General features: G+C 34.7%; 15 protein-coding genes, 2 long non-coding RNA genes and 2 pseudogenes across 24 annotated transcripts in view; 10 read left to right on the top strand and 9 right to left on the bottom strand.

The window, feature by feature from the left end:
• Positions 1 to 1641: 1641 nt before the first annotated feature.
• Positions 1642 to 7957, top strand: LOC145639430 (phragmoplastin DRP1E-like; annotated as a pseudogene). The gene is made up of 15 exons (XR_014114884.1): positions 1642 to 1956; positions 2055 to 2118; positions 2231 to 2338; positions 2786 to 2887; positions 3002 to 3052; positions 3159 to 3220; positions 3805 to 3895; positions 3992 to 4056; positions 5313 to 5507; positions 5609 to 5728; positions 5815 to 5885; positions 6268 to 6492; positions 6648 to 6698; positions 6790 to 7164; positions 7560 to 7957. The product of XR_014114884.1 is annotated as a phragmoplastin DRP1E-like (transcript).
• Positions 7958 to 9133: 1176 nt separating this feature from the next.
• On the top strand, positions 9134 to 16599 carry LOC145639431 (uncharacterized). Its single transcript, XM_081690670.1, has 14 exons — positions 9134 to 9350; positions 9521 to 9657; positions 9745 to 9865; positions 9959 to 10023; positions 10121 to 10234; positions 11273 to 11347; positions 11474 to 11512; positions 12048 to 12119; positions 12906 to 13019; positions 13844 to 13915; positions 14004 to 14040; positions 15024 to 15136; positions 15632 to 15838; positions 16052 to 16599. The coding sequence occupies exons 1-14, from the start codon at positions 9269 to 9271 to the stop codon at positions 16142 to 16144; spliced, it is 1341 nt and encodes a 446-aa protein (XP_081546796.1). The 5' UTR covers positions 9134 to 9268; the 3' UTR covers positions 16145 to 16599.
• A 496-nt stretch (positions 16600 to 17095) lies between these two features.
• Positions 17096 to 19804, top strand: LOC145638381 (signal recognition particle 9 kDa protein-like). The gene is made up of 4 exons (XM_081689348.1): positions 17096 to 17312; positions 17426 to 17494; positions 18914 to 19007; positions 19392 to 19804. The coding sequence occupies exons 1-4, from the start codon at positions 17241 to 17243 to the stop codon at positions 19466 to 19468; spliced, it is 312 nt and encodes a 103-aa protein (XP_081545474.1). The 5' UTR covers positions 17096 to 17240; the 3' UTR covers positions 19469 to 19804.
• Positions 19805 to 20292: 488 nt separating this feature from the next.
• Positions 20293 to 22906, bottom strand: LOC145638382 (uncharacterized). Of its 2 annotated transcripts, none has more exons than XM_081689349.1 (3): positions 22747 to 22906; positions 22072 to 22258; positions 20293 to 20778 (listed from the first exon to the last, which is right to left on the bottom strand). In XM_081689349.1, exons 2-3 carry the CDS (start codon positions 22228 to 22230, stop codon positions 20383 to 20385), a joined length of 555 nt encoding a protein of 184 aa, XP_081545475.1. In that variant the 5' UTR covers positions 22231 to 22258; positions 22747 to 22906; the 3' UTR covers positions 20293 to 20382. The 2 variants fall into 2 exon arrangements, with proteins under 2 accessions (XP_081545475.1, XP_081545476.1); XM_081689350.1 differs by having other exon boundaries at positions 22072 to 22252; positions 22747 to 22889.
• Positions 22907 to 28376: 5470 nt separating this feature from the next.
• LOC145638383 (aspartic proteinase 36-like) lies at positions 28377 to 33720 on the top strand. The gene is made up of 12 exons (XM_081689351.1): positions 28377 to 28753; positions 28855 to 28975; positions 29804 to 30231; positions 30322 to 30478; positions 30909 to 30991; positions 31075 to 31171; positions 31338 to 31410; positions 31496 to 31705; positions 32017 to 32141; positions 32456 to 32557; positions 32642 to 32739; positions 33307 to 33720. Exons 1-12 carry the CDS (start codon positions 28518 to 28520, stop codon positions 33488 to 33490), a joined length of 1914 nt encoding a protein of 637 aa, XP_081545477.1. The 5' UTR covers positions 28377 to 28517; the 3' UTR covers positions 33491 to 33720.
• A 998-nt stretch (positions 33721 to 34718) lies between these two features.
• LOC145639432 (acyl carrier protein 1, mitochondrial-like) lies at positions 34719 to 39119 on the top strand. Its single transcript, XM_081690672.1, has 2 exons — positions 34719 to 35042; positions 38659 to 39119. The coding sequence occupies exons 1-2, from the start codon at positions 34824 to 34826 to the stop codon at positions 38833 to 38835; spliced, it is 396 nt and encodes a 131-aa protein (XP_081546798.1). The 5' UTR covers positions 34719 to 34823; the 3' UTR covers positions 38836 to 39119.
• A 236-nt stretch (positions 39120 to 39355) lies between these two features.
• Positions 39356 to 46372, bottom strand: LOC145640631 (uncharacterized; annotated as a pseudogene).
• Positions 46373 to 47212: 840 nt separating this feature from the next.
• LOC145639433 (DIS3-like exonuclease 2) lies at positions 47213 to 53448 on the bottom strand. Its single transcript, XM_081690673.1, has 7 exons — positions 52994 to 53448; positions 51762 to 52102; positions 51584 to 51637; positions 51428 to 51496; positions 48085 to 50265; positions 47800 to 47871; positions 47213 to 47715 (listed from the first exon to the last, which is right to left on the bottom strand). Exons 1-7 carry the CDS (start codon positions 53109 to 53111, stop codon positions 47317 to 47319), a joined length of 3234 nt encoding a protein of 1077 aa, XP_081546799.1. The 5' UTR covers positions 53112 to 53448; the 3' UTR covers positions 47213 to 47316.
• Positions 53449 to 56358: 2910 nt separating this feature from the next.
• LOC145639434 (protein TRIGALACTOSYLDIACYLGLYCEROL 4, chloroplastic-like) lies at positions 56359 to 61814 on the top strand. The gene is made up of 5 exons (XM_081690674.1): positions 56359 to 56743; positions 58205 to 58463; positions 59976 to 60360; positions 60588 to 60904; positions 61414 to 61814. Exons 1-5 carry the CDS (start codon positions 56469 to 56471, stop codon positions 61606 to 61608), a joined length of 1431 nt encoding a protein of 476 aa, XP_081546800.1. The 5' UTR covers positions 56359 to 56468; the 3' UTR covers positions 61609 to 61814.
• A 681-nt stretch (positions 61815 to 62495) lies between these two features.
• Positions 62496 to 65159, bottom strand: LOC145639435 (10 kDa chaperonin 1, chloroplastic-like). Its single transcript, XM_081690675.1, has 6 exons — positions 64982 to 65159; positions 64806 to 64864; positions 64637 to 64687; positions 63201 to 63266; positions 63060 to 63107; positions 62496 to 62796 (listed from the first exon to the last, which is right to left on the bottom strand). Exons 1-6 carry the CDS (start codon positions 65070 to 65072, stop codon positions 62698 to 62700), a joined length of 414 nt encoding a protein of 137 aa, XP_081546801.1. The 5' UTR covers positions 65073 to 65159; the 3' UTR covers positions 62496 to 62697.
• Positions 65160 to 72631: 7472 nt separating this feature from the next.
• Positions 72632 to 75013, top strand: LOC145638384 (uncharacterized). Of its 2 annotated transcripts, XM_081689353.1 has the most exons (3): positions 72632 to 72888; positions 72979 to 73105; positions 74335 to 75013. In XM_081689353.1, exons 2-3 carry the CDS (start codon positions 73021 to 73023, stop codon positions 74946 to 74948), a joined length of 699 nt encoding a protein of 232 aa, XP_081545479.1. In that variant the 5' UTR covers positions 72632 to 72888; positions 72979 to 73020; the 3' UTR covers positions 74949 to 75013. The 2 variants fall into 2 exon arrangements, with proteins under 2 accessions (XP_081545479.1, XP_081545478.1); XM_081689352.1 differs by having other exon boundaries at positions 72633 to 73105.
• A 3291-nt stretch (positions 75014 to 78304) lies between these two features.
• On the bottom strand, positions 78305 to 79890 carry LOC145638385 (E3 ubiquitin-protein ligase ATL4-like). Its single transcript, XM_081689354.1, has one exon. The coding sequence runs from the start codon at positions 79721 to 79723 to the stop codon at positions 78761 to 78763; it is 963 nt and encodes a 320-aa protein (XP_081545480.1). The 5' UTR covers positions 79724 to 79890; the 3' UTR covers positions 78305 to 78760.
• Positions 79891 to 88245: 8355 nt separating this feature from the next.
• LOC145638386 (dolichyl pyrophosphate Glc1Man9GlcNAc2 alpha-1,3-glucosyltransferase-like) lies at positions 88246 to 94851 on the bottom strand. Its single transcript, XM_081689355.1, has 4 exons — positions 93985 to 94851; positions 91222 to 91428; positions 90387 to 90624; positions 88246 to 88948 (listed from the first exon to the last, which is right to left on the bottom strand). The coding sequence occupies exons 1-4, from the start codon at positions 94708 to 94710 to the stop codon at positions 88548 to 88550; spliced, it is 1572 nt and encodes a 523-aa protein (XP_081545481.1). The 5' UTR covers positions 94711 to 94851; the 3' UTR covers positions 88246 to 88547.
• Positions 94852 to 96837: 1986 nt separating this feature from the next.
• Positions 96838 to 99573, top strand: LOC145638387 (ATP synthase subunit delta', mitochondrial-like). The gene is made up of 2 exons (XM_081689356.1): positions 96838 to 97219; positions 99026 to 99573. Exons 1-2 carry the CDS (start codon positions 96971 to 96973, stop codon positions 99368 to 99370), a joined length of 594 nt encoding a protein of 197 aa, XP_081545482.1. The 5' UTR covers positions 96838 to 96970; the 3' UTR covers positions 99371 to 99573.
• Positions 99574 to 99877: 304 nt separating this feature from the next.
• LOC145638389 (sterol 14-demethylase-like) lies at positions 99878 to 103577 on the bottom strand. Of its 2 annotated transcripts, none has more exons than XM_081689358.1 (3): positions 103204 to 103577; positions 101806 to 102302; positions 99878 to 101283 (listed from the first exon to the last, which is right to left on the bottom strand). In XM_081689358.1, the coding sequence occupies exons 2-3, from the start codon at positions 102277 to 102279 to the stop codon at positions 100285 to 100287; spliced, it is 1473 nt and encodes a 490-aa protein (XP_081545484.1). In that variant the 5' UTR covers positions 102280 to 102302; positions 103204 to 103577; the 3' UTR covers positions 99878 to 100284. The 2 variants fall into 2 exon arrangements, with proteins under 2 accessions (XP_081545484.1, XP_081545483.1); XM_081689357.1 differs by having other exon boundaries at positions 101806 to 102306; positions 103204 to 103576.
• Positions 103578 to 104129: 552 nt separating this feature from the next.
• Positions 104130 to 110712, bottom strand: LOC145638390 (uncharacterized). The gene is made up of 2 exons (XR_014114650.1): positions 110564 to 110712; positions 104130 to 104902 (listed from the first exon to the last, which is right to left on the bottom strand). It is a non-coding gene; the product is annotated as an uncharacterized LOC145638390 (long non-coding RNA).
• A 7877-nt stretch (positions 110713 to 118589) lies between these two features.
• Positions 118590 to 119523, top strand: LOC145638391 (FCS-Like Zinc finger 3-like). The gene is made up of 2 exons (XM_081689359.1): positions 118590 to 118820; positions 118939 to 119523. Exons 1-2 carry the CDS (start codon positions 118666 to 118668, stop codon positions 119096 to 119098), a joined length of 315 nt encoding a protein of 104 aa, XP_081545485.1. The 5' UTR covers positions 118590 to 118665; the 3' UTR covers positions 119099 to 119523.
• Positions 119524 to 126635: 7112 nt separating this feature from the next.
• LOC145638392 (putative serine/threonine-protein kinase PBL19) lies at positions 126636 to 130679 on the bottom strand. Its single transcript, XM_081689361.1, has 4 exons — positions 129751 to 130679; positions 128765 to 129025; positions 127840 to 127962; positions 126636 to 127358 (listed from the first exon to the last, which is right to left on the bottom strand). The coding sequence occupies exons 1-4, from the start codon at positions 130111 to 130113 to the stop codon at positions 126810 to 126812; spliced, it is 1296 nt and encodes a 431-aa protein (XP_081545487.1). The 5' UTR covers positions 130114 to 130679; the 3' UTR covers positions 126636 to 126809.
• Positions 130680 to 133881: 3202 nt separating this feature from the next.
• LOC145638393 (uncharacterized) overlaps positions 133882 to 140379 on the top strand; it is an 8200-nt gene continuing 1702 nt past the window's right edge. Inside the window, exons 1-9 of one of the 4 annotated variants that reach the window (XR_014114654.1) lie at positions 133882 to 134126; positions 134854 to 134986; positions 135909 to 136157; positions 136486 to 136596; positions 137478 to 137542; positions 138202 to 138320; positions 138421 to 138498; positions 138750 to 139014; positions 139308 to 139761. This is a non-coding gene — a long non-coding RNA (uncharacterized LOC145638393). Of the gene's footprint in view, positions 134127 to 134853; positions 134987 to 135908; positions 136158 to 136485; positions 136597 to 137477; positions 137543 to 138201; positions 138321 to 138420; positions 138499 to 138749; positions 139015 to 139307; positions 139762 to 140379 lie in introns of those variants that run through there. The other 3 variants (XR_014114652.1, XR_014114651.1, XR_014114653.1) reach the window with 3 other exon arrangements.

Consider the following 140379-nt stretch of genomic DNA (forward strand, 5'->3'; position numbering starts at 1 on the left):
TGAGCTTAAAGCTCGTCAAATTTGGAAAAACTGAACTCAGCTCGAGCCTCGACGCTTGATCAAGGCTTATCAAGCACAAAGTAATGTAGGCCTATATGGTACCCACATTCATTGTTTCAAAGACAATCAAATATTGGTTTTATAACTTAGGTTAAGTCTTGGCGCATAATTGATTTCAGCGCATATAGGATGTCAATCTTGCAATAAAAAAGTACTATTCAGATAACTTATACTTTAGTGGTACATTATACATGCATAAGCGGAAATTACTTCCTAACCCTCCTATTTACATAACTCGCCCAGAGGTGCTATGCGCCCAGATTCACTCTATAAGTTGCTCGTATCTTTCGATAAGGGACTACTTCCTTCCTCTTTCTTTCGTTGGTTTTCTTCTACATAAATAACAACAAAAACTATGAAGGGAAAATCTAACACTAAGTAAGAAGGCACACTTATGTTGTGAATAATACTTGTACGAAACAAAGTTTATATTTTCAGAAAAAAATTAAACGAAGTTTATTATGATATTAGTAAATTTATTAAATTTTTTTTAATAATTTTTTTTTTAAAAAAACGAGCTTATTCATAACCTTCTGACTCGAGACAAGGATAGCAGAGACTAAGCTCATTATGATCTCGAGCCAAATCTAAACCCGGGCTCTGATTAAGCTGAGCTTGTTACTGGCTCGACTTGTTAACACTTTAGTAATGATGATAAAAACATCTTGTACTTTATTTTTTTATTTGTCTGTCAAGTTTGACACAAAAATGTCCAAAACCAAAATGCAATTTTTTTTTTTTTTTTTTTTAAAAAAGGGTTTTTCTAAACTATGCGGTTGTTGAGTTTCTAAGGTGTGCCCATGCTTTTTCAAAATTACAAGTTGTGCCCTCCAACTTAAGTTGTTTAATCAACCGTACCCTATGACGTAAACTCGACGTTAGAATTGTAAATAAATAGGAAGTAATAAGAAGCGGATGAGAAAAAAGAATAAGAAATACACCGAGAGCTTGACATATCAATGGTTGCTTTTAGAAGAAAGAAGGAAAAGCAAATGAGAAAATTTGGAAAAAAATGTTAATTGTTAACCAACTTATATAATTCTAACCCAATCTGGGCGTGAAATTTCTCTCCAAAATGTGGTAATGAACAATTAACACAACTACTAACATTGGATTAGCGTTATAGGGTACGGTTGAATAAACACCTTAAGTTGGAGGGTATATCTTGTAATTTTAAAAAAATATGGGCACACCTTAGAAACTCAATAACCCTGGGCATAGCTTAGAAAAAACAAAAAAAAAAAAAAACCTCCAGGGAGAACATCAGCTTAGCTACTACTCACCGCGCTCTCTCCAACGGCACCGAAGGCAATAGACCAATAATAGTAGTGGGGACTGGGGACCGGACCTTTCCTCTTTCAAATTTTGAAACTTCAAACTTTAAAGACTTTTTTTTTTCCTTGAAACCAAATTCAAAGACTAGAAACTGAGTACCATTATTACGAATTTTATGTTTTTATTTTATTTTATTTAAATTTAAATTGAAAAAAAAAAAAAACATAGACTGACCAAAAGACTCTTCTCATAACTTTCATTCCTTATCCCCTATTTTCTCTCCATTTTAACATTAAATTAATATTTTTATTACAATACATTTCCAAACTCCCTCTTTTCTTCAGCGTGTCAAAAACCCCCCAACTTTCTCTCTCCTCCATTTCTACTCCCCTGCTTCTCCACCACCACCATAACCAGAACCTTCTTCTAATCTTCTTCAACACTCAAACTTCGAATTTCTAGGGTTTCAATTTTCCAAATATGTCAACTATGGAGAGTTTGATTGGACTCGTCAACCGAATTCAACGAGCTTGTACTGTTCTCGGCGACCATGGCGGTGGTGACACCTCTTTCTCTTCTCTCTGGGAAGCTCTTCCTTCTGTCGCCGTCGTCGGTGGTCAGGTACTTCTGGTTTTTTCTCTCTCCTCTTCATACTTCAATTTCATCAGTTTTTTCAGTTGAATTTCAACTTTTATTGTTCAATTTTGTAATTTTTGTAGAGTTCTGGAAAATCTTCTGTTCTTGAGAGTATTGTTGGCCGTGATTTTCTTCCTAGAGGATCAGGTTGGTTTTTCTAATTCATCAATTGAGATTTTTTTTTTTTTTTTTTTTTTTTTTTTTTTTTTTTTTTTTTTTTTTTAAGTTTGAAGGTTGTAAAATTGAAATATTATGGTAGGAATTGTGACGAGACGGCCATTGGTGTTGCAATTGCATAAGACAGAGGATGGATCGAAAGAATATGCTGAGTTTTTGCACTTGCCGAAGCGTCAGTTCAGTGATTTTGGTATATAATTCTTATCCATTAAGCTAATTTTTACTTCTGTTGTTTGTTTGAAGGTTTGTAAGTTTATAACTAAAGCATGATTTAATTAGTGTAATAACATTTTGATTTGATTAGTAAATGATGGAAGGTTTGTTCTTGTTGAGTTTCTGCACTTGCCTAAGTGTTGGTTGGTTTAAGTTTTTTGACTGTTTTGGTTTGTAATTCTCATCCTTTAGCTTGTAATTTTGATTTGTTTATAATTTACGAGTAACATTTAGAGACGGAGGGAGTAGAATTGAAGCGTTATTCGTTTCATGTATCTTTGTCATTCCTTTTGTTTTTGCTAAATGTGCTTTGCACTTTTTAATTAGTTACGTAGTATTACTGTTTTGCCATCTCTGACACTGGTTTGTGCAAAGGTTATTTTTTTTTGAATGATATTAATTTTTAATGTGTGTTCGTTTTTAGCCCTTGTTCGTAAGGAGATTCAAGATGAAACTGATCGAGTAACAGGAAAGTCGAAAATGATATCACCCGTTCCCATTCACCTCAGCATTTATTCACCTAATGGTAAAAAAATTAATTTACATCATTTTTGTCCATTATGCAGGGCTTGCCTTATATTTGTGCTGTGCTTTGCTAGTGTTATTGAACATTTTCTCACTGTTTTTACTGCTTTTTTAGTTGTCAACTTGACCCTCATTGATTTACCTGGTTTGACAAAGGTTGCTGTAGGTGAGCTTCCCAGCTTTTTTTTGGAATATATATGAATATCTAAGTATATCTTTATTAGCTTGTTGTTGAGTTGGGTTATTTATTTTTTAATGGTTTTTAATCCCAGAGGGTCAGCCTGAGAGTATCGTCCAAGACATTGAAGACATGGTTCGAACATATGTTGAGAAGGTAATTACCAACATCATCATCGTGTCTCTATTTTTGGTCATGTCTGTACTCTTATCATAATATACTGATTACTCATCATCCAGACCCTGTAATTACAACCTTTCTGTCCACCTCCATGGTTACCATGCAAGTTATATTTTTATAATTTTATGGATTGCTTTGTAATCATAAAGCATCTATGCGTATGCAATATTTGAATCTTACATTCCTGTACGCTTTGATTTCTTTTACAAGCTTAGAGGAGGGGGCTATTACATATTGAATTACTCAGTGGGTTTTTGGTTAACACATTTTGGGAACTAAAAGTGGATTTGAAATAGAGCATATCCATACTTGTATTTTAGTTTAGAAAAAATGCCTAAGTTGAAACAAGGACCCACTCTCCAAATCTCTTAGTTATGAAGTTCCTCCGACAAGCCCCACCCAAGTTTTTTTTCTTTTCATACTGAGGATTCTAGTTTGAGTCTACGTGTTTGGATGACAGAGTGATATATCTGCTCTCAAAGTGGTAAGTGTATTTGGTTTGGAGTTATTGAATGAAGTAGTATACTGTCATTCTAATGTTATAACATTTTCTTTTATAGCCCAATTGTATTATTCTGGCAATATCACCAGCAAATCAAGATATAGCAACATCAGATGCCATGAAGCTTGCTAAAGAAGTGGATCCCAATGGTACTTTGATTTTTCTTTACATGTGCTTATATTTTACCAATTGTTTTCTCATCTTAATATCTTTGTCCTGATGAGTTTTTAACATAAATGTTCTAGGTGATCGAACCTTCGGTGTTCTAACAAAGTTGGATCTGATGGATAAAGGGACGAATGCCTTGGAAGTATGTTACCTTTAGCTCAAATTCTTTTTCTTGTTCATTATATAGTTCATGGTTAAACCAAAAACCAAGTTAATGGGTTAGATCTACTTAATTTTTTGTTTTTTTTAGTGTAATATATATTTAGTTCTTGATACTATACTTTTACATAGGCCTGGTTGGTTCTGTGTGGAATTATCCCAATAAAATCATATTTTTGCTATTTTGTATGGATTACACATTACCATGTGTGATTCTCTTTGTTACTTTGGTTATCCAAGTTATCTTATCATTTGAACACCTTGAGTAGATATGGCTGGCTCAACTATGTTACTTGGACTCGGGTACCCATGTCCAACATGGGTACGTGTCCAAGCGTCCAACTCGGCTATTTTGTGAAAAAATTCCATGATTTTGAACTAAAAGTGAAGTGTCCGGGTGTCATACCCATGTCCGAGTGTCGAGGGTCCGACACCGGTACGTGAGGTGAAATGAAGAGTCCGAGTAACATAGGGCTCAAGTAGTTACTGTAAACAAATTAAAAAAAAAAAAAAGGGAATTCTCACTTTCAAATAAATTCTATAAAATCTCGAAACATAAAGTTGTACTCCTTAAGTTTTATTGAAAACTAAAAATCATCCCCTTTATTCATTTTCTCCATTTTTTTTTTGGTTATTTTGTAACTTGCTTACTTTTATTCAGTTCAATTATAAATGAACTACAGAAGTCTCGAGTAGTCTACCTCCCTTCGAATAGGAATCCCCTCGAAAGAAAAAAGAAGTAACTTGAAATTTAGAAGGAATTTTCTGGTGTGTGTATTGCTGTATTGCCTATTTAGATCATGAATTTTCCTCAACGTCTCAACGGTTCTACTACTATGCCTTAAAGCCTATGTATCTAATCTTGCTATGTAATCCTTGGAAATTAATGTGAAAGTATAGAAAACCTCAATATAGTCTTGAATGGTTCAACAAGTCAATTTTATGTGGTGTCTTAAGTGACATACTATTTAGTATCAAAGACATGAATACTTTGACTGAGTTTTACAATGTTAGCTGATAGTGAAATGATTCCTCAATAGTGGAAAATTGCGTTTATAATTAGGGGTTAGGGACCAAAAAGAGTTTAAGCCACCAGTTTCTTAAATCATGCTTTATGTTGTAGTAACCCTTCCTCTTGCCTGTTTAAAACATCATGTAAAGGCTTAAATTAAATACTTGAATGTGTGATACTTGTATGATTGATACTCTGATTTTTTACCCTTTCCTTCATTGTACAAGGTTCTTGAAGGAAGATCTTATCGACTTCAACGCCCCTGGGTGGGTGTAGTGAATCGTTCACAGGCAGATATCAATAGAAATGCTGATATGATGGCTGCAAGGCACAAGGAGCGTGAGTACTTTGCTACCAGCCCTGACTACTCACATTTAGTTAGTAGAATGGGGTCTGAGTATCTTGCAAAAATGCTTTCTCAGGTATAATTCTCTGGGCCACTCTATTCTTGATGAATTGATGGCAGTTATGTGTTGGTTTGATTTTGTATTTGCTGACAAATGATTTCTCTGTCTTATCAAAGCATTTGGAGTCAGTAATTAGGGCTCGTATCCCGAGTATAATTTCATTGATAAACAAAAATATTGATGAATTAGAAGCAGAATTGGATCGTCTTGGTCGACCTGTGGGTGTTGATGCTGGGGTGAGTAACTTTTCCAAAATTAATTTTCCATGATAGTAAAACGTATCAAGACAAACTTCTTCAGTAACTCAGACGTTATATTTCAGGCCCAGTTATACACTATCTTGGAACTTTGCCGTGCATTTGATAAGATATTCAAGGAGCATCTAGATGGAGGGTAATTCCCCTGCCTTCATACAAGTTTTGAATTAGTGACAATGTTCCTTTCTTTACTCTCCAGAATTTATTATTCAACTTTGTTTCATGTGCATTTTTTGCTGATTTGAAGGAATTATAAGTTATTGTTTTCACTATTTTTCTATAACTTCACGCTTTAAAGCTCTTCTTAAGCTTTAATATTTACCATCTTTTTATGCATATATATGTGTGTTACCACTTGTTGTACTTGTTACTACACATTTTGCATGGATAATTATAATTCATCTCCCTGGAAATCTAGGTTCTGTGTTAATGGCTGATCCTTGATTTATCAAATTCTGTTTCAGATTTCAAATTTCTTTATACTCATAATTATTTTAAGGTGCCTACATTCTTTTTAGGCGTCCTGGCGGTGATCGAATATATGGTGTTTTGACCATCAGCTCCCTGCTGCTTTGAAAAAGCTGCCTTTTGATCGATATTTGTCTCTACCGAATGTTAAGAAGGTGGTCTCCGAGGCTGATGGTTACCAACCTCATCTCATAGCCCCTGAGCAAGGTTATCGGCGTTTGATTGATGGTGCTTTAAATTATTTCAGAGGCCCTGCTGAAGCTTCCGTTGATGCTGTAAGTGCTATCTGTTCTGCATTTCTATTTCATCAATTGTCTTTATCTATCTCCTGCTCATTGTCACAACTCTCAAACACAATTGGTTTGAGAAGCTGAGGAACATTAACTCAGATTTTTTTTGAAGTTATTTTCTAAATATTTCTTTTGTACAGGTTCACTTTGTATTAAAGGAACTTGTAAGGAAATCAATTTCAGAAACTCAGGTGAGATTTGAGTTTATAATGTTGTAGCTTTTAGATTTTACTGGTTCTTTTTTTTATGGGATTCTTGAACTTCTTTTCTTTCAATGTACAGGAACTTAAGCGCTTCCCTTCCTTGCAAGCTGAACTAGGTGCAGCTTGTTATGCGTCATTAGAGAGATTCCGTGATGAAAGTAAGAAGACAGTCATTAGGTTAGTGGACATGGAATCTGCATACTTGACTGTGGATTTCTTCCGCAAACTTCCTCAGGAAATGGAGGAGAAGAAAGGGGCAAATCCGGTAGCCCCAAATGTAGATCGATATAATGAGGGGCATTTTAGAAGAATAGCATCAAATGTTTCATCGTATATAAATATGATATCGGATACACTTAAAAACACCATCCCCAAGGCGGCTGTTCATTGTCAGGTCAGGGAAGCTAAACACTCATTGCTGAATCTCTTTTACACGCAAGTTGGCAAGAGAGAGGTAATCTTATGTTTTAAAAATTTTATGCATGCATTTCATGATTCTGTGCTGTAAGCTCCATTGTAGCTATGGATTGGATGAATTTTACACTCCTGCATGTGCACTTTTATCTATTTAAACAATTATTTACGTTTTAAATAGCATGGAGTACTTGTGCAGAAAAATCCAATAGGTAATGTTATTGGCCAAGTTAGCAGATAGCAATCTCCACTAAATTACTTATGAATTAAGTCCGAAATTCCCTGCAGTCGTAGCTCAGACCTGAGATAGACCTTATATACGAAGTATTAAAGTTTACCCGCCCAACATCTCATCTTATATTGGCTGAGTAGTACTTTCTGAGCTATCGGTTCAAGTTGGATGAATCTGAAATATTTGATTCCATTTGCTTTCAGGCTAAGCAGCTTGGACAGATGCTTGATGAAGATCCAACATTGATGGAGAGGAGACAAAAATGTGCCAAGAGGCTTGAATTATACAAGGCCGCAAGGGATGAGATTGAGTCCGTTTCATGGGCTCGATGATAGTGTTCGAGTTTGTTCCATTTAAAATATATATATAAGTTTTGTATCATAGCCCCTACTATTTTTAGTATATGTCTGACTTGAGGTTTAAGCTAATTATTGCCTTTTGGACTCTGGGAATTATTTTGCCTGCATCACTGGAGCAGGTTATTAGATCAATGTTCCAACGGCATGGCATAAACATGTTTGTCTTGTAAATGTCAGTCCAACAGAAGCATATGTGCAGTTGTTTTTTCTACTCGTAGTATTTTGTTGTGTTTTTTGTTTTTTTTTTTTTGTTTTTTTTTTTTTTTTTTTTTGACAATATTGCTCACTTTGCTCCTTTGTATGTTGGTTGTACTGAAGAATTATTGGTCCATAGGTAGGAGCATAAAGTGAAGCATTTTGGAGCTACAAAGATACTTGATTAATTGTGAGCACACCATCAAAGCATCCCTCCTAGAGTAGCTGTTAATACGAATAACATAAACTTTTTTGGCCATGCAATGTTGATGGTGAGCAAGACTGGAACCTGGAATCATCATAATCGGGTAATAGAAGAGTTTTGGTTGTACAATAAAAAATGTTAAAATTAAAAATTTTATACTAAAAAGTAAAAACCTTGATAAATCAATAGTGACAACTGACAAGCTATACAATGTCCTATAAAAAAAAAAGGAAAAAAAAAAGCTATACGATGTTCTTATTTTATCAGGTAATGCCCGTATTTAAATATAAATGGACAAATATACTCTTGCGTGTATTCCAAGTTTTTATTCTTTGGCCTCTAACTCAAACTTTCTCTCCTCCAACAAACCACCACCGACTGAGGGCAAGGTCATCGGACACATTAACAAAGTTAAAGTCGGTTTTGTTTTGGGTGGAGGCCAAACGTCTAGTTTTTTTTTTTCTAAACTTTAGGGGAGAAATGCCTAGAACTATCGAATATCAAGAATTCGATAGTTCTAGGCGTTTCTCCCCAAGAACTTCACTTTTTTTTTTTTTTTTTTTTTTTTTTTTTTTTGCGCCTTTTGTATATCATAACTTTTTATATTGAAATCGAATTAAGACAAATAAGATATCGTTAGAAAGCTTTGAAGGGAAATTTTTTTAGTAAGGACAAGAATGTGTCTTTGATTGAAATGATGGTGGTTTAATAATTTTTATGGTAGTATTTAGCATTTAACTAAAATTCTAAAAATGTAAAATTACTCTTAAAAGAAAAAAAAAAAAAAGAGTACTACTCTAACTCCGTTTCTTTTTAGTTGACACATTTCTATAGTCACGTTTGCCAATGCACAACTTCAACCATTTATTTCTTTAAACGTTGATATTTTGAAAATATAAGTCGTTACGAATCTAACAAGATTTCACGTGATTATATTATAATTGTTAAAATTATCCTTTAATTAACCGTCTTATAATAAAATTAACATAAGCCACGTCTTACTTTGCCTTATGCCTTATGTTTCACCTTAACTTGGAATTTCTTCCCCTTGACTCTCTTCCTCTGGGTATCAGTTGAAGGTCTGTAACTCTGTACTCGATAAGTAACTAAATATACCCAGCTCTCAACTTTTGGCTTCCCCAAATTTACAAAAATGATTGGAGCTTCCAATATGCTGGAGTTATGGCGGATTCCTTCTAACAAATTATTGTTCGGAACCTCCAAATTTATCAAAGGTACAGTCTTTTGTTTCCTTATTGTTCAATTGAAAATTTTATCAAGTAGATAACTTTATCTACTGTATTAGTTTGAATGATTAAGTTTTTTTTTTTTATTGGGTTTTCAATTTAATCAACCTACTTTGCTCGAATTTCTGAGAAATTGTCAAATGTTTATGATTAAGCAGGTTCTAGACAATTACCCCAAAGAGCATTTTATCCTATAATGTGTTTATGCAAAGAGATACAGACCACTACTGCTGAAAAATTAATGGGTGCAAGTTATATTCCTGAAACCAAATTCAAAAAAGAAATCAAAGTGAAGGTAATTTCTTTTTTTTTTTGGTTTAAATGTTTCCTTGTTTGTGTTCTAAATATTGCTATGTTTAATGTTCTATTGGAAAATTATTAGGTTAATGAAACCATGAAAATCGAAGGTATTGGTGCTTTTCAAAAGCTACCCATGGTAATGCCATCTATTGATATAATCCAATCTGCTATACGGAAATCTAAGAAGGTTTCAGCTACAAAGGGTAATTGGTTGTTTTTGTGATTATGTTGATTTGCTTGGATATTTGTGTTTTATGTGAGATTAATGGCTTTTAATCTGATTTTGGGATTGGCAGGCATTGCTAATATTGCTAAGCGAGAGAGGAACCGGGGTGCTAAGCAACTTGACGCGCTGATGAAGGTAAAATATTCGAGTGTTATATAGTTTGTGTGTTTTAGTTAGTCTTTTTATCAAGTGTAATTAACTAACAGTTTATCTTCTTTGTTTGTTTGGTTAGGAGTTGGCAGTTCCACTTAGAACTTATACAGAAAACTTCCCTAACAAAAACCATTTGCATCCTTATGAGCGTTCCCTTATTGAACTGACGCTTGGAGATGGGAATTATGAAGAGGTAACTACTACGTTCTGATATTTACTCTAATATTTTTGTCACTCAGGGTATTAGTATTACTTTTGTTGTTAGATGTGTCTATGAATCTTTAAAGTTGTTGAGAACGTGAATTCATTTGGGAGAATGCCTTGATTCTTGTACTATAATAATAATAATGCAGTAAAGAACTTATTGCAAGAGGAGTATTGGATGCAGTTAGCTCAATCTATATCCGTAATTAAGAATTTCTAGGACTAATTGGTATTGACTCTAATTGACGATGTTCAAATTAATGATTTTGAGGCCCCCCTTTATTGTATAACAAGTTATGTAAAATCAGAAGAATAGTTTAATTTATGAAGGAGAGAACTTGTTCCTGAAAATTACAGGGATTGGATTGATGTTTCTGCAGGAGGAAGGTTCTTCAGAATTTTGTTTCTGCAGGAGGAAGGTTCTTCAGAATTTTCTTCCCTATATCCGTTAGAGTAGAGTGTACCTGCCAAGTTCTTTTATGATGACTTTCCTCACATTTCTAAATTTCAGATGAACAGAGATTTGTAGGAGAATAGATAACATTTTCAATTGTGTAGGTTGCATAGGGGAATATAGATGTTTCACTGATACACTTGTGTCAGTATATCTATTATTGTTCATGAATTCAAGTCACTGAAATCTTCTATCAGGATAAACCATAAAAGAGTCAAGGATAAGTGGATGGCCTTTCAAGATATCAATGAGAGTCTAGGAACTATATTGAGGAGTTCTGGTGATGTGCTTTTATAGAGGATCGTTTTCTTTGAGAAAGTCTACTGTGTACATTGGACGGGTACTGATGGAACAACATTATTTGTAGTTTCTTAATTCTGACATCTTAGGCAGTTGTAAGTGCACATCATCAATCTTTTTGTCTGTTGGGTGGCCTTCTAGTTATTGTGTTTGATTCTAAAGTAATTTCCTTATATCAGTGTAGAACTCCGCTTGTAATAATTTGGACTCGATGTTTGTAGTTTATTCTATAGCAAGCATTTATATGGCTTGTGGGTCCTTGATGTTCTGCAGGTTTTGTTGAAGGTAAACAATCTGCGAAAGAAGGTTACATCTGTTGGAAAGGAACATGCTTCTCTTTGTGCCAAGGTTGATTATTTATTAATTAGATCTTTGTCTTATTCATCATTGCCTTTCCTTATATTTTATTTGTTTATTTATTTTCGTAAGAAATTATGAATAACTTTAAATGATACTGAAATTTGTGCATTGCAGTCGTTGACAAAGAAAGAGGCAGAGGAACGGTTGAACGAGGTAAATACTTGTGTTCCAAGTTTTAAACTACAGTATGTACTGTGTGCAACTGGTTGTGCTGTGAAAGGAATCACCTATTATGTTATGGCCATCGCTGAACTTTCTGTCACCTATTATACCTTTTAGAAAAAATCATATCAGTTATCAAACTAATTTTGCCATATTTATTTGTCACTTAATAATCCTTTACTATTGTTTATTTTTTAAAAAAATAAAAAATTATTGGTGTCACATATTCAAATCTAATATCAAAATATGTACTACGTAGTTTCTTTATGTCATTTATTAAAAATCAGTAAAAATTTCTATCACTTAGTATACGGAGAAATCCCCCCCCCCCCCAGGATACTGATGTTGTTGAATAGCAAATTCCTCTTTAGTAGTGATGTTTCTGAAGTCGTTGCTAGATTTCTCAGTACATGGTTACATGCAGCTGTAGCGCAGTGTAACGATGACACCCAGTACTTGAAAAAATAAATTGTCATGCAAGCAAGTTTGTAAGTTGCTGTTTGTTGATTAATTTTAAATTTTGTAGGGTATAAAAAGAGTGGAAGAAACTTATTACCGTGAAAGAAAGGCCGTTGATGATTTGCTGGATATTGCCAAGGTATGAAACTATGATCCCTTGGTGATGAGGTGAATCACTTTGAGATATTGCATTTTGTGGGGAATTGGCATTGATTTCCATTTTTTCCATTTGTGTATACATGTTCTGGTTATTCATCTTTGGATCTTCCTAAGTGTTTTCTGTTAACAACTTTTCTGCATGCAAATCTCTTGGCTTAAAAACGTAAATGTTGAGAAGACTATTTGACTATTGATCTGTCATTAGACTTGTGATGGACCAATGGAGTTTTAAAAACTCTTGGTTGACAATTCATGATTTGATTAGTATATGTACCCCCTCTGAACTGTGAGTCTGTGACAATCTCACCTTGGAATCAATGGTTGGCTGGCAGATCCATTGGGATGCAAATACACATCTAGTTGGGAAATTTCCTGTTGTTATATTTTACCTTCACATTTTGATATATATGTATGTTATTGGGTGTATTATGAGTTTTCTATTCATTTTCTTTCAAAAATTTGCCTTCAAAAACAGAAATATGACTGCTCACTATGAGAGCCATGCAGGTCTGTTCATGCATTGGATTTATAATTATTACCAACCAATTTTACCAAACTTTTCGGTGCTTATTGGGGCTTTTACATAACTTATTTAAGCAAGTGCTTCTTCTATTAAATGTTGGACAAAATCTTCTACATTTTTCTCACATCCTTGCAAATCTGATTTATGTGCTTCTACCTACCTTTAATGTATGTCTGGATCCATGTGCATTGATGCTACTAAATGGATGTTGGCATCTCCCCTATGATTCATGTTTCCTTGCAGACATTACGAGCTATGCCAGTGGTTGATCTGGAAACTCCAACACTGTCTCTTGTTGGAGCCCCTAATGTTGGAAAATCATCTTTAGTTCGTATTCTATCAACAGGAAAACCTGAGGTATTCAGAGTGCTTATATTGATCTTGATTAATGACTGCTCTTAGAATTACAATTTTTGTGCTCCATTTTCTTCTTGTCCTTTCTGTTGCAATTAGTACTTGTTCTAAATTTTAAATTTAAGCAGAAGACTAATTGACTATTCCACTGGTGTTCAAAATGACTTGGGGTGTGCTGAGGCAACATAGGTTCTACAGCCTTGGCACAAGAAATAAGGAGTGCACTTCTTCAAAATGAGGCACACTTCCTAATGCCAAAAATATTTTGCCCCCTGTACGTAAACAACCCACTGAAATAGACTATTAAACCACATTGTTTAACACCTTGGTGCACCCTTTCTAAACCCTGCTCTTGAGTCCTGGAGCTCTGTTCTGTGTGAAGGAAAGCACTGACATTAAGTTTAAGAGGAAAATATGATTTGTGTAACCTATAGTATAGACTAATGAGCTATCTGCATGTGCCAAATGTGTGGATAAGAGTGGCTAGTTACCTCGTGACTTGAACCAAAGATACAACTTACTTGTTTTGCTATTGTTTAGGTGTATTAGGAGCTGTTTGCTGTCTAACTCTACATTAGATGAAAGCTGGATGATCCAAGAAAACAGAAATTATCTTTTTAGTTATGGATATTTCCTCCTATTATTATAAAAAAAAATACGTACCCTAGCCCTGCTACTCATTTTCTGTGTCTGCTCTTCAAAGCTCTTTAGTATGTGTCTATGTGTAGATTGTGTGGTAGGTATTCTATTGCTGTTGAGTGAGACATGAAGATTTATGATTTTTAAGTTGTGTGGAAAATAACTATCCTTTCTCACTCTTTCTCCAGATTTGTAACTATCCATTCACAACCAGGGGAATTTTGATGGGTCATATTGTTGTGAACTATCAGCGTTTTCAGGTCTACACAAAAAAGAAATGTATTTGTTGCATGTTAAATTGTCATTGAAAATATTGTTTCTCAATTTTTTTTATTTTTTTTTTGACAGGTTACTGACACTCCGGGTGTACTCAAGAGATTAGATGGTAAGTGAAGTTATGTTCTGCGTTCTCCCTATATTATAATTTCTGCTGAACTTTACATTGGAGTTTGTGGATAAGAATTGACAGGATATTTATGGTCTGTTAATGGAAGCCATGTGGTTTATGAGATGTTTATTTTTGAAATTAAGAAGGGTCCAAAACCATGTGTATGAGGATAAGCAAGGGCCAAGAACTAGAGACTAGGATGGCTTTTAGCAACAAATATGATTAGTATTGGCCTATTGGGCCTATTTAATTTGTTAAAATAGGCTTGTCTGCCTATTTCTGATTGTTTATACTTTATTATTGTTTTGTCTTAGATGATCTTCTTCTTAATTTAAAATAGCTAAGTTTCTTCCGAAGATATTGTAGACAACCTGTATAGGCATAAAGACTGATTTTGGAAAGTACAAAAAGTAACCACCAGTATAAACATAGACTAGACCAATTTAGGTAAAAATATACCAGTATAGACTCAAACTTGATTGGGAACTGGGAAGGAATTAATCTAGAACAGTTATAGGTTCCTTGCCATGAAAATGAAATTTTAGGGCAATGTGGATACACTATGCGTTCAATCTTTTACGGAGTATTATTATTTTTATTTTATTTTACTAGCTAATTAACCAAGTGTTTTCCTGGAGCCTAAATTGTCTGTGGTAGAAGAATAATTGCCTGGATGAATGTAAGTCTACTTGTCAGGGACCATTAAAAACCTAATATTCAAAGTACACCATTTCGAGTGATTGTTTCAGAGCTTGCAAATATGTATCTTTACATTTCACACGGTGGACATCGGTACTTGGGGCCGTTGGGGGTGCTAAAATCATATGTTTTTTTTAAACTTCTGTTCAGTAATCTCATGATGTGCTATATTATTTGTTAGCTTTTGGCACTGCTCAAAATGATTGCCTTCCTTAAACAGCTCATAGTGTGTCTGAAGGAGTTTTTTTTTTTTCAATTGCTTCCATTTGCAAAATCTGAAGAGGAGAGGAACAATTTGGAGAAGCTGACTCTTGCAGTCCTCACACATTTGCCAACAGCAGTACTATATGTTCATGATTTAACAGGTGAATGTGGAACTTCAGCATCAGACCAGGTATATTATTTAACTTAAGAAGTGACTTGCATTTAGTCTGAAGACAAGCTTAGATGGAGAGCATACAATGGTTCATCTATTAATTTACTTTGGATGTCCTCTTCTTTTCCAATTTTCTTCGATTCAGAGTTCAATTATGCCTTGGTGTATGTAGTGACTTATAGTCAGTTTTTGAAAAAGCCGGTTGCATCATAGACAAGTATAGTTTTCATGCTAACAAAATAGTCATTTCCCTATTGTTGCTTTAACCTTTTTCCCCCCCAACTATCAGCTCCCTATTAATCTTCAATGACATCAAGCATATAGTGTATCAGTGTATGTCCTGGCATTCTACTGTAGGCTAGGCTCTATGCTCTAGGAAAGCCCGAGTATACGCGGCCACACTGCTATCCAGTCAACTAGAAGAGTGTAAAACATACATGATGATAGCAGTTAGTTAGTTCCTTTACCAATTAGTGATTGATAATTATTTACTTGATTTTGATGATTATGCAGTTCACAACGTACAAGGAAATCAGGGAGAGATTCAGCAATCATCTTTGGATTGATGTTGTTTCCAAATGTGATATTTTGCCTGAGTCCCCTTCCTCCTTCATAACTGAAGACTTGGCTGCTGATAATTTGGATCTGGCAAGATATAGGTTATTTGGGCCTGAAGGAGCCATTCGTGTATCTGTAAAGAGTGGACTTGGTCTCGATGAGGTATATACAACCTTGTCCATGCTTAGGCTCTATATACAGTCAGGATCGAATATCAAGTCTGGTGGAAAATATAGAGATAATATGTTTAACCTTGCTCATTCCAGCTTTATCATTCATTAGGCTCCTGTCATTTCCTATGCTACTTTTCTATAGTTCTTGTTGCAACTGATTGACAGATTCTTAGAGGCATCTCATTTACTTTTTTACTTGCAGCTGAAGCAGAAGGTTCACAATATGCTCATCTCCCAATCAGCTAGGATCAAAAGCGAGATAACAGACCCAGAACCTGCTGCAACTCCTAAATGAAAATTGTTCTATTTCATAGTGCCCTCTGCAGCATGTCTTAATATGATCCTGGTGTAGATTGAAGAAGCCAAGGTCACATAGTGCCCTCTGCAGAATTTTCTGCTCGGATCATCGTTTATAATCAAACTGTTATAATGGAAGAAAATCAGTTATTTCGCCTGTTTGGCACAAAAAGAAGCTCCTCTTTTTGGAATGTATCTTAAATGGAGGATGATCCATTGATCTTGATCCCCCAACACACACCCTCCCCGTAGTTTTTTCTTTGTTTTCTATCGGCCTTTGGAGGAAAGAAGGGGATTTTGCTTGCAATTGTTCTATAGTGATATATTGTCATATAAAGGGTTGGTGAAAAAGTTGCCATTACTTATATGCTGTAACATTGTACAGAATCATGAATGTAGTTCTATGAGTAATTGAATAATTTTTTTATAATAATATTGCATTTTTGTAGTGAATGATCCAGTTGTAAAAGCTAAACTAAGCTAACTTGTGTTGGGTAGCATAAGCAAAAAGGTAAGGGTGTGAAGACTAGTCCAAATCTCATGCTACGTGGAGCTAGTTGTGGGGAATGAGGATGTGGAACGCGCACAAATAGGGCTTGCTTAATCAATGATGGCTTGGGACTATTTCGGACAAGGGCAACCAATTAGTAGTGTTTATCTTAACAAAGTTAAGAAGCGATACATTTCTTTATCGGTATTAATTAAAAATCATATTTTGTCGGTACTCATTGACTTTTGTACGGATACTCGATGCTTAAATTGAATGCAAGCTATTATGGACATAGATTTTTCTCGTCTAGTTAAAATATGTAAATATAAATGTACGGAGTAATTTCGAAAGCTTTCAAATACTTCTTAATCTACTCCGTATTTTTATTTTTTTCACCTAAATTTCCAAAATACCCATTACTTTACCCAAATTTTACAAAAAGTACTCCCAAATAAATGAAGAACAAGCAAACCTCCATAAACCCAAAATCAAAAGCCTAAGACAAACGTTTATTGTCTTCTCTAGTTCTCAGCAAACAAGTTGCAGAAAACAAAATCAGAAAAACCCTTGAAAAAAATCCTGACTTTCTCTCTCCAACTTCATCATGGTCTACGTAACTTCGTGGGATGAATTCATCGAGCGATCCGTCCAATTATTTCGCGCCGATCCTGAATCTGTAAGTCTTAAACACCATCATTCAATCTTAATCTTTTTTAATTTGTTCTCAATTTTTGGTTGTTGGAATTTTGTAAGAAATTGGGTTTGATTATGTTTCTCGTTTCAATGCAGACTCGTTATTCGATGAAATATCGACATTGTGATGGAAAATTGGTTCTCAAAGTTACTGATAATAAGGAGGTATTGCTCGATTTCTTCATGCTTTTTTTTTTTTTTTTTTTTTTTTTGGGAATTTGATTTGTTTTTCTGTGTTAGATTTCGAATTACACCCTTTTACAATAATACTGAACTTGCTAGAATGGTAGTCTTCAGAATTTTCTGTGTTTTTTTTGTTATACTACAATGATCATGCTCAAATACCCATCTGGATTTGAAGCTTAGAATGTACCAATTGAGTGTAGATTAGGGCAAATGATGAAGCTTAGGGTTTATTGTTAACCTGGTTCCAATTTGGCTGTGTGAATGATAGAAGTGATGTCTTTGCTAAATGTTGTGGGTGGAAGAAATTTTCGATATGAAGCTTGTTTGAAAATTAGCAGATGATGGTTATATGTTAGTAGGATTGATCAGCAGATTGCATATGGTAGATTCTGTAAAAGTGTTTGGTGATTTAGGGATTTCTATAATGTAGTGGTGAGGTGTTTTACTCTTTTAACTTTAAGTGTATATTCTCTACTGCACTATGCTACGAAGTAATTTGTGTTAAATAGCACATTGAAGTAATGTACTCAATTCTGCCTAACAAGAACATCACCGTGAACTCGTGAAGGGATATAGTATTGAGATCAAGCTATTAGTAGGTTGAGGATGTCTTTTGGGGTTATGTTGTAGTACTTTGTTGGATTATATCAAGTCTTGTCAAGGCTAATTACTTAAGGTGTTTTTTGAAGGGTGAAATTATCAGATATGTTGAAGTGAGAGATTAATTGGAAATGTTAAATTTGTATTATTTATACTCTTTTGAAGTGAGTCTGACCTATTTAGCATAACTGCTTCTTTCTCTGCAATGCATGGCTTGAGTAATAAGGGGTTGTGAAAAATATATGCTCCAGAAGTTGACATATGTTGCTGAATTTGATTTTTAATTATGCTGATTTACTTTACATCTGAAATTTGAGAGAAAATGTGGTTGTCTGCTGTTAACCGCCTTTATTGATTACTATTGATTAAAATAAAAAAAAATAAAAAGGGCTGGTTTAGGCCATTATCAATATGTTGACTATGGTATTATTTGTCATTTCTTTCTACTGTAGCCCTTGAAGCTTAATTGCTGTTGTAATTGGCATGGTAGGGAAATGTTATTAGCTACTAGCTACACTTTTAGCATCGTATGTATGCATGCGTTTCACATGATCTCCTGGTAATTCAATTGGTTTTTTTTATGCATATGGTGAGACACTGAAACTTGTAGAGGTATTTTTGAAGTACACAGTGAAAGAAAGAGGGAGGGTATTTTCTGATTATTTTTAGTTTATGGATTCTTGTTATGAATCGTGAATGTAAACCTCATTTTCTAGTGTTTGTTCGTTTATCATGACTGTTTTAGTTTGTGGATCCTTGTTCTGAGCCTTGTCTTTGCTTTTGTGATCTCTTTACTAGTGCCTCAAGTTTAAGACTGACCAAGCACAGGATGCAAAGAAGATGGAGAAGCTTAACAATATATTTTTTGCTTTGATGGCTCGAGGTCCTGAAGGTACTAGTCATTTTCTGTTCTATTTCTAACTTCCGAGGGGCAGCAATCGCAGCATCCCCTGAAGATAACTGTGTATCTCTGATTCTTGAAATAATTGATAGAGGATGTATCTCTGATTATATTATTGATAGAGGATGTGCTTTGACTATACATGTAGTATTGACCTCCCCTCTCCCCAAACATGCGCGCACACACACACACTTTGCATGGATATTATATGTGTTGGATTGATAACTCAAGGGAGCAGTATTTAGAATACAGTAAAATGAAATCGTTGTAGACCAAAGATGTTGCTACTTGCTACGGTTAATGATTTTCTGATGATTTAGAATTGCTCTTTTTTTGTCTCATTTTGCTGATAAGTTCCACTTCTGTATTCTGCAGTGGATATAGCAGAAGTCACGGGGAAAGAACAGATGGAGGTTCAGCCATCAAAGAAAGGAAGGGGAAGAAAACAATGATGTGGAAGTTTTGATGTTTGGCTAGAAACTAGGAATTGTAGTTGATCACGGTACCTTACTCTTGCAGTACGAGAAATTTCCTGCAGATTTTTTTTTTTTTTTTTTTTTTTTTTCATTGCTTTACAGATTTTGTCATGATGTCAATATTATTTGAACCAAAGGCAATGGGTATTAGTAATTTTCACAAAGAATGACTCCTGGCAAGGTGACTTTTGCCTTGTAAGTTCATCTAAGATTGTTGTGTAAACCCCAGGCTAATATGGCTCGGAACAAGTCTATGACTTACAAGGAGCATTTACTCATTTTCTCAATATGAATATTTAGCCTATTTTTCCACTTGCCCTGCCGTAGATTTATGCATCAACTAGAATCATGTTACAGAAAAATGCGAAATCGTTCACTTAGAAGTTTGAGGATGATCTGTGATGCTGAGCAGCTAAGCGAAGTAACTATAACAGTCAAGATTACTCCTTTAAATGCTCAATTCCACTAAGTTCATTCCTAAGTATATTGCCACACTTCAATTGTACTGACTTGTTTAGAGAAGATTTTATTTTTTTACTTAAGGAAGATAGAATAAATTGAAGAATTTGTCGACTTGACTTTTGGAGTAATGAGCAGAGAATTAACTGGACTCTGTAAGTGAGGGTAGAACTTAGACACAACACTTCTAAGCTATGTTACTTAGACTCGGATACCCATGTCCTAGTGTCAAGGGTCCGACACGGGTACCTGAGGTGAGATAAAAAGTCCGAGTAACATAGCTTTTAAGTGTAGTAACGCATCTGTAGCCCTGAAGATTGCCTCTGATGGGTTGATCATAATTGAAAATTATAAAATGCCAATTAACTCAAGCAAGAAACCATCAAGCACATAATTTTGCACTACATCATAACTAAAAAATTGAAATTATTTTAGTCTACAAATATGATCCCGTTTTCTTTTATGGTGTCCAAGACAATACCAAGCTTGCCCTCAATACGCTCATCTTTCCTAGGCTCATAGGCCAAAGCATATACATCGGCATCTTTTGATCGCTCAGCAATGAGCTTACCCACCACTCTACAGGCATTATTATCAATTAGAGATGGCAAGGTAGTTCTTAGATCCTTGGCATTAGTGGTGGCAACAGAAATCACTTTGCTGGTTCCACGGTGCATCACTTTGGCATGAATGAACCGCTTAGAAAAGTAAACATTCAGCAGAAAAGGTCTTAAATACATATCAGTTCGTTGTTTCCATGATTTCCTCCCGGTTTTCTTTGGTTCTCCCCGAGATCTTCTTGTCCATGCGGCTTGAACGACAAAGTCCTACATAAATAACTGAAATTCAGGTGGGGAAATGAAAGAGCAAACTAAACCTATTTTATGAGAAAAGAGCAAATATTTTTTCAAACAAAAATCCAAGGTCAACTGGCTTCATATTTTAGAATGAAGGATTGAAAGGCCATAACAGATGCAAGAGACATGGATTTTGTTGAGAACATGCATAGATTAATTCAAAAGAATATATCAGTCCCAAAAAAACTGTTGGAACATGAAAGTATATCTCTCAGACAAAGTTGAGCTCGGTAACAATGATACACCTTGAGATTTGGCAGCAGAATCATATTTGAAAGATTAATGCAACCACAATAACACCATCTACTTCACGCATTAACTCTCATACATGATCCAGTTACTGCCTAACTATTAGTCAACTACATGGTACTCTCAAGGACATCAATAAAACCTTGACCAACTCCAACTACAGTTCACTCAATAAAAGTATGTACTCACTGTTGCCTTAATAGCTAGGTGAAAAGACTTTTTCTTTCACTAAGACAAGATTGTTTAAATTTCTGCTATCCCAGAATGCACACCAAATCGATCATTCTGATTGAATATCATACAAGGCTGTTATCAAAATAAGATACTACGTATTACACTCACTGTTTCTCAACCAGACAAGCACAGTCATCTGACTGACGACTAGCACGGAAAATCCAATCAAAGTTTCTTGTATAATGCACAGAAATCCAAACGACTAGCTTCCTCCTAAGAGAATCATATAGCATATGTATGGAAGGATGAAGCAATGTGATCTCATTTTGTATGTGTGACACGATGAATCCATTTAGACCAACAAGTACAGTTAAAATGTAAACAACATTCTCAAGCATACTCCTACTCCGATCATAATACGAAAAGCCACATTAGATATTGTTACTGTTAAAGATTATTCCCATATCAAAAGCCATAGATGATAATCTCAGCCATACTAACTAAACCCAAATCTCAAAAAAAAAATCCCACATCAAAGTTAACTTTTAATACCAAATGTTAATCGTTGCCAATTATTTTGAAACAAGAGGAAAGGAACTAGGAAGCACTACATTAAAACACTACCGCTACTCCACTAGAAAGTGAAGAGCACAACAAATGAATAAACCATATATATAATGGAACTCAAGAAAAGGCTAAACATACTACCTCCACCTGAAAATAGTTGACATTGTTCGTGTAAATTTAAACTAGCGATGTGGCAACTAAATCCAACTCGAGACTTCAACAGCACATACATACTAACATACTTAAAGTGGAATATTGAAGCAAGAATAGTACCTGTTTGGGAAGAGAACTTGACAAATTAGGCCTGGAATTGAGTGAGAGATTTAATTGGGGCATTGAAGAAGACCATGAAAGTGAAGTGGGTTTGTTCATTCGAGGTCGAAACAAGTCTGATGATACCAGAAATGCACAAGACGATATGCTACAAGCCATCTTCTTTCAGATTTATATATTTCTGTAACTTCAAAAACATAATTTGCTTCGATTATTTCTACAAATTAAAACCCAATTGCAAAAATATGAATCCCAAATGAGTATTATCCAACAATATAATAGCTTCAATTTCAAAGCAATAAAATACATTAATTCAATGCAAGAAAGCAGAATTGGGTATGAACTACAGTATTTGTTGAAAACAGAAACATTAATTCATAAAAACATTGATTTATTCCTGTAATTTCAGCGCCTAATTTGCTTGAATATATTCAAAACAAATGAAACAAAATTGCAAAAGTTAAAATTCCCAAATGGGCAGAAAATTACCCAACTTTATAACGAATTCAATTGCAGAGCAATAATATTAATTAATTCAAAGCAGGAAACTGCCACAAAATTCAATGAATAAAACGCAAAATTGGGAACAAATTGCAGTATTTGTTGATAACAGAAACATTATATCAATAAAAAAAAAATGCAAAGAAAGAAATAGGAGGCAGAAGAAGAACAAACCAGAGAATTGGTAAGAAATTGCAAAGATTACTCAAATGGAGAGAAATGCCATTGTTAATGCTTCACTTTGATATGTTGAGCTTCCCGTCTGAAGATAAAAATTTAAAAAAAAAATGTAAAACCATAAAGCTTGATAAATGGGTTGGACCCATATCATTATTCGATTTGGCCCAATTCCATACTCCAATTTTATACTCGTATTGTTTTTTAATGGTAAGAATAACTACTAAACAGTAAACACACTAGTAATAGAGAGAGTGAGGATATCGAGGGATAGCTCAAGTAGTTAGAGTTTCCTTCCCGATTTTAGGAGGTCCTAGGATCAATTTTCACCCCGTCCTTGTGGCTCTTTTTTTTTTTTTTTTTTTTTTTTTTTTTTAAGGGGAGATACATTTATGATCTGTCTTTGAAATTTTATAAGAATCATACAATCGAAACGTTATTCGTCCTTGCAATGATCTTATATTTAAGACTCTGACCCCAAAATATTTTAATATAACTTTTTTGTTGAAATTATTTTCAAAAAATAAATATTTTCATATCCTCCTCTCCTTGGAAAGGGATGGAATAGAGTACAATTTTTTTTTTCTTTAAAATTAGATTTATGTTCCTACATAATTTAACTTTATTTCCTAATTTAAAGTACAAAGTAATTTAATATAAGCATTAATAAGTACAAGTAGCTAGGAGTATTGAGTATATAGTGGTGGTTAATGGTTATGTGTTACTCTGTATGTCCTTTTTGGGTACTCCCATGAAACAAATAATTTGTTACTTGTATTGTAAGAATGTTTTTACTTTTTTAAAAACATATCATACCTTAACATTTTAAATATCTACTAATATACATAATTTAAACCAATTGAATGTTAGTGTAGTAGTGATTGGGACAGACAAGACTCGTGTTCAATCTCGCACAACAACAATCAGGGGGAGAGTGGAACCTAACCACCCAGAACTGATCCTCGAATCCGAATTAGTCACCTAAGAGTGAACCGGGTGGAACAAAAAAAAATACAAAATTTAAAATATCACATAGACAACGTTTCACTTTAACTATTTACTATTGGCTCTTCTTTTTTCAAAGATAACGACTACAAGATCAAATCTTCATGAGTCATTATATCTTTCTAGAAAAGAAAAAAATGGCCCTAAGAATTTTATTGTTAAACAAGTTAATACATCAACTTTATATTAGTGACACTACATACTCTATGTACTCATTACCTTTAATGAACCTTATCTATCTATCTATACTTAGTATTTAAAAACTATAACCAAGGAAACACGTGTCTCTATCCTATTGCACTTCAAAATCTTTTTCTCTAACCTAAATGTCACATGTCCTCTTACACTATTAATTAATTTTTTATTACACTATATTTCTTTAATTCTTTCATTAAAATTATATGCTTCATCTTCTATATACACTTCATCTTCATCTCCCCTCTTCAATTCAACCTTTTGCTTTTCTCTCCTTAATTTTAACCTTTCCACCTTTATTTAATCCCCATTTTCAATTACAATTCCAAAAATTAAATTTCTTAATTATATTTTTGATCACACATTATAACCATAATGGCTTATTGATATTTCCTAATTCATCTTTCAATGCAATTTTTTATGAATAATGCACGGGTCAGAAGACTAATTTTTAATGAAAAAGCAGTTATATAATTGTGTGACAAGCTGACTAGAAAGTCTCTAATAGAAGCCCCACATATGTCAAGAATAGCATTAGATTTTTTTTACAGTATTTTTTATTTATTTTTTTTTTTAAAAAAAAAGAGTAATATCGAAAAATTATAAACCAACATTTTATCTCTCCTATTATTTGTGTAAGTTTTGCTTTTGATGATTTATTTACCACCTCCGTTACATATTATTTACAACGATTTGAATAAAGTAGAGAGGAAAAATGTCTAATCATTGCAAATAATATGTAACGGAGGTAGTATTTGAAATTGTCCCATATCATAAATAATGATTGACTGACTGTGACCGTAAGTCCGTAAAGATTATTACTTTACTCTCACATCATTATATCAACTTTCGTCAATTATTCAATAATCCATCTATCAACTCCACTTAAATTATCCTGCCCAAAAAAAAAAAAAAAAAAAAACTCCATTTAATTAAAGTAATAAAAATTTATGAAGAGTGAATAAAACAAAACAGAGAAAGTATAAAGTTTAGAGACGTACACGCTCCATGTATTACATATTCTCTTTTCAAATTTGACTAAAGTAGTGTATTGCTGTCAATGTAAATCAAATCATAATGACTCTTAATGTTCTAGAACACTTTTATTACCAGCAAGTCCAATTTTAATGTCATATGTCAAGCAATGATAAGATTAAGTACCAACTACTGGTATCATGTACTTCCAGGTGGGCTATATAATATGGTCTGATTCATACTCCATAATAAGCACCTTTGTATACAAATTAAACATCAAATAATCCTTAATTAGCTTCTTCAGTCCAATCTACTACAAGTACGTACTTCTCCTAAACTATCCATCTATCATCAGATCAGTTCAAACTTTCAACTAAAATCTACGTGAAAACTTTCAATATTCATAAAATTGAACTAAACAATCAATTTTTTCCAATGATTATTCCAATGTCAAATATTTTTACTACGTACAAAGATATATTTTTCATTTATAAATACATCTTACCAAACAGCCACTTAAACAATACGGAGTAATACCGATGTTGTAAATACATTATTTAACAAGCAAAATGTGAGATATAAGAAAAAACCAATTAAATTAACAAAGGAATTGTCTTACATATATACATACATGTTGAATAATCAATTATAGCTGATTAAAAGGTCGTTGAAATTAAAAAAGATAAAATTATTCTTATCTTGATTCATTATTAATATAGCTACTTAGCTAGTAGAAAAGTCATACACACGAAACTAGTAAGCTGATCCCAAAATCAAGAGGATAACCCAATTTACTAGACAAATCTTCAACAAATAATAACATAGAAAAAACAATATTTCTCTTCTTTAATCTTTGTTCTTGATGAAGGTTAGGAATAACTTGATCCCTACAAACGGGGCACGTAGAATGAGACTTAAACCATGCATCTATACACTCAACATGGTAGCAATGCTTACATTTAGGCAGTACCCGTATTCGGTCGCCTCGAACCACCCCATCGAGGCACACCAAGCAAAATGGAGCATCCGTGCTTGGTTTGCCTCGATACGTGGTGGCCGGGAGGCGGCCCTCTTGCCAAAACAATCTCTTCAACAATGGAGAAATTACGACGATGGAGACGACGAAAATGACCGATTGAAAGATATCCATGGGGGATGCTTAGCCGCCTTCAAATCAAACTAAGCTTTGCTTTATTAGTACAATTATTTGATGGATGTGCGTAAACATATTTATATGGAGAAAGAGGGAGAAAAAAGATTGCGCATGTTTTGAAGGAAAGGTTATTGGTTATTTGATATGCCAAGTCAAAGATATAGGTAAACTGCTCCAATGTAAGACAGAAAATTAAAGTTTTGTAAATAGTACAACCAGTACAAATGTCTTCTTAGTGGAAAAACAATAATGATTTAGGCGTGGTTTGATCTCAAGTTCTGTATATTACTGCATGCAATTTTAATGAATGTAATTAAGCTAGGAGTAGATATAAACGCAAAAGTATGTTAATATATGATAGCGTTGGTGTGAAAAGACGGATTTTGGAGGGGTTTAATTTTAAAAATGCACAAGTTTTGTATTTGGCTGATGATTTTATAAAAGTGAGATGGCTTCTTGGTAAAACTAGATAAATAAAAATTAGAAGTAATGCATGTGTAGGTGAATGGATATATAACGTGTATTATTAGGATCATGCAACTTTAAAAATAAAATGAACACGTTAAGGTGATGGAAAGATAGACGAAGAATATGGACGAGGTTTATTGCCATTTATATAATCTTGGTTGTTGTGATCTAGTTAATTATTTACAAAAATTCAAAATAATACAAGTTGTTGATTTCGTAAATGTGGTGTGAAGGATGAGTTACAAGTCTCTAGAAACTTTTAGTGGCTTTTGCTTCAATTCTTGCATTGCTTATTGCTTATTCATCATGAATCATGAAAAAAGAAAATTCACAAATGATGACATATAACAAATGTATTTCATCATGATGGTCATTGTTTTAATTTTTAAATTCATCTCATTTTTTATAGAGTATAAAAATCGATGTTGACTTTAGAGTCAATGCACTATCAGCTTAAATTTTTAAAAGACCATTTACGTCGGGATTTTTCGTCGCTAAACCATCCTAGAAGGGGGCGGTCAGCCGGTCATAAAAGATTTTCCCCATCGTGATCCAGTCGTAAAAGGCAATTATGACGTATGCGACACAAACTCACAAATGTCACGTATTCAAACCTCATCCACCCTTCACGTACAAATATTTCACGGTGGTATGAGGGGCCTATGTCGCATTCACATGTAAAACCAATCTTGAACTTCAACAATCAGCTTAATTAAATTTTGTATTTAGTTCATATACCACATTTACATACGAGAAATTAGATAGAGCTAGTGGATATATTGCAATGAGATATATATTAAGGTCACATAATTTATTATAGGATTTTATACAATATTAATTATACTATTTATATGGCCGCCTTGATGTGGGAGTGTGTGTGTGACTTCACAATTGTTCATTTTTCTTTACTTGTGATGTTGTGCATTTTTCTTTATATACTTGTGATTTTGTGCCTCATTGAACTTGTACCTTTTGCTTGAACATGGATGATTTGTTCTACCTTTAAGTTGAGATGAATTTATTATTATCTCTTGCATGCAATCATGACTTTAATTACCTTGACAAAGAAAATTGTCTCAATTAGCAACATCATAATAACTTGAAAATCACCTACATACCCCATATATATCTAACACAAGTACACAACCAGTGCACATAAAATTCAACTCTAAGGAAAATCACGCTAAAAAATTAAAGTAGTTTAAGATCCAAAATATTTCAAAGTCCAAACCTAAAAAAATTACTGTCACTTTGAATGACATATTTGACAATGTGAAAATCTAACCGGTACTCCATAATATTCTGTAATAATCAACTAGAACAAAGTAAATAAATAAAAGACTGATATACAAAAGCCATGCATTGAAACAATTCTAAAGTACCAACATTATAAGTTACATAATGACATCATCATTGATCAATATAGTATATTGTGTATGTGAGACTGTGAGTTGTGCAAAAGTTATGTGAGTAACTTAAAAAGAAACCGATTAAGTAACATACCCAAGTGGTCGAGTGATTCAATCACGACTAGATATGACAAAGCTAACCCGACCGACCCAATTCGAAACAGATTCAGAAAAAACCAAATTCATATTTCGACTTGTATATATTGACATAATAATTTATCATGACTCAAATTTCTATTAGACTCAAAACACCCAAATTGACATTTCTATTCCGACTTCCAACACTAACTATCTTATAATCTGATATTCTGAACGACCCATTTGACACATCGCTAACCGTTAAGGGCGTTAACCTGATATAGCAGCTACGGTTGGCCGTTAGTCAATTACTCTTTGTTTCCACTTCATCCAACACATCTCAAATTCTCAGCTAATTTATTACACTTCATCTTAAAACACAATTGTACGATCTTACACACTACCAAGTCAAACCTTACAAGTCGGTCATCATCTCCTCCCTCAAACCACCCAACTCGCCGGAAAATCGCCGGATTCAACTCACCATGACCCGATTCGCCGCCATAACCACCACCTTCATCCACCTCTTCTTCCTCTTCACATCCACATTTTCCGGCGTAAATCCAACTTCCGTACTCCCTAACAACCGCCGTACACCTCTAGTATTTCCTCTCACTCTCTCTCCTCAAATTCTCGACGCTAAATTCCGTCGAAATCTTCAATCTAAACGTGTTCCTCCTAATGCTCATATGAATCTCTTCGATGATCTTCTCTCTAATGGGTTTGTATTAGTTGAACAGTTGAATTTTTATTTTTTCCCTAATTATTTGATTTTTGATTGATTAATGATTTTTTTTTGGGATTTTGATTTTGATTTTTTAGGTATTATACGACGAGGCTTTACATCGGAACTCCGCCGCAGGAGTTTGCGTTGATTGTTGATACAGGGAGTACTGTTACGTATGTGCCGTGTTCAAATTGCGATCATTGTGGTCATCATCAGGTATTTTGCTGCGATTTTTTTATATTTATTTAATGTTAATTATTTTGTTGCGATCGTATAATTTTGTTATTTTTTTGCGGTGAATTGTGATTGCTGATTGTTGATCATAGTTAATTTATGAATGTGAAAATTTTAATTGGGTGAAACTCTGAAATGGATTAGGAATTGTGAATTCTGTGCACTCATGGTTGAAATTGACTGATAGCGTAATTTGAACTAGTAATTCGACGTGCTGACAAGTACGTTGTATATAAACGGCGAAGTAGGAAAGTGGCATGATCTTATAAATCTCCCCACATTAGTAGTTAAATATTTATAATGACTTTCTAAATGAATTGGTTTTTCTAATTGTACTTGCCAAGAGGTTCAAATTTGGATTGAAGTAAAAGCAGTAAGCTATGTCATAGTATGGTTGCCAAATCGAATTTGAATGAATTTAAGGAAATAGGATATTGGTGCATGCAATTTCTTTGTTTAATGTTTTCAGAATGGAGGCTTTGTTTAATGTTTTCAAGATGGAGACTTTTGTTCTGGTTTTTGTAGGAAGTTAGGAACACACTCGTATGTTTTTATTTTTTTCTTTCTTTTGTCCATTTGTTCATGTATGAAATACTTACGGGTTTTTGCAATTCCCAAAGGTTTTTCCTTGGCGTTCTTGTGCATGTTTCATTGCTTTCTGCATGACAACAAGATGATTTGTGGAATTCTGGCTTTGAAAAATAAAATATTATGGGTGTGTTGGATAGTGCGACTTCTTTTTCTGCTTACTTCAATTTCCTGAATACTATTGCTTCTTTTTCTTGCCCCATCCTAATTTTCTATCTGCAGGATCCGAAGTTCCAACCAGATCATTCAAACACCTATCATCCTTTAAAATGTAATCCTGATTGTACATGTGATGCTGAGAATGTTCTGTGTGCTTATGAGAGACGGTATGCTGAAATGAGTTCCAGCAGTGGCGTCCTTGGTGAAGATATTGTATCATTTGGCAATCAAAGCGAGCTTAAACCCCAGCGTGCTGTTTTTGGCTGTGAAACTTCAGAAACTGGTGACCTTTATAGTCAGCATGCTGATGGTATAATGGGTCTAGGTCGAGGTGAACTAAGCATTGTTGATCAACTTGTTGATAAAGGTGTAATCAGCGATTCCTTTTCACTTTGTTATGGCGGAATGGGTATAGGTGGTGGTGCTATGATCCTTGGTTCTTTATCACCCCCCTCTGACATGGTCTTCAGCCATTCTGATCCTGACCGCAGGTATGAGTTGGAAGGATTATTTTTTCCATAAACTCTCCTTTTTTTTCCTTAACATCTGACACATTTACCCTAGTTTCTGGATGGCAACAGTCCTTATTACAATATTGAGCTGAAGGAATTACATGTTGCGGGGAAGAAGCTGCCTATCGATCCAAAGGTTTTTGATGGAAAACATGGAACCGTTCTGGATAGTGGTACAACATACGCCTATTTACCAGAAAAAGCTTTCTTGGCTTTTATTCATGCGGTAAGACTTGGTTTCTAAAGGGCATCGCTGTTATTATCTTAGCATTTCTGATTCTAGATTTTGCTGAATGGACATAAATGATGAGGTTACAAAGTACTGTTTTATTTTATAAAGCACTATGGAGTCAGTTGTATGAATTATGAACAGCTAATAAAGGAACGACATAAAGAGAGGAGTGTCCTTAATAGTTTATTTACTGTCAAAGTATCAATTGTGCAAAAGTAGATTTAGAATTACACTTGGAATTGAATACAGATGTTCTACAAGAATTGATGCTCAGCCCTTGGCATTAATTTGGCATCTCTATTCCAAAAAGAGTGATTATTTTTGTGCCATATTGTATCTATCCTTTCTGTTCCATGTCTAGCTCTAGTAATGTTATCTAGCCAAATTACATGTCAGATAACTATCATGTATCTTGTTGATGCAGTTAACCAATGAGCTCCATGGACTTAAGCAAATCCGCGGTCCTGACCCCAATTATAATGATGTCTGCTTTTCTGGTGCTGGAAGGTAGTGTTTACTTTCATTATACTGACTTCGCAGCTGTGATATATCCTACATTTTAACTTTCTGGTGTATCTGTGTTCTCTCAGCGAGTCTTCAGAACTTTCAAAGGCGTTCCCTACCGTTGATATGGTCTTTGAAAATGGTCAAAAGTATTCAATGTCACCAGAAAACTATTTATTTAAGGTGATCTTATCGCCTTTTTTCTTCTTCTTCGTTAAAGCTAATAATGAATTAACTTATTGCAATCAATTTCTTCAATACTAATCCGTTGATTAGGTATGACATAGTTGGGACTCTGGTCTAGATTAGCCTGCGTCTCTTTCTTACAATAACTTCATTCCTTGTTCAGCATTCAAAGGTGCGTGGTGCATATTGTCTTGGAGTTTTTCAGAATGGAAAAGATCCCACTACACTTTTAGGAGGTATAATGTGCTGTTGTAGACATTGTAGTAGCTTTTGTTTCTTTGTGTGTAAGCAATGTTTTCATTTATCTCCACTTAAATACAGGAATCATTGTCCGTAATACTCTTGTCACGTATGATCGCAATAGCTTGAAAGTTGGATTTTGGAAAACGAACTGTTCTGAATTATGGGAAAATCTCCGTGTAAATGACACTTTACTAACCCCTGCACCCACACCTTCAAATGGAGAGGTTTCAGCTCCAGGAAGATCTCCAGCATCAGCACCTGATGGAGTACCTAGCTATGTTATTCCAGGTAGAGAATTTTTATAGCATGAAAAATGCTTCTTCACATGTCAGTAGTTCATTTTCCTTTTGATTAGAGAAGCATGTTGGAGCAGTAGCAGTCTGAAAAGTCACGCAAAGGTACATAAGGGGTAAGAGTACTCCATAATTAGTTTCTAGATGGTGTATGCCTGGGTGGCTTTCCTGCACCAACCAGGTTTAAGCCCACCTGATGCAAATGGGGTTCCTTGGCTCCCTTCCAAGAATTTAGGGTTCACTAATCTGATAGAAATAATTTTTTGTACACATATTATTGACTTTCATTGACTTTTTTAATTTCAGAAATTATAAAAGTGGGATTCATAACATTTGCTATGTCTTTGAGCATCAAAGAGTCGGATTTGAAGCCTCATGTATCAGAGCTGTTTGGTTTCATTGCTCGAGATTTGGAAGTCAATATATCACAGGTAAGCTGAGTGTAAAGTTGATTTTATGATTACAATGCCTTTGAAGGAGCTAAGATATGTTCATATTTTTGACAATCACACTTTCCCTTACTCTAGAATGTATTAAAACATTTAAAAGAACATTTTTTTGCATTATTGTGAATTCTTATTAGTACTCTAAAAAGATATTGTCTTGCTTCCCATGGTAAGCACAGCTTTAATTTGTGCTCTCATAATGTGTGTACAAGAATACATTTTTATAATTTAAATTACTTCTCTTTGATTTTTGTCAACTTTATCATTCAGCTAAATAGTGTCTTTGTTGGTTTCTCCAGGTTCATTTACAAAATTTGGCTTCATCCACTAATGGTTCCCTGATAAAATGGGCCATCTATCCTGAAGGATCTTCCAAGTATATCTCAAACACAACTGCAATGGTAGGTTTTCCTTGATGAAATTGTTTAAATGTGAACGAAGCTGGAAATTAGATTTCATAATTAACTTGATTGTTATTTGTGCAGCATATAATTGCTCATTTAGCGAAAAATGATGTCCAACTTCCAGAAACCTTTGGCAGTTATAACTTGGTTGATTGGAAGGTTGAGCCACCTATGAAACGGTAAAAATCATTCTTTCAATTTCTAGAACATCAATTGCTAGTTTATATATAGCATGTCCAGCCATCTATGTTCTTCGCTAATTAGTGGACCCAGTGGTATGCATGTATGCATTTCCGCTCAGACTATCCTGTTTTGTGTGACTTAACTAGTTCAAGTCATCCTTCCGTGCATCAATTTGACAGTTTCTGGAGCCAGTGAACCTTTAAATATCTGCACTTGAAACAATCTTGTTTTTGACTAATTGTGGGTGATGATTATGATCGTCATGAAAATTCTCTGTTTTAAGTTTCTGTTGAATATTGAAGCACACTCTTTCACCTTGTTGATCTAGCTGGTTAGTTAAGTGCAAATGCATCAGAAAATACTGTCTTATTCTCTAGGCTTCAAATTGTTGGCTCCTGGGCTCGCTCAGTCTCCAATTTGAGTAGTAATATAGTCAAAGCATTTAGCTTTTGCAATAAGAGTAAAACTGTTGATGCATTTTCACCGGGTTTATTCTTTTTACTAAGTTGTATCTGTAAAAAAAATTCTGCTCGCCCTAATTTGATATTTCTGGAATGATGCAGGAATTGGTGGCAACAACATTACTTAATAATGGTTATGGCAGTTATTCTTACATTAATGTCGGGCTTATTTGTTTATGGGATTTGGTTCATTTGGAAATGGAGGCAGCAAACAATTGCACAATATAAGTCTGTTGACAGTGATGCTACAATTCCTGAGCAAGAACTCCAGCCATTGAGATTGTGATCAACTAATTAGTTATTCTCTCATTTTTATACTTCCAAGATTTTGTTTGTATCATTTTTGTTATTTAGGAACAAGCTAAAAGAACTATACGAAGTACAAGTCTTCTTCTGAGCCAAATTTTCGAAAGAAATGTCCTTGATAAAGAAGTATAGCCTATAGAAGTATAGACTATGCCAATCTTAATTTTGTAGATAAAAGTCTTAATTTCCGATAAAATGTTTAATTCTATAGATTGCAGAATTACTTTTCTGCCTCTCTTTGAAATTTTTTTACTGTAATTTTTTTGTCCTCCAAGTAACTCCATGTATGGTGAGCTGCTTTTGGTCAGCTAATTAATTTTATGTTGAACTGCATTTGGATTTTGAAATTTAATGGATTATTATACCATTTATAGAGGGGGTAAAGGCTACACATACAATTGTTATATGTGGTTCCTACATACAACTCTTATTTGTCATGTTTCTATTGGCTAAAATAATAGGCATAAATTCCATTAAATTCAATTTATATTTGACTCCTAATTTTCTTCCATTTTTTGTTGATGTATCAAATTTCTAATGGTATGTGTAGGGATAGTTCTCTTTATTCTTATTATTTGGTACATATCTTTGTTACAAACATACCAAATCGTAGCAAACTAGAAAGTTTTAAATTAGCCTATACATGACTAGATAAAATTACAGAGATCACTCCGTAATCTGTATATGACTTGAAAGGTGTTGGCCAAATCAGGCCTTATATACGAAAGACCAAAATACAGTACATTAAACTCTTAATAAGGTGAAGATAACATAGCTTAAAGGTTGCCATGATTCCCAAATCTACAAGAGTAATTAAGTATCATACTATATAGTTTGCATTTTGTCTAATCCTATTACTACAACCCTCAATTATTTAACCTCTCATATAAGCTACTCAAATTTATTCAGCTTTTTAAACCTTTAAAAAATTACTATGTACTTAAACTTGTCTAATAATGTAGACGAGATTCAATCTCATGTCATATACAGAGTATCAAGGCTTTACAACTAAATAAGCTACAATAATTAACATCAACTTTGACAACTCTATATCGTGTTACTTCATATTTGTGTAAGATTAACCATGGAGTCCATAACGTCTTTTTGTGTTTACGACACACTCTATAGGGAGGGACAAAATAGGTATTTTCTTACCCACGCTCGTGGTGGGTGCATCTCAGGGAGATCAAAAGGATGGGGGGATAATTAGACTCCATCTTCCAAAACCCAAGTCAAGTAATTCCCAATTGAAACAAAACCCTTGTTCTTGTACATCTCAGTTCATCAGAGGAGAGAGAAAAATACCCAGAAAAATGGCGATGATTGGAGCTCTGAAAAACGCAATTTTAGGGCACATTCGAATCCCTGTTTCTCAAACTGCAATTTCTGTTGCTGGATCCAACAAATTGCAGAGCTTTCCTAACTTAATTAGCCGTGCATTTTCATCGCACGATGACCATCTTACCAAAGATGAAGTCACTCAAAGAGTTCTCTCCGTCATCAAAGACTTCCCCAAAGTCGATCCTTCTAAGGTCCCCTCTCTTTCTCTCTCCTGGAATTAGGTCTTACTTATTTGGATTTGTCAATTTTTTTCTCTGGTATTTGATTTATAATGTGATTGTTTTTCTTAATTTTGAATTTGGGATTGTTGGGTTTTCTTTTTTTTTTTTTTTTTAAATTGGGGTCGATGTATTTATAAAAAAAAAAGTGAGAGTTTTGGAAGTGTAGATTAGTAGTTTGAAGTTTTTTGTAGGCATTGGACTAATTTGTGATGAAAGAATGAATGCTTGAGATGTTGGGATTGTTTATTTTGATGTTTCAACTTCTTTAGGGTTTGAAAGAATCAATCTTTTGGTGAAGAACGGTGAAATGCAAAGTGAGGTGTAATTGAATATATTGTTTCTTGGCTTTTGGTGGTGGTTGTCCTTTATGATAGCTTAAATTTTGTAATTTGGTGCTGTCTTGAAGAAAACCATGTTAAGGTTATGTGGGCAATGTAAATATTGCAAATTTTGGAGGAAATCCGTAGCTTGCAGTTATAATAAGGAGAAATGTGTGTCAGTCAAATTACTCTTGGAGAGGTTAAATAAGATTAGTTATTTTGTATGTGGTTTAGAATGGATATGGTGATAGTTGCTTTCTGTGGAATCGGATTTAGATTTTGCATTAATTGATAGTGATGAATGGTCCTAAAAGATGGTTGTGAATCTTTGTTGTAGTTGAGTTATGATCGGGGTTTTCTTCTACAGTGTTGAGGTTAAATAAGATTGGAATGGATAAGCTAGGACTATAATGGTGTATGGAAGCTCAGTTATTTTGTATGTGGTTTAGAATGGATATGGTGATCGTTGCTTTCTGTGGAATGGAATTTAGATTTTGTGTTAATTGATAGTGATGAATAGTCCTAAAAGATGGTTGTGAATCTTTGTTTTAGTTGAGTTATGATCGGGGTTTTCTTCTACAGTGTTCTTTTTTAATGTTGATGAACTCAATGGAGGCTATGTGGGTTTTTAAAGTATATTGGAAGGTTTATGTTGATGTAATGTCTTTCATTGGTAAGGAGGCTTATGTGCTAAGGTATCTGAACATCTTTGGGTTTATATAATTTGGGATAGTTCTTGTTAGGTTTTGTGGGGGTTTGTGTAAATGATATGCAGGACAGTTATAATCATGACCATATGACTATAGCAAAGTTATTATCATGATCAAGGTCCCTCGTTCCTGTAATGCCAGGTCCAACTCTTACTTTTATGTCCAGTGGAGTTAAGTCCCTGACAAACTAAGAACTAGCATTCCAGAGGACTTTGTTATCTACTATATCTTTTGTAGCCTTCCTTAATCCTCCTTACCGTGTGTTATCTTATTTTCTGAGGTAGATTGAAGATGTCCCTATTCACTCTCCTCTCTAGATTGTTTATAGGAAATTTGCACATGATATCTATATGTTTGTCTTTGGTTGCATCTTTCATTTCCCACTTCTTGCTAAGAAAATTGATGAAATATTCTCAGAAAGAAAATGATTTAGAAAAGGGTATGTTGAAATAGCAAGATCTGTCTCTTAAGATGTTTTTCAATATGATAATACTGTGTTGTAACCCATATGAGACTTTGTACTACTGCTTAAGGATAATATTTGAAACTCCAAGCTTGACTATACAGTGTAGGATGATAATTCCAAGGATTCCAACACCAGCTATAAAAATAGGCTCTAAGAAGCAAGCCTGTTAATCGCATGATTTGTGGTTGTATTATGATGAGGAATTACTTTCTACTTTTTTAGGCTCCTAGCTCACAATATGGTGATATTGTGACCTTGACATGTGTGTAATTCATTCTGTAAAGAGGAACTTGCAGCAATTCTGAAAATTTAGGACAGAGATCATCTAAATTTGGACAGCTTTCAGAAATATTATTAATTTTATTTTTAAACGATCTCTGTCCTAAACTTTTAGTCATAACCCATAACCTGCTGCTGGAAGTCAGCAATTGGCAATAATATTTATTGTAACTTCTTTCTAAATTCATTTCTTTTTTCCTTAATTCTTCACTTCCTTCATCCCTGTCACTAAAAATAGTTATAAGATACTGGAAATATGGCTCTTAGTCCTAGGTTGCTACACTTAATGACTTTCCTCAATCATTTTCAACCAGAAGCCATCTATTACCATAAGGAGAAATCAACCATGCTCTGCTGCATGTCAGTTTGGAAAAAAGAAGGGGAGAATTTTCATTCCCGGAGAGTTTTGAGGTCAAGTTTTTTGTTGTTTTGTGATTGACCAATAATTTAGACGTTTATTTCTGTTATATATTAAAATGGTTGGAAAATATGTGTTAGAGACTGTTGATTAATTGGTTACAGATACTTGCTTAGCTCTATGGTCACTCCCTCACTTTGTATGCTAATCTACGTAATGTCAATTAGCATTTTGTCTTTCCTGTTTTCATCTCTCTCTCCTCTCTGGGGTAGCTAAAGGTTGGACACTTATCTTATTTTTTATCCGCATTTAGCTTCGAGCCTTATAGTGTATTTTTTTGTAATGATGTGTTGAGAGAGAGAGCAAGAAATTATGGGAAAAGAGATTAATATGAGGAGAGTCTAGATGAACGCCCTAGAAATTTTTGACAAATACATGGTACAAACATCATAGGTTGGTCAAACATCACTGCTGTATGATGAAATAGAAGGCAATACTACTATATGTTGTCTACACAAAATGGCGTGTATACCTTTGTTATGTTATGATCTCGAGAGGTAGAAAGATGCAAATCATCCATTTGGATGAGGAGCAAATCAGCAATTAAATGCTGTATGATGAGATCAATTAGGAATTAAAGGAAGGACAACTACTGAGGTGAATATCTAATAGTTAGCAAAAACCGCAATAGGCCCACAGTAACATAGTTTAAATCCTGTCTAAGCATCGGATGGTTCCTTGTGACAATTCAAGTTAGCCGACCCCAAATCATTTTGGTACTAAGGCTTTGTTGTTGTTGTATACTTGTATATGGTGCTGAGTATGAAAGTGTTATTTTTACGAGATGGCTTGTCTCTATGGTGATTTCCTTACCAGGCAACTAGTGAAGCAACTTTTGTTTAAGATTTGAAGTACAATCTACATCTCCCCAACTGATGCTGATGGTCTTGATAGATTTCCTCACTTGAAGATGCAACTATGCCCCTTGATGAACTAAAAGAACATGTGATCCATGATGTTCCAAAACAAAAGTGTTCTGTTGGCTCTTTATTTACTTATCCATTCTTCAAATCTAGTGCATCTTCAGGCTTCACTTTGGCAACAGAACTATTATTGGTTGGATTGGGTTATAAAATGATGTTTTGTAGTCTTTTCAACCTTTTTGAGCTCAACAGCCTCAACTATCTGTTTTGACTAACCAGTTGGGATATATCTCGTCTGAAAGATTGCTGTAAATTTGCTCCTTGGTTTGAGTGTTACTTGATTATGAATTTCAATATTAGGCTATTCCTTTTGGTGAGAATGTGAGGATGGAGCTCTAAAAAGAACTATGTTAAACTTAAGAAAGCAGTTGCAATGGTTTTCAGTGACAAACTGGAGTAGCAATTGAATAGTGTATTGTTTTTTTATTTGCCAGCTGATTTTAATCGTCTTTGCTGCAATTGCTTTGCAGGTCACACCTGATGTACATTTCCAGAACGATTTAGGTTTAGATAGCCTGGACAACGTAGAGCTTGTGATGGCCCTAGAAGAGGAATTCAAGCTGGAGATTCCCGATTTGGAGGCAGATAAGCTTGACTCAACTAAGCTCGCCATTGAATATATTCACAATCACCCAATGGCTAGCTGATCCAAGCAAGAAAATCCGTCAATTTTGTTGTGGGAAACCATGCATTTGTCCTTTTGTTTAAATTTGTCAACTGATAATCACAAAATGATCTCCGTGGTTGGGCAATAAGTAAAAGATTGATAGGACTTGTTTTCGACCATTTGACTTGCTCTTTCTGTTGAAACATTTTCGATTACTTGATGGTTTATCCATGTCCGACATGGTATCCATGTCTATCAGTCTTTGTATTTGGTGTTGCACAATATTTACTTTCATATGCAATCCATAATACAAGATCAATTGTTACATACTTTCATTTGTTTTCAAAAAAAAAAAAAAAAAAAAAATATCAATTGTTTCATTTCGTGTATCACAATTTTTTATCTTTCATGCACTATTGCACATGAACAATTCTAGTGTTTGTGTCGCATGCTAATAGAGTAACAGCAAATCCCTTCCCGGAAAATGTTTGCAGATAATAGTCCAGAGTTATGACCAACGTAGTACTTTAGTAAAAACATTGTTACATAAAACTAAAAATTTAAGAACTCGTGTACAAAACGTTAACGTTATACACAAATACAGCAGAATCGCCTTTCTTGATCATCTTTTCAAGTTCCCTAACATTCTCTTACAGCACTGTCATGTTTGAGTTGGTGGATTCTAACTTCTTTGCAGTATCCAGAGCAGTAAACAGCTAAGAGAAGAAGAGGGGAGGGAAGCAAATAAGAAAAATATAACTAGTCAGATATAGAGCTGTCAATTCGGGTAAACGGGTCGGGTTTGGATCGGGTAACAGTGGGTCGGGTCAACTCGGGTCGGGTCAATTCAGATTAATTCCATAACCTGTGCGGGTCGGGTTTGGGTTGGGTCATGTTTGAGTCAGGTCACATCGGGTCATACTTCTTATCGGGTTTAGGTCAGGTTAATAACAAGTCGGGTTACATTCGGGTCGGGTGAACAAAAGGTCGGGTTTGATTCGGGCTTTGACGGGTTAAAACGGGTAAGAGTAATTCTCGGCTTCGAGTCGGGTTCGGTTCAACTCAATAATTTGCGGGTTAGATTCAGGTCGGGTCATTCTGGAGTTGAGTCGGGTTTGGTTCAAGTCAATAATTTGCGGGTTATAATCAGGCTGGGTCATTTTCAAGTCGGGTCATTCTCGGGTTCAAGTCGGGTTCGGTTCAAGTCAATAATTTGCGGGTTATAATCAGGTTGGGTCATTTCTAAGTCGGGTCATTCTCGAAGTCAAGTCGGGTTATATTCAAGTCAATAATTTGCAGGTTACAATCAGGTCGAGTCATTTCCAAGTCAGGTCATATTCGGGTGCAACTAAATATAAATAGATAATTATCATTTTTATCAAGCTAATTATTTCCTTTGACTATAATATATATGGCAATATACTAGGGAACTATAGTCTATAATTTAGGAAGGTAATTATCTCCTTTGACCATACAACAAATATATAGTATATTTAACTCTTAAATTTGAGGAGGATGCTCCTTTCTTTTGCTGGCCTGGACCGACCCAAGACAAAATGCTTTGATCAACAATAATAAGGTGATCTCAATTGCATTTAAGGTGATTTGAAATCGGGTTATGAACAATTTGGGTCTAATTTAGGTCGGGTTAGTAACAAGTCGCGTTAATTTCGAGTCGGGTTAGTAACAAATCGAGTTGAATTTTTGGGTTAGGTAAGTAAAAGGTATGGTAAAATTCGAGACGAGTCAATAACAAGTCGGGTTGAATTTGGGTCAAGTCAATAACAAGTCTGGTTGATTTTGGGTCAAGTCTGTAATAGGTTAGGTTAAATTCGGGCCGGGTTAGGAACGGGTCGGGTTGAATTCAGGTCAGGTTAGTAAAAAGTCGGGTTAAATTCGGGTTTTAACATGTTAAAACGGGTTTGGGTCAATTTCGGTTCAAGTCAAGTTCGGTGCAAGTTAATTAATTTAGTTGTTGTAAACCAGTAAATAGGTGCAAGTTGTAAACTAGTAAATTGGCCGTTAAAAAGCAAATTAAATAGTTCCACACACCCAATTGGACTCCCGGAGGGTATTAGGGACCATGGTAAACATTTAGACAATTTTTATTTCCAGGCGAAAAAAAAGTCAAAAAAATCCAAAAAAGAAGGCTAATATCCACGCTTATTGAGAAATTTTAGAGGTTTCGCGACCCGGTGTCGAAAAGTCTTGAAATTCAACGGGATACAACTCGGGGTCATATAATGTTGTTTGGGACCATATATATTCATTATTTGTTGTCATAAAGGTACGTGGTAGGCTTGAATTAATGAAATCGGTGCAAATTGTAAACCGATAAATTGGTCGTTTAAAGACAAATTGGTTGGTTCCACCCACCCAATTGGACTCCCGGAGGGTATTAGGGACCATGGTAAAACTTTCGACAATTTTTATTTCTGAGCGAAAAAAAAATAAAAAATTTTCAAAATTCAAGGCTAATATCCATGCTTTTAGAGAAATTTTGGAGGTTTCGGAGCCCGGTGTAGAAAAGTATTAATATTTAAGTGGATACATTTCGTGGTCATATAATTCCGTTTGGAACCATATATGATCATTATATGTTGTCATAAATGTTCGTAGTAGGCTTGAGTTACTGAAATTCGTGCAAGTTGTAAACCGGTAATTAAATTGGCCATTTAAAGACAAATTAGATGGTTCCACCAACCCAATTGGACTCCTGGAGGGTATTAGGGGCCATGGTAATAATTTCGGCAAATTTTATTTCCGGGCGAAAAAAATTAAAAAAATTCCAAAATTGAAGACTAATATCCACGCTTTTTAAGAAATTTTGGGGGTTTCGGGGCCCAGTGTCAAAAAGTCTTGAAATTTTAGGGGATACATCTCGGGGTCATATAATGATATTTAGAAACATATATGATCATTATTTGTGGTCATAATGTCCGTGGTAGGCTTGAGTTATTGAAATCGGTGCAAGTTGTAAACCGGCAAATTGGTCGTTTAAAGGCAAATTGGATGGTTCCACCCATCCAATGGGACTCCCGGGCGGTATTAGAGACCATGGTAAACATTTCGGCAATTTTTATTTCCTGGCGAAAAAAAAGTCAAAAATTTCAAAATTGAAGGCTAATATCTACGGTTTTTGAGAAATTTTAAAGGATTCGGGGTCCAGTGTTGAAAAGTCTTGAAATTCTAGGGGATATATCTTGGGGTCATTTAATGCCATTTGGAACCAGATATGATCATTATTTGTTGTCATAAATGTTCGTGGTAGGCTTGAGTTAATGAAATCGATGCAATTTATAAACCGGTAAATAGGTCGTTTAAAGGCAAATTGGATGGTTTCATGGTTCAATCCACACAATTGGACTCGCGAAGGGTAATAGGGACCATGGTAATCATTTTGGCAATTATTATTTCCGGGTGAATAAAAGTCTAAAAATTCCAAAATTAAAGGCTAATGTCTACGCTTTTTGATAAATTTTGGAGATTTCGGGGGCCCGGTATCAAAAAGCTTTGAGATTCTAGGGAATATATCTCGGGGTCATATAATGTCGTTTGGAACCATATATGATCATTATATGTTGTAATAGATGTTAGCGATAGGCTTGAGTTAATGAAATCGGTGCAAGTTGTAAACCGATAAATTGGCCTTTTAAAGGCAAATTGGATGGTTCCACCCACCCAATTGGACTCACGGAGGGTATTACGGATCATGGTAAACATTTCGGCAATTTTTATTTTCGAGCGAAAAAAGTCAAAAAATTCCAAAATTGAAGGATAAGATCCATGATTATTGAGAAATTTTGGAAGTTTCGAGGCCCGGTGTTAAAAAGCCTTGAAATAATAGGGGTCTCAGGGTCATGTATGTCGTTTGGAACCATATGTATATATATGATCATTATATGCTGTCATAAATGTTCGTGGTAAGTTTGAGTTAATGAAATCGATGCAAGTTGTAAACCGGTAAATAGGTCGTTTAAAGGCAAATTGGATGGTTCCACCCACACAATTGGACTGCCGAAGGGTATTAGGAATCATAGTAAACATTTCGGCAATTTTTATTTATTGAGAAAAAAAAAGTCAAAAATTTCAAAAATTAAAGGCTAATATCCACGCTTTTTGAGAAATTTTGGAGTATTCGGGGCCTGGTGTATAGAAATCTTGAAATTAGGGAATATATCTTGGGGTCATATAATGTTGTTTGGAACCATATGTGATCATTATTTGTTGTCATAAATGTTCCTTGTAGGCTTGAGTTAATGAAATCGGTGTAAGTTGTAAACTGGTAAATTGGTCGTTTAAAGGCAAATTGGATGGTTCCACCCATCCAATTGGACCCCCAAGGCCCCAAATGGTATTAGAGACCATGGTAAATATTTCGGCAATTTATATTTTCGGGCGAAAAAAGTCAAAAAAATTCTTTACTTGAAGGCTAATATCCAAGCTTTTTGAAAAAATTTGAAGGTTTCGGGGCCAGGTGTCGAAAAGAAATGAGTTTTATTAGATGCATCTCAGGATCATATAATAACGTTTGAAACCATAACTGACCATTATGTTGTCATAAATGTTCGTGGTAGGCTTGAGTTAATGAAATAAGAGCAAGTTGTAAACCGGTAAATTAGTCGTTTAAATGCAAATTGGATGGTTCCACCCACCTAATTGGAATACCGGAGGGTATTAGGAACTATGGTAAACATATCGGCAATTTTTATTTTTGGGCGAAAAAAATTCAAAAAATTCCAAAATAGGAGGCTAATATCCACGCTTTTTGAGAAATTTTTTAAGTTTCGGGGCCCGGTGTCGAAAAGCTTTGAGATTTTAGGGGATACATCTCGGGATCATATAATACTATTTTAAACCATAAATGATCATTTTATGTTGTCATAAATGTTCATGGTAGGCTTAATTTAACGAATCGGTGCAAGTTGTAAATCGGTAAATTGTCGTTTAAAGGCAAATTGGATGGTTCTACCCATGCAATTGGACTCTCGGAGGGTATTAGGGACCATGGTAAACATTTCGGCAATTTTTATTTGCGGGCGAAAAAAATCCAAAAAAATCCAAAATTGAAGGCAATATCCGCGCTTTTTGAGAAATTTTGGAGGTTTCGAGGCATGGTATCGACAAGTCTTGAAATTATAGGAGATATATCTCGGGGTCATATAATGCTGTTCGGAACCATATATGATCATTATTTGTTGTTATAAATGTTTTTGGTAGGCTTGATTTAATGAAATTGGTGCAAGTTGTAAACCGGTAAATTGGTCGTTTAAAGGCAAATTGGTTGGTTCCACCCACCCAATTGGACTCCCGGCGGTCATTAGGGATCATGGTAAACATTTCGGCAATTTTTATTTCCGAGCGAAAAAAAGTAAAAAAAAATCGAAAACTGAAATCCACGCTTTTTGAGAAATTTGGGATGTTTCGAGGCCCGGTACCGAAAAGTTTTGAGATTTTAGTGGATACATTTTGGGATCATATGATGCCATTTGGAACCATATATGATAATTATATGTTGTCATAAATGTTTGTAGTAGGGTTGAGTTAATTAAATTGGTGCAAGTTGTAAACCGGTAAATTGGCCGTTTAAAGGCAAATAGGATGGTTCCACCCACCCAATTGGTCTCCCAGAGGATATTAGGGTACATGGTAAACATTTCGGCAATTTTTATTTCCGGGTGAAAAAAATAGAAAATAAAAAAATCAAAATTAAAGGCTACTCCGTAATATCCATGCTTTTTGAGAAATTTCGAAAGTTTCGAGACTGGTGTCGAAAAGAAATGATATTTTAGGGGATACATTTTGGGTCATATAATGTCGTTTGGAACCATAAATGATCATTATATGTTGTTATGAATGTTCGTGGTAGGCTAGAGTTAATGAAATCGGCGTAAGTTGTAAACCGGTAAATTGGTCGTTTAAAGGAAAATTGGATGGTTTCTCCCACCCTATTGGACTCCCGGAGGATATTGGAGACCATGTAAACATTTTGTTAATTTTTATTTACAGGCGAAAAAAATTCAAAAATTGAAGGCTAAATCCACGTTTTTTGAGAATTTTTGGAGTCTTTGGGGTCTGGTGTCGAAAAGTCTTGAAATTTTAGGGAATACATCTTGGGGTCATATAATGTCGTTTGAAACCATATATTATCATTATTTGTTGTCACAAATGTTCGTGGTAGACTTGAATTAATGAAATCGGTGTAAGTTGTTAACTGTAAATTGGTCGTTTAAAGGCAAATTGGATGGTTCCTCCCACCTAATTGGACTCTCGGAGGGTATTAGTGACCATGGTAAACATTTCGGCAATTATTATTTTCGGGTGAAAAAAATTCAAAAATTTCCAAAATTGAAGGCTAATATCCACGCTTTTTAAGAAACTTTGGAGGTTTCGGGGCTAGTGTCGAAAAGGCTTGATATTGAAGGAGATACAAGGGAACTATAGTCTATAATTTAGGAAGATAATTATCTCTATTGACCGTACAACAAATATATACTATATTTAACTCTTAAATTTGAGGATGATGCTCCTTTCTTTTGGTGGCCTGTACCGACTTGGTCTCCCTAGACAAAATACTTTGATCAACAATAATAAGGTGGTCAAAATTGCATTTAAGGTGATTTGAAATCGGGTCTGGAACAATTTGGGTTGAATTTAAGTCGGGTCAATAACAAGTCGGGTTGATTTCGAGTGGGGTTAGTAACTGATCGGGTTGAATTTTTTGGTCGGGTTAGTAATAGGTCTTGTAAAATTTGGGTCGGGTCAACAACAAGTCGGGTTGAATTTGGGTCAGGTCAATAACAAGTCGGGTTGATTTCGGGTCGAGTTTGTAACAGGTTGGGTTAAATTCGGGTTGGGTTAGGAACGAGTCGGGTTGAATTCAGGTCAGGTTAGTAACAAGTCGGGTTTAATTCGGGTTTTGACGGGTTTAAACGGGTTTGGGTCAATTTCGGTTCAAGTCAAGTTTGGTTCAGGTCAATAATTTACGGGTTACCTTCGAGTCGGGTCATCTTCAGGTCAGGTAATGTTAGGGTTCGGGTCTGACATGCTCGGGTCAACTCGGGTCTAGGGTTGGTTTCAGGTCGGGTCAGATCGGGTTTGGGTCACCATTTTTTCTGGTTCAGATGGGTCGGTTAATAATCGAGTTTGAGTCGGTATTTCGGATTGGGTCAACTTTTGACATCTCTAATCAAATAGCAGAAGCTGAATACAACAGAGAAGAGTGATGACAAATGCTCTTGCAAAAGAAAGAAGTGCAAGCAATTGAGAGAAAACAAGTTTACAAGCAAATAGGAAGCAGGACAATGAAAGCGTATACTACCTCCGTTACAGGTTATGTGCAACGATTAGACATTTTTCCTCTCTGCTTTATGTCAAATCGTTGCACATAACATGTAACGGAGGTAGTAATAGTTTTGGTAAGTGGCAACCCGGCGAACACAAAAGTACCGAAGCATGATGCTATGAGAAGAGGGAGTTTGAATATGGGGAATCGGATGCTTCAAATTATCTTCTGATTCTCCAACATCACACAGCAGATCTCCAATGCACAACAATGGTCCTCCAACACCTCTCATCTTTACTCTCTTTTCAACATTTGACGTAAGAAACTTACCAAATGAGGCAACACTTCTTGATGAAGTACGGAGTATTTGCTAAAGGTCTTATTTTATTCTTGTTTCGTATGTGTTTGCTTGGAGTTGGAGGAAAAAGGTTTCCACTGGTTGTAAAGTAAGTTTTCCTTTTCTTCTTCCGGTCAAAACCAAACTAGGGAAAACCGTAAAAAGTTGGTCCAAAACAAACACAGCCAAAAATTTCGAGTTCTGTTCATACTTAATATTGAACAAACCATACTTCACAGCAAAAATTATTTGATCATACCACAAACACAAGTTGCTGGATATAAGATTTTATAACAGCATGCCTTACAAATAATTTAACTGCTCCCTACAAATAATTTAAGATTCACAACAGTCGAATCAGAATATTATTCCACGCAAACAAACTTATTTAACTGCTCCCTTCGTCCATTACAGATTGCTGGAGGGAGTACTTGTGTAAAAACAACGTCCAAAGTTAAATGCACACTTTGCCACATTAACTGAAGCATTATGATGAGAAAATACCCCCCCGAAAAGTCGCTTCTGTAGAAGATATTCTTACTGCAACCTTTCTTATCTGTGCAGCTTTGAGCTACCCAAAATTTATAAAAGACATTGGGCAACAGCAGCAGCACCAAAAAAAAAAAAAAAAACACTGAAGTGAGGGAAAAAGAAGAGGGTATATGCTAAGGGTTTGACCGGCCCGAATTCAAAAAAATACATCATGGGCCTGATCCCCCCAAAAGCAGCTTATAATAAAAATAGCCACTATTACCAATGGCCATAGCATATACTTCTTCTAATTGGCACACCTCACACCAGATGAAGTCCTTAAAATTGAATGCACGTATGTTTAACTGTACACCAACTTCACTATCTACAAACAGAGATCCAGCATTACCACATGAAAAATCACACAGTCACCTGAAATACGAAGTAACATAGAGCCTCGCAGCAATATCCAGAGGCCCATCATCTCCACCAACAGCGTGAAGTGCAACAGGGATTGTAGACAAAACTCGAATTGTGAGGGGGAAAACAACAGGATCAATTTTCACTACAGGCTGACAAGATTTTTTCACACAATCTGTAGGCTCGCATGGTTTGCCAGAATTGTCATTTTGCAAAGCATCAAATTCTGGTTCCAAGTTGCAAGGACTACAAACTAAGGCCACTTCTTCCAGCGGCTTGTATTGGCTACCTCTCCGTTGGAAGCGCTTATTATTATGGTGCACATAGTTGAGAACAAGTGTAGATGTAGCCTCGAGCCATTCTGCTATCAAGCCATCAACGTCATCGTAATATATACGCCTCTCAATCTAACAAAAAAAAGGTCACAAGATAATTGAGAAAGAGTAAACATTTCGATTATATTAAAGTATGAAGCCAAATCCTACACATACCGCGAGCTTCTGCACATATATGGACATAAACCTTGGACCTACTCCCAAAACTCTAGCTTCTGACAACAAAATCTGCAAAATTAACAAAGGTAAGACAAAGTCATTAATTACATGCCCATGACAGTTGCCATACTCTAATACTGAAAAAGTATGCTTAAGTTGAGCCTAATTCTCAAGCTTATGAAATGAAAGGCTTGCAGACTAGGAAAAAACTAAAATACTATGTTCACCAACATTGATACCTAAATTAACTAACAAGTATAGTTACAAAGAAACAGGACAAACCTCATTATTCCTCAGCAACACCCACATATACAATTTATCAACAGCATCCTTGACATGACGACTTGCCAATTTTTTCTGATTGCAGTAGGCGGCTACATCTGTGAGTGTTTCCCTACATGATAGCTTGTGCTTTAGTGCTGCATCAGATAATGCCTGCTGACCTTCGACAGATTGGAAAGCAATTTTATCAAAATTCATCCCAGAGAAGCACCTAACATCCCCTGCCTGACTGAGTTTATTTCCTTTGCTTTGATAATTCAAATACATCTGCTCTGCCTCTATAACAGCGCTTAATGTCCGATGTACAACTATATCAGGATATCGACGCAATGGTGAAGTGAAATGAGTGTAGAGGGGAACTGCCAGCGCAAAATGACCCCAACCATCCTCCGGCACTGTTGCATCTCCAGTGCAGAAGTATTTTGCCAGTTGCATTGGCTTAGTCGCATAATTTATTACTATATCGTAAAATATTGAATCTTCCTTAAGCTTCTCTTTAATCTTTTCCAGCGATCTATGTAAGCTGCCAGATGAAGAAGCATCCAATTCTAAACCATGTTTGCTGCAAAAAACTTCAAATTCCTTAAGTTTCCGCATGTTAGGCTCAGGATGCCTCCGCAACAAAGCGCTGTCTGGAAAAGCTCTTGAAATAATTTCTGCAGATGTCCTATTAGCCAAAAGCATAAACTCCTCTACCAGAAAATTGGACTCCTTTCGCTCACAAAGTACGCAATCGTATGGAACTCCAAATTCATCCATTAAGAATACAACCTTGGCATTATCAAGTCGCAGAGCACCATCAACAAATCTGTTATACTTCAAAGCTTTAGATATCTCATAAAGATATCCAACAGACTGGAAAACGTCAAGCCAAGAAAAATGGCCATAAAGCTGAGGAAAGCTGTTCTCACCACTCTCCACACTGTTTATGCTGATTCGGCCATCAATTATGTCCTGTGCATGCTCATAAGACAACTTGCAACAAGATCTAATCACTGTACGACCAACCCATCTATCAAGGACATGGCCAGAAGCATTCAAATCCCAGAAGATAGAAAAAGTGAGCCTATCTACTCCTGGAATAAGTGAACCCAGATTTTCCGATAGCAAAGCTGGTAGCATGGACAATTTACGCCGCAACATATAAACACTGGTAGATCGAACTTGTGCTTCTACATCTAAGGGTGTATCCGGTTGAACAAAATAAGACACGTCAGCAATGTGAACCCCAACCCTGAAGGTTCTATCTGACAACCTTTCAATAGAAAGGGCATCATCAAGGTCAGTGGCCGTGGAAGGATCAATGGTAAATACACAAAGGTTTCTAATATCTTTTCGATGTTGCAGCTCTGTCTGTGATACTTGCCATGACTCAATTGGCAAGCAGGAAAGAGACTCTTCAGAAAAATCAGAAGTACAAATTGCATTTTCAAACAAAACTGCCTCAATCCGTGATTCCACTTCCCCACCTAGCCCAAAACTACGCATGACACACGCATGTGGAAGTAAACTTTCTTCTGGCCAACTATCTATCCGCGCAGCAACAAGTTCTCTTTCTACTGACACATCTGCAGCATCCAACCTTTTCTTAATATTAGGTGGCACAGCTCCCACAGGGACAATCATTTTAGGCAACTTTGGGTCAGTTGGTATTAATTGTATGTAACTGCAATTGGAAGGAGGCACCAAATTTGTGTTCTTACTATAGTACTCTTTTTGGTAACCTTCCTTGGAATGCAACCAATTAGCTTTCATAACACCCACCACAACATCTCTGCGAAAAGAGGGTACAATAATTGCCACAACCCTACCAGTTGGTCTTTTAGACGGGGAGGAAACAACAGCTTGATACAATTTCTCAACTGAATTTAGAACTTCATTCTCTCCACGAGGGCGAAATTCACGTGAAGAATCTAACCCAGAGCAATGACGACTATTCATGTTAATATTGTTCAACCCACATCCATTTTCCTCAACAGGTGAACAATTTGTCATAGGCTGAAGACCAGATTCCACATCCAGTGAAGTTTTTCCCTTGGAGCTGTCCTTATCGATCTCAGCATAAACAGAAGAATCACGATTGTCCACCTGAGACAAATTGCTTCCAGAACCAGATGATCCTTTCATCTTACTCCACAATTGAGGAGAATCAACCTTAACTGCAACAACATCTCCTTCAACCTGCATAACACACATCCGTCAAAACGATGTGATTAGCATCAGGAGTTCAGAACTAGAAAGCTGCTACTCACCAAGGTACCACAGGCTATATAGGTTTTGCAATTGCAACTATGCAGGTGGCACAAATTACAATATGATAGGAATTAACTAAAATGAAACAAGAATGGAAAGAAAAAAATGCAACAAAAAGCCTTCAAGAACCACCAACACGGATGCATATCCAGGAAATCTATAATAAGACTATACAAATGTACAATCTCAAAAATACCCTTTAGAGGTATTACGTTCGAAAGATGGGTAAACAGTTTGTATGGTTTATCATTTTAGAGTTAGTTCATGGTATACCCCAAAACTTATGCAAATTTCACATATATCCTTTCATTTGAATTCACACACACACCTCTTCATTTTCCTCAGCTGCTACTGATAGCCATCCACCAACCAGATCCAGGTAATGAACACAAACAATGTGATGATATTTATAAAGGTGGTATGCAGGAAAACTGTACAAGCCTACAGCCACATCATGACCACAATGCCTCTATAAAGAACCCAACTTACTATAAGATGTGTGGTTATAATGCCTCTTGAAACAGAATAAAAGTTGTTTCTAAGAGCACGTTGGGTAATAGTTGGAACGAAATCAATAAACTGTTTTGATTGCCTATTGTTTGGTATGAGGGGTGAGTAACACACTCAATTTCTAACGGTAACCAGAATCACCTATCTGTCACCCTTTCCAACCCTAAGGTAACAAAATTACCTTCCTTGATCCTCAATTTGATACACAAGATTCCTTAACTTAATCACACGATTCATACCAAAAGGCTAATAATTGTAATGGTTACCCTTCGTCCCTTTCCCTTCTTATATGTTTCTGTTCCATCTCCTTTGATAAATTTAAACCAAACATGCACTAAATCTGACCGCTTAAATCATAGGCAACATTAAACTAAGTAACATAGATTACTCCTAGGGAAATAAATCTCCACCATACAAGGCTAGTTAGATATCCACAACCACAAATAAAACAAGTATCAAAGCCTATAAGCAAATTAGTCCTGATTCCAATAAGAAAAAGTGAAAGCAGCAACATTAATCATGTACGTGAGCATGAGCAATGAAAAAAGAGCAAGAAGTAGCATTAAAGCAATAAACTTACAGCTCTGTTTTGCCTAGGGATTCCACTGATAAGAATATCTGTTGGGACACCTTCTATCGTGCAATAAGCCTATCAATAGAAAAAAGGAGTTGATAAGGTAATCATCGTATCAGGAAATGGTGACAAAAATTTAGTAAAAATTGAGTTAAAGCAAACCTCGAGTCTGTTATGTGCATTGACACGTAGTATTGCTTGGAAGACCTCGCCTCTCTAGAATAACAAGACAAGGAAAGAAGAAAAAGGAGGGCACAATTAGAGGAAACTACCACTGCTAAATGTTTAGCATAATATAGCAAATGAAAAAAGATAATGTTGTGGACAAGCGTGGACAAACCTGCAATGCCTCTGTAACAAGATCCAATGACAAGTGTGGATCAAAGTGGGTTTGCTTGTTACAACCATTAACTAAGTGAGGAGGTATAAAATCAGCATCATCATGCAATCTAGCCGAATGGTGATACGTATGTTGAGTAGGAAAAGACCTTGAATTAACTTGTACACCAGAGTTAAGATTTGGTACGGGTTGATGTAAATGCATTGTTGAGAAGGAACTATTAAAAGTGGAATCGGAGGAATTGTTAAGTGGAAGTTGGTTGGACGAAAAACTAGTTGTTGACAAGGTATCGTTATGGAAGCCATTAGAAGCATGTCCTGCAACTTCATTACAACCAGACCCTACAAAATTAAAAACCACTTGATGAGTATGAGTAATCAATGATCCATGCCTCTTTGTTATAACAGATGTGAAAAAGAATAAATCTTGAATGCAAAATTAACAAGAAAAACACACACACACAGATTTACATAGTTCACCATCGATGCGTTGGCTACGTCTACGAGCAAGTGAGAGTAATAGTTTTATTGATCTTGGGAAAAACAGAATACATATTCAGAACCAGATTTGAGACCAATAACATAAAACAGATTGATTGTCTCTTAGATTTCTAATATTATCTCTCTCAAAACTCAGATAAGAAATACACAAAAGACTATCAGATTTCTAATATGATTGTCATGTGTGTCGCTACAAATAACCCTAGGGTATATATATAGCACTCCGGAATAAGATAAATAGATGCACAGAAAAAACGCTGACCACTACAGCATTAAATGCCGCGCGCAACTTATTGACTTGCACGGGCCGAGCTCTCGCTCGACCCAGCGGAACCAAAACGTCGCCTAGGAGCTATAGCTCCAAATTCGTCACAACTCTAAATACCTCTACGAGCTATAGCTCCACTTTCGTGGCAATCTTCAACCTTGCCAACGAACTACTGAGCTACCATAATTCTAACACTTTTGTTTAAATTCCATGTAAATAGTGGGTGGGCAATCCTCCCTTCATCTAATTATCTAAAGCTAGTTACAGAGAGAACAATTGTGATAAATAATACAGTCCCAGATGAGGTCATCAAGGTTTCAGTATCCTAAATTTTCATACTTTATCCTATTCTATCAAAATCAAAGGTCGCAGTTTTTTACAGGATTTCTTAGAAAAGCAATCTAAGTACTTATATAACAAAAAAAAGTCAATAGTACAGTAGTTGAAAAAAAATATATATATACCAGGATTTTGCTTAGAACGACGATTAGATCGACGCTTTTTCTTCTTGTCAACGAGATCCTCAGAGCAAGCAGATTGCTGGTGTAAATCTGGTAATTGTTCCACAACCATGATACCCATAACTTAGATTGAAGTTGTAATTTATAAAAGTTGGAATAAAAATTATATCTTTAAGATAGAAATAAAATCAGAAGAAAAGAATTTATAGGAAAATAATTAGGGTATCTCCCGTAGAACAAAAAAATTGACGGAAGAAGCCAAGGAAAGAATATAAGAAAGACAGAGAATGAAGAAAGTATTTGTTATGAATTGAACTAAAAGCTAAATAAATTAAATTTTTTAACAAAAAGGTTGAATCGAATAATCGAATTGCAGAGAAACAGATATGTTTGATGGAGGTAGGAGAGAGAAGAAAAGAGGACGAGGCAGATTGTTTAACGAGGGGAGAAAGGGAAGGGAAAAGAAGAGGTGCCTATTGATAGGAAGAGGTGCACATAATTAAATTTAAACACAAATCTACTCACTATTATGTGTAGGGCTAAGACCGACCGACCCATACCAGATTGAAGATCGAAAATTCTAATTTTACGAATCGAAGACCGGACTAATTTAAGTAGGATCAAACTCGGATCGGAACGAAAAACCGGTCCAAAACTTTAACCGGACTGCTTTGGACCTATTTTAAAATTTTATTTAAAAAGTGGTAAATTATTAATAACATTATGCAAAACTCGAAAAAAGTAATGGTTGTAAGGAATACTCTAGCTCACTTAGTAGCTAGGTGGGATAGTAATGGTTGTAAGGAATACGTTTGCTTGGGTCCTTTTCCGCAAAGTTTAACAACTTTGGCGGAGCTTGATTTAATTAAATAATATCCCGTCCGATTTTCCTAAAAAAAAAAAAAAAAACTCGAAAAAAGTATAGGAAACACTCTACTTTATGGTTTTTTTTTTTTTTTTTTTTTGTATGTTAAGTACAAAAAAGCTCATATGATAAAAGTTTTCAAAGGTTATTAAGAATAATATTAACCATTATCTAAGGTTTTAAGTATAAATTTAAGGAAAAAATGGTCTAGTCCAAGACCGGTTTTTATAGGGTTTTGAACCAGATCAGACCGAACACCGAAAAAATAAATTTTTAGACCCATAGACCGGTTAATTCGGTCTGGCCTAGTCCGAGTCATTTTTTCAGTCCAACCCGATTTTTGAACACCCCTAATTATGTGTTCTTTAATGCACTTAAAATACAAAGCTAAACTACGCACACTCCTCCCTGACGAGAGTTTTGGCAACAATATTGAGCATTCCGCTACCAAGAATGGCACTAAAAGATAAGCATGTACGGGGGCTAACTACTTCAGGACGTTTTTTCAGTTAAAATTGCAACGTGGTTGGCCCACAATCTTGAGTCAAATAGCACTATATGGCAATATCGTTGGATCTGGACTCTAGACATCCCCCATAAGCTTTAGATTTTCTTTCATAATAGTCTTGGAGTACGTTACCTTCTAAAAAAGCAAAATATTATTCCATTTGAAAATTGCATCTTATGCAATCAACATAGTGAAACACTATATCACCTTTTCCTAAAACGTGACAAAACGATATAAATTTGGTCTAATCCTTTTATAAAGAAATGGTTAGATTGCACAATCCCTTCTTAGTCACTTGTTGACTCTATGTTGTTTCTTAGAAAACACAAATATACTCTAAGGAAATTTATTTTCCTTATTTGGAGCATTTGAAAAGAACGAAATTCTATCATTTTCTGAAATGAAACTATAGACATGTTTCGTGTTTACCATCGAGCGCACTTTGCGTTCAATGAGTGGACACAAAAGAAGTTCCATGGATACTTTCTCTTCCTTGGGATCTCCCCTCAAGGGATCCCTCTCTCCCCCATTCTGCTCCCCAACCTCAACTCCTCATTTCTAAGAAGCCACTCCTTCAAATTTCTATAAACTCAACCTCGACGGGTCAGTCTACAACAACTCAGCGGCAGTATGAGTCATCATCAAATATAACAACTGTCTACTTATCAAGGCTACCACCTTCAACCTAGATAGTACTAAAGTCTTCATTGCAGAAGCTACGACGCTCCACAAAGGCATTCTCATAACTCTTCAACAAGGTATATATTCACAATATTCAAATTGAGGGAGACTTTAGTTATCAATGCAATCCAAGGTATTTGGTCCATTTCATGGGAGATAGAGAACATTATCTTCAATATTAGAGCTCTTCTTTCTCAGTTTCACAGTTGGAGTATTCACCATATCTATCGAGAGGCAAATAGAGCAGCAGTTCGAAAGCAAATGTGGGTCATTTAGTTAATGACAATAGGGATACAATATCTTGTAATAACTTTAGTTTAATTCCCATTCTTTCTTCAGATGCATTAGGAATTCCCCTCGTGAGGAGGGTTTCCTTCTTTTTTTTTCTTCTTTTTCTTACCTTTAAAAAACACACACACACACAAATCTTAGACTGATGGGGTGGGATGGACTGTATGGAAGAGTGATGGGTGTTAAGAGACTTAAGACTCTACGCCCACAAGTATATTAATTTATAATTTTATAAATTGCAAATTAAACCTAATATATTTCAATAGAGTCATACTCCTTAAAAACGGCTTGATCTCATATTAAGGATCGACAATTTGACCGAAAAACAAGTCATCTACATAAGCCACCTAAATTAGGTTGAGTTTGGCTTAGGAATGACAACGGATCGGATTCGGGTCGGATGTGGATAAATCCGAATCCGATCCGTTTAGTAAACGGACCCTGGAGTCCGACTCCGAAAAATCCGAGTCCGAATCCGATCCGACTCGTAATTTTCGAATCCGAATCCGGTCCGTTTATACGGACCTCCGAAATGATCCGAATATTTTTTTTTTTTTTTTATTTTTTGTAATGTCATATACCTATAATTGCTTGTATTGTCATACCAATTAAAGTATAAACATAACATATTTAAATTATAAACTAAGTTACATAACAAAATTTTGTTATAAAACATGCAAATAATTGTCCCAAGTTATAGAGCATATGCTTATACTCTCGGATTCGGACTCGGATCGGACTCCGTCGGACTTTGCGTAGGGTCCAAGTCCGATCCACCTCCTATTTGAATTCGGATCTATTTTATCGGATTCGGATTAATTTTAAACGAATTCGAATCGGATTTTTTCCTTCGAATCGGATCGGATTCGAATCGAACTCGGATTAAATTGCCATCCCTAGTTTGGCTTGCCAAAATGCCATTACTCCACATTTAATTTTTGATAAGAAAAAAGTTTTATGATTAACACAAAACCACCCCCTTAAAAAAAGGCTCAAGTTCAGGTAATGAGGCGAGTCATTCAAACGGCAAGAGCGCACACTCTGCAACTCACTCTCAAAACAGACAAAATTCACATAGATAAGGAAAAACCCATTGCTAGAGGAGAGAGAAAGAGAGAAAAACTCCATTAAAAATGGCGAATTTGAGAACAGCAATGGATGCATTGTTCTGGGACTTAGACATAGCTAGCACCCAGAACCTAGATGGGTGTGCCAAAGCTATTCCTGGTGACCCTTTTCCTCTTGACGCTTCTCGAGCTGGTAAAGCCCTTCGTGTTCAGCAGCTTTCCTTTGTTGGCAATGGCTTCCCTCTTGGAATCATCCCTTCTATCTCTCCTACCCCTTTTCAGAAGGACCTTGGTTCTTTCTCTCTTCAATCCCTTCTTCTTCGTCCTTCTTTTGGTGACTGGTTTGTTTTTCTACCATTTAATTCTCATTTTTCATTTTAGTATTCTTGAAATTCTGGGTTACATTTGGTTATAATTGATTTTTTTATGAATTGGGTAGTTTAATTTTGGGTTTGTCTGTATGTTATAATCTTATTTTGGTTTATGTAATTTTGGGTTAGTTTGTAAATGGGGTAGTGAACTAGTGATTAATTTATGTGCCTATGTGAGATTGGTTGTGAATTTGTGTTGTTAGGCGTTGATTTTGATGTAGGTTTCATTCATTTTGATGGAAATTGGAAATTCAATAAAATCTTGCCTTTTTCTTGGTGAATTTTGGTTGCATTTTGATGGTTTTTGACCTTATTAAGCTATGAGTTGTAGATAAGCCTGGACGAAATTGTTACTTTCAGAGAAATTTTTGCATGGAGCTTGTAAGATTTGGTGGTCTTGATATTCTTAATTTCGTAGGCATGTGATGTTTCATAATTTAGCTTATATGAATACATGTTTTGGAGTTGTAGAGATAGGTTTTTCTACAGATTGATCAGGAAATGTGGACATTTATGCATCAAATGTGTCGTTGCGCTCTGTAAAGCTTAGGAAACCTAGTTCTTGGTTCTTTTGAGTCCATGTAGGGTAATCCTCTTGGGAAACTAATTTAGGTGATTGATGTTTTCTATAATTTGTTCACTCACAAATGCGTAGAGCATATTGTGGAACTGTTCTTGTCTTAGGAGGCATGTCTGCATGTGTTACCTTGCCTATTGTCCTAGTCCTATCCTCATCATGTTGTTCGCTAGTGGTAAATTCCGGTGCATTTGAAGTTAATAACCTTGGTTTACTTTTCATGTCAGGAATAAGTTTATGTGTGAAAATTTGGCTATGGATGCTTCATCTTTATATTGTCTTCCCAAGCATCTGAACCCCAATTAGTTTGAAATATTAAAGATAATTTAATCATATCCGTGCGTTTTTGTGTTTTTTGAATAGCTACTGTGCGTTCCCTGATGCGTATGTGTAAAATTGGACATGTCTGCTTAGATCTTGTATGCTGAGGTATTAAATGATAATTTCTTTTCATTATTGTACTCTGAGTGATGCTCTAGGTGAAATGAGAAACAACCATAATGCAGAACTGACTTTTTCAGTTTTTCTTTGTGTCAAATTAAGCATCATCCTGTTTGCATTTGGGGATCATGATTCCATGCTAATTCCTCAATAAAATCTCCAAGAAGTTAACCAAACTTATGTGTTGACATCTCATGTTAGGCTTGCTAAACATCTATATCAAAGTTTATAAGTGAGTGTACTTAGACCTTAGTGCTCAATTATGTAGCTCTGATCGGTTTCCTTCTTTCCTTTTGGAGCTGGTTGTCCATTGGGATTAGTTCTTTCAACCTAAAATCTTTGGTGCCATTTTTTTTCTATAACTATTAATTGCGTGGATTGTTAACCAACAAGGTACTATTTTCTGCTTTTAGGTGGCTTGGATTAGCTGGCCAGATGCGTCCGAATAAGTTATTGTCTAACATCAAAAGGGAGATCTTCAGCGCATTCACCGGTGATGAAACGGAAATTCCATCTGTGAAGAATGTGACAAGACATGTCTTTGACCAATCACTCTATGCCTTGGCTTTATGTACCCATATCCCCATCACATCCAATTCTTCCTTATATCTAAGTTCAGAAGGCCATGGTGAGAGGAAAGGACGCCGCAATAAACTCCTACTATTTCACAAGGTAAGTCTTTGATTTACTTGTTTGCCTATCATAATATGTATCCTATCATGATTATGAACCTTGGAATACATTATGTATCTGTAGTTATTAATTATATATCTTCAAGGCATTTGGAAGGTGATCATGGTCATGATATTTTTTATGTATTTAAAAAGTTTTGTTCTTAGAACTATATCTTATTGGTTTATTATAATCTAGAATACTACAACCTTTCAAATATCTGCCCTATCTAAATACTTTCCCCACCTGTTGTTGCATTCTTTCGTACTTTCTCCGGTCAAATTCTATGATAGATATTATATATAAAAAAAAATATTATGTTCTTAGATATTCTTATCTCTTTCAATGAGCATGATTGGCAGCAGTAGTGCAGCTCTCTACATTTCTGTAACTTTCCATCATTAGTCCCTTTTATCTTTTGGGAAAACTCTTCAGATCACAAGGGAAACTTAACGTTCAAGATTCTCATAACAGTGCTGTGAGTGATCCTTAATCTACTCTTTTTTTGGCAATCACACCGGTTGAAAGATTTTGATCATCTGTACTTGCTTACTCGGTATAATAAGTAGCTTTATGTTGAATTTAATATCTCTCCAGGTCATCTCCAGTAAATTCTGCATTTGCTTTTTTACTTGTTAATTTTTCACAAATTAAGATCCTTATATTCGTGCCCCACACTTTGTTAGAACTCTTCCTTTTTTTCTTCTTTCATCATGTGATACATCTCCATTAACTTTGAGCTGCCTCCCTCAATTGCGACAATAAGGAGCAATGCTTGCTTGCAGCTTCAATTGATGGTTGGAGCTCTTCTCTCTGATGAGGTCTGATGACCTCTGTTTTGGTGTAACTTCACTCTTGCTACCCAATTTGAACTGTGAAGCACCGTCTAAGGTCGTGAGCCTTCCTTTAGATTTTGTATCCCATAGTCAATGTATGGGCTATCCCAAGGCGTGGTTGACTATGGATAATAGACTAGCTTTGTAGCAAGAGCAGGCAGTGTATAAGAGGGCATCACAAGGCTCTTGGTGAGGTTCTAGGTGCTAGGTGACACGTTTTCAAAGAGACGCACAAATTTCTTTTACCAAAATTTTCTTATATTTATTAAGTGTGCCTCAATTCAATGAGACCCACCAAGGCGTGCCTATGCGCACGGGTTCATCAACAGTGATTATGGTACACTCACGGGTTTGCTTCCTTCTGGCTACTTTTTGCTCCTGACAAAGATAATTTAGAGGACCATGATTTAAATGCATAAACCACATTACATTGCGAATCAGATTTGTATTTCTCGAGTCAGAAAACCACAGCGCCCTATGTTAATTTGTTTTCAGTTTACCCTTTTTTCCCTGTCAAAGTGATTCATTAGCTAGACTTATTTGATATAAAACCAACATTTGTGCTTTTGACTCTCTGTTTGCTTATAATTTAGCAATCTGCTCCTGTAATTGTGTCCAGATGACACCTGGAGCTGCAGGCCTTGTAGCTGACTTTAAATTTATTGACTGTGTACAGCTTCCCTATCACGACATTACATTGAACGCAGCATGGCCGGAGCTATTTATTGACAGTAAAGGAAGATATTGGAATGTTCCTGAGTCAATCTCTCTGGATTGTTCGTCTATCATATCTGACTCAGGATTACGGTATCGTTTTGGGGTACACAAGAATGGTGGCAAACCTCAAGCTGTTGTTAACTCAATAGATAGTGATCCACCTGCTGCTTTGCTGCCTGGGGTATGTGCAAAAGCTGCATTTTCAGTTCAAAAGAGCAAGGATCTATGGAGGCAAGAGGAGACAGATAATGATCTTATCATAAAAACCGAGAGGGGAAAATTCTGGAGGCCTGCATATGATGTGCGCCTCAAAGAACCTCATGCATCAATTTCAACTATTGTAGGTAAAAGACCTTTCATCTTTTGTAATAATAGTTTTCATTGTCTTGAATTTGGCAACTTAACTGGAAGCAAATTTGATGTGGGTGTGTCCTATAATGCAATTACTGGATTTGTTGGACATGATAACTTGCACTGCTCTAATTCAGATCACAAAAATCAAGCCGAACTTCTGTTTCATTTATCCCTTAGATGTTGTGTGAATATGTATCATTCACTTGTTACCTATCAGGTGGCACCTTTGGTGCTTGGCTTCATGGCGAAGACAAGATATCAAATCCTGCCTCAGGAGATGGTGATAGCATCCCTTCAAGTTCCAAGAAAAGGAGTCCTGTCTTCGCTGATTTGTTTGGCTCATTATGCTACACTTTCCAGCACGGAAAGTTCAGGAAGCCATATGGGGATATGACTAGGGTAGATGCTCGTTTGGATATCAGTTCAGCTTCTGCTTTTGCTAAAAACATCTCACGCGTATTTAGCCGTAGCTCAATTGCTCACCAGGATAACTCGGCATCCCTTCCTAGACTCAGTCTGATCTTCCAGCAGCAGGTAAATTTCAGTGAACACAGTTTCTTCAATTGGAATTTAAAGTTGAAACCTGTAGGATATGCTCTGTTTCCTGCTATGTCTGGTGATAAGCCTTGATTATCTTACTTCTGAGCTCTGAACTAAAGATAATGTGAAATAAGGAACTGGTTAAATTGAAAATATAAGTATCAGGCTCCTTATTATATTCTTGACGAACCCACTCTTCTAAGTAGATCTGTTAAAGACTTTAAGGAAATGAACTTAGGACATCATTAGGATGATAAGAGATGATCAAGTAAATATCTGGTTATATATATTTTTTCTTAATTTTAAGTATCGTGCAGTTATGTGGCTACATTTAGATGTACTGGGACGGATATTGAGATATGCCCAGCCATGTGGTTTTGTTTTAATGTACTAGGAAGTGGGAAGTAAGCCAATAGCCATGAAGAAAATACTAACCAGTTTAGCACTAAATTATTGTTAACTCCCTCATGGGCAACCTTTTTACATCCCTCATCTTGGTGCAGGTTGCAGGACCAATTGTGTTCCGCGCTGATACAAAGTGTGTAGTCGACTCACCATGGAAAAATGGCTTGCAAATTGAGGATTTCATTTACAGCTTGAGCTATTCACTGCGACTCTTACGTTCAGGTAAAGTCGTGGCATGGTACTCACCGAAGAGGAAAGAAGGAATGATTGAGCTGAGAGTGTACGAATTTTAATTCCATTTCCAAGGATCTTGTATTACCTTACCTTCAATTATCTGAGAGGATAGTAATTTCGGGAATTTGTCAAAAAGCATTTTAGATGCTGTTAGGTTAGCCATGTACAAAATCTTGGTTGATCAAGTATTTTGTTAGTTTGTGGCATTGATGCCAGAGCGTTGTTACTCTAAACTAGTTTTATTAGAGCCCCTATTTTGGTCTCACACTTTACTATACATTGGAGCTAATGGTGTGTTTCGTATTGCTCATGAAAGGAAAAAAGAAAAAAGAAAAAAGTAAATTTTGAACCAGACACAAATATATGGCTTATGCATTCAAATTACAGGAGGTTATGGAAACAAAGTGGCTACTTATTATTGATGATCGGCTAGTATCCGATGTATTGGAGGTTTATAGAAGCAGAATAAGTCGATGATTAACAGGTGCATGAAGAAGAAAAGGAAAGGCAAATATAGATCATAAAGAAAGCTTCAAAGGGCATTGAAACTTCATCCTTCCATGGAAGTCGTAAATCTTATACTTCGTATAAAAATTTATATTTTACATTGTATTCTTTTAAAATCACAATATTGGAGAATAAACATAGTCAAGTGAGGCTTTGTGTTTTTTTTTTTTTTTTTTTTTTTTTTTTTTTTTTTTTTGATATGTACATTCAAATTATTAATATTAAAGGCATTGCTAAACAAAAAATATGCATTATCAAGCGTGAAATCTCTAACATTAAGGATAAATATGTATATAGTATACTAGTATCTCTAGAATCTAGATACATCTTAAAATTACACGGAGTCGAGACCATGGCAAGTAATTGGTAAGTTCAAATGTTTTTATATTTGTCCATCTCTTGATCCCTTTATAGATTTTGCATTGCAAATCGCAACCCATCAGCCAAATAATTGAATTTAAACATTGTGTACATTGTCAAAGCACAATATAAAAAAGGAGACCTTGATTAAAAGAGCATCATAATTCTCTTATATTGAAAATGAATACATCTGAAATTTCACCATTGATGAACGAAAGGATCTAAAACCTAAGGCCAAAATCAACAGAAGCCAGTCATACATAAACTGCCGTCTGAACCATCTACTCAACTACAGCCAAGAGGTCTGCTTCTTTGCAAAAACAATGCCTAGTATCTGTTCCTAGATCCACCTCATAGGCACTTATATCGGAGAAAAGAACCTGCATGAGACAATAAATTAGAAGGTAAACAAACGACAGAACAACCATGAAATCTTTGCTAGAAAAGAATTCAAGAAATCTCAGTGACATTGTGCATCATCTAAGTAATTAGCCAAACTATTAGGCAGCTAACACGGGGTGAAATGTGGATAGTAACCTTACTTGAGAGTAAATGTAGTTTACTCATCAAGGATATTTTAAGACATTTCGTTAGTTGCCTAATTAGTAATTAGATACGCAAATGGACTATTTCTTAATCATACCTTCTTTCCAGCCTCTACTTCCCCAACATCAGAGCCAACAGAGAGAATCTGTAAACAGGAAACAGAATTTTGATCAGCATATTATAATTTGTACTCTGCACAAGTTAAGAAATGAAATCGAAAAAGTTAGAACTTCCATACCTCTCCCATAAGGTACCTCTCAAACTTCACTGCTGACTTGGGCAAAAGAACTCCACCGGCTGATTTCTAATGAGAACATTCCAAACAAATAGGTAAGACAAGATAGCTCAAAAACATCAGAAATCAGATATAATATGTGTGAAACCAGATCTTTTAAAAGTCCATGTGAAGGATGCCTAACTATCATAGACCACGGAACCACAAGGACAAGAAGGCACCAGTATGCAAATTCCAAAGAACAACAATTGATCCAACTTTAGTAATATATATAAAGAATAACAGCTGATCCAACTTTAAAGACTCGCTCACTAAGTATTTCCATATCTAGAGTGTGAGAGTTTTTGGTCTAGCTTCCGTTCTTTCACAAATTGCAGAAAATACCAAGCTATAGACTGAAAAAGCTCTCAAAATGCGTAGCAACATCAACCAAGTCAGAAGGCCTACAGATTCAAATTCATAACTAAAACAGTTCTTGAAGTAATACATATGACTATGCTACTTTGCTACATAGGGTGATCTCCGGAGCAATAAAAGCACAGAAGTGATGGCAGTAATAAGAATGCTTTAGCTAGGAGATTTACAGAAGGGACAACATATAAGGTCCTATTTTTTAGAGGATAGGCTTGCGGAGATATAAACTCACCCTGCCTCGCGAATCACCAATAACTAAATCGAGAAACATAATGGATAGTCACATAATGAGGACATCACAGCTTTTCAACAACAATCATCTTTTTTTGATTTTCATTATTCAAAATAAAGTATCACAGAGCCATCTTTTGAGGAACTCGGGCTAATTAATCGATACAGGCTTACTGCAACTATTCAACCTTCAACCTAATACCAGCATAACTAGACCATGATTAAACATTTTTTCCCCTCCAAAGGACATATCACTCGTTCTGGTTTCTATACTGGAAAACAGTCTTTATGCACAGATGACAAACTAATTAGTCATCTACATTGCTCAAGTATACTTCGCGGTAAATGAAATAGCTAGCAAAGGACTCAGCTCATCCCGGCAATCTAAAGACTCAAACTAATCCGGATTCGAGTCATCCCAATTGGGATAACACTCATTAAACTCTCCTAACAAATACAACCAAACAACTCCCTTACAGCTAATACAACCACTTGTTAGGTAAAATTAAACAGCATTATCATAATTTAACCTAAAAGTGGAAAACTTTAGCTAGCATATTGGTCAAATTTTGATACAAGGAAACATTATATCATAAAATTTCAATTCTTTGAAATAATATAAATATACAACCCATGTATTCATTCAGATTGAGGATTATATCATCATATTCCTTTTTAATCAATTATCTTATCCAATCAGAAAATTTTAAACAAAACCAAAGCATCAAAATTTCCAAGTTTAAGATTAAACAGACCAATATAACACAACAAAATAGCTAAGATATACATTATACCTCAGGAAGCTCCTCAAGTCGAATCAACACTCTATCAGCCTGAGGAACAACCTACCAAAAAAAAAAATCAAAATTGAATAAATTACACTAAAATTAAGAATTAATGCCATAAAATTCCATATTCAATCAATACCCAATCAATACCCAGAAAAAAAAAATGTAAAAATACCTTAGTGGGTTCCCATTTTGTAGCAACTGCATTAATTTTAAGGGAATTTCTTCTTAACCCTGAAAAAAAAAAAAAAAAAAAAAAAAAAAAATTATCAGAAATACAGGTAAAAATTGCCTGAAAATATGAATAAATTAGAGATTTAATCTGCAAAACGAAATTGAATAAAAGGGTACCCAATATTGTTTGGTTAGAGTTGCGAGAAAAATTGTTGGTGGGTAAAGATAAGGGCTTTGCCAAAGTGACGAATGCAGCGGTGGAAGCCATGGATAAGCTGAGAAGAGAGAGAAAGATAGAGAAACAAAGAAACAAAGTTTCAGTTTAAACTAAAGTCAAGTGAGTTAACGGCGTGTTGTGTACTTGTGTTCGATTATGCTTTGATTGGAGTTAGATGGGAAGTTTGATTTTCAGCCGTTGATGTTTTATGGAAGTGATGTTTGATTGATTTGATGATCAATAATTGGCCGTCGATTTTGGGGATGAGCAAGAGTATTGTTTCTAGAAAGTTCAAGGATTTTGTGTTTGTGAATGTTGTGATTAGATTTCCATAATTTGGGTTTCTAGAGAGTGTTTCATGGTTTTGGTTTGGTAACGAGCTCAAATTTCATCCCTTATTTTATAGTTGCAACAGTTTAACTTTTACATTATTCATGTTGGATCTTGTTAGATTCGTCTCGATTTATCATATTGTCAAATGTTTATAATTTTTACATATTAATAACTAAAGATATTAATGCTTGAAATCATTGATCGACAAGCGTGAAAAAGATAAGTGTTACAAATATAATAAAATAAAATAAAAATAGAGGAAGTATATATTTGCACAATAAACCCATCTCATAGTTCTAATAATAAATAAGTAAATGCCCTATCTAATAAGGGAGTTTCTAAACCAACAAGTGTTTATCAATTAGTAAGGGAGTTGTTTCAATCTAATAAGGGAGTTTCTAAACCAACAAGTGTTTTGAAACTTGGCAACACAACAATACTTGTTAGTACAGTTCCCTCCCCCCCTCCCCCCCCCCCCCCCCTTCCCTCTCCCTCTCCCTCTACTTGAGACCTGGCCTAATTCTAATTCAAATTAGTCGAAGTTTAGTAGACATTGAATTACCCAAGTATGTTTGCATTAAAAAAGATTGGAGGATGTTATATTGAGATAGGAACATATATTGTGATATGATATTATGAGAATAATATCATATGAGATATTATTGTGAAAAGATATATGTGGGATATTGTGAATAGATTTAGGAAGTTAAAATATTTAGGAATAATAGGGTTAGATATTCCTATTGTCTATATATATTGGGGGTCTGAGCGTTGTTACTCTAAACTAGTTTTTGCAGATTTTGTTTTTATCATATTTTTTGATCCAGAAGTCCAAATAAGTCATATAATATGTCGTTGAAAAGATCTTGAAGTATACTTTACAACCCAATTAGAATCAGATTAAAATCTTTTGTAGATTAAAAGATATGTCCGAAATAGTGGAAGGGTGTCAGTTTTGGATAGAGTTTCGTATTTCTTTCATATCTTTTTCGTTATAGGTCGGAATTAATATTATAATACTACCTCCGTTTCTTTTTAGTTGACACGTATTCCTTTTTTGAAAGTTTTTTTAAGTTGACACGTTTTCTTTTTGGGTAAATTTTTTACCTTGCATTTACAAGGTACCCCATTTGCTTTTTCATTCTCTCTCACTCTCTCTCCTCTCCTTAATATATGTGTCTAAATCAAACGCGCCAACTAAATAGAAACGGAGAATGTATATCATTGGAAAGATAATTTCAAGATCTATCCATCCGTATAATATTTGGATAAAAATTATGAGGCACGAAAATAATATTTGAACATATTCCATTTCGCACAAAACAAGGACTCTCAAAAACAGAAGTTTTATTCAATTTCGAATTCTTTGATCTTATCTTTTCAAAAAAAGGATAATTAAGATCTTTCAGAGACTTATAGAAGCTTCTAATAATTCCTAATTAGTTTAGTAATGAGATTAAACCTTTGGACCCTCCACATGATCATTGGGTTGTAGGTAAAATCCGGTTTGAGCCCATTTTAGTATTTTGACCATAACTACTTCCTCATTATTCATCGGAATTGGACTTATAATATATTTTTGAAAATGTCTTTTCAAGACCCATACAACTACACCATTATTAGACTCATATCATGGACCTAACTAAACTGGATTGGACGTTTTTCATAAATAGAGTAAGAAAAGAAATGTGTTTGAAAACAGAAAAAAGTATTTTATTAAAACGACCGCATCACAAGACTTTTCACACTTTTACTTCGTTCAATAATCAATGACGCGAAAGGTATTCATCACTGGGTTTGGTTTTGGGGAGACACAATCAGGTGTCTACAACGGCCAATTTACCGGTTTACAACTTGCAGCGGTTTCATTAACTCAAGCCTACCACGTACATTTATGACAACATATAATGATCATGTATGGTTCCAAACGGCATTATATGACCCCGAGGTGTATCCCCTAAAATCTCATTTCTTTTCGACACCAGCCCCGTAACCTTCGAATTTTTTCAAAAAGCATGGATATTAGCTTTCAATTTTGGAATTTTTTACCTTTTTCGCTCGGAAATAAAGATTGCCGAAATGTTTACAATGGTCCCTAATATCATTTGGGAGACCAATTGGGTGGGTGGAACCATGCATTCTATTTGCCTTTAAACAACCAATTTACCGGTTTACAACTTGCACAAATTTAATTAACTCGAGCCTACTACGAACATTTATGACAACATATAATGATCATATATGGTTCCAAACGACATTATATGACCCCGAGATATATCCCCTAAAATCTCAAAAGTTTTTGACACCAGGCTTCGAAACATTTCAAATTTCTCAAAAAGCGTGTATTTAAATTTTGGAATTTTTTTTACTTTTTTTCGCCCGAAAATAAAAATTTCCGAAATGTTTACCATGGTCCCTAATACCCGTCGGGAATCCAATTGGGTGGGTGGAACCATCCAATTTGCCTTTAAACGACCAATTTACCGGTTTACAACTTGCACCGATTTCATTAATTCAAGCCTACCACGAACATTTATGACAACAAATAATGATCATATATGGTTCCAAACAACATTATATGACCCCGAGATGTATTCCCTATAATTTCAAGATTTTTCGAAACCGGGCCCCAAAGACTCTGAAAATTCTCAAAAAGCGTGGATATTAGCCTTCAATTTTTGAATTTTTTGACTTATTTTTGCCCGGAAATAAAAATTGCCGAAATTTTTACCATGCTCCGTAATACCCTTTGGAAGTCCAATTGGTTGGGTGAAACCATCCAATTTGTCTTTAAACGACCAATTTACCGATTTACAACTTGCACCGATTTCATTAATTCAAGCCTACCACGAACATTTATGACAACATATAATGATCATATATGGTTCTAAACGGCATTATATGACTCCGAGATGTATCCCCTAAAATCTCAAGCCTTTTCGACACCGGTTTCCGAAACCTCCAAAATTTCTAAAAAAAGTGGGTATTAGCCTTCAATTTTGGTATTTTTTTTACTTTTTTCGCCCGGAAATAAAAATTACCGAAATAGTAACCATGGTTCCTAATACCCTTTGGGAGTCCAATTGGGTGGGTGGAACCATCCAATTAGCCTGTAAACGGTCAATTATCGATTTACAACTTGTACCGATTTTATTAGTTCAAGCCTACCACGAACATTTATGACAACATATAATGATCATATATGGTTCCTAAAGGCATTATAAGACCCCGAGATGTATCTCCAAAAATCTCAAGCCTTTTCAACACTTGGCCTCGAAACCTCCAAAATTTCTCAAAAAGCGTGGATATTAGCCTTCAATTTTTGAATATTTTGACTTTTTTTCGCTTGGAAATAAAAATTGACGAAATATTTACCATGGTCCCTAATACCCTCCGAGAGTCCAATTGGGTGGGTGGAACCATCCAATTTGCCTTTAAACGGCCAATTTACCGGTTTACAACTTGCACCGATTTCATTAACTCAAGCTTACCACTAACATCTATTTATGGTTCCAAACAGCATTATATGACCCCAAAATGTATCCTTTAAAATATCATTTCCTTTTGACGCCGGGCCTCGAAACCTTCCAAATTTCTAAAAAAACATGGATATTAGCCTTAAATTTTAGAATTTTTTGATTTGTTTCGCACAGAAATAAAAGTAGCCGGAATGTTTACCATGGTCCCTAGTACTGTATCCTCCGGGAGTCCAATTCGGTGGGTGAAACCATCCAATTTACCTTTAAACGACCAATTTACTAGTTTACGACTTTGCACCGATTTCATTAACTCAAGCCTACCACGAACATTTATGACAACAAATAATGATCATATATGGTTCCAAACGACATTATATGACTCCGAGATGCATTCCCTATAATTTTAAGACTTTTAAACACCGAGCCCCGAAGACTCCAAATTTCTCAAAAAACGTGGATATTAGCCTTCAATTTTTGAATTTTTTTACTTTTTTTCACCCGTAAATAAAAAATGCCGAAATGTTTACCACGGTCCCTAATATCCTCCGGGATTCCAATTGTGTGGGTGGAACCATCCAATTTGTCTTTAAACGGCTAATTTACCGATTTACAACTTGCACCGATTTCATTAACTCAAGCCTACCACTAACATTATCCATGACAACATATAATGATCATATATGGTTCCAAACGGCATTATATGACCCCCAGATAAATTCCCTTAATTCTCAAGACTTTGCAACATCGGGTCCCGAAACCTCCAAAATTTCTCAAAAATCGTGGACATTAGCATTTAATTTTGGAATTTTTTGACTTTTTTCGCCAGAAAATAAAAATTGCCGAAATGTTTACCATGGTTCCAAATACCCTCCCCCGGTAGTCAAATTGTGTGGGTGGAACCATCCAATTTGCCTTTAAACGGCCTATTTACCGGTATATAATTTGCACCGATTTAATTAACTCAAGCTTACCACGAACATTTATGACAACAAATAGTGATCATATCTGGTTCCAAACGACATTAAATGACCCTGAGATGTATCCCCTAGAATTTCAAGAATTTTCGACACCATGCCCTGAATCCCAAAATTTCTCAAAAAGCATGGATATTAGTCTTCAATTTCGAAATTTTTGACTTTTTTTTCGCCAAGAAATAAAAAAATTGCCGAAATGTTTACCATGGTCCTTAATACCGTCCGGGAATCCCATTGGATGAGTGGAACCATCCAATTTGCCTTTAAACGACCAATTTACCGGTTTTACAACTTGCACCGATTTCATTTACTCAAGCCTACCACGAACATTTATGACAACAAATAATGATAATATATGGTTCCAAATAGCATTATATGACCCCGAGATGTATCCCCTAAATTTTCAAGACTTTTCGACACCAGGCCCCGAAACCTCCAAAATTTCTCAAAAAGCGTGGATATTAGTCTTCAATTTTGGATTTTTTTTACTTTTTTTCGCCCGAAAATAAATTTTGCCGAAATGTTTACCATGGTCTCTAATACCCTTCGAGAGTCCAAATGGGTGGTGAAACCATCCAATTTCCCTTTAAACGGCCAATTTAATTACCGGTTTACAACTGGCACGGATTCATTAAATCAAGCCTACTACGAACATTTATGATAACATATAATGATCACATATGGTTCCAAACAACATTATATGACCACGAGATGTATCCCCTTTAATATTAATACTTTTTTACACCAGACCCTGAAATCTCCAAAATTTCTCAAAAAGCGTGGATATTAGCCTTGAATTTTGAAATTTTTTGATTTGTTTCGTTCGGAAATAAAAATTGCCGAAATGTTTACCATGGTCCCTAATATTCTCCGGGAGTCCAATTGGGTGGGTGGAACCATCCAATTTGTCTTTAAACGACCAATTTATCGGTTTAAAACTTGCACCGATTTCATTAATTCAAGCTTACCAGCCATGAACATTTATGATAACAAATAATGATTATATATGGTCCCAAAAGACATTGTATGACCCCAAGATGTATCCCATTGAATTTCAAGACTTTTCGACGCCGGGCCGCGAAACCTCCAAAATTTCTCAAAAAGCGTAGATATTAGCCTTCAATTTTGAAATTTTTTTACTTTTTTCACCCGGAAATAAAAATTGCCGAAATGTTTACCATGGTCCCTAATATCCTCCGGGAGTCCAATTGGGTGTGTGGAACCATTCAATTTGTTTTTTAACTACCAATTTACCAGCTTACAACTTGTACCGATTTACCGGTTTACAACGGCCAATTTAATTAACTTGCACTGAACCCGACTTGAACCGAAATTGACCCAAATCCGTTTTAACCTGTCAAAACCCGAATTTAACCCGACTTTTTACTAACCTGACTTGAGTTCAACCGACCCTAATTTAACCCAACCTGTTACAAACCTGACCCGAAACCAACTCGTCTTGTTATTAACCTGACTCAAATTCAACCCGACTTGTTATTGACCCGACCCAAATTTTACCATACCTTTCACTTACGCAACCCAAAAATTCAACCCGATCTGTTAATAACCCGACTCAAAATTAACACGACTTGTTATTTACCCGACCTAAATTCAACCCTAATTGTTCCTAACCCGATTTCAAATCACCTTAAATGCAATTTAGATCACCTTATTATTGTTCATCAAAGCATTTTGTCTTGGGAGACCAAGTCGGTCCAGACCAGCAAAAGAAAGGAGCATCATCCTCAAATTTAAGAGTTAAATATAGTTTATATTTGTTGTATGGTCAAAGGAGATAATTATCTTCCTAAATTATAGACTATAGTTCCCTAGTATATTGCCATATATATTATAGTCAAAGGAAATAATTAACTTGATAAAAATGATAATTATCAATTTATAGTTAGTTGAACCCGAATATGACCTGACTTGGAAATGACCCGACCTGATTGTAACCTGTCAATTATTGACTTGAACATAACCTGACTTGAATCCGAGAATGACCTGACTTGGAAATGACCAACCTGATTTTAACTCGCAAATTATTGACTTGAACCGAACCCGACTTTAACCCGAGAATGACCTGACTTGAAAATGACCCAGCCTGATTATAATCCGCATTATTGACTTGAACCGAACCCGACTCGAACTCGAGAATTACCCTAACCTGTTTTAACCCGTGAAAACTTGAATTAAACCCGACCTATCGTTCACCCGACCCGAATTTAACCCGACGTAAACCCGACCCAAACCCGATAAGAAGCATGACCAGACGTGACCCGACTCAAGCATGACCCAACCCAAACCCGACCCACATAGGTTATGGAATTAATCTGAATTAGCCCAACTCAAACCCGACCCGCATAGGTTATGGAATTAATCTAAATTGATCCAACCCGATTTCACCCCACCCACTTTTACCTGACCCAAACTCGACCCGTTTACCCAAATTGACAGTTCTAATATACACCACTAATCCGGCGAGATTCAATATAGCAATGTGCAATTGATTTTCCTCTCTAAAACCTGACTTTGACATTGCAATCATAAACTCAATTTTTAATGCTCTAGTGGTCTACTCAAATTTTCCTCTCTAAAAAATTAAATTCATATATCAGGGTTCGCAAATCACAGCACAATAACCTGATTAAAAATTAAATTTGAATTGACACTTTAAACGACACAATAAAATACAATACGATATGCACATGAGCCTGGGCCTTTTCTCAGCTGCTCGTTCGAAAATCACAGCCTAAGTCCATCTTTAAATAAACCCACCAAAAGTTAATTAACACTCATAATATTCCTACTTTAGGAGAAGAACTTTGATTAGAGTACAGCCAGGCAAATTTTCTTGAATTTCGCTCCATTATTTGTCTATGCCTCTTCTCTTGCAATTGGCAATGGCAAAAAAAACACCAAAATATAAAAAAGCAATGAAGAAATATGACAATAGGTTACATGGGGTCCACATCAATCCCTCTTTTTCTCTCTTCAATCACCCAATATGATGTCCTCCACTTGTACATTTCAGAGTTCAAACAAAAATTTCCGCTAATTCTTCCAATTTCAGCTGCCAATGTTTGTACCCTTTTCAATTTTAGGGTTCTTGTGAAATGGTGGGAAAGAACTAATTAGGGTTTTTATTTGATGTAACTTCTTTTTTTGCAGAAAATTTGAAAACCCAGTTCAGAAAATTAGCACTAATAAGTAATGGCAAAAGGGTTTTTTCCCTTCCATCTAATTTTGTTCTGTGGATTACTGCTTGTTGCTGAAGTTAGCTCCAAGAAAGCTCATGGTAAAAATTCTCATTTTTAGTTCTGAAATCTCTCAAATTTAGTCATTTTTTGATAATTACATTTTATGGGTATTTTTATTCTATATTGCTGTTTATATTTAGTGCAATTAGATCAAAATATGATCTTGAGCTATATTGTTTGATGAATTCATTGTTTAGATATAGTGTTAAGCTATGTTGGAGGTTCTGTACTTTATATTATAGCTACCATAGTATATGCATAACCATAATCATATATTTATATTTCCAAGTTTCTAGTAATATAGTATGTTGTTGCCTAAATTTTGACTAATAATGGTGATTTGACATGTTTTACATATTGTGAGAAATGTTGGGTTACTACTTACTATATTCTAATATAAATGGATTAGAATCTTTAGGATTTCTCATCTTTGTGAGTTTTAATTAGTACATTGCATTTTTGCTGGCTTAACTTTGAGGGTATCCTGTTAAGATCAGTATCTGACTATCTACGCTCTACTATGATTGGGCTACGAGCAAGTGAGGTATTCTAATCCGAAATCCGGTCTTGCTAGTACAATTGTAGAAGTAGTTGGTTGTCTACAGTGAGAAATTAAGCTTAAGTTTGCTCTGAGATAGATCTTGTTATTTGTTAAGGTAGCTCATGGCGCTAGAGCCGGATAATGTTCCTTCACCCTCACACCCTGAAACTTTAGTTTGTTGCGGATTCTTTAATCCCCGAATTTTCTAACTTCTGATGTGAGCCCTTGTGGAGCTGATCCCTCCAATAGAATGTGTAAACCAAGTAGCCTGTTAAGAGCATTATTGTGAATCCATTTTGAAATTCCAATTTGATTCCGAATTAGATGCATCAGCTTTATCACAGTAACTTAAATGTCAACTTGGGAGTTAAGGCTTCACTTAAGCACCAACAGTAAAGTGGGAATTGATGTATGTTCTGCATAGAAACTAGAAACAGAGCAGAGAGATTAAAAAAGTCACCTTGGATAAGAATTGTTATGGAAAATAATAGTCAACTATGATAAGAAACGCGATAAAAATAAATCTTCTGGCTGCCTTTTTCAATGTGCCTTTTGTTCTAGACTAATGTAAATTTATACAACTACAAGGTACTGTCATTTATACTCACTATCCAAGTATAAGATGCATTTCTTGTCAATGCAATAATATGAGAGCTTCATAGAATAACTGATTAGACTTGAGGAAAAGAGTTGTGTAATTCTTTATATCTGAAATGTTACCCACAGGCAATTCAGCCAAAGAAATTGTTGACATCATCAACAAGAACCGTACTGCCATAAAACTGCCTCCGTTGTATGACAGTGCTGGGCTGGGGTGCATGGCCTTGCAATACGCAGAGGAGTGCAAGGGGAACTGTACTAGCAGCAATACTGTGAGTTGTCGACCCTTGGAAGATGATTTCACAGAAGTCTATGCTCCTGATTGTGGAGTGGAACTACCTACTTTTGGCACTATATCTGGTAAACTTGTGGGGTGCTGGTCTAAGCACCTTGTGCCATCAGACGCCTTCTCACAGGTTCTTGTTCATGACAAAAAGTCTCTGTCTCTCCTTACAAACAAAACACACACTGAGGTGGGAGTTGGTGTGGCTTCAACCCATAAGGGACATTTCTTCTGGTGTGTGCTGTTTAGTAGTGATCAGACTAATTCAAGTTTCATTCTCGAAGACCATGGACAGGGTATCAAACAGAAGCAAGGGTGCTTTAGCGGAACCAATACAACTTGCAATGAAGGATCTAGTATGCAAGGCGGCATATTTTTCTGCAGTTTGTCTGGTATTTTCACCTCAATTTTCTTGCTGTTGATCTGTAAAAATGTGGATATTTTGTTTTGTCTATGAAGAATTTTGACCTTTCTATTTAAATGAAGAGTTTCTTGGAGTTAGAAGCAACTTTCCAGTTATTATTATTATAAGTATAATTGAATCTGGTTTCGTGTTCTCAATATTTTTTGGTATATTGTAAGGCCAGATCACCATTGATGAAGCTCCTCGTCTTTGTTCTTTGATCATGTAGTCTAAATATGTATAGAATGGCATAGTAGATACAGTAAAATAGCAAACATTAGGAAATTGTTAAGAAAGATCTATAATGGATCTAGATCAAAATGCTTATGCTTTGTGAGTTCTTACCCTTTGATAGAAGAGGATGGTAATGGTTGTTTACTAAACAAGACCTTGAAGATCACTAGGCTCCTTTATCTAGATTAACATAAGCAATAAAATGCAATCAAATCATTCGTACGTAATATACTTTGATCAACCTTTCATATGTAGAAGGCAGGTCACCCTGTGTATGGCCCTTTTGCCAACAATATGCAATCATATGTGATATTGGTGACATCCCTATTGTGGTACAGGATTGCGGAAGGAATGTCTCCAAGGGCACACATGGTTCCTTTTGTGTTCTTTAATGTGGCCTCCATAAATCATGTATGGTTCCATTTGTGCTCTTCCGCCGATAATATGCAATGATATGTGCTATTGGTGACATTCCTTTTGCGATTCCTTTTGTGGTACAAGATCTCAAAGGAATCGCTAAAGGAATGGCACCAAGAGCGCATATGGTTGCATTTGTGGTCTTTGGCCTCTGTAAACCGAATTATTGAAACACACTCATTGTATGTCAAGTTTGAGCTAGATTTAAAGGATTAATTGATTAGTTAGATCATCCATTTAAAACGCACATCCATTCACATTCAAGATAATTGATCCATAATTGTAGCTCCTCCACAGACCACAGTTCATTACTTAGTAATTTTATACCAAGTCAAACTAATAATTTTCTTAAAATAAATAAAGAGGTAAGTCTTTAGCCCACTCTAATGATCACCTGAAAATCTCTTTTGATATAAACCATCACTTGCTTTGGGTGTTAAGAGTTGGGTTAGGCAATAAGGGAGGTGTTCTAATAGAATACTTCGTCATCATGTGGCCTACCCTTTTGCTTGAGCCTTGTTACCTTGCCTTAGGGCCTGTTCTGATTAATTGAACTGATATAAACTGAACTGAATATTTTATGAGAGAAGGAAATTAAGATAAGAACTGAACTGAACTTATTGGAGCTAAGCTGAACTGAACTGAACTGTACTGAAAAGAACAAACATTTAGCCTTGCGTTGCACATCTTGTAATGAGTACATTTACATACACAGATACAAATTTCTATCATCATTTATTTGATTATTTCAAGTGCACCAAAAATAATAGATATTCGTATTTTGCATAATGCTTGTAATATGTTCTATATAAAAAAAAAAACTCTTCTAATTTTTTTTTGTAATGATGGTGAATTAATTAGGAGAGAGAATTTGTAGGGTGCAAAATTTGAGTGGATTGATATAGAGTAGAGACTCGGCCCACCATAATGGGCCTCACTTATGTACCATAACATTCCTTTTAACCTCAGCATATACGACATGACTCTATAAACAGCAAAATGATCTTGCTCCAATAACGTACGAGGGGAATAAGACAAAAATGTGGTAAATTGGTGAAAATCACTCTGCATTATTAGGTAAATAGGTAAGCACCAGTAAAAAAAAAAAAAAAAAAAAGACATAGCCAAATTTGACAAAATGTTAAATTGGAATATTTCAGTTTTAATTGATAAACATTAAGTTCAATTTTAGTAATAATCAGTTTTTGCCTTTTATAAAAATGTATTGACAGACAATGAATTAGGGCATGTTCTCTTACGTTGAAATTCAGTTCAGTTCATTTAAGCTCAATTCAGTTCAGTTCAGTTCATTTCAGCTCAATGCAGTTCAGTTCAGTTCAGCTCAACTCCTAATTTCCTTCTCTTATAAAATATTCATTTCATTTCAGTTCAGTTCAGTTCAGCTGAGTTCAGTCAATGAGAACATGTCCTTAGTAATTTTGTATGACCTGGTTTAACTTATTTGAAGCTCGTTTGTCAAAAAAAAAAAAAAAAAAATATTTGAAGGTTGATCCTATCCAAATGAACTTGATGATCTGCTCCATAAAATTTATGTACAATCACTAATAAATACAGAGTAGAATATAATTAAATCAAGTCATAATTTAATCAAATCCGAATCAAAGGGCTCTTCATCTTATCATCTACATAACTTAATCCGATAATGTACTCCGTACCATTTACTCATATCATACTCCAAAGTAAATTTATTCCTATCTCGTGTTAAAAAATAAAAATAAAACAGAAAGGATAAAAATTGGCGAATGGCAGAGAGGGGAAAACAAAGAAAGAAAACACAAAGCAGACAAAGAGGATAGATAAAAATCCGTATCTTAGTGATACAAAAACAAAAAAACATCCACCACCTACATTGTAACGCTTCCCAAACAAATATACTTAATTTACTAACTAACAAACAAGTACCCAACACTAACATCAACATTAATCCACTTACAAAGTTAGCACAACTACACCCAGCTTCTGTATCTCACATTACACTTGTTTTTTCAACCAACTTTTTTGAACCCTTACTTTTTAAAATTAATTAATATAATTATAAAATTAATCTAATGTACAAAAAATCACTAACTCTTTCCAAAAGATAAAATCTCAGAAAGAAACTCAACTTCTGAAGAATAGAATGTTAGTTTCTTTTTTGTTTGAGTGCTACTCAAGTCTCCTTTTTTTTTTTTACTCCGTACTATGTTTGGCTATTTTTTTTTTATTGATATTTCATTATCGTGGAGTTTATTTTTCTGCTTTTTATCTGGGTATTTTTGGGGGTTGAAATAGGGAAAAGTGGAATAAAGTGAAAAAAGGGGTATTTTTTCAGGAGATTAATGTGCTTTATTGTAATTTGTAAATGACGTGGTGCAATTCATCATATGATCTGATTATCCTTTATTTTGTGACAAAGCATGGACATGTATTTTATTGTACTCATTAGCTCAATATTTACATTAACATAACACTTTTTATTACATCCGTTAACTATTAGGTGCAACAAAGGGTTATTATTTGTGAGACATAAACATAAAATATTCTTTTGTTACACATAAAAATTAACAGAGGTAATATATCAAAGTAGTGCTAATAATATTTAAAGTATTTTTTCTTCTTATTCTTTCAATTTTCAATTTATTATCTCATTATAATGTTTTTTTTTTGGTGCTAACGAAGTACTACTATATACGAAGTATATTATGGACTTTACAATGTGTTCATGCTTAGAAAATGTTAGGGCCTTTTTCCAAACATAGCATTCTATAATTGGTTATACGATCATGTTCTTGAAAACCACTAAAATGAAGTATTGAAGAAATAAAACCATTGTAAAATGCCACATTTAATATACAGACAGAACAACCATTTCATAATTTCTACCCAAAAATAAAACCATTAAATTAACATTAATATATCAAATAATGTGGTAAAATCATTAAACGATTATTCATGGAAGGTTAAGTATTATTTGAGCAAGTAAAATCTTCTCTAAAATAAACACCAACCCAAATTAAACTCCCACAAAAAATAAAAAGGAAAAAAAATCTGCAATAATAGGAAGAAAATATTTCTACCTCTTATAAACTTGAATTCCGGAAGTAATTTTTTTGGTTTTTTTTTTTTTTTTTTTTTGTTTCCATATATCTATACACCAAAAAATTTGTAAAAATTACAGTAACAAAACTACCGGATCTACAGAGCTGAAATGACCATTATACCCCTGACAACCATCTAAACAACTCACCGATTTCATCACCGAGTCGACTCGCTTCCAAGTCCAACTCATCACTAACTCGGTTGTTCACTCCATCAAACTCAGGCATCGGCGTCGTCGTAGTCTCTCTCCTACTACTCCCCGTAAAAAACCATCTCCCAGACCCACGAAACGACGAGGAGAGAGAATGTGACAGGTAATCCTTCAACCATCCACCTCCAATAATACTCCCGCCACGTGTCCCTACCTCGGACGCTAACGCCGCGGACGGGTAGTGGTCATCGACTTTAAACTCTGTCGTTGATGAATTCCGTCGGAATGAGCCGGAGTGAATCTCCGAAACGACGTCGTCATCGTTGACGATGTAGTCGAAGTTACCGCCGAGGGAGTAGGTTCTTCTGACGGGGAGTTCGGCGGAGTTTCGTTGACTGACGTTTCCGATTTCGACGCGGAAGCTTCGAGAGTTTTGCGAGGAGGAGGAGAGAGAGAGAGGATCATCGTTGGAGTCTGGTAGGAAGACTGGTGACCGGCAAAGAGGGCATGATTGGTTGGAATTTAGCCACGTGTCGATGCAATCAGCGTGGAACACGTGGCAGCAGATTGGGAGGAGACGGAGGAGGTCTTTCTCCTCGAATTTGGACAAACATACGGCGCAGTCTCCGGTGGATTTTAATGCGTCGAAAGTGAATAATGGGAGAGCGTCGAGAAGTGGGTTTGTCGGAGATACGCGGCGAGTGGAGAGAGAATGAGGGTGGTTTACGGTAGTTGATGATGACGTGGCTGCGTTGGTGTTACGGTGACGGCGGAGGAAGCGGAGGAGGAGGTAGAGAGAAGCTGATAAAATGACGGCGATTGCGAGGATTAGTACTGTGATGAGGATGCTAGGGCTGACGTCACTTCCGCCGGAATGTGTACCTCCGCCGTTGCCGGTGTTGTAGTCTAGTAATTTCCGGCGTATCATTGTTGTTGTAGTGGAGAGGAGAGAGAAAGTAGAGAGAGAAAGAGAGAGCGTAGGAGGGGGTTTTGAGAGAGGGGTTGGGGGAAGGTGAGGGATTTAAATGAAGGAGATTAATACTTAATTTGGAATTTTTGTTTTTGTTTATGTTTTTGATTTAATTAATAATGAATATTTTATTTTGGGTAAGAAAGGGTGGAGTGAGTGAGGAAGAAAGAGGAGGTATGTAACGGGGGTGAGACCCTGTTTTTTAAAGTTGCTCTGCTCTGTTGAATTCTGCAGTGTGTGGAAGCCTAACCCTGTTTTGGCCTGAGTGTATGAACGAGTACTATCAAGTAATTTTATGCTATTTTTGGTTAATATAAGGTTAATTTTGTGTGATATTGATTTATGGGAATTGGGATTTTTTTTTAATCATTATTGATTTCAGAAAGTATGATTAGCTTCTATAATTAGATTTGGACATTTTTTTTTAAAATTGAGAAAAGCAAGTTTTATTCAACAGCAATAGCCATTTTTAAGAAGCAAAGATACTTAAAGTGATTACATGGCAATATTTGGATTTCAGTAGCAATTCATGTGAATTAAAGTATGTAGAGAATAATTATTTGTCATGATATAAAATAAATAGTTTAATCCTAAAAAAAAAAAAAGAAGAAGAAGAAGAAAAAATATACTTCGTATCATATTAACATGATGTATGGAATATTAATTTTGTTGCATCAATAGCATATTTGCATTAGCAAAACAAAGAAACACACAATTCATTCTAGCTTTTGTGCCCAGTTGATATTAAATTTCAATGTGTTAAATTGTTAATATAAAGACAATTTTGTACAGTGACTACAATTAATATATTTTGAAATATAATACTCCGTAATAAATTAAAATCTAGACCATATTAGGAATAATTGATATACTTGATGAGGCTTATAATATTTTTTATTTAGGAGTACTTCGTATTAATTTTTTTTTTTTACTTTTTTTCGTTGTTGTAGGAAGGAGAAGCCTTACACTAAAGAATAATTTATTTATTTTATAAAAAAATTAAGTAGGGCGTGTGTGGCACGCATCAAAATTAATATAAAATAAGTCAATGTAAGTTATATAAGCCTATGAATGCTCCTCGGTCTAAGGGCAAGGAAGTAAGGATATTGGACTAAGCTTAATTACTTTATGAACACAACTTTTTGTTAAGAAAATAGGGTTTGGAGAGTAACAATCTTATTCTTTACTTGTCTGTTTGTTTCTTAAATGATATGGCAATATTTATAAGTGGTATGAGAATGTGTATTGTATCACAAAATTATTATCTAATCTATCGTTGCAAATAATATGTAATGGAGGTTGTATTTTTTTTCTTATGTAATGGTATGGAGAAGATCAAACTTGTGCATTGACATGTATATCAAGTTTGACTGCGTCAATTATTCTAAAACGAATGAAATATGTTTGAATAATTTATCCACTGGATAAATGTATGGAGGTGGGGTATGTAGAGTGGGGTGTGATTATTAATAATGTAGAAAAATTGCTGTTTGTGCCTAGTGTATAATTTGTATGACTGCATAAAAATAGAGTCCCACCATCAATTTAATGACAATTCACTTACCCCGGCCCTGAGCTTCATAGATATACTACATGTACTAATGTACATAATGTAGCTGGAAGATAGACTTTAAGTCCATTTAATTTGGCAATAAATGAGTAACTAACATAGTTACCTGAAGTTTATAATTGTACATATTTAAAGCTAGCATAGTAGCATTACATACATTCCAGATGAATTCATAACATAATATATAATTCAAACTATAAACAAGTATAATCTTAATTAATCCCTAATAACGTGCACCTATAACCAGCTCCACAACTTTGCTACTAGCTATTATAGTCGTATGAAAAGTATATAGTATATGATTTTACTCTAATTTTAAGTATATCTTATTAGTTGTAATGTTGCATGCAAATATACATGGCATGCCCTAATTATCATTATAGAGTTGGTAGATAATTATTCTGAGAACAATATATATGTATATATGCTAGTAGGAGTATTATTTCAATTATACACAGCAATTATATGCTTAGATCGATTATTATTATATCATCAAGATAAGTCTATGCAACAACTACTGAACAAATTAGCAAATTTTGTTCCATTGGTTATATTAATAATACATGTCATATAATTAATTATTAAACATTTTTAATTTCATATATATATACATTACAGAGGTTAATTTATATAGGCGAAAGTTATTATTTGAAATTAAATTGACCTTTTAAGCGCTCTGAGCCTTTGCTAGATTATACACACAAGAGTGCGTGTTAGTTAATGCTTGATATGTTATTTATTTGAGCTGAGTATGTCGTCTTAATTGATTCATATATGATTGTATAGATTTTAAGTTTGATCTTATTATCTTTTCCCGGAAAAAGCATAAAAGTCAATTAATAAAGCTTTTGGCTGGAAAATTATAGAGGGCTTGTTGTGCTCCATATAAAGGCACGCAATTAATATCTTGGTCTTTCTTAATTCTTTGATTTAGTAAGTACAACATACCCCTTAGTCAAAACATCCATATCATCATGTCTCATACTCATCATAATATAACCATATAATAAGCTAATCCATTACATAAGTGTATATACATAAATCAGCTATCATTATCAATCAAATTAATTACCACCTTTAGAAATTTTAAAAATTATTTAATCAACCGCGCCAATAAAGTCAAAAAGTTAATATCAACAAAAATTGATCCTAATTTCATCAACAATAAAATCATCTTATTACAGAAACTCTGCTAATTAATTATATGGTTGATTAAAATCTAGAGAAGATTATATTAAGAAGGCTTAAAGTTGTTGGATAACAAAAAGCCAATAGCTAAAGGTCAAAATCATTCAAGTTGTTAGCCGAATTTTTGTTGTTACTTCTCATAAATTTTGTAAAAATGAATGAGGATAAAAATTGTGTGGAACTCAAGGAATTTTGTAGTCAATTTTTTCTGGTTTTTGTTTTCCTCACATTACATAACGTACCAAAATAGAAGGATTTATTTTGGACCACATTTTAAGTTATAGAGAAATATATTAAATCTTGGTCTTAGGATTTAGAACGTTTATATTTCTAGGATATACTATTTTATATACTTCGTATATCATATATGTAGTACTTACTCCGTATATAGTTACATTAACTTTGACTTTTATTTATACGATTTTTTCAGTTTTTAGGGGATTTCTTTCAATTCTTAATGTAGGTATTAATAGGTGGACAACATGGTATAAGTATTTAGCTTATTTTGACGTAATGTATGATGTATCCAATATTATCAATGGTTAATTATTAAGTAAATTGTATACTCGTACGTAATAAAAAAAAAATCATCTCTAATTTTCCCAATAATTGTATGTAACAAATGTTCATTAAACCTAATTGCTTATTGAGCAAAAATAATGATAACCATTTTTTTTTTCTATCTATATGGGCCCTAATATGTTCACCTTTTTAATTCTTAATTAATTCATTAAAAATAAGTTTAATTAACACTAAATAAATTCAGTTAAGGTAAGTTTATATAAAAAAAAAATAATAATTTAAAACAAATTTTGATAAGCTATGGCTGAATTATTTATAACAACTTCCCAAATTTAGTTTACAAATTACAATTAAACAAGTTCTAATAATTAGGACGACTATATTATGATTAAATCTACTGTAATAACCTTAACTAAGTTCAAATAAGTAAAAATCAAGTAAACAGAATGCGCTTATATGTAATAGCAAACTGAACCGTTGCTAAATATAATAAACTATCTCGTTGTCGCTTAAGAATATGCATGCTATCTAGCTAATCCAGAGAAGATATTTTTGTTATAAATTTTTTTTTACAGCAAAGTATGAAATAAGAAAGGCAGATGAGACGACATGACAACAATGTAAAGACTAGAGCTGTAGTCATTGAATGTTCACGCAGCTTTTCCATATGATGCGGCGACGTATCAGTCTTATACCATGCATAATTTCTCTATTTTATTCACCATTTCATTCCTCTTGTATTTTACAGCGCACTCAAACGCCCCCAAATTAATTATACCAATTTCATTTTAATTAATTAGATATAATATAGATAGGGTTAGCTTAACTGTATCATTATCCACTTTCATTTTGCATTACCATGTTGACTATACTTTTTAATATTATTTATATTATAATGTTTTTATAATCCTATAGAATAATATTATACCAAGTATATAAGACTATTTAATATAAACATAATACTACCTCCGTTTCTTTTTAGTTGACACGTATTCCTTTTTACGAAGTTTTTTTTTTTTTGTTGACACATTTTTTTTTTGGTAATTTTTTTATCTTCCATTTACAAGCTACCCCACTTGCTTTTTCATTCTCTCTCACTCTCTCTCCTCCCCTTAATATATGTGTCTAAATCAGACGCGTCAACTAAATAGAAATGAAGGAATATACTATATACATATACGGAGTATTTTGCTTTCTTGACAATTATCTATCTTGGCATGCACAATGAATACTGAAAAGGAATATATTGTCCGTCCAACAAAGTTGCTACCATGCATTAACCATACTAATAATGTAATTAATAGTACTAATAAATAATAATACCACTTCTGTTATTAATTTTTGAATTTGTGTCAAAGTTATGGTTATTTTCTTACTGTTACATTGATTATTATATTGAACTAATTAAACAACATTAAATAGTAATGGAGATGGTACTATAGATTATACTAATGGTTACTTGGTTAGTTTAACTGTATCATTATCTCTCTCGAGTCCCTTTTAACTAGCTAGCTTCAGCATAATCATTATTTTTATATTGACTAAAATTAATTACAATCGTATTAGCTACCTTCTTTTTCATGATCATCATCAGATCACCATACACGGATAGGATGTAACATATGCCTTTAAAATTACATACGACTCTCAAGTCTCTACCTTCATAATAGTCGAGTCATTCTTATAATCTCTACTTATTTTGAAGCAATGATAATCATATATAAATTAAACCAGGCAATTATGTACTATCGATCCATTTATGAATCGTACGACTACATATTCTAAACATAACCTAATAACCTAAAAAAATTGCCCAACAAATATTACCACAACGTTAATTAGAACAACTGGACTGGTCCAAGAAAAAGAAATCAGAAAGAATGTTGAGAAATTTTAATTTAATAGATTATAGAATATGGTTGGATATTAAAGAATGTGATTAGATGATTTAATTACAAGTTTGAAGACAAACACCCACGCATGCACATGTGTTCCAGTTAATGCTAACTTCTTAAAATACAACATAATCTTTTTCTTTTTTTTTTTTTTTTTCTTTTTTAATAAAATGAGTTATTGCATTTGTTGTATTTAGCACTTCAATAATTATAAATAATTAAGGAAAAGGACACAACTGCATTGAAGAAACAAATCTCACAACCTGACACGTAAGATTTTCTATGACAAGGGTCATTTATTAAAAAAATAAATAAAATCTCAGGTGTGTAAAAATAAAAATTAGCTCACCTAAAATAAATATAAATGTTATAATTGTTCATGGTATATAACTTTATAAGCTTAGTCATCAAAAACATATTCAAATTCTCTTTCACAATTGAAGAAGATTAAAATTTTAGGTTTGGCAAAAAATATGGGTAACAACTCAACTAATCAAAAAATAAAAACCCTATTTATTCTAAAAAGTAGGTCAATTTTATGAGAAAAGTTGGTGGATAATATCTTTTTAGAGTTTTTAGTTAGGTGGATAAAACATGCAAATATATATAACAAGAAAAATGATGTAAGTGATGATTATAAAATGGGATTTATTACTTGTTCTAATTATAATTACCTTGGTGAGCAAGTTAGGAAATTATTAGACAGTTGTATAGTTTTATGATCTTATAAAAACTTTATATTATATAATAAGGAATTTATATGTTTCAAGTTAGGGGTTGAGGAAATGACAACACATTTTTTTTTTTTTTTTTTTTTTTTTTTTTTTTCCAACTTCTAAGAAGATGCATGCTAACTGTTTTGGGGGTTTCTTGTAATATAGGGACTCTTATAGAAATGTGCCTTTTTTGTGGTGTTTAGGGTGGGAGCTGGATGCATATATGGTTGATAAGTTGTTAGATAAATGTTTGAAATTGCACTTAGTAGAAAAATAAGATTGGAATAAATGAAGTTGGAGGTTTAAAATTGTGTAATATCGATGTATGTTGTACACATAAGATTTCAATTTATTTTACAAAAAAAGGGCGTTTAAAGTTTATACACTAGAATTTTGAAGGTATTCTGTTCTGATATGATGAAACAAATTTAATGCAACAAATTAAAGGAAGTAAACATATAGAGAGCACAACTAATAATAGTTGAGTAAGGCCATTGAATTGATTTATATTTTATATCTAATTAAGGTATCACTAAGCTACTCACTAGTACGGACTACATAGTATATGTGAGCTATGTCTTCAATTAAGTAAATGTATAAAGTATATATATGCATACATTTTTTTTTGGAAGGTAATAAGAATTGTCTTATTGATTTGAAGTCTCTTACGATTTAACTCGGCTCATGTTAGTGGTCTAGTGGATAGACACTTTTAGAGTTGGGGACTTGAGGGGGGGGGGGGGGGGGGAGAGGGTAAAGGATTAACACCGAATAGTGAATATCCAATCTTCAAAGTGCCCCTAGTGAGGAAAAGTACATACATACACACACGTAGTATTTATCTTATGCATTAATGTACATAAAGTGTCTACATCGATTTGTTTTGCGACGTAGGACTAGGAGCAATAAATAAGACCTTAGCTTCAATCTGACATGGTAGCAGCAACATTTAATTTGACTTTGAATACTTTTAGTAGAGGCAGATAATTGAATGAATGAATTATCAAGTTAAATAAATGCCCAAACTTTGAAGGGTAGGTTCAAAAGTGATGCAAATATATAACAAGTACTTTCCTAAAGTTTTGAGTAAAAATGTGACTACATTATATATATACCTTACGATTAAAGGGATGTTCCAAAATAATTATTAATTTTATTATTAAAAAACCCAAAAAAAATAAAAATGCTTTGCTTTGTTTATACTCCTAGCATTGCGTGCTGGTTTATTATAATTATTTTTAAGGACAATTGGAAGATTATAGATAGTAAAAATCAAAGGAAGAAAAAGGGATAAAAAAATCGGCATGTTTGACATTCTACACGATACAATGCTTGTAGCTCAAGTGTGGGGCTATCCCTTACCCCTCATGCTAAGGAAGTGTGATACCTTTACTATGTTTTTGATAGTATAAGGTAATGCATCTATATAATGTCAATAAATTGTATGTACAAATATATATGTATTGATTGCGACATGTGATGAATCAGTAAATCGGCTCAAATTAGAATTGATTATTATATTGTATCGATATCTCTTATGTCTATTTCATGGTTTTATTAACGAAGATACTCTTGATTGATGACAATTGTACTGTGTTAGAATTCGTCGTTTCTCCATCACTTGATTTTGGTTATGCTTTGATAATATTAAATGTCTCTTAAATCACATGATAAGTGATATATATCTAGCTATTTAAGCCTAATTACGCCAATATATCAAATTGTGAAGAAAATCAAACCTTATCAAATCATACTTTAAATTTAGATCAAGTCACCTTGTTTTAAGTAAAAAGAACATCCAGTCACTATATAATAATTATAATTCAACGCAATAGAAAGCTAAATTTTATTACAATATTTTGAAAATTGAAATAGTGAACGTGTCTACTAATGGCGGAAACTTGGAGTACTAAAATGGCAAGCATTTATTTTGGTTAATTCAATTTCATTGACATTTGACACTAGTGACCTTGATTCAATTCAACCTTGTTGTATTGAATAGTAGTGAATGTTAGATATCGAAAAATAATGCTCCATAATCATAATGGAAACGCTTAACCAAATACACTTTACTGGATATTATATTATTACAAAGCTAAAAAAACTACCTACAATGGCTCACCAAAGCAAATGACATCTTGCTTAACAATATTTATGGGCTTATTATTGTAATGGAAGATGGTAGCTGTGGAATTACTAATTTCGTATCCTAATCTTCCCTTTTTTTTTATTTTTTTAGCCAAAATAAGCGTTGATTTATTAAAATATGTACTTTTTTTCCAACTATACCCTTGCAATCATATACTTGTACTTCAGTGCATAATTTAACTATTTATATCTTTAATTACCGATAAGCAAAAATTATGAAAAATTGATATTATGAAAATATTTATCGTGGCGAATCTAACAAAATCCCACATGACTATATTTTTCATTACATATAAAACATAAAACACGGTCAAAGGAGAGTGTAATGTTAAAGTCAAAACGTGTCAACTAAAAAAAACGAAGGTGGTATAGTCATGTGGAAGAAACATTTTACTTTCTTCCAAGTTCCAACCAAACTTATTTTAAGTATGTAAGGGCAAATTTGTCTTTTTATAGTATTTCTTTTATTGGGCCAACAATCCTTAAATAACACCTACATTTTAGCCCAAAGAGCCCTTTCTGGAAGAATAATTTGTGGCCAATATGATGTAGTGAAAATCAATCCTTTTGGTTCATGTTTAACCACCACCAAATTGGACTGCTTCTGTTTGTAATACATGCAAGTATCGAAGAGACAGAGAAAAGATTCAAGCCGGAAAAACATACTCGAGTTGCTCAACGTATGACCTAAAATATCAGACATGGTTACACTAGGAAGCGAGCTAAGAAGAAAGAATGAGACATCAAGAATAGAGAATTATCCATTTCAGCTGCCAAATCCAAGAGTACATGATCCCGAATGCACTATATACAGAAACTAACATCAAAGGTAGAAATGGAAGCTTGTTTCCAAGAATGAAAGGATGTAGAAATTGACCCCATATTTCAACCGCCACAAGGCCTAGCAAGTAGCTCTTGTAGATCCACCCAATGCCAAGGCTTCCTTTCTCGGAAATTCCCTGGTCTTCCTCTGCTCTCAGTTCGTCATTCTTCTTCTGCAAATCTTTCTTTGAATTTGTAGGTATTGACTCAGAAAAAATGGAGAAACCAAACCACATAAGAATGCAGTGCAGAAGCAGCAGTGTCACTTTTATTGGGTATTCTCTGGATTCAAACAGAAGCGGGAAGAGAGAGTAGCACGAAACTGCATAGCAGAGGTACCAAACTAATTAGTCATTCAATAAACTATAGTAAAGAAAGGAAGGCGTTTGATTGATTGACTGATTGATTGAAAAAAAGGAAGGCATTTCCAAATTAATTTATTATTATACAAGCGTAGTTAGTGCATGTGATTTAAGGTTACAATATGATTAGGCTCAGTTGAAATTTAAACAATAGTACACATCCCAAACTCCCAAAGGCTATAAGTTACATGCAAAAGTCATCAATTCTGACCAGTTTAGGATGTATCCACCTTTGCTTTGATGTCTCTAACCTCTAAGGACTCAGATTTGAGAAGCTGTAGAGCATGTAAATGGCGATCCACACCAAAACAAGAAAATCTAAGCTGGTTATGGTTCTATGCACAGCCAACCAGATCATTGTGCACCACCACCCCAACCCCCTGGCAATACATCAAAGTTCTAGTTATACAAACCAAAGAGCCCCGGTCTGACAGGAATTAGCAACCCGACCAAAAGCTACTTTTTAAGTGAGCAACTTCACTTGTAATGATTTAGCTTTTCAAATGACTAACAAGAAAGCAATAACTGCAATTAATTGTTGGCTTATATTTGTATTACGAAGTACATCAAGATTATATTCAACTTTTACATAGATTTCGATATCATAGATGCATCCTAATACAAGATGGGTTTGGAATTTTGGATGGACTTAAAAACTTAGCACTGCAAGATACATAGCCTACCTCGTACTTCTGTCATGGCTTTTAACTTCAGTTCCATGAATTTTTTTCTCTCCTTTCTTAGGCATTTTATGAAGCTATCACTTACTCGAAGTGCAGATTAAAATGTGCCACGCTAAGTTTTGAGCTTTACTAGTAAAATAGAAAGGAGTTTTCTCAGTAACAACTTTTCCCAATGTTTTGTGTTTGTTGGCTTTAAAAACTTCGTAATGTCTTATCATGGTATGATCAAAACTCAAGCTATCGTTCACTGACTAGCTCCATTGAAGAGACTATAGGAGAGAAGACTCAAGAGGGAAACATATTGTGACAGGTTGATTTTATGGAGAAGATGGGCAAGCTAGCCATTAAGCTGACCACAATCGAAAACCAAGAACAGTGGGTAGTGCAAAAATTTTGAACCGAACTTTTAGAAGTGAAGTTACCATACTACAAAACAAGTAATCACGTAGTGGACGAATACAAATCATACTATGAATAACACATAGCCTATAGGTGAAATACAATGAGAAACAGACTAGCTCCACTAGCATATAGCATGCATATAAGAAGGCAATCAGCCCCTTTCAACAATTCTCAATATGTTGCCTAAGGTCAGCAAGAGTAGTGCATTACGTAGCTTAAAATGGCAGACATCAATTAATTTATTATATAAACTTAGTCAATATCATGTAATGAAGCAATGATCAAATATAGCCATTAGAAAGCAAAGTCATACCTATTGAGACCAAAAAGTAATGCCGTGCATCATTTATGCTGTCCACTGCATTAATCGCCAGAGGGATAAGAAAGTGAAGTGTTGCCTTCTCATGGACATGCCAACCAAATACAAAGCCACATGAGTAAGCATAAGCTATCCATCTAGCAATCTTCCTTGGCCGAGGATTCTTCCAGGCCTTGATAAGACAAGGAGAGATGGCAAGCAAGACCATCATAAAGGTCATCAACGGAGTGACCTGTTGACAGAACAAAAAGGATATTATCACATCATTTCCTTAACAAATAATTCGTACATATACAGTAAGACTTATTTAATCAACTATCGCATATGTACAAAAGTAAGGCCCAGGCAACATAATCATCACAAGGATTACTTAATAGTGAAAAGAAAAAAATTGACGAACAAGTTCTAGGCAGAAGACAGGGGAAACAGAAAAGGTGCTGACAAGAGGGTTCACTTCTAAAAATTGAATGGTAATTCATACTATTCTTCGAAGTCATTGAACTCCAATATTTTACTAACACATACCTTCAGTATAAGATTTTCTTCAAGAAGATGCTACTTTTTAACCATACAATAAGGATTTTCTTAGGACTTCTCCCACCCCCAGCCCCCCTCCCCCCTTCCCTCCCACCCTCCATACATAAAGTGAAAAAATAGTATGGAAACATGCATTTTTTTCAACTAAGCCACTCAATTCATAAGTGTACTAAAATTACAAGTAAGTAGTATTAGAAAGCCGAACTTAAAGACAAGTTAAAGATAATAAGCCATCGTAAATTTACAAACTTGAAAATAAAAATGCAACGGAACTAAAATTCTACTATTCTACCTGAGGCAGTACAGCGAAAGGTGATGAGTCCCCCACTAGCCCAGAAGTGAAAGAACCTGTTGGTCTGTGGACATTAAAACCCACTCTTCTGAGAAAGAAAGCAAGTAGTTTATCTGCCATTATGTAGAACACCCAAAAGTTTGGAGCCCAAAATGCATGGCATAGACCCCTGCCAAAAGGAAACATTTGATGGATGACTTGAAGCATCTGCAAAGTAATAACTGAACAATTAAATAACCCTGTAAGAAGAAACATGCAGTCAAAATGAGTTTTATGTAGTGTGCAGAATATAGCATAACAATCAGGGGAAGGCTCAATTAGCATCTCATATCCTTAAGACCCGAGTGCCATATGCCTGGATCAAAAGAATTCCCAGACCCGAGGGCCATATGCCTGGATCAAATGAATTCTCAGACCCGAGTGCTTCATAAGAGCACTATTCATCATCTGATGAGTACCAATGTGCCATACATGCACACAAGTTAGGACTTACATCAAACAATAAATAATACCATGCCACTCAATAGATCAATTGCTAGAACTTAAGAAGACAGGAATCTCTAAGCTCACACACTTCCACTGCTACAGAATGTCATGCTTTTTATTTCAGCCCATCTCACAAAGAATGTCATTTTACCTAGGATAGCTATGAATGGATTATTTTCCTAGCTTGGCGTTGACTTCCTATCATATGAAAATTCACACTCAGAGAAACAAGTTCATTGTTTTTGGAAATTTTATGTATTTTAGTAATTAACTGTACTTTATCCCCTCAAATGGCTATTTGGGACCAATGTGTATAAATTTGTGGGTTCCGACTTTCAAAAAGATAGGGGGGACACCAAAATCAAAATTTCAATTTCAACGGTAGCCTTTAAAAGGTCAATATACTCATTTACAACGTGCACCCATTTCATAAAGTCAAGGCTACCATGGACATTAATGACAACATATAATGATTATATATGGTTCCAAACAACATGATATGACCCCAAAATGTATCCCCTAGGATCTCAAGACTTTTCTACACTGGGTCCGAAACCTCCAAAATTGCCCAAAAAGCGTGAATTATAACCTTCAGTTTTGGAAATTTTCGACTTTTTTTTACCCGGAAACAAAAATTGTCGAGATGATTACCATGGACCCTAATACCCTCCAAGAGTCCAATTGGATGAGTGGAACCATCCAATTTGCTTTTAAGCATCAAATTTACCCGTTTTCGTACACGCCTCTTGTATTGGCTATAAGCTTTCACGGGGCCTTTATGAAGCCGACTAATGGTCGTATATGTGTCGAAACAACATTATATGACTCCGGGATGCATCCCGTAGTATTCCGTGAATTTTTGAAACCAGGTCCCGACACCTCCTAAGTTGCTCCAATTTCGTGTATAGCCTTCAAATTTGGCTTCCGTACATCATTTTTTCACCCGGCGAGATTACCTGGTACTTCCATGGGTTCCCAAAGGACCTTGGGAGTCATAAATTGTGCCTAGAACCACCTCATTTTTCATTAATCATCATGTCTTAAGGCAAAGACCACATACCCCATATGACAAAAATATCTGTTTGTATGACTTTCAAAAAGATTGGGGGGACACCATTAAAAACTTATGACATCCATTTTCTTTCTTTCCGAGTTTTGGCTTTTCCTCAGACTCTCATTTTAACAGTATGCAGCTATTCACTTTGCAAACACTGTGTATCTAAACAATACCGCACATCTACAAGCTTAGATCAGCTATGGTATGTAAAGTATGATTCTTTGGCTCTTCGCTAAGTAATTACCAACTTGGTTCTCACAACGGCACATTTTTCTTGTATTCCTAACTCAGTAACTCCCGTATCTACTTCGTCCATAGCAAATCTTCACAACCTTTCAATAAAGTTGATCCCCCCTCGATCCCCCCTCAAGGGTTATACAACCTAAAGCTGGCTTTCACAAATCAACTGCAGTATTCCTACTCCACTATCTACTTCTTCATAAATAGAAAATCTTCACAAGCTTGCTTTGATTACCATGACGTAGCTCCCCTCTAAAGAAGTATAAGCTAAGGACTTTCACAAGTTGACACCGTTATCTATGAGTGCTACGTTGCACATCAGAATATGTATGTCCTGTTAGAACAAGTTCTCTTTATCAATGCACAAGCATTGTGCATCAAAGAATCTAATTTACAGCTCCTCAATACTCCATTACCCACATTCCATAAGGATTTGCTAACATCACCAACTCATAGGTAATACGTGACAATAAATAAATCAAAGTAGACGTATAAGAAACTTTCTTCACCTATAAATTTCTAATTTCTCTATCACCTGCAACAATTAAAGAACTCTACTTGAAGACTAACGAGTAGACCTAATCATTCTTCCTTATGCATACTAACCCCCCCATACAATTTCCAGGTACACTGGCATTATTTCAGCTTCTCTTTCTTTGAAAGAGTAATCACATATCTCCAAACTTCTTTCATCCATATCCTAACCCTCCATTTATCATCCCTTCAAGAATTTCTTAACCCTAAAGTTCACATTGTTCGATTCAGTATAAACAAGGTTGATCAATAAGAATATCATCACAGTTCAGCATTCGCAACAGAATAGAATAGTGTTGCAGAAAGAAGCAAGGATAAAACCAATACTGTAATAACTAAACTCACATTTTCAAATTTATACCTCCAACAAACTAACTAAACAACATAATAGTCAAACATACACCAAACATAAACATACTACTGCCACAAAGAAGCAACATTTATACCTGATCATGGTACACAAACGGCCCAAAAGCCGCCGCGAAAACCACCACTACCGCCAATCCCATCATCAAAAGCCGCCCGAAACCCTTGATCAATCCACCTCTACAATAATGCCGCAACAAATACACAAAATATACAGGAGCAGCAACAGCAAATAAATGCTTAAAACACAATAAAACCGCAAAAAAGAAACCCCCCATCAAATCTCTCCCCTCCATTAACGCTGAAATCGAAATCAAAAGCAATCCCAACAAAAACCCATTATACTGAAAATGCATATGATCAACAATCAACAATGCAGGCGACCAAATAACCAAAACCCAGATCAATCTCCGCTTTGTCGAATCCAATTTTCGAGTAATTCGATAAATTGCATAGTGAAGAACAAAATCGAAGACAATCACTGTGATTCTCTGGAAATAAACGACGGAATCTGCCTTGTAATTGAGACCTTCATGAAGATTAACAATGGTGGGGTCAATTTTTGCGGCGAGAAGAGAGAGAAAGAGCTCGAAATAGGCGAAAAATGGAGGGTAATCGAGGGTCCAAGGACTAGTGGTGTCGGAATACCAGTGAGAAAGAGGGAGAGAGTTGGTAATGGCGAGCCAATTGCGATGAACTTCGAAATCTGTGCTGTGGTAAGATGGGAGTAAGAGGAGTTTGATTGAAGTGGAAATGAGGGAAAACCATATGAGTTCTTTGATGGGTTTTGGAGGTTGGTCTTCCATGGAGGAGAGAGAAATGGAGGTTGTGAAGAAGATTAACAATGGAGTTTAAGGGAATTGAGGAATATGAAGAATAGTTTTTGGTAGTTGGATCCTGAATTCACCCGTTCAATTTCATTCTTTGCTGTTTCATGTTTTCATTGTTCTTCGTTAAAACATTGTGTGATTTGATTATGGAGAGAGTAAATTAAGATAATATTCAAAATAGGATCTTGCTAACGAACGTCCCGGACGAATGCCTCCGACGGTGGATAAGCATTTAAAATCTTACAAGTGGTATTAATTTGGGAAAACATGACAAAATCACACGTTGATCGGTGTAATTAATGTTAGTTTTAATTTAATCTTTTTTGCTTTTAACTAGCTTATCCAACGCGCTCGGGGTGTTCGTTAACATTTTCCTTCAAAATAATACTTGATCCATTGACAAGGATGGTATTGTATCTCGTATTGAGGTTGTGAGATCAATTGTCATCGACAGGAGCAATTAAGGGTGGAATTGTCCTTACATTTTTTTCCCCACTCTTAAAAAACTTTGTCAAATAATCTAAACCCAATTGATTTATAAGAAGTTCTATTTTAACAGGGCTCCTAGCATTGCAAAGACTTCTAAAGACATTGATTGAACCAAGACGACAAACTAAGATGATGACTTCAATTCTTCAAATGACTATAACATTGAGGAAGGAGGAGTCGAACATATCACAACTTTAACAAATTGCTAGGATATGTAGATCAACCCCGAACAATATACAAATAATCGTAGTTGAGATAAAGTCTTAAAGTAAAAGGTTGATAAAAAATAATAGACTTTGAACAACTTCATAAGAAAAAGGGTAAGAAAGTAGAGTCGATAAGCAAAATGTAAAATTAATGACTGATTAACAAGTAACATCTAACAAGGTCTTTAGGAAAATTGTCATGAATTTAGACAAATTATAAGGGTTTTCACCCCCATTATAATCAATCATAATCTATAAAAATCAAATCATAAATGATCCAATAAATTGTCAATTACATTTAAAGATACAAGGTCAAGAAACGAGTTGAGATCAAGAAACAAGTTGCTACCTTGCTTAAATTCTTAAACAAAGAGTGGACTTATGCCATAACCTACAAATATGACAATTGACAACTAATAAATCATGCATAAGCTACATACTACCTAGATGATTAAGTTTGGCCAATTGCTCTGGCAACTCATAAGCACAACTCAAGGAGAAGGTTAAAATATGGAAAGGCCAAAGAAAAATACTAGAGTAGAAGAAAGTGCAAATACACTTTAGGTATAAAAATCCAAAGATACCCAACCTAGCTATGTTATAATTGGGCTTTCAAAGCTAAATGGAATATGACTCAACCCACCCACTTTCACATTTTAACAACCCCTATATTCATGACCACCTATACTAGTACTTTATATTTGCCTATACCAAAGAGGCAATCATGTTTGTGTGACTTTAAAGTACTTATATTTAAGTATTTTCTCTCTAAAAGTTGATGATTTTGATTCCTGTTTAAGATAGATGCGCCACTACTTCCAATTTTGGAAGATCAATGGTATATACTTTGTATCTATACTAGAATTTTAAAAGACTAGTTTTTTCTTACGAGATTCTTATATCATTCCTTTTATGTTTAAAAGATTGCTATAAGCATCAACTTTACTTTTAAAAACAAGTGTAAATTTATATACATGGGTGAACACAATTATCCTTTCTCGCCAATAATCTGCCGTAACACCAATTGAAAATTTGAAATAATGACCTCAAGTTTATAAATTGGTGTCATTGATGCTAGACCAAGAAGTAATGTGGAAATGACACTAATACCTAACGATAACTCGATAAGGATTATTTACATGTTATTTTTGTGTAATTTGTAACCTATCTCAAATCAAATTTCAAATCAAATCACAATACAATATAAGCATAAACATTATTAACTCCTAAATGATTTTTTTGGAAATAATAATTATTAAAAATGAATAGATAAAAATTGGCTAATTATTCCAATAATTAAAATTGGGAAATAATTTCTCAAAGAACCCCACAATGTTTTTTGGTCATTGGCTAGTCAAAATCACCTTCCACAACCCAACAAAAACCCATCTCCCTTCTCCCAAAACCAAACAAATTCCTCCAAAATAAACATAAAACACAATCTCATTTGAAAGCTTCACTTCATTACTTCATCTCACTTCACTCCTCACTTCTCTCTCTACTTTCTCCCTCTTCTCTCCGACTTGCGAGCCGAGCGATTCATGCTACCAAGAGCTTCACGACTTGCCGGCGCCGCCGCCTCACGGTGGTTCTCCACCATCTACGCGGCGGCGCCGGCGGAAGCAGAGGAAATGTTCAATGAAGCTTGGATGAAAGTTGTGCCCAACTTTGACCCACCAAAAATTCCTCTTTCTTTTATCCAACCTTCTCCTCCAATACCCACTTCAATTCCTTCCAAACTCACCCTTAATTTTCATCTTCCTTACTCTTCCCACCTTTCCAACAAACAGGTAACATTATAACATTAATTTTCTTTTGTTTATATTGTAAAAGATTTAATCTTGGAATATGGATTGCTTAATTATGTTCTTTTGTTTTTATATCTTACATGAATATGAATTTATCAAAATGTTGAATTTTTGGGTTTGTTGTTGGTTGGTAAATCAATTGTTTAAATCTTTCTGGTGTAAATTTCGATGGGTTTTACTGTATAGCAATTTATACAGTACTACAGTATTTTATTTTGTTTTTTTAATTTTTTGGTATTATTTACTTCCTCCGTTCTATTAATATTGCAACTATGAACTTTTTGCACTATTCATCACTGTTGTTTGACCATATAATATGAGTTATACGTCAAGCAAAATATAGTCAAGTGAAATATTGTTGGATTCGTCTTATAGGATACTTTCACAATATCAAGTTTTTATAATTTTTACTCTTACACTATTTAGTATATAAAATGTGTTTTGGGATGCGTAATTTCCTCCTTGTTGCAATATTAACAGAACTGTGGAAGTATTTTATACTATAAATAGTAATTATAGAGGTATAAATTTCTGTTGGTACATGATTTGACTATGTTTGAAATATTGGTTCATTTTTGTTTGCTCAACTTTTTTTGGTCATATGTTTGTGTCACCTTTACTTGTCAGATCTCTGGACTTTGTGTGGTTGGTATCTTGGTGATGCCTAGTAAAATATAGAGTATCACAATCAAGATTAAAATTGGCACTTCACTTTGATATTAAAAAAGAAATTCTAATCCAGTGGAAATGATAAGTATGAAAATATTATGGAGATATGTGATTTAAGTGAAAATTAGATATTGGAATCTTAGACAAATGAACCTCCATTCATATGGCTGTTCCAGTCTTCTGTATTACGATGTTGTTTTCGATTTTAATATGGAGAGTTTAGGCTAGAGAATCATGTCTTGTTACAATATTGAGGTTTAATTGAAGTGCTGGACTTTCATTGTTCCTGCTCTAACATCTTCCTATTTTGGCAAAACCTGTTTTGTGTGAAATCATAGTATGGGACATGAAAAGAACGAAAGGCGTTTCAGTCTTATAGATAGGAGTGAAGCTCTAGGATGGATCATGAGGCTGTTTCATGTGGTGCTGAGCTAAAATAAACATCATACTGAGTTAAAGCTTGATTAGTTGATATTAGATATGAAGGTTCAATTCAACTCACAAAGTAGTCATAACTCATAAGTGATTTCTGTACCTAGTAAAATTTTGATGATGCAGAAATTTTATATTTTATCTGTTTTCCAGAACTACTGGATTCTCTTCACCCCTAACCAAATAATCTTATCGATTTTCTGTGGGATGCCATGGAATAAGATCCTTTCTATTTTATGTCTTTTCTGTGTAGCCTTTGAAACTTCTTGGTGTATCTTTGTATGTCTTCTTGCCAGGCTCTTATCTGATCATTGATGACTCCCAATGCTGTTTTGATTAGATATTTTGGTTAATGTGACGGATTTGTTCAAGTTGGTTGCTTTTATGCCTTCGCTTTTCTAGGTATCTTACCATATATCACTGAAATAGTCTGCTCTAATAGTCTCATTTAGACTTGAAAAAGTTGACAAAATTCAGATCTCCTGCTCTCCGCATCCTGAAGTCTGAACCAAATTGAACTTTCTGATGAAGATGTGCAATGCACGCCTAATCAACAACTCCATCATCTTTACAATCATTATTAAATCGTAGTTTGTGTTGCTGAAATATATGTAGTTTGAGCATGAATTTGTATGGAGTTAAAAGTTGTATCAACAAAAATCTCATGTCCCAAAACCTAATATGCAGGTTGATATGGTCATAGTGCCAGCCATAACTGGGCAGATGGGTGTTCTTCCAGGACACACAGCAACCATGACAGAGCTGAAGCCTGGCATTATCTCTCTTCAGGAAGGCAACGAAATAACAAAGTATTTTGTCTGTGGTGGCTTTGCCTTTATCCATCCAAACTCAGTTGCAGACATTATCACAGTTGAGGCTGTTCCTTTAGATAATATTGATCCTAACATGGTCCAAAAGGGGCTTGCCGAGTTCTCACAGAAGTTAAATTCAGCCACTACTGATTATGAGAAAATTGAAGCACAAATTGGAGTAGATGTCCACAACGCGCTACAGTCTGCTCTCATGGGGTAAATCTGCAGCAATATTAGTAATTGAATATGTATTTTCCTGGGAAGTTTGCCTGTTAGTCTTCCTCGACGTAGTGTAGTGTACTAGTGGATATGCAACTCTTTCTCTCTTTGGCCAAAAGCTAGAACGATAGTGTAATTTTCTTGTATTTTTATCATGTACTATGTGGCAATGAAGTGGTCAAAGAAGGTAGATTTTATTGTGTACTTTCTCCTTGTCTAATCAACTCTCCTAACATGTACTTGGTAATGCCTGCGGGGCTGTGACACGAGCAGTATAGCTCATTAAACGTGGGATACTTTGACCCCCTTCGCGGAAATATATGAACAATAAGAAAAAGGTGATTAAGGTCCATTCTAGCACAAATTTGAACTGAAGGATTACCTTCTTGCTTAACAGTTTAGGTTAATTCATGGTTTAATATGATAGTTACATTGTTAGGTCTTAGTAATGCAAAGCTATTTGGAAGAACGACAAAATCAACTGAACTGGTGCAAAGCTTCAAATTAGTAATGGATAATAATAGTTCACCTAAAGATTATTCTCAGGCTGATTTATTGATTACAGTATACTGAAACAATAACAGTTCACGTTAAGAGTATTCAGAAACATACAGAAACCATCCGAGTAGAGTATCATGATAGCATTCTAGCAAAGGGATTTATCAGTTCCAAATCAACCCAAAAGAGCTACGGTAGTAATGACTAGTCAAAATTCAAGAAATGGCTAAGCCACAAGAGTCTGCATCTCAAAGACACTGGAATTAATAACATCCTACATACAACGCAAAATCAAAAAGAGAAAAAAAGGTGCAGCTCTACAACCAACTGCCAACTCTACTAACATGAACATCAAGCATGGCCTTAGTGGCACAGAACATATCAAATAAATTAAATTTAAAGGGTGCTTCACCACAATCAGTCAACCACAAGCTTTCTTCGTTTGTATCTAACCATCACCTTCCCCTTCACGCCCACCACCATGGCATTCCAGTCAATCTCTGGGAATGGAGAAATTAGCTCAAACTCAAAATTCCTTAGAAGATGGCTCCAAATTGCCTTAATTTGCAAATAAGCAAATGGCTCTCCAAGGCAACCATGCCTGCCCCCTCCAAAAGAGATGTATGAGAATTGCCCTGCTAATTTATCCTCATCCCTACCAGGGGCAAAACGGTTAGGATCATAGCTGTCTGGATCTTTGTATATATGTGAGAGACGGTTGGCGAATGCTGGTGAGGTAGCAACAATATGACCCTTAGGGACATCATATTCTTTACCATCTTGAGTAGTCACACTGAAATCACCATGTGATTGGCGCAACAACATAATTAGTGGAGGATGGAGTCTAAGTGCTTCCTTGATGCAGCGATGCAAGACATCCATCTCTGATAAAACATCATGGTCTACATTCTCCCCATGCTTCTTCATGACAGTTTTCTGTTCTTCAACCACAGCAGAAAAGAATTCTTTATAACGAAGAAGATATGCACCAGTCCATGTAGATGTAATGGAGCTGGTATGTTGACCAGCAAACAGTGCAGCAATCAGAAGACCTGTGACCTCTCCCTCTGTTGTTGGCCGACCATCTTTGTACTTCGAGTCAATAAAGCACTGCAACATGTCATTCTCACACTTGCCAGAGGATTTACGCGAACATATAATCCTTGCAAAAATCTCTGCTAGCTTCTTACGGGCTCTATCACGGCGGCGATGACAAGGGATTGGGAGATATGGGAACATAACACTAATGGGTTGCATCCCATTATCAAGATCATGAAATAAGGCAGACACATCGTCAAAGAGCTGGTCACGGACTTCCTGACCCAGGAGACATCTACTGGCTGTCAATATAATAAGATGCTCCAACTCGTATTTCAAATCAACCTCCCCAGACTCTCCCCACTTGGAGAAGTAATCCTACATACACAAAAAATAATAATTTTGTATAAGCAGTATAATGGTATTAGAATCAGAGAAAAGGCTAGCAATATAAAAAGACTATCGTTTTCAGCTTCAAAATACATCAAGTGTATTGGATATTAGGTTACTGTAAGTTTTCAGTATTGCAAATGAACTCACATCACAATATCAATCACTTTAGGTAGAGGAATATGACATTCATTGCTAAAGGATGACATCAAAATTCAAATAAAATATATAGGTAGAGAATATACAACGAATGCTCTCGTCATAGATTTTGGACACGTATCTGAGTAAATATCATAGTAGTATGTCTCCCAGCGCGATTAGGACAGTCATTATTGTAACCTAATATAGATCAATGAAAATCATACTGGCCATGGAGTTTTACACAACTTAACAAGAACCACTGAATTGTGCAAAGCTGTATCAAATCAGACAAATTGCATTTCCCTAAAGAAGATACAAGCTACACAAAGTGAAACTAAAGGGAAAGGAGAAAAAAGAGAAGAGAAAGACCTGAGCTTCCACAACCATCTGATCAACATAACTCTTGAGTTTACTGGCACGAAGAGCCTCAGTAAAGAAGCGGAACTGCTCCTGGCGAACAGAGTAGTCTACATCAAAGACTACACCAGGTCCAAAAGTAGGGACATTGAAGCGATAGACCTCTTGCTGACTGAGATCAGTCTCAGGTGCCTTGAAAAAATGAGCAGACACCTCAGGACCAATCAAGAAGGTAATATTCTTATTGACAAGATTCAAGGTGAATACACTTCCAAGCTTTGGGTACTCTTCCTTCAGCATGATAATGGGGCCCTTAAGAAAGCGAAGAAGGCCACCAATGACAGGAGGAAAGGCCTTTATCACCGGAGGAAGCCGTTTTGCAGATTTTGGCATAATTAGTGCTGAAATCAATTTAGCAGCTATAAGGGTTGCTACAATGAGTAGCCCCACATTTAAGAACTTACTGTCCATGATCTCTATCTCCATGTTTGTGCTAGCTCTATCCGCCACTAACTGAAGAATCGAGTGAGAATAATTAACCAAGGAACAAATATTAAGGTATGTATTCTCAAAAGAAAGGTTAGCACTTATCAGAGAACTTTCTAGTGTTTCAAAGAATAAGAAATGAAAAAGTCCACAAAGTTCTGAAACTCCTCAACTAAATATCTCAAATTCAGAAGCCATTCTCAAAACCATATGACTTCCCCAACACATAAACACAGGACACAATTGTAGGTCTTGTATATGACAAGTGTATTGTATTCCTTAGTTACAAAAATTACATAAAACTATAAAAGTCACCCCTTTGCAAAGTTCAATTTTAGGTGAATGGTGGTATACAAGTAACTCCAAGTCTCAAAACACACCAATCTGATGATATTAACTGTTGTTAACCATATGACATAGATAGAACAGCGTGGATGTCAACTAACTTAGTTAATTACTTAAACTCTATGGTTGGCAATCGGATCAAATGCCGTCTACGACATTACCCTTTATGGCTCTCTCTATACCAAAAAATAACATACACAAAGAAAACCAATCCCACTCACCTTTTTCCCAAACAACAATTTTTCAAACACTTAAGATAAGAAACCGTTGATACAGAGAAATGAAATCGCAATTGGACTCGATAAAAACAAAGCAAAACAACAGAAATAAACAAATAATGCTTAACCAATCAAGCAGATTATCAAATACAACATTGCAATGATATCAATCTCTAATTAATCAAATGTCAACCCAATGTATAAACTTATAAATCTAACAAAACCCAGAAAACTCAGATTATGAAGTGGCATCACACGAATAAAAAAGTAACACAATAATCTAAGATTCTCATCAAAAGGGTATCATAAAATCAAAGAAAAATTTATAAATACATGCATAATAATAAGATAGAAACATTACCAGATCATGAAAAACGCAGGAAATCAGCAATGAAAGGAGAGAGAAGATGAAAATGTGAAGAGGGATTGAAACGTGAGGTATTTGCACAGCACTAAGACATACTGTCACTAATTGACCCACTTGTTTTTGTTATTTTTTGATTTCGAAGAACAGCGGGCGTAAAGCTGTGGGGTTAGGCGGATTATCCCATGTATTATACTCTTAATTTTTGTTTTTATGCTTTATATTATTCTTGATTTTGTGAGATTTGAGTTTAAATTTTCATTGGGTTATTTTTAATTTTTAATTATTAGATCAGTGGTTCAGATTTGATCTAAATGATTCCAATAATCTAATTCTTTAAAGTTGGTATCTGGATGGATGGAGTGGAGTAGACATGGGCCATGGGGGATGAAGTTGATACTAGAGTGAACTAGTTTAGTTTGTAGCACAACGCATCTGGTCCCGAGATAGTGTGGTACGATATGTTGTGCGTGTTGGGACGTAGGTTGTGCTTGAGTCGTGTTCTTTGTTGCAAAAGTATGATGTGGGTCGATATAATGGATACTCGTATGACAAAGAATGATAAAATAATTGAACTTGATGGCTTGACCTAACATGACACGCTAGTCTTTCATGACTCAGTGCCCCCATTGCCTTCTTAGATAGTGGTAGGATGACTAGGAAGTATGATTAAGAATTGATTACTTTAGAGCCTTGGACTAAAAAAAAATTAGGCCCTTTTAGCTCATGGCGAACATAGCCCAATTTAGGATTCTCAAATTCCCAAACCCTAAACTAAAAATTGAATTGTCACATTTATGCTACGAATAACAAATCTATTACTCGGTTACAATGCGTAGAATGCACTATAACAAATATTCTTATGTCTTGTATTTCAATCTTTGAATGATAAGAAATGATGAATTTAAAATAAATACAAAGTATACTAGTTTACAATAATCTCTTACTAATTGAATACAATTACATATTTTAGTTTTAACAATTTCAGCTATGTATTTAAAAACATTAAAGACATCATGATAATGATATTGTAGTTTGGGGACAAATAAAATCATCTACTTACAACGCTTGCTTCTAATAACAAGCTACAATTAAGCTAAATACTTGTGAGTTTAGTGTATGGATGGATAAGTTTAACTGAAATTGAAAAGTGGTAGACAGAAAAGGTAAGGTGCTGAAAAGTACGGCTTAGTCCTGATTGAATGACTTATATGGTAAAATTCGTTGTTTAAGAACTTAGATTCATGATATTCAGATTTATAAATCACTTCTAAATGGCCGATATAATCTGCAGCTGCTAGGCTCTTGGTAAGGAAGGTCTTTCTCTGGCTCTAATCTTTAACATCACTCGCCTTAACTTTAAACTTTGACTGAGGCTTTAAAGAGCGTAGAAGTGCTGAGGATTGCCTGAAGTCCCTGAACCATGCAACTTGCTGTGACATAGTTGCTGATTTGCTGATGTTTCCAAACTCTTACTGAGGGATACCAGTCCTGATGAGGCTTAGCTTACTAGTCAGACCGTCAGACCATTTCTGCTTAAAGATCTGCTTACAATTAAATTATCAATGGCTCAATGTTTGCTTTGCTGCTTTGTTCAGTTTGTTGCAGTGCTACGATGTTTCTTTTGGCTGCCCATGCTGGAGCCTGTTATAGTTGTCCAACTCTTTTCTGATTTCATTATGCTATCCTTTTTGCCCTGCTTTAAAAAAAATTGTTAAAAACCCACCTTCTCTGAGCATGAAAACCCATACTTTAAGGCTTTGAAGCCTTAGAGCATCATTAGTGTTGGGGATACTTATATCCTTTCCCGGTTTCTCTCTCCTTTCCTACACTTGACACATCACTTTCTCTTTCCTCCACATCACTTCCCACTATTTCCATCCTTTTACTCATCCTTTCCCTTAAAAATTTCCAACATCAATGAGTATCCTTTCCCACTTTCTCTCTCCTACTTACATATACCCCACCATTTATTCCTTTTTCAAATTACATATATTTATTAATATACTTAATTATTATTATTGTTGAAAATGTTGTTAATAATAATTAATAATATATCGTTCTATTAACCGACACATTAATTAAACGAGACGAATTCAAAAACATAAAATTCATTGATTAAAAACATGAAATACATTGATTAAACGACACGAATAAAAAAAAAACATGAATTACGTTGATAAAAATAGCAAAGAAAATAACAAACATAAGTTTAAAAATAACTGAAATGTTTAATTTTCATCGGACCTCATAGACTGTGCCCATAAATGCTCGATCAAGTCGTTCTTCAAAGCCATATGGACGTCTCTATCACGAATTTCCCCTCTCGAAGCTATCAATCTACCGAAATTATCTGGATCATACTGTCCGGGAGTTACGGTGAATGTTGTTGCATTCCTAGTTGAGGACGACCCCGGCATATTCTCAGGCTGTTCATCGGCAAACTCGAGTGGATCCTTATAATTTAAATATGTATCATGCTCGTCTTCAACAATCATGTTGTGGATAATGATGCAAGTCATCATAATTTTCCACAACAGATCTACACTCCATGCCAAAGCAGGCTTCTTGATTATTGCGAAACGAGCTTGTAACACACCAAAAGCACGCTCAACATCCTTTATCGCACTCTCTTGACGTTCAGTAAATAACGTATCCTTAGCTGTTTGAGGGGCAGTAACCGCATCTATAAATGTCGACCACTTTGGATAAATCCCATCGGTGAGATAGTATCCTTTTGTGTAAGTGTTTCCATTAACTGTGAACAGAACTTGTGGAGCACGATTATTTATTATATCATCAAACACAGGAGAACGTTGTAGTACATTAATATCGTTGCACGACCCAGGAGTCCAAAAGAAGGCGTGCCAAATCCATAAATCCCTAGATGCAACCGCTTCCAAGATAACAGTGGCCGTTTTAGATTGGCCTTGATACATTCCTTTCCATCCAGCTGGACAATTTTTCCATACCCAATGCATGCAATCAATGCTTCCTAGCATGCCGGGGAAGTTTCTATCCTCCCCTTCTCTTAGAAGACGCTGGATATCTTCCATTGTTGGCTTGCGGAGGTACTCAGTTGCAAACTGAGCAATAACTCCATCGACAAATTGTGAAAGACATTCTCTAGCAGTACTTTCACCAAGCTTTAGATATTCATCTACTTGATCAGCTGAACAACCATAAGCTAACATACGTATAGCCGCGGTGCATTTTTGAAGGGGTGAAGCACCAAGACGCATGGTAGCATCGGGACGTTGTTGGAAATAGCGATTACTTGCACTTAATGTGTCCACAATGCGAAGGAACAGGGGTCTCCTCATACGAAACCTCCTTCGAAATACGGTATCATTGTATAACGGTTGATTACTAAAGTAATCTGCAACTAGATTGTCGTGAGCCGCTTCACGATTTCTAGGCACAGTTACCCTTCGTTTTCTCGGACGTTTTTGTTTTTCAGGTTGTAATGAATTAAGCACTGAATTTTGCATCGCAACTAAACGTTGACTCTCATTTATAAAATTCATGACCATGTGATCATAAATTTTATCAGTTATACTTGAGGAGGAAGAGCTTGAAGAACTTGAAGAGATTGAATCTAAGCTCATATTGTGTTTGGTGTTTTATTTTTGGTGTGTTTGTTTGTGACACTAGAATATAGAAATCATGTACTTTAAATAGACAAAAATAGGATATTGTTGGTCAGAAGATAAGATTTTGTTAAAACATAATTGGTGCACATAAGATATGGATAAGATAAGGATTGTATGGTGAGAATTATGACCAATGCATGCAGAATTTTGTAAGGTCAGTTTTTTTACCAATGCATGCATGAGTCTTGTCAAAAGGTAAAAGAGACATCATAGTTTTAAAAACAAATTAAAATACACTAATATTAATTTAATACATAAACAACAATAACAACACTACATAAACATCAACATTACTAGTAGCACAAACAATTTTAAAAAAAAAAATAACTTGCGTACCTTACAATACTTAATTAAAATACAAACATTGCAAATACTAAAATGAAATTAAAGCGAAAACCTACTACTAAATTCGTCTCTCAGTTTGTTATACATTGCTAATTCCTTGTCATCAAGAACGGGCTTCTGCATTAACCTTTCTAACATTCTGAACTTCATGGCCTCCTCCTTCTGCCTTTTGTTTTCTTCTACCCGGGCCTTTTGTTCTTCATCTCGTTCTCTCATCTGATCAAGTAGTCGTTCTCCCAATTGACCCAATTTCTCTCCCATGTCATTAAAATTTGTATTTAAAGAGTCAAGATTTACACTTGACGAAGTACTTGATGCTTTACCTTTCATCTTTGTCTGTTTTATGCCAAGAGGTCTTTTAGCCCTTCCGCCAACCTCACACTGTGAATCGGGTTGGGATCTTTTACCGCTCCCCCCACTATTTGTAGATGCTTGACCACCCGGTAACATATCGGACTGAACTTTGGACAAGGAGGGATCCCATTTGGGGTAATTCCTCAGAATTGCAAAACAATGCAAATAACAAAACATCTTATTGTTAGTTGCTTTGTAATCTATGTGAGCGAATCTCTCCAAATTTTGCTCAGATTCACCACTACCCTTAGTTCGAAAATGATAACCGTAGGCGTCAACCCATTTACTTACATGTAAATTTATGTGATCCCATCGATTTTGCAAAGATTTAACGTTTCTTACCTTAATCTCATTGAGATTTTCAGCTCTAGCCTTTTCGTACTGGTTGTGAATTTCTGCCCATAACCCGCTTCTCTTGGTCTTGGTTCCCCTCTCCACATCGCCTCCTGCATTTATATAGGCTGATACAAGAGCTTTGTCTTCGGCGATACTCCATGCTTGGTTTTTCCTTTGTGCAGATGTATTGAGTTGCACTTCTGGAACAATTTCGACTTCATCATTGTCAATCTCTTCAAGATGTTGTGCTCCCGCTAATTCTTCAACATGTTCACCACTTAACTCTATTGGAGTAGCATTGCTACTACAAACTCCACCTGGAGATTGATTCATATTTTGAGTTAAATGTTCTGATATAGGGAAAAAAGGGGTATTACCAAAAGCTTGTTGATAGGATTGGGAATTATGAGGAAAATTTGGTTGTATTGGTGGAATATTATTGAAATTTGTTGGTCTTGGTTGACTACTAGACCATTGAAAAAATGCAGCTTGAATTTGAGGATTACTCAACAGATTAGGGTCAACAGGAGGATTAGATTGGCTAAATTGAAAGTTTGAATTGTTAGGAAAATTCGGGTTACCACCGTAATTAGAATTATTACGATCCATATTGAAGACTCTAAGAAATTGGAAGTGAAATGGAGAAAAATAAACTTGAAAATATGGAGATTAGAATAATTTTGTGTTTAAGAGTATTGTACAAGTGAAACTGAAATTTTGTGAAAATATAGCAAATTTATACTCATTTTATAGACAAAAAAATTTTATGACCGTTGGTGTTTTCGGATTTCAAAAATAAGTTACCGTTTGCAAATTATAGCCGTTATAATATTTTGGAGCAAAAAAAAAAAATCAAAGCCAATAAGATGCTGCCACTTGTCGGAATGAAGTATGACCAAAAATTGAAAAAAAAAAAAAAAAGGAACTAGTTGTTGGAGATTGCAGCACGCGTGAGTTTTTGTATATTTTAATGTGTAATTTTGCACAAGGGACGAGGTAAGCTTCCTTTTACCAGAAAGGAAATGGGTCATTCCTCTTTTTAAGAGGATCCTTTCCCAACACACAAAATTCATCAGGATTGACTAAAGGGTCCTAAAAGGATTGGGAAAGGTCCCGATGCTGCTGCTCTTAAGGGAAAGTCTCCTAGGTATTAACTTTGTCATATTTGTTGAAAACCCATACTGAGCCCAAAACCTTCAACCTATTGTAACAATTACACTAAGCCTATTACTGAATTAGCTCTATTTGATGGTGTAATAGCTCTAATATGGTGCATGTATTGCTTTGTGTTGTCAGAGTTAAGGGTTTCTCTGAAGTGAATAATAATAAATAAAAAAATACGGAGTGAACACTCAGATACGGCTCTCCTAAACTGGTCATCCGGCGGGTTTTTGCATCCATTACAGAAACAGAAGAAGAAATGAGGAGATAAGTATGATAAACAGAAAAGGAAGGGGTGTGAAAAAATAAGTCAGGCTAATGTATTTGTTATTTCTTTTATGTGTTTAGTGTTTTAAGTGATTATAAAGTATCTTGCAATTTCGTCCATTCATTGATGAACATCGGCATGTAAAGCTTTGAGCAAACCCACAACAGTGTACATAACATTTGGCCAAAACAATAAACTGAATAAGGTAACACAAAGTACTCAATACAAAATGCATCAGCTCATTTCATCATGTTACAACAAACCAGCAAAAGAAATTCAGAGTTTCAGACTAACATGCCAGTATTAGTTTTGTAACAAAAAAAACAACTGGCTTAACGTAGTTCTTCCCCTTGAACTTAATCATGAGAATGAACCACGATCAGCAGAATAACACTAAGTGTAGAAACTAACAGTTGAAACAATAATGTAGGAAGAACATCAAAATCACTTGACAACACTTAATTTCATTCAATCAGATACATGTACGAGTGTCCAATCTCAAAATATAACCCAACATTACAACAACCCAAGTCACCTTGAGGGCGGGGGAGTGTAAGGGTATCCAACCCCAAACTGTCCCTTGTGAGACTAATCTCAAAGCCATGAGATGCAAGCCATACTAGTTATCACTAAACCGAGCTATGCTTAGTAAAACAAACTTAATCTCTATGGTGATCAATGCTAGGCAGTGGGTTCACTGGGTTGATTATGCTAGAGTAGAGCCCATACCTTCAATCATATTAAATTACCCTTACAAAACTCTGAAGTCAGTCATTTAATCATAATACAATTCCAAATTCAAAACAGTTATTATTCACAAAGTGTCACAGCCTATATAGGATTTGAACCTACATTCTCCGCGCAATTGCAGAGACAGGCTTTTTTTAATATATAATCCATTCGGAATTAATTGTCGCGTACTCGCATATGACAACTAAATCTAGACGGAGGTAGTATAACAATTTAAAGCCCTTAAACAAACAAAATCTAAATTTTCAGAGATGTAAATATGTAATTGAAAAGGCCAGCAACTCACATCACATTAAAAATTCAGCAGATTAGCTCTTAGTTAAGCAGCATTCAGAGTGTAAATGTTATATTACTCCTCGAAAATAATATCATAACAATTGAAGCAATCCTAAAATTGAAATGTAGAATTCTAACTAGTAACTTATGTTATGAGCGTAATTTCAAATTGGAAACCCTAGCTTCAAAATGATTGGGAAAAATAGGAACTTACCTAAATGCAGAACCAAATTCAAAGAAGAATTGAAGAGACCAAGATCAAATGCGAGGAAGATGGGACTGTAGCATTATAGGATATCAATATTTCGACTTGTTCATCTTCGTCTGCAGTTTGCTCATATTATGCTGTTTGCTTATGGAGAGGAGAAGGATCGTACTCCGTATGACCGTATCAAACTATCAACCATCAACCCAACTCACTATGTTTGTATATTTTAATAAAATAAATTATACTCATAATATTAATTCAAAAATAAATATAACTTTAACTTTTATACCTAACTATATCAATGTCTTAGATTAGCTAGTGACACTTAGAAAAAAAAGAGGCTTTATTTATTTTTATTTATTTTTTTTAAAAAAAATCTAAGGTTATATAGTACCTGCATGTTTTGCGTTATTATTAATACAACTTTTAAGAGTAGAAAATAAAGTGTGTATATATGTCTTAACAAAATGATTTTATTTTTAATTGAATTAAACATTATTGCAAAAGTAAAAAATTGGATGAAAAAAAGTTAATAGTATTATCGAAAACTAAAATAATGTATAGCAATATTGTTTAATAATACTCACCTCATTTTTTTTATAAAAATAATACCTAATATAAAAGACTACGTATATGTAAAAATATATCAGTTAGGTTTATATGGAGAATTATTATTGTTAAGAATTTTAATTGGAAGAAAGATATTTTAAATTATTATAAAATGATTTCCTTCAATATATAATCTGCATAAAAACAAAAAGTAAAATTAGGCGGGAAAATTTTTAATGACATTGTGACAAATGTCATTTTAGATTCGCTTTTAGTATAGGTTAATTGATTTCATTTTTTTGAAGGAGAAAATGTGCAATTTTGTAACAAAATAAGTTTTATTTATCTTCAATAATAAATTGAGTTATTTTATCTTTCTCAAAAAAAAAATAATAATAAATTGAGTTAGCTGAAATAAATCAAAACAAACCTCAAAACTACAACATATCAAAATTGTCCAATAATCCACATAATTATCTAAAATAGATGGTGAAAATAAAACTAAGGGTCTATTCTCTTACGTTGAAATTCAGTTCAGTTCAGCTTCTAATTTCCTTCTCTTATAAAATATTTATTTCATTTCAGTTCAGTTCCTAATTTCTTTCTCTTATAAAATATCCATTTCAGTTCAGCTGAGTTCAATCAATGAGAATAGGCCATAACTCTTGTTCTAAAAATCTCATACAATGCAAGAAATTGGGGAATTTATAAAAATAATATGTTTGTAACTATAGAATTATTTCTCAAAAATTTATGAAGTATAAATAGTCGACTTGCAAATATTATGAACACGTATATCTAATTAGATACTTCGTATTTGTTAGTTGAGATTTAAATGCTTGAAATTTAGTTAGTACAAAAATACAAAATCCTAGAGAGTAAAAGTTTGATAAGTTATTTGGTTGATTTTATCATAGAAAGTCAAACTTATGTAAGAATTATGTTTTTCTATGGCTAGCATAACCAAATAATTTCCTCACTCCCTAGTAACTAGTAAGAGAGATGATTGATGGACCAAATCGGACCAATTTAGGCATTTTGGCCCAATTAGGCGGACTAAATATTTTTGAGCTTTTAGGGAAAATACATGTTGTACTTTAAATTAAGAGTTTGTTTACATTTACTTAATTCTAGTTAATTCAGTTCAGTTCAGCTCCAATCAGTTTAATTTAGTTTAGCTCCTAATTTCCCTGTCTCATAAAATATTCATTTCAGCTCAGCTCAGTTCAGTTCAGCTCTAATCAGTTCAGTTCAGTTCAGTTCAGCTTTAATCAGTTCAGTTCAGTTCAATTCAGCTCCAATCAGTTCAGTTTAGCTCAATTCAGTAAATGTGAACCAAGTCATCTCCATACGTAAATTAGTTTTACTTTTAAGGCTTTTTTAAGAAAAAAAATTATAAAAAAAAAAAATCATCTCTATGGGCACAACAAGTTTACTAGAGAGTGAAAATATATGAGATTATCAAATTCAAAGGAAGTATAACTTCATACGTGCAACACTAATATTCTACTCTATAAATTTACCATTCGGTCATTCAATTAAGAACATATAACATGTAAAAAAAAAACATAGACTGACTGAATATTGGTTACGGTGGTAACCCAATGGGAAGCAAGATCTAACACCAAACTCTGGAGATTCTTCTGACCTCGTGACTTGCAATTTTTATTACCCCATTTTTCCATTTTCCAAACTACCCAATTATTTTCTCCTTCATTTAAATTCTTAATCATTTAATTAATGAATTAATTACCATCATTATTAAGCAATTCCCCCACGTATGGTTTGTCACGTTGTGAGTGGCTCTATTTGTTGGGCAACCGAGGTCGCACGTGTCACGGGCAAATAAAGTAACGCATCTGGACTCTGCCCGGGAATCATGGGCAGTTGAGGGTGGGTCCCACTTTTTGGGACTTTTTTCTTTTTGGTTGGGGCAGGTGTTAAAAGAGTAATTAAGGGTGTCCTATTTATTAATCACAAATCATTGACTTGTAAGATACTCTCCCTATCAAACCTGACTTAGTCCTGACTCATCTATTTCAATCAAACCCTAATAACAATTTTTTGGTCTTTGTTTTTTTTTATTGATATGAATTTCCGGCGACGATCTTGGATTCGTTTTGAGCGATTTTTGATCCAATTCAATCATTCTGTATTTTTTCCTTCTCTTTTCATTTCTCCATAAATTCTCTCTGTAAAATTTTCTCTCTCTAATGGCTTAGTTCTAGTTTTGCCCAAGCACAAACTCTGCGGACAGTGCGATGAAGGCCATAAATCTGGTGTTCTGTTCTTATCTCTGCTAGATCTTAGTTCTTACTCAATTTGTTCAATTTGACATGGTATCAGAGCCCAGGTTGTGGGTCTCTTCTAAACTGGGTATTTAATCGCTACTGGATAAGGATTTACCTCGACAGGATGTCCAGCCCCTAAGAGGATTATTGATCTGGCCTTATCCAGTTAGCTCTGAAGTTCTAAGGACACTCATAAGTGAGGGGGAGTGTTGAAACCCATTGTAACCCACTTATGAGTGTCCCACATTGGAGAAAGAGGAAAGATGGTTTCACTTTATAAGGTAGAGGAGTACCTCCTACTATTGCCAATTGGTTTTAGTATGGAAGCTCCAAAGCCTTGTTTGTGGACCAAACTCTCCTCCTCCTTGTTTGGGTTGCCCAGGCTCATTTCAAATTGTTTCTAAATTTAACATACCTGCTGGTAAAAAGGCAATTGGGTGTAAATGGGTCTTTAGGATCAAGTTGAAGGCTGATGGGTCTATTGAAAGGTTTAAAGCAAGATTGGTGGCAAAGGGGTATAATCAGAAGTGGGGGATTGATTTTGATGAAACTTTTTCCCCTGTTATAAAGATGGCCACTATTAGATGCATTCTAGCTCTTGCTGCTACTAAGGGTTGGAAGTTACATCAACTTGATGTAAATAATGCGTTTTTACATGGAGATTTGAGTGAGGAGGTTTATATGATTGCTCCAGAAGGCTATCCTAACCCTACACACAAAGTTTGCAAACTTGTCAAATCATTGTATGGCCTTAAACAGGCCTCCAGGCAATGGTTTGCCAAGTTAGTGGGGGAATTGAGAGGATTGGGTTATGAACAATCCAAGAATGATTATTCTCTGTTCTTAAAGAAGAAGAATAATCTCATTACTATTGTAGGTGTATATGTGGATGACATAATTGTCACAGGAAGTAATGAGACAGAAATTTTTGATCTGAAGAGACATTTAGATGTTGTTTTCAGCATTAAGGACTTGGGTATTTTGAGTTATTTCCTTGGGATTGAAATTGGATACATATATGATGGAATTACAATTACTCAAAAGAAGTTTACAAGGGAGTTATTACTAGAAGCAGGAATTGAAGAACATGAAGCTGTTGTTACTCCTTTACCAGTAAATTTGAAGTTGGAATCTGAAGAAGGAGAAATATATACTGATCCTAGCAGATACAGGTGCCCGATAGGGAAGTTAAACTTCCTCACACATACAAGACCAGATTTGTGCTTCACAGTACAACATATGAGTCAGTTTATGCAACAACCTAGAGTGCCACACTATAAGGCTCTGCTACATACTCTGAAGTATGTGAATGGAACTCAGGGCCAAGGAATATTAATGAAGGGAGCAGACAAGCTGATTTTGCAAGCCTATTCAAACTCTGACTGGGGAGCCTGTCTAGACAATAGAAGATCAATTTCAGGATATGTGTTGCTGCTAGGAAAATCTCCAATAAGCTGGAAATCGAAGAAACAAGGCACATTGTCCAAAAGTTCCTCAAAAGCTGAATATAGAGCCATGTCAACAGCAGCAAGTGAAGTCACCTGGTTAGTAAGGATTCTAGAGGAATTTGGAATGATAAATCTGAAGCCAGTTACTCTATACTGTGATAATCAGAGTGCAATACATATTGCCAAAAATCCAGTGCATCATGAGAGAACAAAGCACATAGAAATTGATGTGCATTTTACAAGGGACAAGGTGATTGAAGGTCTCTTGGAAATAGTGTATTTTCCAACAAAATTTCAGATTGCAGATGTGTTCACAAAAGTCATGCCATCATCACAGTTCAAGGATCTCTGTATCAAACTAGGCATGATTAATACTATGCCAAGTTTGAGTGGGGGTGTTAAGTATATTGAAGATTATGAAGCCGAAGAAGAGATGCCAAGTGGATGCCTAGTTGGCAATAACACGCAACAAGTGTGAGCTTCTAGGAATAACAGATTACAGCTGGAAGATATTAAGTTGGTTAAAAATAGTTTGTTACAACTACCTGTAATAAATAGGCTATTAGAGCCTTCTGTTAGTCATTCAATCATTCTGTATTTTTTCCTTCTCTTTTCATTTCTCCAGAAATTCTCTCTGTAAAACTTTCTCTCTCTAATGGCTTAGTTCTAGTTTTGCCCAAGCACGAACTCTGCGGACAGTGCGATGAAGGCCATAAATCTGGTGTGCTGTTCTTATCTCTGCTAGATCTTACTTCTTACTCAATTTGTTCAATTTGACATATATATAATTAATGAAGTAATTAGATTAAATAAATGTACAAAAGCGGTATTAACAAATTATACGGTTTTCCGATATGTAATTATTGATTTAAGGATACAACTATACATAGTCTGTGAGAACATAGACTAATGAATAGGCGAATAGCGTAGGTAATTCATTATTCATGTGTTATAAAAAAAAGCTACTCTGTAATCTTTGTATTTTTTGCGTTATGCGTTTTATTGACGTGAGGCAAAATTAAGTGTTTGAAGTATTGATGATTTCGAAGATATTATAGGTTGATTGAAGATACGGGAAGGGGGATGCTACTTCTTCTTGCTACTTGCATGCCTACTTGGTTGGAATATGTAGTATTCATATTTGGCGTGTGATTGGTTTTGTAGTGTTGGTGCATCAAGTTTTGACAAACAAGACTTGTATAAATGTTTGACATTGAGTGTAGTTTTATACTTGTATTATATTGTATGTTAGGTCATATGTGTATTAATTTAGGTACTCCATATTATTACAATTTTACTTGATGTATTATTGTAACTTGTCTTATAATTGCCAAATGAAAATAGAGACTTAATTCGTGTTAATTAAGAACGGTTTTGTTATTAATTGCAAGTATTCAACCCCATCATTTATTTATAGCTTCCTACTCTACTAGATGGTTTAAACGACCACATTTGTAGCATTCAACTACAATTAGTGCATTATAATTTATATTATAACTTAAACACTAAGGTATAGTATCAAACTACGTTTTAAATATAATGGAACAAATAATTAACATAGAACATAAGAAAATAATAATGGACAATATAAGGTCCAATAATTAAACATATTAGACATAGTACATATTAGTTGGGAACAAACATGTTAAAAAATTCCGACCTATTCCTCCTATTAGTTGACATTATCAGCTGTATTTTGAAATAATCCTTAATTAATGTGGGGTTGATCACTAGACTTGGTTTTTGCTCTTTTTGATAGTGATAGTTTCATAGTCCCACTGTTTTATATTTATGTTTTGCTTTTCTTTTTTTCTTCTCCTTTTGTATCACTTTCGGGTGGATCGATTAGATTTTTCAACAAAGATATGAGGAATCTAATCAATCTATCTAATTTTAAACAATTTATAATGTAATAATAACTTTTCTATAAAGCGTGTATGTTGAGTGTTTTAACCGGATTAATTAGTACGTGTACTCTTAATTACATTAAGGTGTTAAGGTATATATTGTACATGATATATCAAATGATGACCGGAGATTTACTAATTTCTGACTAGTTCGCGTGATAGGAAAACTAAATAATGATATCGAATACTCATTATGGATTTAAGACATGGCATAATATAATTATAAATTTTACTTAAGACAATCAAGTCCTACAAATTAAACTCTTTTGAGATGCCAAATTGCTGAAAATTTTCGAATTTTTCACCAGTAGTGGACTAGTGGTATCGAATGCTTCATAATAATCCAACATGTATTTTGATTGTCAACCAAATACTCCATAATAAAGTTATTTCGGAGTAATTGAAATTGGATAGGCCTTTTCCCCTATCTCATACAAGTAATTATAAGTTTTGTTTGGCGTACCATTGGATTATGAATGTAAGGCATATGATAGATATTATAAGTAAACATTTCTTATATATATAAGTCGATTCAGCTCCTACAAACTCTATAGTTTATACATTTCTAGTATTTTACGAATTGCATTAGTTGTATATAATGTAGAACATTGAACATATAGCTATTGTTATTTTTTTCAAAAGAGCAAATTAAATTGCATTACTCAAGTAATTCATGTATATAGTACTTCAGAAATTGACATGAATAATTTCTTACCAAAATTTATTACCGTTCATAAATTAGACAAAGCAAGAAAAATACATGTGACAGCCATACAAAAATTAAACCACATAAACATGAAAGAGTTTATACTGCCAAATGACAAGTGAGCAAATATACTGGAAGAGAGGAGGCAAAAGATCACTGTACAGAAAAACTGTCTGGTAAAGCACAAGAAACCAGTATATATTCATCATCCATTTCATCATCAACTTCTTAAATAAATTAATATATAACTCCATCGTATAATTTTTATATGCTACTGTTGTAACTCTTTATGGTCCTACCAAGTGTACCAACCCCCACCAAAATTTATAAAACTAGCTTAAGAAAAAAAAAAAAGTTTTGCTAACGAGCGATTCTGAGACGTTAGATATAAAACAATTTAAAATTCTTTTTTAAATTCAATTTGATAGTCTTTTATAAATTAGAATAATTTTTAAGATATTCTTTTGATCAATAATAATTTTAATTACATATTAAAAAATTCTAAAAAACTGATATTAAAAAACTACACATTGAGACGTATCTAATTATTTTATGTATATTATTATGAGTTTTTATATTTTCAAAGTTTTAAAAGTGTAACTGTAAAAATCAAAAGGGGTATAAAATTGAAACGGATGGACGATAATTAATGATGAAATGCATGTTTAATTCATACATCAATTGGTGAAGAAGTTTATTTGTAATACATTGTATTTTCTTATTTTTAGCTTTCTTATCTGACGTCTCTGGAGTGTTGGTTTGCTTTTGTCAAATAAATATAATAAAATAGAATGAACTAAAAACTCCTAAATTTGAAGTGAAAACAAACAAACTTAGATGCATGTACCAAACAGCAATAGCTAAAGAAAGCTGCTTTTCCCAATACCCATAGATTCCACCTCCCATTGATTTTAATAATTAACTCCATTCTTTTTATGTACCCAAATCATTCAATTCTCCACTTTATTTTTATTTTTATTTTATTTTAGTACACAACAACTAGTTTAACCAATTATTTTTTTCCCAATTATTCACTTTTGGTCCCACCCTTTTTTTAATTAAAATTTTATATTATTTGAGGTCAGTCCACCATACTATTATTTTCTTTATATATAACATAACATTAGTGCCCATTTTTTCTTACTTCTCTTTTTCTCTTCTTCAATCACTTTTCTTAAGCTACCTGCTTTAATTTTCCTTGAAAAAAATGGCTTCCTTTGGTAAAACAAGATCTTCAAATTCAAGAGTTGCATTTTATGCTGGAAGTGAAGATTTCTTCAATCATCAACAACCTCATTTCCTTGATTCTTGCTTTTTCTGCAACAAACAACTTAAACCCAATCATGACATCTTTATGTACAGGTAATAACCCATATTGTATCTTTTTACTGTCGTGTTATGTCATGTCGTGTTTGTGTTTATGTTCGTGTTTTGTTGTAGATTGGTTTTCTGATCTTTGTGGGAATTTTGTGTTATGCAGGGGAAATACACCATTTTGTAGTGATGAATGCAGACAAGAACAAATAGAGATTGATGAAGCAAAAGAAAGACCTTGGAATAGAAGAACCCTAAGAAAAGCAGATACATCTACAAAATCTGGGTCTAAAAAAGCTGTTAGAACTGGAGTTGCTGTGGCCTGAATTTAATCAGAATTATCAGATCATAGTATATACATAAAATCTCCTCAAATCTTGCTATCTTTTTTATTTTACTTTTTTCCCTTGAATTTTTGCCCTATAATTTGGGAAAAATTTCATGCAGTGACTAAAATTTTAGGAAATTAGATTTTAGAAATAATTACCAAAAAAAAAAAAAAAAAAAAAAAAAATCCCAGATTTTTGGTGTGATCTGCTAGAAATATGTGAAGGGAATTACATCACTACCCCCACAAAGTGGGGAAAAAAGTGTATGTATGACATAATCTAGGGAAAAAGATCAAGAAGCAAGTTATGATGGAGGACAATTTTGTCTTTTAATTTATTTTTTTTTCTTTTTTGTTTTGGGTGTGGGAGTTGTGAATGATGTTTTTATCAGTTTGATGGAATGCTCTTGACTATTATGATCTCCTATTTTACTTTTCTTCGTATTTTTCATCTTTTAATTACGCATAAATATAGAATAATTATGTAAAATTGGATCTGTATACCCGTATTTGTATCCCTATGACGTGTGTTTTGTATAGAGAACACAATTGATTGTTGAAAGTTAATAATTTTACGAAACAATAGTATGATTGAACATGTTGTATACGAACACGACGAAATAATACACGAGTACATGAGCTATATACATACAAGAGCCATAAGTCTACAAGTATTATTATTTCATGTATTATGGCATAAGCCGCCAACAAAATGAGCATGGACACTCACAACTCTCTTATTGAGGAAAGTGATTTGAGAGGAATAATAAAAGTTTGATGATGCAAGGACAAAAGTTGTTGTTACTTGATCCAAGAAAAATAAAGTGAAAAAAAATTAGGGTACAAAAACATGAATAAGTTAAAGAGCAGGGTATATGTACTGTAGTAGGGATTGTAAGATGTGACAATAGACAGATTTTGAGCCACACATATCATCAATGATCCACTAACTCATGTCTCATTTCATAATTTGTGATTTGTTTCAAAATTATCACTAATTAAGGCAAATTAATGTAACAATATATTCTAATATTCTCACAAGTTAAGGTATTTAGTTCACTTTAGTAAGGTTTAGCATCACTATATTGGCTTTTCATCATGATCTTGGGTAAGGGGTAATAATTAATCACCTTAAAAATAAGAATACCGGTAATAATGACATTCATAATTAACGTAGATGATGAAAGGAATTATATATTAAATTACATAAAGGGTGTTCTAGATCTTTATAGTGCAAATGAACTTTTGTTCAAGGGTTATTGAAAATGGACTCTATCGAAGATAAACTAATTTATTTGGGGTGCAAATTAGGAGGGTTATATTAAATTGGGTATGTCTTATCAATGATGTTTTAGTGAAAAAAACACCCGTACAAACATACTTAAGATTAAATTATCGATCTTCCGTATCTATAAAGTAATATAATAGCTTGTATATGGCGTGTTTAGACAATAAAATTAATAATAACATGAGAATTGATAGTGAGTGATGTTTATCTATGTAATTATATTATTGAAGATAAGAAAATGAAATCTCTTTTTACTAAATTAACGATTTATATGATCAATCTAGAAAAATTATAAATGAGGTACACGTCAAATATCCATCATCTTAAGGTCTCTTGTCACACTTTTCTGCAATTCATTCAAACATAAAATCATTTAAAGTTTGCTCTTTAGCATCGCATGAAGGGAAAAAGCGAACCCTTAGCAAATTTGAGGAAAAAGTACTAGCATGTCCAATATGAAAAACTTTACAAGTGTAGTAATTTGAAAAATTAAGGATAATATTTTTTTTGGGCAAATACAAGTTTATATTGAAAAATTAAGGATAAACGAATTTTTGTTAACCTGATGGCCTTTTTGTAAATATATTAAAAAAGCGAAGTCATTTATTTAGTTTTTTGATGAGTTGTCCAAATACTATTTGCAACTTGTTTTTACTGTTTGGTGAGGAAATTACACATGTACCCCTCCGCTGGTACTTGAAAAAGACAATTATACCACAATTTGGGTACAACTTTTTTTTTTTCAAGGAATTTAAAGATAAGTTCTTAAATTGGAACCATTAAATAGAAGGAGAAAAAGTACTCATTAACATACCTTTAATTAAATAAACTTAGCACTAGTTCAATCAATTCTCTCATAAGTCATAATTGCATGATCGACTTGCAAAATGTACTGTAAGTACTTAGATTGGGAGAACTATGAAATAAAAAAGTGTAACTAAAAGTACATTCTTAATTGATTGTTATTATTGGTTTGGTGAGTACTATGGTTGCGTACCATCAAATGTATAAGGTAAAATCCATTTTAGTAGGGTTCTATAATTTGCATAACACCACAAACTTGGACATGTAGCCTAAATTAGATTATAAGATCAACTTGATACATTAATCACTATACAGATTTGTATGTAATCACTTTAGTTGTAACACTTTCTCTTTGCTTAGCAAGGAACTAACCGATTTCTTATTAAGAGGGAGGGTAATTATGCTACTCCATTAGTACCTTTCAACATATAGTAAATTTGGAAAAATTATCGTCCTTTGAAGATTTTTCCTTTTTTTTTTTCTTCTTACACATGAATCTTTGCAAATTGTAACGATAAAATTATAAAATTTTACATTATATGTTATGGGTTCTAAGAATTGCGGGTCTTGTGGCTTTAAAACATTAATTAAAGATGGTTGTGGGTCATGCTTCATATCAAGGTCTTGTTTGACAAAAGTAGCGGTAGCGGGTAGCTTTTAGTGGTCGAGTAGCGGATAACTGTTAAGGTAGCGGGTAGCGGTCAATTAGTAGTGGGTAGAGATTAGTTGTCAAAGTAACGATTGATGGTATGAGTGTTTGGTAAAAGTAGCGGTGCAATACTAAAATACATCAAAATTCATATAAATATTGTTTAAAAAGTAATAAAAAAATTGCCAAACGCTACTATTTTTAACATTTGAGAAAAGCTACCTCTATCGCTAATCGCTACTAGAATCGCTACTTTGCTAAACACTCTCAAATTTTTTTCTAGTAGTGTTTTGACTGGTCAAAATGCTAACCGTTACCTCAAACGATACTACCAAACACGGCCCAAGTCCACATGCTTTAGAATTAACTAGGCCCAAACAATAAGCTAAATGCCATGACAAAAATTACAAAGGTAAACCCATGCACAAACTAAGCCAAGCCAACGTAACACCATGCCTAAGCCAAATTTCATTACTTTTACCATACTTTGTCATGCCTCTCCCAAGTAAAGACAGCTTAGATCCGATGCACATACACGTGTCATGTCGTGTCATGCCGTGCTTTTCTTGTTTCGGGCCAACCTACCTCGACACCATTTGTAACGCGAGTGAACAAGTCATACAGTATGACCCGAGGAGTCCATTAGTTCATAGGCCCATATCTCAACCCCTCTCCACATTTCTAGAAAAAATAAATCAATTTCACCTTCAATTGACATTTTCCCTCTTTCGATTTCTCAACCTACGACAATCTCTCTCCTCCGCAAACTAGGGTTTTCAGATCATCATCTTCGACAAAAATGGGGAAGATTCCGGTGAAGATGAGGGCAGTTCAATACGCTTTGTCGCCGTACCAGCAGAAGGTGATGCCCGGATTATGGAAAGATCTGCCCGGAAAATTGACTCACAAGGTGACGGAGAATTGGATTAGCACCACTCTTTTGCTCGGACCTCTCGTCGGAGTTTACTCCTATGTTAATTGGTACCTGGAGAAGGAGAAATTGGAGCATCGCTATTAGGTTTTGTTTCCAGATCCTTCTTTTTTTCTTCTATCTTCTGAGTTGAATGTTTCTAAGCTCAGATCTTTGGTTTTTGTTTTATGGGAAATTTGTAGAAGTTGTTCTACTCTTGAATTTGTGATGGATTTGATGTGGATTTTGAGAAATTTTCACTGATATTGAACAAAGTTGCAATAAATTTGATGAATTTGTTATTATTATTATTGGGTTGATTTAGCGTTGATTGTGTTGGGTTTTTTTTTTTTTTTTTTTTTTTTTTGTTATGTTATACGGAGTATTTTTGAATGGGTGATATGAAGCTGTAGTATTTGATTGTTGAGTATATGTTTTGATTGTTGTAATTGGTACTTTGTTGAATTTTGAGAAGAGTTGCTTGGTTGTGTGATAGTCTTATGTTGTATGCTGTAAAATACTGCATATGTGATTTCGTAGAAAGGTCTTCTCGTTCAGTGTAGCGGTGATCTTATGGAAACTCTAAAGCTGCAACATTCCCTTGGTAAACTACTGGAGTTGAGTAATTTGAGCTGGATTAGATGCTAATGTTAACATTTCCTCCATACTTAGATGTTTTAGCCTAATATAGGTGAGGGAATTATCGAGGGGGAATTAGTTAACTTATGCCACTGCAATGATACCAAATTCTGATGATAGTGAGGCAGAATTCACCTATAGCTGAAAGCCTGAAATAAAGCCTAGTTTAATAGCTTTTGCTACATTTACTCGATTTTTAGTGATCCGCCATAATATTATTTTGTAACATGGGTAGTCAGTGAACAGAAGCTTTACACACTTCGAGGTTACAAGAAGTTGTGCTAGGAGAGAATAATAATATATCTCCACTGCAAAATTTTAATTTGGTGGATATAATTTTTGACATAAGTATGTTTCTTCACAGCCAACAGGAGTTATAATTATTTTTGCATATTCAAATGGCAAAGCTTTCTATTTTTGCATTTTTTGTGAGTTTCTTGGGAATTTTGATTATGACTATAGGGTGAAGACCTATTTTTAGGTGCCCAGTACTAGAGGCACAAATATAGAAAGCCAAGAAGAGATGGTATTGACTAAGTAGGATGAATGAAAACCTTACCTTACCTGCCATTATGTGCCAATTGCTTGTTAAATGAGTTGTTAGCGCCTTATCACAATGATGAAAATTGCTTGATGAAGCATACGTACCAGCATTTAATCCCAATTCATTCTTCTACTTGGAAATGTCAAACCTCCTTGCATCTTATTTTTAGAAGCTTTTCTTCTACACAAATGGCTCAGATTTATGGTTGTTTTTAATTTGGTAGGTGTATTGTCGATGACTTAGTGCTTCTTATGGTAGTCAGGTGGGTGATCGTCATGGATAAACCAAAAAGAATCATGAAGTTTAAAATACACTCGTTTAAAGAAAATCATGCATGTCGTTTTGTGGTAACTTTGTCAACTGTGAATTCTACTGCCTTGAAAGATCTGTAAAGTTAACAAAGTTTAATCCAGCAGGAAATTTTTTCATCTTATGGAAAAAATGTGTACACCAACAACCAATGCTCGGGGCATATCATATCTGGTGTCTTCATTAGGAGCCTAGCCTAGAGTTAGATTGAACATTAGACTGGTTAGAATTATGGAGTAGGGGCATGTCTGGTGTCTTCATTATGCTTTTAGTCTAGAATTAGATTGAACATCAAAGTGTTTAGAAATTTGGAGTAAATAGCAATTTACTTCTGCAAGCCTATATACAAGTTTACAACAAGTTGAAAGATGGCAGATTCATGCTAGTACTTTTTACTTGCTAGTACACCAAATCATGAAATTACCAATAGAGTGGGACATGTTACAGACCAATGCTCACTCTTGTCTCAAAAGTCTACTTTAATGTATGCAGTAAATGAGTTATGTTATTTACTTATCTCTTGGATTCAACATTCCTGATAGCTTCCATTTAAGTTAGGTTTTCTAAGCTGTTTATATGCCATCATTTGGAACAATAAAATGTGAGTTTGATTGGTGTAGCATCAATTTTTAACTTGCTTCCTTTGAACCTTTCCCCCTCTTGGTTGCTTTTCCTTTGTTCAAGTCTACAAATATTGTAGCATTTGAACTTTACTCTTCTGAATTTTGGATCTTTCATGTGATTGTATTCTGAGATGGTTAGCGAACTTAGGCTCACTCAGGAATGTGTAGCTCTTCTATTGTTTTTTTGGGTAAGTCCAGGTCCTACGCTGCAGGTTATCCCAAGGTTACCAGTTTACTACCCTAGTAGGCATCACTAACTGTTTGCCTGGTTTTCTTGGCCTGCAGTCGGCCTTTTATTTTTGGGTTTGGGGGTGGTGGTGCTGAGGTGGGTGTGAGAATTCATCGGTGCTTTTCTGCTTGGTCCTAGTTACAGGTAGCATTTAGTTCCCCCAATGGTCCAATCTATTCTCCGTCTCATCTCTCGTTCCAGAGACATTGGGGGTCCATACATTACTCATGCAGTCGTGTTTTGCTATACCTTCTGGACTCGTATAGCGAACTCTTAAATTAACAGTGACATAGTGTACCTTAGACATCAAACTGCCTACTTTGCTGTTGTGACAGTAGTACTAATTTTTCAGTTTTCTAGTGAAAACATATTTTGGGTATTTTCTTCTGAATGTCAATTCATTCATCCATGTAGAGAATTCATTTTCTTCTGAATGCCAATCCATTCATCCATGTAGAGAATTCGATTGCAGCAGGTGAGAGAGAGTTGGGCGAAGCTCAAAGCTCCTCAAAATATGATTTCGAGGTTATATGTGTCCATCTATTTCTTTTGACTCCGTCTTCCAAATGAATGGGTTCCTCTTTGACCTAGTATGGTTTAATATTAAGACTGACCATCATTAATTCGTATCCAAAGTCCTTGTATTCGGAAAAAAGTGTCGGAATGCTTGAGATGTGTTTCTTGCTCGCCCCTGAAGAAAGTCAGAACTAAAGTGTAGTAATGATAACCAATATTAGCATCTTTTTGTCAACCCATTAAATTGGAAACTCGGTCAAATAGTCCTAATTTGACAGAACAACATGACATACAGAACCTATGTCAACAAAATCATCTAGATGTATACATTTGGAATTTGGATTATCATCAACCTTGCGTAGGAAGTCAGACGCTAATGTTGAACCCCTTTGTTCCTTGTCTAATTCGATTGAACAAGAACGATTTTGACACACGAATTCTTATATTATCTGCCATGGCTTGGCTTCTTCGATATTATTGTTAATCGACTATTTCAAATGCAAGGTATCAGCTTGACGTATATAAGTGAGATCTGTGCTGGTATACGACTATACGAGGTTAAGCAAGATGACATTCAAATCCTGTAGAGTAGATATTACAATCTTTACTCTGTATCCAAGTTGGCTTTCGAAATTGCTTACTTAGACTATAATTATACTACGGAGTAATAAGCTGCTGCAAGTTTTTGATTTCAATTATCAACCCTACTTGTCAACTTGTAGTACAGATTAGTAATTACTCCCTTACAATGTAGGGAAGGTGATCTATTTCAAACATTTTAAGATTGATTTTTCGTCAATAATTATCTGAATGTTGCTGATTTTATTTACGCTGTATTATAATTTGAAATAAAAATGCCATGAAACGCAGAAAAGCTAAGTGGTACTATATATTTTTCTCGCCATTTTATACTTGTTATACAATCGTAACACACAAGAATTACTCTACGCAAAAGCAATTCAAAACTCAAGATTTTCATTTATGCTTATGTTTTTCATCTTTCCATATTTTAAAGCTTAAGAACCCTAAGCTTCAATCGATTCACGAGTCTTTCCTTAACAACAGGATTTACATGGATAGGTTTCAGGACAATGCTCCTCTAAATTTATAGCAGTTTCTGAAACTTTATGCTTCTCACATTAGCTCCTGGCCTTCTCTTGATTCCAAAAGTTAGTTTCTTCCTAGGAGACGCAGTGAATCATGAGACCTTAGCTCTCTGCATGATCATAAATCTTCTCTTACCAACACCTTCAACCTGCTCACCAAGCTTTGCGAGGTGAGCAAACCGTCTTCTAGCAGATTCCGAAACCCCTACTTGTTTCCCCTTCTCAGGCTCACCTGGTTCATTCTCAATAGGACTGCTACCCTTCTTGCCCGGGCTTCCATCATCTGTTGTTGTCTTCATTATTTCTTTCAACTTCTCGACCACCACACTCATATCTGGCCTCTCCTTATAACTCTTCACTAAACAACTTTCTGCTACTTTTGCAATTTTTCGAGCTGCACTTAAAGAATACTGGTCCTCCAGACGCGGATCTATAATTGAGCTGAACTTTTTACCTTCAATAGGAAATTGTTTCACCCAGTTCAACAGTTGTTGCTCAGGCTTTGGAAGGCTTCTTTCTAATGATCGTCTTCCAGTTAGAATCTCATACAATACAATACCAAAACTCCATACATCGCTCTTTGATGAGAGATGCCCCGTTTCTATGTAGTCAGGAGCAGCATAGCCATGTGTGCCAACCACCTAAACATAATTAACAAATGATCAGCAAGGTCACCAGAAATCGACATAGCAAATCATTTGTTAAAACTGATTACTCCAACTTCGCTGCTGATTACTCGACTTTGAACTTAATACTTTATCGGGGAAGTACTAAATGTCAAATGATTGATCCATTGCTAAATAATCTTCACAGTGAATTTGACTTAAAGATACTAATATTGTCCAGAAAAAATATTATACCATGGTACAAAAAAAGATTCCATGTTATGATATGCAAAAAGCCATTCGGGCAAGGTCATCACCATTATTGTTCAGATTATTTTAGGAAAGCAAAGAAATTTAACACTGATATTTTCGGTGTGCAATTGGTTAGCCATTATATTTTTCATAGCAATCTGACCTTCTAGACTAAGCTTGAGTTAAACAATTGTGAAAGGGGGGTTTTGACCACAAATTAATTATTTTGAAGATGATTAAGTTGTATTTAGTCTTCCATACTTACAGCTGTGGAAACATGACTACTTCCTGGAGTTGGACCTTCTCTAGCTAGCCCAAAGTCTGACAACTTTGCCTGGAAATTCTCATCCAACAGTACATTTGAAGTCTTGAAATCACGGAATATCACCTTCATCACAAACATCAAAAGTCAAATGTCAAATGTAATCAACAAATATTCAAGATCTAAAGATTTCACTTTACTGATCAGTAATGCAGACACAGTAGTATCGCGATTCAAATAGAATAAGAAACAGGACATAAGCAAAATAATCAGGCTTCATCCAAGTTTAATGGGCTTCCTATGAGGTGTCCCTCTTTAGACTTTAATATGTATTGTGCAATCTTTCTTGTTCCTTGTTATTTGTTAATTGTAAGATTAAACTTGCAGTAAGTCTGTCAGCTTATAAGCTAGCAGTATCTCAAGGAGTAGAGCATCATAACCTAGAAACTGATTCACCCCCTCGGCTCTCAAACTTACAGAAATAAAAATGATCATGACCACATTAAATAGGCCTAGATCAGCGCACAGAGCACAATATTTCAGAAATAAGGTCATAGCAACTCACATCTACTGGCAACATCTAGGAATAAGTACTTAATTAGTTCCCCTGCCCGCCAAAAAAACACAAAAAACTGTATCGCAGACTGTCTTGACTCTTGAATATCCACCTACAAATCCACTGAACATTCACAAATTCACTAAAAAGTACACCCCCCCTAAATGCCCAAAAACTACGAAATAAAATATAAACTTTAAAGACAAATGCATATCGCTTCTAAGGTTTCTTAATGCACGAGAACACAAATAATGGTATAAGCATTGATGAGATACTACTCCATACAAGCATATTGGATGAACATGAATAATTCACAAAAGTCTAAGAAGGCAGATTATGAATAATTTATTCCAAATGCAACTAATGTCACACCTGTACTTCAAGTTCTTCATGTAAATAAGCCAATCCTTGAGCAGCCCCAATAATTATCTGCATTCTTTTTTCCCAAGGAAGATGTGGGTATGTCTTCTTAAAAAGGTGATCTTCCAAACTTTTGTTAGGCATGTACTCATAAACGAGCAATCTCTGTATCCCTCTCTCTCCATCCACAGCGCAGTATCCGATGAGCTTGACAAGATTTGGGTGTTCTACAACACCAAGAAACTGAACCTCTGCCAGCCATTGTTTATGTCCCTACAAAAAAATGAGTTTATATAACCCGTATAGAAAATATACAAACAAGTACGGAGTACCTAATAATTTGCAACATTTGGATATGTAAAAATGGCATGTGCTAACAAAGTTATGATCAAAATCAAAATTAAGATTTAGTTCTTAGTTAGGTTCATTATAATAAACATTTCTTACCAATAGAAGACAAGTAAGCTGCTCAACTAACAACATTGAATTATTGAAATGTAGAAGATAAATTTACAGCATTTTCAAAACATAGTCAATAAAAAACAACTGCAGAACTTTCAATATAGCGTTTCAGAGCTTCCAGCTTGCCCAAGGATCATAGACTATGTTCTATTCACCTGAAAACACCTGAATACTCCTGAACTTATTTGATCTGAAAATAATCACCCTCGTTTTTTGTAATCCAATAACTGATCCGACTATCAGCAGCTTAGGATTAGAATTTTGGGGTTGCGGTCATCAAGCACGTATCATCAAAGCAATAAAATAGGTACATAAATGGACTGTCACTAGAGCAACACAGTTGCTGATCACTCGCCGCAAACATAAGACTGAAGCATAACAATTCTACATGTTGGTACAGTTCATAAAAACACAATAATGCACAAACATAAGACAAGTTCATAAAAACACAATAATTCACAAACATAAACAAGTACAGTTCTAAATTTTGGACCACTTCTATACTTATTAAAATCACAAAATTTAATCAAATATACCTGAAAACCGTCTTTATTAAGCTTCTTTACAGCAACCAATATAGGATCACCTTTCCCATCAACAGGCTTAATCTTCCCTTGATAAACACAACCAAACCCACCTTCACCAATCTTCAGCTTCCTGTTAAAATCATTAGTAGCAATTCTAAGCTCTGACCATGAAAAAACCCTTAAATTGGGAGATTTCTCTTCATACAAATCAGAAATCCCACGTCGAAAAATCTCCGACCCAGTTGATTTCATCACTCCACCACCAGAATCAGTGCCAGAATTATCAGATTTGCTAACTGGGTTTCGCAATTCAGGGGCTGATTTATGTCCCCTGGTACGAGCCTTCTCTTTAAAGTAATAAAAACACTTCATTTTTTCTCTGGTAAATTCCGTCGAACACCTTATATGCTTCTTATCAAAATCAATGATTTCATTCAATGGCGTGATTCCATTGAAAAAGTTTGAATTTTCACAAATGGGTGTAAACAAAACTTTAAATTTACTACTCACCACCAAAATGGGTTTTTAAAAAGCTGACTTTTTTTCGTCAATTTGTTCTAGAATTTGTCCATTTTTATAATGAAATTATACCCAAAAATAGTGAAAACCCAGTTGAAGAGTTATTCAAAATTTTGGTATAACATAAAAAAAAGGAGTATAATAATTAATGTACAACGGAAAATAATGACGTTAAACAAGAAAAAAAACACTGATTTTTATTGGGGTTTAGTTGTAATTAATAAGGAGTTGAGAAAAAAGAGTGATAAAATCTGGGAAAAGATTAAGGAAGAAGAGTTGTAATTGGATAAAAGAAGTTGAATATTGCGGGAAAACGAGTGGGAGTTGACGAGAGAGAGAAGTTGGTAAGGGTGTTAACCGTTGGTGGCACGTAAATGAAATATAATGGACATTATGAGATTTGTAATGAGGATTAAGGAAGGAAGGGTGTCAATTTGAATTGGAATTCAATGCTACTTTCTTTTCTTTATAGTTGTAGTCAAAGGGGTGATTTGTTTATTTGAATAACAATGGCTTCATTAGACTTTGCTTTGGTTGAAAATGACTCTCTTAAGATGGGTCATGGGTTTGACATAATTGATAGAGTCTAGGGCGAAGATTGGATATGGAGACACGATAAAACTCTGGTCTAAAATTAGGGTATTGATACGAGTATGGTAAAATAATAATTAATTACTGGTTTGATTGAGGGGAGTCAATTCACTACTAGAAAAGGGCGGATTAGCTTAGCGATGGATTTACTGATGACCGATATAATACGTTGAACAATTAATTTTTTCCAGTGACTTAGTCGTTGCTAATAAGATGGCTTAAAATTCTATCCATTTTCTGCGGGGTGTCTTGAGTCACTTGGTGTTTGAACCTGATGGGTCGGTTTGGAATGTCTCTTTTAAGGTATCACACCAAGAAAGAGAGATGATTCTCAATGGAAAAAACAATTTTATTTAAGGATGATCTAACACAGGTATAAAAATTGTTTTGGTGACGAAATTGTTTTTGAAGTAACAATAATATCACATAGTTTCCTCTTCGAATCTTGGCATTGAGTCAATCACCATCATTATCATCTAATTGTTCCTTTGGAGAGATTGTGATCCTTATTAGCTAGCCTTGCGAATTATATCGTAATAGTCTAACGACAGCTTTAGGGCCTGTTTCGATTGACTAATTGAGCTTAACTGAACTGAGCTGAACTCATTGGAGCTGAACTGAATATTTTATAAGAGAACAAAATTAAGAATTGAACTGATCTTATTGAAACTGAACTGAACTGAAAATAAATTGGAGAGAACAGACCCTAAGTATTCTGTATTCTATTCAATTCTAGTTTCCAAGTCAATGTTGTAGAGCTCTAGAACTAATATGCGTAATGCTCATAATGAAGACCAGTAATCCACTACAATGCATCACCCTCATCCAATTTCAGTAACCTAATTAATTAGAGCCTAAATCCTTTAAGCTTTTATGCTTATTCACGAATGAATCACAAGCTATAAATGAATCACAAGCTCATAATAGTCCTAACTACTCCAATTATTGTAAAATACTTTGCGGCTATAATAATTAATTATTTAATTTGATAGAATCTTCAAAGGATTATATTATAATGAAGATTTGATTTGAACCATCGTTGGCAAACATTGATAAGTGCATAATTTTGTACATATACTTGGCAAAATAGATCCCAAGAATATTGCATTGTGTTGTCCACATGATGAAAACACATAGTTCCTCGTACCACCTTGTGTTAATGTGCATCTTTTCATGGTACTTAGTAATTGGTATTTGCATGCACAAATATATTATTATTAGGGTTCCCATTTGGCCTATTTTTTTGGAGCTCCTTCTTCCTTAAATTTTGGGGCTAGCTAAAGTTAACCACTATTATTTTGTTGTTCCTATTTATTTGATATCAAGTAATATTAATAGTTTTATGTTGCTCATACAGTCATACTTTTCTTGTTGTTGATTTATTTGAATATGTACAAATTTTGCTGATTTTGAAAGTTAACGGAAATAGAGATTACTATTTTGTAATCTGTAATTGATTATTTACCGTGACTTACCTTTCACACAATTCTTTGCGGGAGTTTTTTTTTTTCCTACTGTTGAAAGCAAGCTAGTAAAGTGAATTCTTATTGGCAATAATTAATATGTTCCCCCAATCGTCTTCATACTATTTGTGTTTGCGCTTATTATTATTTCAACATGTTCATGTAACAATTACTCTAAGTATTACAGAATATTTGGTTAATATTTATGAAATACTTCTTTTATTTAGTTCAAATCTCATATGGAGTACTAAACTATATGAAGTTTGCACTAATTTTGATTTTTTTAAATTTGAACTATAATATATAATAAAAAAATGTGTATATTTAAAACTTCATCATACTTTAGAATGAGTTTCTATTAAAGGAGATACTTAAGCTCCAATCTTCATCTATTTTCCTTTCTACTTTGATGAATGAGAGAGCTTGCCAAATTAGGAAAAGTAATTGAATAATAATAACAAATCTTCATTTCCAAGAGAAATATTGGATAATCATTGGACATTCATCCCTTCTTTACATGCATATTACCTTCCAAAGTTTTGGGGCATGAAAAACTGCTGATTGGTGGGATGTTGATGGCTGGATACAAGTATGCATTGAGCACAAGAGATACATCCAGCTTTTCTTGTAAACTTTTAGGAAATAAATATCATTAATTTCAGTTTTTTTTGCTACTATGTTAACTGATTGCCTTATAATCAATCAACTTTGATAAGAAGATTCAAGGATTTCATAGATTACCAAGCTTAATGAAAGATTATTACTTGAAATTATTGTTTGGTGTTAGGAGAGATTTGTCTCATTCTTAAACTAATATCCGCTTTGTCCTGTATTACTTGTCGTTATTGTTGCGCACTTATTTTCTGAAGTAGTTTTCCTTTAAGTTTTCTCTCTATAATGCCCTTTTGACACCTATGATATTAAGACTCGATAAGAATTGTTAGACATAAATATGTGTCCAAGTGTCAAAAAAGGTTATAATAAAGACTTTTTTTTTTTTTTTTTTTGATAAGAGGTTATAATAAAGACTTGTGTAAATACTTGATGTGAAAAAGAGAGCTGGTCGAAGTAACATAATAGCTGATTGGCGTATTTTTTTTGACCCGTTATAAAAATTGAAGCATAAAGCAGCATGAATACCATGCAGGAGGAGACTTTTATACTTGGAATCAAACTTAATTAATATCCTAATCTTAAGATTCTTACCAATACATCAGGAACTCACTGTCTTGAATCTCCTGATATAGTATCTGAAACAAAAAATAAATAAATAAGTCTGTTACAATCTATAACCCTTATAAAAGCCCCAAGCACCCCTACTGTAGCAATTTTACTGTTCCTTATGAACAGAAGATTGGCGGTTTTGCCCTCCCTGCCCCTTAGCACCCTTATCTGATTGACCAAGTTGACTGGGCTATTTCGGTCTTTTTGCTTTTACATTTCATGTGCTCTCAGTGGGCTGACGCGTGGCCATTTCCCCATTTTTGTTGGCATTTTTTTCACTCATCCTCTCTCCTTTCATTCACTTTCTCTCTCCTCAATTGAATCCTTATTTCTTTGATCGTGATTGAGTTTTGATCATTAGGATTTCAATTAATTGTGAAATTCGGGTTTATTTCTTGGTTGTGAGGATAGATCATTGAGAAAATAGGGTTTGTTCTTTGGAATTTCGGTGAATTTTTGAGGAATTTTGTTGATTGAAGAAGGATAAGTCGTACAGAAGGATTGGTGAGGCAACTTGGAGTGACAAAGCCGATTTCTATGGCGGGACCTTCTGCTGTTGATTTTCAGAAGACTCGGGAATTTGAGAAGGTTTGTTGATTTGATTCTTGAATTTTTAGTTTTAATTTGGGTTTCTTGTTTATTTAATTGTTTGTTGTTGATCGCCCGTTTTGGATTTTTGGTTGATTCTGTTTTGTATGAAAGCGATGACAAGAAAGCCATGTGCTTTTTAAGACGTGTTTGATGTTCATTATTGGCGAAAAGTCTGTTAATTAGGAACCTTTCTTAGCTTTGTCCTCCTTGAGCAATAGTGATGTGATCACCCATAAGCGTAATTTGGTGGTTGCTTGATGTCGTTGTTGTTTGGCGTTGGATTGTGCTGGTTGCGGTTAAAATGTGACCGTGAAGTGGCGAGGAGTAGCAGTAGTAGTGGTGTTTGTGGTTGTGTAGCAGGGGAGATGCGGGGGTGTGCGATTGTGTAGTAGGGGAGATGCGTAGTGGCTGTTGTAGTTGAATCGTTCAAAGTACTCAAATTCAACTTCATTTTGTGGGATTTTTGAGAACTGGGGTAATTGATTTTTCAATCGACTTGGTAGCAACTTTAGGGTTTAGTTTTGCCGCAATTGGTAATTGCTTTTCTCTTTTCTCTTTCTTAAAATTCTCCCACAAATTGTTTGATAAAATGTTGGATCTGAGCCTCCTCCATTGAAGTGTACCTTTGAGTCCTCGATTGAAGCTGCTTCTGAGCTGAAGATGTTTTTTTTTTTTTTTTTTTTTTTTTTTTTCGTGATCATTGAATATCAATTTCACAATCTAGGTACTCCTGAAGAAAATCATAAACTCCATTCGGTATGGTGCTGCAAGAGAGGGAGTTTCGGGGTATGAGGTCCATCAGTTTGTCTCACGTTGCCGTCAACATGACCAAAGCTGACAACGATGCCGCTGTCCAGGTTCTCCTCTACTTCTTGATTGTCTGCTCATATTTATCAATTTGCTTTTGGATAACTCGTAATTGAGTGTTTTCGAAAACCTAAAGTTCAACTAGCTAGATACATATTTTCATGAGAAATGTGGCAAACTGTTTGAAATTGGAAAATTACCAAACAATTCTGGAAATCTTAGACAATGAGGTTAATTGCTACTTTGATGGTCTTGATGTCTATTTTTGTTAGAATAATGAATTTGAGGTTCTAGAGTGTAGTTTTGTTAAAATGAGATCATTGCCTGTTTATTAGTATTGTTGAACAATTCATGTGAAATCTATATGTACTACAGAATTAGATGTTTCTTGGAATTAGAATTTGAGATTGGCTTTAGATTTAGATTATTATGGTGCAAATTATCAACTTTACTTATGATTCCCACTGGTGTCTTCATATCTATGTCTATACGGTCTCTATTTATGCTTAGAGGGAGGACGTGGGACCAAGCTATCACGTTCCTTGAAGTAGTACGTTCAGAAACTGGTTATGGTAATTTAATCACCGTAATATATCTATGGTACTTCTTTTCTGCTTACTATGTTGCAGCGTCTTGTAATTTATTTCAGAATTACATATTCACATGATGTAAGGTGTAGACTCCTTTTGCTTTCTTATGTTTTCCCCTCATTTTGCTTGTTAGAAAAATAAATAATCCTGCTAGATTTAAGCCATGACCTTATATTAACACCCAAGTCTGCCTTCATAATATTACCTATACATGCCATATTAAAGACTGATGATGTGAATAAAGACAAGGAAGTAGGCTACAGCTGTACACTATTAATGTTACTAAGGAATGCTATCAAACTAACTTGTGAGTTGTGATGCACAAAATATGATCTTTTTTTTTTTTTTTTTTTTTTTAATTTTTTTTTTATTTTTTATGCAGCAAAACATGGAGCATAATCTGAATGGCCCAAAGTTTAAAAGCTGAAATGTAGAGAAATGGTTGCTCCGGAGGCGCGCTACATTTGTGTGTATGAAACTCCAACCGTGATTAGCAATACTAAGAAGAGATTGATGCCTACAAATGAGCACAAGGGTGATGTTGTTGGATTTGTGCACTATCGTTTTATAATGGAGGAGGAGCTTCCAATTCTCTATGTATATGAGTTGCAACTTGAGCCACACATACAAGGTAAAGGACTCCAAAAGCTATTGATGCAACTTCTAAAGCTTATTGCTCGTAAGGTGATTTATGTACTTTCAAGTTCCATCTTTTATGTCTGACTGGTAATTAATTCAATTATAATATTATGAGAATAACGTATATAGAGTAAGTCATCTACATCTACACTCTTTAAAAGTGAGAAGTTTGGCAGAATTGTTCCTTATGAATATAGAGTAAATCAATTGCTATCACTCATTTCTTTCTTTTTTTTTTCTCTCTCTTCGTACTCGCTTTATTGCAGATTAATTGGGGTGGAATTTTGCTAGCTTTTTTTAAGTTTTTAACATTTTAATAGGGTCAGGAATTTGCATGAACACGTCTTGTGGGGCGAATTCTACAGTCCAATGGAAGAAAGGCAAAGCCTGGTGAAATCTGGTGAAATTGTCGATCTGTGTTACAACTGCGGGTAACCCCATTTTGCTAATCTTTAATTCATTAGTTACTGCCATTTTTTTGCATTGATTTGTAATGTTTTGAAGTAATTCAATTCATGCTTTCGTGTTGTTTTCGTGTTTGGTTTGTGTTGTGTCGTGTTATTACTTTGTAATTCGGATCCTGAATAAATGGTTGCTGCTGTCTTGTGCATTTTGCTTTTAAACAATTTGAATAATGCTTGTTGATTTACTTTTGGAAAGTTTTGGGTCTATCTTGTTGAGTGTTTGGCATCATCCGAAATTCGGGTTTTGTCTTATACATTCATAATGTATAGTTGATTGTAGTTACTGACAATGTTCATTAGTGTGGAAATTGGACGATTGCTGCTGAGATGTGATGAACTGCTGATTGAGGATTTAAATTTTGTTAAGTTATGTTAATAGTAGTAAATAAGGAGTGGGAGTGACTTTATAAATGAGTGGAATGATAGAATTAAGCACATGTTTGTGCCAAAGTAGTAAGGTGAGTAGGGAAAGAGGAAGATAAGACATGCTTTGGAAAGTTTATTTCTTTATATACGTAAGAAGAACTCTTTCATACTTGAAAATTTTAATTGAGTGCAACAAAAATGTTAAGAGTTTGGTAAAACTTATGTTGCTTTTCTATTGCCCCTAATAGATGATTGGTAAATTTTTTTAGCAAAAAAGGGAGTTGTGTCTAAAATTTCTGCATTTGTATACTATATGATTGATTAGTGTTGGCGCGATTACTCCGTGTCTTTTTGTTAACATATCTGGTCAATATCACTTACCATTGTTGCATGGAAATTTGAACTCATCAGATTGTTTAGGTTCGTTAGAGTTAATCAATATTAAATATTCACTTCATTCTTACCAAATGTTACTTTTATAGATTGTGATGGAACCTCAGAAAATAACTTTGGAGGAGGACCTAGACAACGCGTCAAGAAAGTGAAGGTAATCTGAAAATTATCTAGGGATTGGTTTTTGATGGAAATTATCAACTGATTATTGTCAATTATCAACTGGAAATTATGGCAAACCTTTAACTTTGTTGATTTTTAAAAATAGTTTATTGATTTGATTGCCATGATGACGGTAAAATTTCTTGGTATGTATATAGAATTGAGGGGCAGGCCAGTAGTGACATAGATGAGATTTGATATCAATGAGTTCAGGTAGTAACCAAAGACTTTACCGACTTAGCTAAATGACATTGACTTTGAAATTGATTTTTGGAGGAGGGTTTGTGTTTTGTCAATGTTTTTTTTTTCTTTTTTTTTTTGGTTTGGGAAACATTGTGCTTTGTCGGAATATATTCATCTATTTTTCGGATGCTGGTGATGCTGGTGTGCTCACCGCTCAGTTAGTATTTCGATCTTCGTAGTTCTCTTGCAAATTATACTTCTGTTATTTGTGAAATCTGTTTGTTTTACCTGTTTATATTATGACTCTTTTACAATATCTTATTAAGATTTGTATTGTGGAATTTCAGCTATTTTTTTTTTTATCAATCACCGAATATCAATTTTACAATAGAATTCATTCTTAATTGATTTCAGTATCAATTTAGGGAAGAAATCAAATTAAGAGTTCATTTCTCTTTCCTGGTCTAGGTTGGCTTGTGATGCCCCTGCTCCACTCATTTTTCTTCCGACAAATGGTGGCAGCTTCAAGCCAGAGCTCTCCGGGGGTGGTAGTTTCGACGGTTGTGGTGGTCCAGCTTTAGTATATAGTACGTCATTGATGATTTTCGGCAGAAATTTTAAAATTAAATACCTTTCAATATATATGATCCTTAAGTTCCATATTCAATTTATAGTAATTTTTGGCAGAAATTTGAAGATTCTCACACCACGAGCAGTCGAACTTTTTCTCCAATTGATTTTCGATCAAATTTTCCTTCTGTTAAGGTAATTAACTGAACAAAATCTTCGCTAAGCTGTTATTTTGATAAAAAAAAAAAAAAAAAAAAAAGTACTCAAATTTTGAATTAATAATAGTGATTGCTTCCAAAATTTGATTGTCTTCTACGACAATATTCAAGCTCAATTTATGTACAATTATGTATCTTTAGCTAGAAATTGCATAATTTTACCTCTTAATTTCACATATTTTGTAGAATTTGGTAGAAAAATTCACTACCAAAGTTGTGTTTTCACAGAATTTGTGCGAAATTGTAGAGAAGAGAAGTTGTAGAAGAATTCAAACTGTGACGAGTTAATCGAGTTGACCGATGGGTGACTCGGATAATGACTTGGGAGGAAAGTCGAACAATTTCAATCGCAGAGATTCATACCCAAAAGAGCTGGACTGGTTCCATGGCCTCCACTCCTACTGTCTAAGCTCCATTGCTGAAGGTGAAGCTCCACACCCACACATTTATTTCCTTGCGCGTGTTTGCCTTTTGCTCTCTTTTCTAAAAAAAGGTTGGTTATTGGCATAGTTCTTATCTCATGCAACTAAAATGCTAGGCTTAATGCTTTTTAAAATAAATTCTTGTTCAGATCTTGGAACCTGAAAATGCATGAGCAACAACTTGACTGTCAAATGAAAATTGGACATTTGTTTCTGAATATTGTGAAAGAATAGAAATTTTTGATACAATTAATGTTCTTTGGACGGTTCTGAGTAGTTTCACTATGGATTTTATCAATTATGTTGATGAATAATGATTTTATTAATTTTAGCCAATACTGAATATCAATGTGTATTATTGCAGATGAATTTTCAGGTCGTGTTGGATTTCTTTGTATGGGAATCATGGGTTCTACAATGGCCCTAAATCTCATTAAGGTTGGGTGAGAATTGTATGAGCTATTCCTGTATAAATTTGTCAGGGTAGAATGAAGTATTTTATCCCGGAGCTCGAGTTTTATAGATCAAAATAATGGATTTTATTCTTCAGTATGTAGTAATTAAAATGCTTTATTATTTCTCAAAGCTAGATGTTCAATGATTAACCTCGGCCCTTGGTTACATCCTTCACTTGGTTATTTTGAGTTTAAATCACCTCGTGTGTATGGAAGACAGAATGTCCTTTAGCTTCTACTGTTAATTACTAAATGCTCATGATGCACTGCTCATTCTGTTTAAGAATCGTATTCCTATTTTTAAAGAAAGGCTTTTTTGCTGATTGAAATAATCTTCATTTGTCTTTCCATGAACAATCTGCTGGATTTTCAAATGATTTTTATCATTAAAGAGCTTAAAGGATCTTGTGATGTGACTGTCTGGAATAGGACAAAGAGCAAATGTGATCCTCTCATCAGCGTAGGTGCTATATAAGTACAGTATGCTTATATTATAACTTCATTATTCCCTCGTGCTTAAATAATTAACCTTCAACTGGCAGAACATAAATGCCTAGATGGTCTATTTGATATACTTTTTTGTTACATACAGAATCAGATGATCAATTGATCTGAGTTTCATGTAGCAGTCTAAACTCTAACGATGACCATGGGCCTTTACATCATAATATTGAATATATAACAAACAAAATTGAAATTGAAATGTTTAAGAAGCTCCTCTATCTTTAGCAACTTCCTTGAAATGTTCATCTTATAGGTTTGTCACTGATGCAGGGTTTAAGCCTCTCTAAAAGAAGTAGCTATGCCTTGTGATCTGACATTTGCCATGCTTGCTGATCCTGATAGTGCAGTGCGTATGTTTCTTTTGCAAAAGTAACACTGAGCAAGTATAACTTGCTCAAAATAGGGTCGAATAAAGGATCATTAGCAACATATTATGCAAAGTTCGTTTGATAATTTATGTTTGTCTGTACTTCTGCT

Source organism: Chenopodium album, chromosome 7 (genome assembly GCF_948465745.1).
Source record: "Chenopodium album chromosome 7, dcCheAlbu1.1, whole genome shotgun sequence".
Taxonomy (NCBI): domain Eukaryota; kingdom Viridiplantae; phylum Streptophyta; class Magnoliopsida; order Caryophyllales; family Amaranthaceae; genus Chenopodium; species Chenopodium album.

What these genes read in the sequence shown, in the direction of transcription:
- LOC145639431 (XM_081690670.1), top strand. Translation starts at nt 9,269, where the DNA reads ATGATTGGAGCTTCCAATATGCTGGAGTTATGGCGGATTCCTTCTAAC. An exon ending in AACCTCCAAATTTATCAAAG is followed by an intron (nt 9,351 to 9,520) that starts GTACAGTCTTTT and finishes ATGATTAAGCAG; the next exon opens with GTTCTAGACAATTACCCCAA. An exon ending in ATGCTTCTCTTTGTGCCAAG is followed by an intron (nt 11,348 to 11,473) that starts GTTGATTATTTA and finishes TGTGCATTGCAG; the next exon opens with TCGTTGACAAAGAAAGAGGC.
- LOC145638381 (XM_081689348.1), top strand. Translation starts at nt 17,241, where the DNA reads ATGGTCTACGTAACTTCGTGGGATGAATTCATCGAGCGATCCGTCCAA. An exon ending in TTCGCGCCGATCCTGAATCT is followed by an intron (nt 17,313 to 17,425) that starts GTAAGTCTTAAA and finishes GTTTCAATGCAG; the next exon opens with ACTCGTTATTCGATGAAATA. An exon ending in GATGGCTCGAGGTCCTGAAG is followed by an intron (nt 19,008 to 19,391) that starts GTACTAGTCATT and finishes TGTATTCTGCAG; the next exon opens with TGGATATAGCAGAAGTCACG.
- LOC145638382 (XM_081689349.1), bottom strand. Translation starts at nt 22,230, where the DNA reads ATGGCTTGTAGCATATCGTCTTGTGCATTTCTGGTATCATCAGACTTG. An exon ending in CAAGTTCTCTTCCCAAACAG is followed by an intron (nt 20,779 to 22,071) that starts GTACTATTCTTG and finishes TTATTTATGTAG; the next exon opens with GACTTTGTCGTTCAAGCCGC.
- LOC145638383 (XM_081689351.1), top strand. Translation starts at nt 28,518, where the DNA reads ATGACCCGATTCGCCGCCATAACCACCACCTTCATCCACCTCTTCTTC. An exon ending in TCCCACTACACTTTTAGGAG is followed by an intron (nt 31,411 to 31,495) that starts GTATAATGTGCT and finishes ACTTAAATACAG; the next exon opens with GAATCATTGTCCGTAATACT. An exon ending in TCTCAAACACAACTGCAATG is followed by an intron (nt 32,558 to 32,641) that starts GTAGGTTTTCCT and finishes TTATTTGTGCAG; the next exon opens with CATATAATTGCTCATTTAGC.
- LOC145639432 (XM_081690672.1), top strand. Translation starts at nt 34,824, where the DNA reads ATGGCGATGATTGGAGCTCTGAAAAACGCAATTTTAGGGCACATTCGA. An exon ending in CCAAAGTCGATCCTTCTAAG is followed by an intron (nt 35,043 to 38,658) that starts GTCCCCTCTCTT and finishes ATTGCTTTGCAG; the next exon opens with GTCACACCTGATGTACATTT.
- LOC145639433 (XM_081690673.1), bottom strand. Translation starts at nt 53,111, where the DNA reads ATGGGTATCATGGTTGTGGAACAATTACCAGATTTACACCAGCAATCT. An exon ending in TCGTTCTAAGCAAAATCCTG is followed by an intron (nt 52,103 to 52,993) that starts GTATATATATAT and finishes TTAATTTTGTAG; the next exon opens with GGTCTGGTTGTAATGAAGTT. An exon ending in ATGCACATAACAGACTCGAG is followed by an intron (nt 51,497 to 51,583) that starts GTTTGCTTTAAC and finishes TTCTATTGATAG; the next exon opens with GCTTATTGCACGATAGAAGG.
- LOC145639434 (XM_081690674.1), top strand. Translation starts at nt 56,469, where the DNA reads ATGGCGAATTTGAGAACAGCAATGGATGCATTGTTCTGGGACTTAGAC. An exon ending in AACTCCTACTATTTCACAAG is followed by an intron (nt 58,464 to 59,975) that starts GTAAGTCTTTGA and finishes GACTGTGTACAG; the next exon opens with CTTCCCTATCACGACATTAC. An exon ending in ATCAATTTCAACTATTGTAG is followed by an intron (nt 60,361 to 60,587) that starts GTAAAAGACCTT and finishes GTTACCTATCAG; the next exon opens with GTGGCACCTTTGGTGCTTGG.
- LOC145639435 (XM_081690675.1), bottom strand. Translation starts at nt 65,072, where the DNA reads ATGGCTTCCACCGCTGCATTCGTCACTTTGGCAAAGCCCTTATCTTTA. An exon ending in GACTTGAGGAGCTTCCTGAG is followed by an intron (nt 63,267 to 64,636) that starts GTATAATGTATA and finishes TGTTCTCATTAG; the next exon opens with AAATCAGCCGGTGGAGTTCT. An exon ending in AAGTAGAGGCTGGAAAGAAG is followed by an intron (nt 62,797 to 63,059) that starts GTATGATTAAGA and finishes TGTCTCATGCAG; the next exon opens with GTTCTTTTCTCCGATATAAG.
- LOC145638384 (XM_081689353.1), top strand. Translation starts at nt 73,021, where the DNA reads ATGGCAAAAGGGTTTTTTCCCTTCCATCTAATTTTGTTCTGTGGATTA. An exon ending in TAGCTCCAAGAAAGCTCATG is followed by an intron (nt 73,106 to 74,334) that starts GTAAAAATTCTC and finishes TGTTACCCACAG; the next exon opens with GCAATTCAGCCAAAGAAATT.
- LOC145638385 (XM_081689354.1), bottom strand. Translation starts at nt 79,723, where the DNA reads ATGATACGCCGGAAATTACTAGACTACAACACCGGCAACGGCGGAGGT.
- LOC145638386 (XM_081689355.1), bottom strand. Translation starts at nt 94,710, where the DNA reads ATGGAAGACCAACCTCCAAAACCCATCAAAGAACTCATATGGTTTTCC. An exon ending in CGTTTGTGTACCATGATCAG is followed by an intron (nt 91,429 to 93,984) that starts GTATAAATGTTG and finishes ATTACTTTGCAG; the next exon opens with ATGCTTCAAGTCATCCATCA. An exon ending in CTTTCGCTGTACTGCCTCAG is followed by an intron (nt 90,625 to 91,221) that starts GTAGAATAGTAG and finishes TTCTGTCAACAG; the next exon opens with GTCACTCCGTTGATGACCTT.
- LOC145638387 (XM_081689356.1), top strand. Translation starts at nt 96,971, where the DNA reads ATGCTACCAAGAGCTTCACGACTTGCCGGCGCCGCCGCCTCACGGTGG. An exon ending in CCCACCTTTCCAACAAACAG is followed by an intron (nt 97,220 to 99,025) that starts GTAACATTATAA and finishes CCTAATATGCAG; the next exon opens with GTTGATATGGTCATAGTGCC.
- LOC145638389 (XM_081689358.1), bottom strand. Translation starts at nt 102,279, where the DNA reads ATGGAGATAGAGATCATGGACAGTAAGTTCTTAAATGTGGGGCTACTC. An exon ending in AGATGGTTGTGGAAGCTCAG is followed by an intron (nt 101,284 to 101,805) that starts GTCTTTCTCTTC and finishes TTGTGTATGTAG; the next exon opens with GATTACTTCTCCAAGTGGGG.
- LOC145638391 (XM_081689359.1), top strand. Translation starts at nt 118,666, where the DNA reads ATGGCTTCCTTTGGTAAAACAAGATCTTCAAATTCAAGAGTTGCATTT. An exon ending in CATGACATCTTTATGTACAG is followed by an intron (nt 118,821 to 118,938) that starts GTAATAACCCAT and finishes TGTGTTATGCAG; the next exon opens with GGGAAATACACCATTTTGTA.
- LOC145638392 (XM_081689361.1), bottom strand. Translation starts at nt 130,113, where the DNA reads ATGAAGTGTTTTTATTACTTTAAAGAGAAGGCTCGTACCAGGGGACAT. An exon ending in ATGAAGAACTTGAAGTACAG is followed by an intron (nt 127,963 to 128,764) that starts GTGTGACATTAG and finishes TTTGTGATGAAG; the next exon opens with GTGATATTCCGTGATTTCAA. An exon ending in GTAGTCATGTTTCCACAGCT is followed by an intron (nt 127,359 to 127,839) that starts GTAAGTATGGAA and finishes AATTATGTTTAG; the next exon opens with GTGGTTGGCACACATGGCTA.